Raw genomic sequence first — 144,179 nt, 5'->3', positions numbered from 1 at the left:
AGAATATGTTCAAATATAAACTACACAGAAGCATTGTATGAAACTTCTTTCTGTTCTGTGCATTCAACTAACAGATTTGAACCTTACTTTTGATTGAGCCGTTCTGAAACACTCTTTCTCTAGAAACTGCAATTGGACATTCTGAGCGCTAGGAGGCCTATATTGGGAAAAAGAATGTCTACTAATAAAAACTACACAGAAGAATTGTGTGAAACTTCTTTCTGTTCTGTTTGTTCAACTAAAAGAGTTGAACCTTAGTTTTGATTGAGCCGTTCTGAAACACTCTTTCTGTAGAAAATGCAAGTGGAGATTCGGAGCGCTAAGAGGGTAATAGTGGAAAAAGGAATGTCTCCAAATATAAACTACACAGAATCATTCTGTGAAACTTCTTTCTGATCTGTGCATTCAGCTAACAGAGTTAAACCATACTTTTGATTGAGCAGATCTGAACACTCTTTCTGTAGAAAATGCAACTGGACATTTGGAGCGCTAAGAGATTAGTAGTGGAAAAAGGAATATATTCAAATATAAACTACACAGAAGCATTCTGTGAAACTTCTTTCTGATCTGAGCATTCAGCAAACAGAGTTAAACCATACTTTTGATTGAGCAGTTTTGAAACACTCTGTCTGTAGAAAATGCAACTGGACATTCGTAGCGCTAAGTGGGTAATAGTGGAAAAAAGAATATGTTCAAATATAAACTACACAGAAGCATTGTATGAAACTTCTTTCTGTTCTGTGCATTCAACTAACAGAGTTGAACCTTACTTTTGATTGAGCCTTTCTGCAACACTCTTTCTGTAGAAACTGCAATTGGACATTCTGAGCGCTAAGAGGCCTATATTGGGAAAAATAATATCTTCAAATAAAAACTACACAGAAGCATTGTGTGAAACTTATTTCTGATATGTTCATTAAGCTAACAGAGTTAAACCATACTTTTGATTGCGCAGTTCTGAACACTCTTTCTGTAGAAAATTCAAGTGGACATTCGGAGCGCTAAGAGGGTAATAGTGGAAAAAGGAATATATTCAAATATAAACTACACAGTAGCATTCTGTGAAAATTCTTTCTGTTCTGTGCATTCAACTAACAGAGTTGAAACTTACTTCTGATTGAGCCATTCTGAAACACTCTTTCTGTAGAAACTGCAATTGGACATGCTAAGCGCTAAGAGACCTACATTGGGAAAAAGAATATCTTCAAATAAAAACTACACAGATGCATTCTGTGAAACTTATTTCTGATCTGTAAATTCAGTTAACAGAGATAAAACATATTTTTGATTGAGCAGTTTTGAAACACTCTTTTTGTAGAAAATGCAAGTGGAGATTCGGAGCGCTAAGAGGGTAATAGTGGAAAAAGGAATGTCTTCATATATAAACTACACAGAATCATTCGGTGAAACTTCTTTCTGATCTGTGCATTCAGCTAACAGAGTTAAACCATACTTTTGATTGAGCAGATCTGAACACTCTTTCTGTAGAAAATGCAACTGGACATTTGGAGCGCTAAGAGCGTAGTAGTGGAAAAAGGAATATATTCAAATATAAACTACACAGAAGCATTCTGTGAAACTTCTTTCTGATCTGAGCATTCAGCTAACAGAGTTAAACCATACTTTTGATTGAGCAGTTTTGAAACACTCTGTCTGTAGAAAATGCAACTGGACATTCGTAGCGCTAAGTGGGTAATAGTGGAAAAAAGAATATGTTCAAATATAAACTACACAGAAGTATTGTATGAAACTTCTTTCTGTTCAGTGCATTCAACTAACAGAGTTGAACCTTAGTTTTGATTGAGCCGTTCTGAAACACTCTTTCTGTAGAAACTGCAATTGGACATTCTGAGCGCTAAGAGGCCTATATTGGGAAAAAGAATGTCTACAAATAAAAACTACACAGAAGAATTGTGTGAAACTTCTTTCTGTTCTGTTTGTTCAACTAAAAGAGTTGAACCTTAGTTTTGATTGAGCCGTTCTGAAACACTCTTTCTGTAGAAAATGCAAGTGGAGAGTTGGAGCGCTAAGAGGGTAATAGTGGAAAAAGCAATGTCTCCAAATATAAACTACACAGAATCATTCTGTGAAACTTCTTTCTGATCTGTGCATTCAGCTAACAGAGTTAAACCATACTTTTGATTGAGCAGATCTCAACACTCTTTCTGTAGAAAATGCAACTGGACATTTGGAGCGCTAAGAGAGTAGTAGTGGAAAAAGGAATATATTCAAATATAAACTACACAGAAGCATTCTGTGAAACTTCTTTCTGATCTGAGCATTCAGCTAACAGAGTTAAACCATACTTTTGATTGAGCAGTTTTGAAACACTCTGTCTGTAGAAAATGCAACTGGACATTCGTAGCGCTAAGTGGGTAATAGTGGAAAAAAGAATATGTTCAAATATAAACTACACAGAAGCATTGTATGAAATTTCTTTCTGTTCTGTGCATTCAACTAACAGAGTTGAACCTTACTTTTGATTGAGCCTTTCTGAAACACTCTTTCTGTAGAAACTGCAATTGGACATTCTGAGTGCTAAGAGGCCTCTATTGGGAAAAATAATATCTTCAAATAAAAACTACACAGAAGCATTGTGTGAAACTTATTTCTGATATGTTCATTAAGCTAACAGAGTTAAACCATACTTTTGATTGCGCAGTTCTGAACACTCTTTCTGTAGAAAATGCAAGTGTACATTCGGAGCGCTAAGAGGGTAATAGTGGAAAAAGGAATATATTCAAATATAAACTACACAGTAGCATTCTGTGAAAATTCTTTCTGTTCTGTGCATTCAACTAACAGAGTTGAACCTTACTTTTGATTGAGCCGTTCTGAAACACTCTTTCTGTGGAAACTGCAATTGGACATGCTAAGCGCTAAGTGGCCTACATTGGGAAAAAGAATATCTTCAAATAAAAACTACACAGATGCATTCTGTGAAAATTATTTCTGATCTGTAAATTCAGTTAACAGAGATAAAACATATTTTTGATTGAGCAGTTATGAAACACTCTTTTTGTAGAAAATGCAAGTGGAGATACGGAGCGCTAAGAGGGTAATAGTGGAAAAAGTAATGTCTCCAAATATAAACTACACAGAATCATTCTTTGAAACTTCTTTCTGATCTGTGCATTCAGCTAACAGAGTTAAACCATACTTTTGATTGAGCAGATCTGAACACTCTTTCTGTAGAAAATGCAACTGGACATTTGGAGCGCTAAGAGAGTAGTAGTGGAAAAAGGAATATATTCAAATATAAACTACACAGAAGCATTCTGTGAAACTTCTTTCTGATCTGAGCATTCAGCTAACAGAGTTAAACCATACTTTTGATTGAGCAGTTTTGAAACACAGTGTCTGGAGAAAATGCAACTGGACATTCGTAGCGCTAAGTGGGTAATAGTGGAAAAAAGAATATGTTCAAATATAAACTACACAGAAGCATTGTATGAAACTTCTTTCTGTTCTGTGCATTCAACTAACAGATTTGAACCTTACTTTTGATTGAGCCGTTCTGAAACACTCTTTCTCTAGAAACTGCAATTGGACATTCTGAGCGCTAGGAGGCCTATATTGGGAAAAAGAATGTCTACTAATAAAAACTACACAGAAGAATTGTGTGAAACTCCTTTCTGTTCTGTTTGTTCAACTAAAAGAGTTGAACCTTAGTTTTGATTGAGCCGTTCTGAAACACTCTTTCTGTAGAAAATGCAAGTGGAGATTCGGCGCGCTAAGAGGGTAATAGTGGAAAAAGGAATGTCTCCAAATATAAACTACACAGAATCATTCTGTGAAACTTCTTTCTGATCTGTGCATTCAGCTAACAGAGTTAAACCATACTTTTGATTGAGCAGATCTGAACACTCTTTCTGTAGAAAATGCAACTGGACATTTGGAGTGCTAAGAGAGTAGTAGTGGAAAAAGGAATATATTCAAATATAAACTACACAGAAGCATTCTGTGAAACTTCTTTCTGATCTGAGCATTCAGCAAACAGAGTTAAACCATACTTTTGATTGAGCAGTTTTGAAACACTCTGTCTGTAGAAAATGCAACTGCACATTCGTAGCGCTAAGTGGGTAATAGTGGAAAAAAGAATATGTTCAAATATAAACTACACAGAAGCATTGTATGAAACTTCTTTCTGTTCTGTGCATTCAACTAACAGAGTTGAACCTTACTTTTGATTGAGCCTTTCTGAAACACTCTTTCTGTAGAAACTGCAATTGGACATTCTGAGCGCTAAGAGGCCTATATTGGGAAAAATAATATCTTCAAATAAAAACTACACAGAAGCATTGTGTGAAACTTATTTCTGATATGTTCATTAAGCTAACAGAGTTAAACCATACTTTTGATTGCGCAGTTCTGAACACTCTTTCTGTAGAAAATTCAAGTGGACATTCGGAGCGCTAAGAGGGTAATAGTGGAAAAAGGAATATATTCAAATATAAACTACACAGTAGCATTCTGTGAAAATTCTTTCTGTTCTGTGCATTCAACTAACAGAGTTGAAACTTACTTTTGATTGAGCCATTCTGAAACACTCTTTCTGTAGAAACTGCAATTGGACATGCTAAGCGCTAAGAGGCCTACATTGGGAAAAAGAATATCTTCAAATAATAACTACACAGATGCATTCTGTGAAACTTATTTCTGATCTGTAAATTCAGTTAACAGAGATAAAACATATTTTTGATTGAGCAGTTATGAAACACTCTTTTTGTAGAAAATGCAAGTGGAGATTCGGAGCGCTAAGAGGGTAATAGTGGAAAAAGGAATGTCTTCAAATATAAACTACACAGAATCATTCGGTGAAACTTCTTTCTGATCTGTGCATTCAGCTAACAGAGTTAAACCATACTTTTGATTGAGCAGATCTGAACACTCTTTCTGTAGAAAATGCAACTGGATATTTGGAGCGCTAAGAGCGTAGTAGTGGAAAAAGGAATATATTCAAATATAAACTACACAGAAGCATTCTGTGAAACTTCTTTCTGATCTGAGCATTCAGCTAACAGAGTTAAACCATACTTTTGATTGAGCAGTTTTGAAACACTCTGTCTGTAGAAAATGCAACTGGACATTCGTAGCGCTAAGTGGGTAATAGTGGAAAAAAGAATATGTTCAAATAGAAACTACACAGAAGCATTGTATGAAACTTCTTTCTGTTCTGTGCATTCAACTAACAGAGTTGAACCTTACCTTTGATTGAGCCGTTCTGAAACACTCTTTCTATAGAAACAGCAATTGGACATTCTGAGCGCTAAGAGGCCTATATTGGAAAAAGAATGTCTACAAATAAAAACTACACAGAAGAATTGTGTGAAACTTCTTTCTGTTCTGTTTGTTCAACTAAAAGAGTTGAACCTTAGTTTTGATTGAGCCGTTCTGAATCACTCTTTCTGTAGAAAATGCAAGTGGAGATTCGGAGCGCTAAGAGGGTAATAGTGGAAAAAGGAATGTCTCCAAATATAAACTACACAGAATCATTCTGTGAAACTTCTATCTGATCTGTGCATTCAGCTAACAGAGTTAAACCATACTTTTGATTGAGCAGATCTGAACACTCTTTCTGTAGAAAATGCAACTGGACATTTGGAGCGCTAAGAGAGTAGTAGTGGAAAAAGGAATATATTCAAATATAAACTACACAGAAGCATTCTGTGAAACTTCTTTCTGATCTGAGCATTCAGCTAACAGAGTTAAACCATACTTTTGATTGAGCAGTTTTGAAACACTCTGTCTGTAGAAAATGCAACTGGACATTCGTAGCGCTAAGTGGGTAATAGTGGAAAAAAGAATATGTTCAAATATAAACTACACAGAAGCATTGTATGAAATTTCTTTCTGTTCTGTGCATTCAACTAACAGAGTTGAACCTTACTTTTGATTGAGCCTTTCTGAAACACTCTTTCTGTAGAAACTGCAATTGGACATTCTGAGCGCTAAGTGGCCTCTATTGGGAAAAATAATATCTTCAAATAAAAACTACACAGAAGCATTGTGTGAAACTAATTTCTGATATGTTCATTAAGCTAACAGAGTTAAACCATACTTTTGATTGCGCAGTTCTGAACACTCTTTCTGTAGAAAATGCAAGTGGACATTCGGAGCGCTAAGAGGATAATAGTGGAAAAAGGAATATATTCAAATATAAACTACACAGTAGCATTCTGTGAAAATTCTTTCTGTTCTGTGCATTCAACTAACATAGTTGAACCTTACTTTTGATTGAGCCCTTCTGAAACACTCTTTCTGTAGATACTGCAATTGGACATACTAAGCGCTAAGAGGCCTACATTGGGAAAAAGAATATCTTCAAATAAAAACTACACAGATGCATTCTGTGAAACTTATTTCTGATCTGTAAATTCAGTTAACAGAGATAAAACATATTTTTGATTGAGCAGTTATGAAACACTCTTTTTGTAGAAAATGCAAGTGGAGATTCGGAGCGCTAAGAGGGTAATAGTGGAAAAAGGAATGTCTCCAAATATAAACTACACAGAATCATTCTGTGAAACTTCTTTCTGATCTGTGCATTCAGCTAACAGAGTTAAACCATACTTTTGATTGAGCAGATCTGAACACTCTTTCTGTAGAAAATGCAACTGGACATTTGGAGCGCTAAGAGAGTAGTAGTGTAAAAAGGAATATATTCAAATATAAACTACACAGAATCATTCTGTGAAACTTCTTTCTGATCTGAGCATTCAGCTAACAGAGTTAAACCATACTTTTGATTGAGCAGTTTTGAAACACTCTGTCTGTAGAAAATGCAACTGGACATTCGTAGCGCTAAGTGGGTAATAGTGGAAAAAAGAATATGTTCAAATATAAACTACACAGAAGCATTGTATGAAACTTCTTTCTGTTCTGTGCATTCAACTAACAGAGTTGAACCTGACATTTGATTGAGCCTTTCTGAAACACTCTTTCTGTAGAAACTGCAATTGGACATTCTGAGCGCTAAGAGGCCTCTATTGGGAAAAATAATATCTTCAAATAAAAACTACACAGAAGCATTGTGTGAAACTTATTTCTGATATGTTCATTAAGCTAACAGAGTTAAACCATACTTTTGATTGCGCAGTTCTGAACACTCTTTCTGTAGAAAATGCAAGTGTACATTCGGAGCGCTAAGAGGGTAATAGTGGAAAAAGGAATATATTCAAATATAAACTACACAGTAGCATTCTGTGAAAATTCTTTCTGTTCTGTGCATTCAACTAACAGAGTTGAACCTTACTTTTGATTGAGCCGTTCTGAAACACTCTTTCTGTGGAAACTGCAATTGGACATGCTAAGCGCTAAGAGGCCTACATTGGGAAAAAGAATATCTTCAAATAAAAACTACACAGATGCATTCTGTGAAAATTATTTCTGATCTGTAAATTCAGTTAACAGAGATAAAACATATTTTTGATTGAGCAGTTATGAAACACTCTTTTTGTAGAAAATGCAAGTGGAGATTCGGAGCGCTAAGAGGGTAATAGTGGAAAAAGGAATGTCTCCAAATATAAACTACACAGAATCATTCTTTGAAACTTCTTTCTGATCTGTGCATTCAGCTAACAGAGTTAAACCATACTTTTGATTGAGCAGATCTGAACACTCTTTCTGTAGAAAATGCAACTGGACATTTGGAGCGCTAAGAGAGTAGTAGTGGAAAAAGGAATATATTCAAATATAAACTACACAGAAGCATTCTGTGAAACTTCTTTCTGATCTGAGCATTCAGCTAACAGAGTTAAACCATACTTTTGATTGAGCAGTTTTGAAACACACTGTCTGGAGAAAATGCAACTGGACATTCGTAGCGCTAAGTGGGTAATAGTGGAAAAAAGAATATGTTCAAATATAAACTACACAGAAGCATTGTATGAAACTTCTTTCTGTTCTGTGCATTCAACTAACAGATTTGAACCTTACTTTTGATTGAGCCGTTCTGAAACACTCTTTCTCTAGAAACTGCAATTGGACATTCTGAGCGCTAGGAGGCCTATATTGGGAAAAAGAATGTCTACTAATAAAAACTACACAGAAGAATTGTGTGAAACTTCTTTCTGTTCTGTTTGTTCAACTAAAAGAGTTGAACCTTAGTTTTGATTGAGCCGTTCTGAAACACTCTTTCTGTAGAAAATGCAAGTGGAGATTCGGAGCGCTAAGAGGGTAATAGTGGAAAAAGGAATGTCTCCAAATATAAACTACACAGAATCATTCTGTGAAACTTCTTTCTGATCTGTGCATTCAGCTAACAGAGTTAAACCATACTTTTGATTGAGCAGATCTGAACACTCTTTCTGTAGAAAATGCAACTGGACATTTGGAGCGCTAAGAGATTAGTAGTGGAAAAAGGAATATATTCAAATATAAACTACACAGAAGCATTCTGTGAAACTTCTTTCTGATCTGAGCATTCAGCAAACAGAGTTAAACCATACTTTTGATTGAGCAGTTTTGAAACACTCTGTCTGTAGAAAATGCAACTGGACATTCGTAGCGCTAAGTGGGTAATAGTGGAAAAAAGAATATGTTCAAATATAAACTACACAGAAGCATTGTATGAAACTTCTTTCTGTTCTGTGCATTCAACTAACAGAGTTGAACCTTACTTTTGATTGAGCCTTTCTGAAACACTCTTTCTGTAGAAACTGCAATTGGACATTCTGAGCGCTAAGAGGCCTATATTGGGAAAAATAATATCTTCAAATAAAAACTACACAGAAGCATTGTGTGAAACTTATTTCTGATATGTTCATTAAGCTAACAGAGTTAAACCATACTTTTGATTGCGCAGTTCTGAACACTCTTTCTGTAGAAAATTCAAGTGGACATTCGGAGCGCTAAGAGGGTAATAGTGGAAAAAGGAATATATTCAAATATAAACTACACAGTAGCATTCTGTGAAAATTCTTTCTGTTCTGTGCATTCAACTAACAGAGTTGAAACTTACTTCTGATTGAGCCATTCTGAAACACTCTTTCTGTAGAAACTGCAATTGGACATGCTAAGCGCTAAGAGACCTACATTGGGAAAAAGAATATCTTCAAATAAAAACTACACAGATGCATTCTGTGAAACTTATTTCTGATCTGTAAATTCAGTTAACAGAGATAAAACATATTTTTGATTGAGCAGTTTTGAAACACTCTTTTTGTAGAAAATGCAAGTGGAGATTCGGAGCGCTAAGAGGGTAATAGTGGAAAAAGGAATGTCTTCAAATATAAACTACACAGAATCATTCGGTGAAACTTCTTTCTGATCTGTGCATTCAGCTAACAGAGTTAAACCATACTTTTGATTGAGCAGATCTGAACACTCTTTCTGTAGAAAATGCAACTGGACATTTGGAGCGCTAAGAGCGTAGTAGTGGAAAAAGGAATATATTCAAATATAAACTACACAGAAGCATTCTGTGAAACTTCTTTCTGATCTGAGCATTCAGCTAACAGAGTTAAACCATACTTTTGATTGAGCAGTTTTGAAACACTCTGTCTGTAGAAAATGCAACTGGACATTCGTAGCGCTAAGTGGGTAATAGTGGAAAAAAGAATATGTTCAAATATAAACTACACAGAAGTATTGTATGAAACTTCTTTCTGTTCAGTGCATTCAACTAACAGAGTTGAACCTTAGTTTTGATTGAGCCGTTCTGAAACACTCTTTCTGTAGAAACTGCAATTGGACATTCTGAGCGCTAAGAGGCCTATATTGGGAAAAAGAATGTCTACAAATAAAAACTACACAGAAGAATTGTGTGAAACTTCTTTCTGTTCTGTTTGTTCAACTAAAAGATTTGAACCTTAGTTTTGATTGAGCCGTTCTGAAACACTCTTTCTGTAGAAAATGCAAGTGGAGAGTTGGAGCGCTAAGAGGGTAATAGTGGAAAAAGCAATGTCTCCAAATATAAACTACACAGAATCATTCTGTGAAACTTCTTTCTGATCTGTGCATTCAGCTAACAGAGTTAAACCATACTTTTGATTGAGCAGATCTCAACACTCTTTCTGTAGAAAATGCAACTGGACATTTGGAGCGCTAAGAGAGTAGTAGTGGAAAAAGGAATATATTCAAATATAAACTACACAGAAGCATTCTGTGAAACTTCTTTCTGATCTGAGCATTCAGCTAACAGAGTTAAACCATACTTTTGATTGAGCAGTTTTGAAACACTCTGTCTGTAGAAAATGCAACTGGACATTCGTAGCGCTAAGTGGGTAATAGTGGAAAAAAGAATATGTTCAAATATAAACTACACAGAAGCATTGTATGAAATTTCTTTCTGTTCTGTGCATTCAACTAACAGAGTTGAACCTTACTTTTGATTGAGCCTTTCTGAAACACTCTTTCTGTAGAAACTGCAATTGGACATTCTGAGTGCTAAGAGGCCTCTATTGGGAAAAATAATACCTTCAAATAAAAACTACACAGAAGCATTGTGTGAAACTTATTTCTGATATGTTCATTAAGCTAACAGAGTTAAACCATACTTTTGATTGCGCAGTTCTGAACACTCTTTCTGTAGAAAATGCAAGTGTACATTCGGAGCGCTAAGAGGGTAATAGTGGAAAAAGGAATATATTCAAATATAAACTACACAGTAGCATTCTGTGAAAATTCTTTCTGTTCTGTGCATTCAACTAACAGAGTTGAACCTTACTTTTGATTGAGCCGTTCTGAAACACTCTTTCTGTGGAAACTGCAATTGGACATGCTAAGCGCTAAGTGGCCTACATTGGGAAAAAGAATATCTTCAAATAAAAACTACACAGATGCATTCTGTGAAAATTATTTCTGATCTGTAAATTCAGTTAACAGAGATAAAACATATTTTTGATTGAGCAGTTATGAAACACTCTTTTTGTAGAAAATGCAAGTGGAGATACGGAGCGCTAAGAGGGTAATAGTGGAAAAAGTAATGTCTCCAAATATAAACTACACAGAATCATTCTTTGAAACTTCTTTCTGATCTGTGCATTCAGCTAACAGAGTTAAACCATACTTTTGATTGAGCAGATCTGAACACTCTTTCTGTAGAAAATGCAACTGGACATTTGGAGCGCTAAGAGAGTAGTAGTGGAAAAAGGAATATATTCAAATATAAACTACACAGAAGCATTCTGTGAAACTTCTTTCTGATCTGAGCATTCAGCTAACAGAGTTAAACCATACTTTTGATTGAGCAGTTTTGAAACACACTGTCTGGAGAAAATGCAACTGGACATTCGTAGCGCTAAGTGGGTAATAGTGGAAAAAAGAATATGTTCAAATATAAACTACACAGAAGCACTGTATGAAACTTCTTTCTGTTCTGTGCATTCAACTAACAGATTTGAACCTTACTTTTGATTGAGCCGTTCTGAAACACTCTTTCTCTAGAAACTGCAATTGGACATTCTGAGCGCTAGGAGGCCTATATTGGGAAAAAGAATGTCTACTAATAAAAACTACACAGAAGAATTGTGTGAAACTCCTTTCTGTTCTGTTTGTTCAACTAAAAGAGTTGAACCTTAGTTTTGATTGAGCCGTTCTGAAACACTCTTTCTGTAGAAACTGCAATTGGACATACTAAGCGCTAAGAGGCCTACATTGGGAAAAAGAATATCTTCAAATAAAAACTACACAGATGCATTCTGTGAAACTTATTTCTGATCTGTAAATTCAGTTAACAGAGATAAAACATATTTTTGATTGAGCAGTTATGAAACACTCTTTTTGTAGAAAATGCAAGTGGAGATTCGGAGCGCTAAGAGGGTAATAGTGGAAAAAGGAATGTCTCCAAATATAAACTACACAGAATCATTCTGTGAAACTTCTTTCTGATCTGTGCATTCAGCTAACAGAGTTAAACCATACTTTTGATTGAGCAGATCTGAACACTCTTTCTGTAGAAAATGCAACTGGACATTTGGAGCGCTAAGAGAGTAGTAGTGTAAAAAGGAATATATTCAAATATAAACTACACAGAATCATTCTGTGAAACTTCTTTCTGATCTGAGCATTCAGCTAACAGAGTTAAACCATACTTTTGATTGAGCAGTTTTGAAACACTCTGTCTGTAGAAAATGCAACTGGACATTCGTAGCGCTAAGTGGGTAATAGTGGAAAAAAGAATATGTTCAAATATAAACTACACAGAAGCATTGTATGAAACTTCTTTCTGTTCTGTGCATTCAACTAACAGAGTTGAACCTGACTTTTGATTGAGCCTTTCTGAAACACTCTTTCTGTAGAAACTGCAATTGGACATTCTGAGCGCTAAGAGGCCTCTATTGGGAAAAATAATATCTTCAAATAAAAACTACACAGAAGCATTGTGTGAAACTTATTTCTGATATGTTCATTAAGCTAACAGAGTTAAACCATACTTTTGATTGCGCAGTTCTGAACACTCTTTCTGTAGAAAATGCAAGTGTACATTCGGAGCGCTAAGAGGGTAATAGTGGAAAAAGGAATATATTCAAATATAAACTACACAGTAGCATTCTGTGAAAATTCTTTCTGTTCTGTGCATTCAACAAACAGAGTTGAACCTTACTTTTGATTGAGCCGTTCTGAAACACTCTTTATGTATAAACTGCAATTGGACATGCTAAGCGCTAAGAGGCCTATATTGGGAAAAAGAATATCTTCAAATAAAAACTACACAGATGCATTCTGTGAAACTTATTTCTGATCTGTAAATTCAGTTAACAGAGATAAAACATATTTTTGATTGAGCAGTTATGAAACACTCTTTTTGTAGAAAATGTTAGTGGAGATTCGGAGCGCTAAGAGGGTAATAGTGGAAAAAGGAATGTCTTCAAATATAAACTACACAGAATCATTCGGTGAAACTTCTTTCTGATCTGTGCATTCAGCTAACAGAGTTAAACCATACTTTTGATTGAGCAGATCTGAACACTCTTTCTGTAGAAAATGCAACTGGACATTTGGAGCGCTAAGAGAGTAGTAGTGGAAAAAGGAATATATTCAAATATAAACTACACAGAAGCATTCTGTGAAACTTCTTTCTGATCTGAGCATTCAGCTAACAGAGTTAAACCATACTTTTGATTGAGCAGTTTTGAAACACACTGTCTGTAGAAAATGCAACTGGACATTCGTAGCGCTAAGTGGGTAATAGTGGAAAAAAGAATATGTTCAAATAGAAACTACACAGAAGCATTGTATGAAACTTCTTTCTGTTCTGTGCATTCAACTAACAGAGTTGAACCTTACTTTTGATTGAGCCGTTCTGAAACACTCTTTCTCTAGAAACTGCAATTGGACATTCTGAGCGCTAGGAGGCCTATATTGGGAAAAAGAATGTCTACTAATAAAAACTACACAGAAGAATTGTGTGAAACTCCTTTCTGTTCTGTTTGATCAACTAAAAGAGTTGAACCTTAGTTTTGATTGAGCCGTTCTGAAACACTCTTTCTGTAGAAAATGCAAGTGGAGATTCGGAGCGCTAAGAGGGTAATAGTGGAAAAAGGAATGTCTCCAAATATAAACTACACAGAATCATTCTGTGAAACTTCTTTCTGATCTGTGCATTCAGCTAACAGAGTTAAACCATACTTTTGATTGAGCAGATCTGAACACTCTTTCTGTAGAAAATGCAACTGGACATTTGGAGCGCTAAGAGAGTAGTAGTGGAAAAAGGAATATATTCAAATATAAACTACACAGAAGCATTCTGTGAAACTTCTTTCTGATCTGAGCATTCAGCAAACAGAGTTAAACCATACTTTTGATTGAGCAGTTTTGAAACACTCTGTCTGTAGAAAATGCAACTGGACATTCGTAGCGCTAAGTGGGTAATAGTGGAAAAAAGAATATGTTCAAATATAAACTACACAGAAGCATTGTATGAAACTTCTTTCTGTTCTGTGCATTCAACTAACAGAGTTGAACCTTACTTTTGATTGAGCCTTTCTGAAACACTCTTTCTGTAGAAACTGCAATTGGACATTCTGAGCGCTAAGAGGCCTATATTGGGAAAAATAATATCTTCAAATAAAAACTACACAGAAGCATTGTGTGAAACTTATTTCTGATATGTTCATTAAGCTAACAGAGTTAAACCATACTTTTGATTGCGCAGTTCTGAACACTCTTTCTGTAGAAAATTCAAGTGGACATTCGGAGCGCTAAGAGGGTAATAGTGGAAAAAGGAATATATTCAAATATAAACTACACAGTAGCATTCTGTGAAAATTCTTTCTGTTCTGTGCATTCAACTAACAGAGTTGAAACTTACTTTTGATTGAGCCATTCTGAAACACTCTTTCTGTAGAAACTGCAATTGGACATGCTAAGCGCTAAGAGGCCTACATTGGGAAAAAGAATATCTTCAAATAATAACTACACAGATGCATTCTGTGAAACTTATTTCTGATCTGTAAATTCAGTTAACAGAGATAAAACATATTTTTGATTGAGCAGTTATGAAACACTCTTTTTGTAGAAAATGTAAGTGGAGATTCGGAGCGCTAAGAGGGTAATAGTGGAAAAAGGAATGTCTTCAAATATAAACTACACAGAATCATTCGGTGAAACTTCTTTCTGATCTGTGTATTCAGCTAACAGAGTTAAACCATACTTTTGATTGAGCAGATCTGAACACTCTTTCTGTAGAAAATGCAACTGGACATTTGGAGCGCTAAGAGCGTAGTAGTGGAAAAAGGAATATATTCAAATATAAACTACACAGAAGCATTCTGTGAAACTTCTTTCTGATCTGAGCATTCAGCTAACAGAGTTAAACCATACTTTTGATTGAGCAGTTTTGAAACACTCTCTCTGTAGAAAATGCAACTGGACATTCGTAGCGCTAAGTGGGTAATAGTGGAAAAAAGAATATGTTCAAATAGAAACTACACAGAAGCATTGTATGAAACTTCTTTCTGTTCTGTGCATTCAACTAACAGAGTTGAACCTTACCTTTGATTGAGCCGTTCTGAAACACTCTTTCTGTAGAAACTGCAATTGGACATTCTGAGCGCTAAGAGGCCTATATTGGGAAAAAGAATGTCTACAAATAAAAACTACACAGAAGAATTGTGTGAAACTTCTTTCTGTTCTGTTTGTTCAACTAAAAGAGTTGAACCTTAGTTTTGATTGAGCCGTTCTGAAACACTCTTTCTGTAGAAAATGCAAGTGGAGATTCGGAGCGCTAAGAGGGTAATAGTGGAAAAAGGAATGTCTCCAAATATAAACTACACAGAATCATTCTGTGAAACTTCTATCTGATCTGTGCATTCAGCTAACAGAGTTAAACCATACTTTTGATTGAGCAGATCTGAACACTCTTTCTGTAGAAAATGCAACTGGACATTTGGAGCGCTAAGAGAGTAGTAGTGGAAAAAGGAATATATTCAAATATAAACTACACAGAAGCATTCTGTGAAACTTCTTTCTGATCTGAGCATTCAGCTAACAGAGTTAAACCATACTTTTGATTGAGCAGTTTTGAAACACTCTGTCTGTAGAAAATGCAACTGGACATTCGTAGCGCTAAGTGGGTAATAGTGGAAAAAAGAATATGTTCAAATATAAACTACACGGAAGCATTGTATGAAATTTCTTTCTGTTCTGTGCATTCAACTAACAGAGTTGAACCTTACTTTTGATTGAGCCTTTCTGAAACACTCTTTCTGTAGAAACTGCAATTGGACATTCTGAGCGCTAAGAGGCCTCTATTGGGAAAAATAATATCTTCAAATAAAAACTACACAGAAGCATTGTGTGAAACTAATTTCTGATATGTTCATTAAGCTAACAGAGTTAAACCATACTTTTGATTGCGCAGTTCTGAACACTCTTTCTGTAGAAAATGCAAGTGGACATTCGGAGCGCTAAGAGGGTAATAGTGGAAAAAGGAATATATTCAAATATAAACTACACAGTAGCATTCTGTGAAAATTCTTTCTGTTCTGTGCATTCAACTAACATAGTTGAACCTTACTTTTGATTGAGCCCTTCTGAAACACTCTTTCTGTAGATACTGCAATTGGACATACTAAGCGCTAAGAGGCCTACATTGGGAAAAAGAATATCTTCAAATAAAAACTACACAGATGCATTCTGTGAAACTTATTTCTGATTTGTAAATTCAGTTAACAGAGATAAAACATATTTTTGATTGAGCAGTTATGAAACACTCTTTTTGTAGAAAATGCAAGTGGAGATTCGGAGCGCTAAGAGGGTAATAGTGGAAAAAGGAATGTCTCCAAATATAAACTACACAGAATCATTCTGTGAAACTTCTTTCTGATCTGTGCATTCAGCTAACAGAGTTAAACCATACTTTTGATTGAGCAGATCTGAACACTCTTTCTGTAGAAAATGCAACTGGACATTTGGAGCGCTAAGAGAGTAGTAGTGTAAAAAGGAATATATTCAAATATAAACTACACAGAATCATTCTGTGAAACTTCTTTCTGATCTGAGCATTCAGCTAACAGAGTTCAACCATACTTTTGATTGAGCAGTTTTGAAACACTCTGTCTGTAGAAAATGCAACTGGACATTCGTAGCGCTAAGTGGGTAATAGTGGAAAAAAGAATATGTTCAAATATAAACTACACAGAAGCATTGTATGAAACTTCTTTCTGTTCTGTGCATTCAACTAACAGAGTTGAACCTGACTTTTGATTGAGCCTTTCTGAAACACTCTTTCTGTAGAAACTGCAATTGGACATTCTGAGCGCTAAGAGGCCTCTATTGGGAAAAATAATATCTTCAAATAAAAACTACACAGAAGCATTGTGTGAAACTTATTTCTGATATGTTCATTAAGCTAACAGAGTTAAACCATACTTTTGATTGCGCAGTTCTGAACACTCTTTCTGTAGAAAATGCAAGTGTACATTCGGAGCGCTAAGAGGGTAATAGTGGAAAAAGGAATATATTCAAATATAAACTACACAGTAGCATTCTGTGAAAATTCTTTCTGTTCTGTGCATTCAACTAACAGAGTTGAACCTTACTTTTGATTGAGCCGTTCTGAAACACTCTTTATGTATAAACTGCAATTGGACATGCTAAGCGCTAAGAGGCCTATATTGGGAAAAAGAATATCTTCAAATAAAAACTACACAGATGCATTCTGTGAAACTTATTTCTGATCTGTAAATTCAGTTAACAGAGATAAAACATATTTTTGATTGAGCAGTTATGAAACACTCTTTTTGTAGAAAATGTTAGTGGAGATTCGGAGCGCTAAGAGGGTAATAGTGGAAAAAGGAATGTCTTCAAATATAAACTACACAGAATCATTCGGTGAAACTTCTTTCTGATCTGTGCATTCAGCTAACAGAGTTAAACCATACTTTTGATTGAGCAGATCTGAACACTCTTTCTGTAGAAAATGCAACTGGACATTTGGAGCGCTAAGAGAGTAGTAGTGGAAAAAGGAATATATTCAAATATAAACTACACAGAAGCATTCTGTGAAACTTCTTTCTGATCTGAGCATTCAGCTAACAGAGTTAAACCATACTTTTGATTGAGCAGTTTTGAAACACACTGTCTGTAGAAAATGCAACTGGACATTCGTAGCGCTAAGTGGGTAATAGTGGAAAAAAGAATATGTTCAAATATAAACTACACAGAAGCATTGTATGAAACTTCTTTCTGTTCTGTGCATTCAACTAACAGATTTGAACCTTACTTTTGATTGAGCCGTTCTGAGACACTCTTTCTCTAGAAACTGCAATTGGACATTCTGAGCGCTAGGAGGCCTATATTGGGAAAAAGAATGTCTACTAATAAAAACTACACAGAAGAATTGTGTGAAACTTCTTTCTGTTCTGTTTGTTCAACTAAAAGAGTTGAACCATAGTTTTGATTGAGCCGTTCTGAAACACTCTTTCTGTAGAAAATGCAAGTGGAGATTCGGAGCGCTAAGAGGGTAATAGTGGAAAAAGGAATGTCTCCAAATATAAACTACACAGAATCATTCTGTGAAACTTCTTTCTGATCTGTGCATTCAGCTAACAGAGTTAAACCATACTTTTGATTGAGCAGATCTGAACACTCTTTCTGTAGAAAATGCAACTGGACATTTGGAGCGCTAAGAGAGTAGTAGTGGAAAAAGGAATATATTCAAATATAAACTACACAGAAGCATTCTGTGAAACTTCTTTCTGATCTGAGCATTCAGCAAACAGAGTTAAACCATACTTTTGATTGAGCAGTTTTGAAACACTCTGTCTGTAGAAAATGCAACTGGACATTCGTAGCGCTAAGTGGGTAATAGTGGAAAAAAGAATATGTTCAAATATAAACTACACAGAAGAATTGTATGAAACTTCTTTCTGTTCTGTGCATTCAACTAACAGAGTTGAACCTTACTTTTGATTGAGCCTTTCTGAAACACTCTTTCTGTAGAAACTGCAATTGGACATTCTGAGCGCTAAGAGGCTTATATTGGGAAAAATAATATCTTCAAATAAAAACTACACAGAAGCATTGTGTGAAACTTATTTCTGATATGTTCATTAAGCTAACAGAGTTAAACCATACTTTTGATTGCGCAGTTCTGAACACTCTTTCTGTAGAATATTCAAGTGGACATTCGGAGCGCTAAGAGGGTAATAGTGGAAAAAGGACTATATTCAAATATAAACTACACAGTAGCATTCTGTGAAAATTCTTTATGTTCTGTGCATTCAACTAACAGAGTTGAAACTTACTTTTGATTGAGCCATTCTGAGACACTCTTTCTGTAGAAACTGCAATTGGACATGCTAAGAGCTAAGAGGCCTACATTGGGAAAAAGAATATCTTCAAATAATAACTACACAGATGCATTCTGTGAAACTTATTTCTGATCTGTAAATTCAGTTAACAGAGATAAAACATATTTTTGATTGAGCAGTTATGAAACACTCTTTTTGTAGAAAATGCAAGTGGAGATTCGGAGCGCTAAGAGGGTAATAGTGGAAAAAGGAATGTCTTCAAATATAAACTACACAGAATCATTCGGTGAAACTTCTTTCTGATCTGTGCATTCAGCTAACAGAGTTAAACCATACTTTTGATTGAGCAGATCTGAACACTCTTTGTGTAGAAAATGCAACTGGACATTTGGAGCGCTAAGAGCGTAGTAGTGGAAAAAGGAATATATTCAAATATAAACTACACAGAAGCATTCTGTGAAACTTCTTTCTGATCTGAGCATTCAGCTAACAGAGTTAAACCATACTTTTGATTGAGCAGTTTTGAAACACTCTGTCTGTAGAAAATGCAACTGGACATTCGTAGCGCTAAGTGGGTAATAGTGGAAAAAAGAATATGTTCAAATAGAAACTACACAGAAGCATTGTATGAAACTTCTTTCTGTTCTGTGCATTCAACTAACAGAGTTGAACCTTACTTTTGATTGAGCCGTTCTGAAACACTCTTTCTGTAGAAACTGCAATTGGACATTCTGAGCGCTAAGAGGCCTATATTGGGAAAAAGAATGTCTACAAATAAATCTACACAGAAGAATTGTGTGAAACTTCTTTCTGTTCTGTTTGTTCAACTAAAAGAGTTGAACCTTAGTTTTGATTGAGCCGTTCTGAAACACTCTTTCTGTAGAAAATGCAAGTGGAGATTCGGAGCGCTAAGAGGGTAATAGTGGAAAAAGGAATGTCTCCAAATATAAACTACACAGAATCATTCTGTGAAACTTCTATCTGATCTGTGCATTCAGCTAACAGAGTTAAACCATACTTTTGATTGAGCAGATCTGAACACTCTTTCTGTAGAAAATGCAACTGGACATTTGGAGCGCTAAGAGAGTAGTAGTGGAAAAAGGAATATATTCAAATATAAACTACACAGAAGCATTCTGTGAAACTTCTTTCTGATCTGAGCATTCAGCTAACAGAGTTAAACCATACTTTTGATTGAGCAGTTTTGAAACACTCTGTCTGTAGAAAATGCAACTGGACATTCGTAGCGCTAAGTGGGTAATAGTGGAAAAAAGAATATGTTCAAATATAAACTACACGGAAGCATTGTATGAAATTTCTTTCTGTTCTGTGCATTCAACTAACAGAGTTGAACCTTACTTTTGATTGAGCCTTTCTGAAACACTCTTTCTGTAGAAACTGCAATTGGACATTCTGAGCGCTAAGAGGCCTCTATTGGGAAAAATAATATCTTCAAATAAAAACTACACAGAAGCATTGTGTGAAACTAATTTCTGATATGTTCATTAAGCTAACAGAGTTAAACCATACTTTTGATTGCGCAGTTCTGAACACTCTTTCTGTAGATAATGGAAGTGGACATTCGGAGCGCTAAGAGGGTAATAGTGGAAAAAGGAATATATTCAAATATAAACTACACAGTAGCATTCTGTGAAAATTCTTTCTGTTCTGTGCATTCAACTAACAGAGTTGAACCTTACTTTTGATTGAGCCGTTCTGAAACACTCTTTATGTATAAACTGCAATTGGACATGCTAAGCGCTAAGAGGCCTATATTGGGAAAAAGAATATCTTCAAATAAAAACTACACAGATGCATTCTGTGAAACTTATTTCTGATCTGTAAATTCAGTTAACAGAGATAAAACATATTTTTGATTGAGCAGTTATGAAACACTCTTTTTGTAGAAAATGTTAGTGGAGATTCGGAGCGCTAAGAGGGTAATAGTGGAAAAAGGAATGTCTTCAAATATAAACTACACAGAATCATTCGGTGAAACTTCTTTCTGATCTGTGCATTCAGCTAACAGAGTTAAACCATACTTTTGATTGAGCAGATCTGAACACTCTTTCTGTAGAAAATGCAACTGGACATTTGGAGCGCTAAGAGAGTAGTAGTGGAAAAAGGAATATATTCAAATATAAACTACACAGAAGCATTCTGTGAAACTTCTTTCTGATCTGAGCATTCAGCTAACAGAGTTAAACCATACTTTTGATTGAGCAGATTTGAAACACACTGTCTGTAGAAAATGCAACTGGACATTCGTAGCGCTAAGTGGGTAATAGTGGAAAAAAGAATATGTTCAAATATAAACTACACAGAAGCATTGTATGAAACTTCTTTCTGTTCTGTGCATTCAACTAACAGATTTGAACCTTACTTTTGATTGAGCCGTTCTGAGACACTCTTTCTCTAGAAACTGCAATTGGACATTCTGAGCGCTAGGAGGCCTATATTGGGAAAAAGAATGTCTACTAATAAAAACTACACAGAAGAATTGTGTGAAACTTCTTTCTGTTCTGTTTGTTCAACTAAAAGAGTTGAACCATAGTTTTGATTGAGCCGTTCTGAAACACTCTTTCTGTAGAAAATGCAAGTGGAGATTCGGAGCGCTAAGAGGGTAATAGTGGAAAAAGGAATGTCTCCAAATATAAACTACACAGAATCATTCTGTGAAACTTCTTTCTGATCTGTGCATTCAGCTAACAGAGTTAAACCATACTTTTGATTGAGCAGATCTGAACACTCTTTCTGTAGAAAATGCAACTGGACATTTGGAGCGCTAAGAGAGTAGTAGTGGAAAAAGGAATATATTCAAATATAAACTACACAGAAGCATTCTGTGAAACTTCTTTCTGATCTGAGCATTCAGCAAACAGAGTTAAACCATACTTTTGATTGAGCAGTTTTGAAACACTCTGTCTGTAGAAAATGCAACTGGACATTCGTAGCGCTAAGTGGGTAATAGTGGAAAAAAGAATATGTTCAAATATAAACTACACAGAAGAATTGTATGAAACTTCTTTCTGTTCTGTGCATTCAACTAACAGAGTTGAACCTTACTTTTGATTGAGCCTTTCTGAAACACTCTTTCTGTAGAAACTGCAATTGGACATTCTGAGCGCTAAGAGGCCTATATTGGGAAAAATAATATCTTCAAATAAAAACTACACAGAAGCATTGTGTGAAACTTATTTCTGATATGTTCATTAAGCTAACAGAGTTAAACCATACTTTTGATTGCGCAGTTCTGAACACTCTTTCTGTAGAAAATTCAAGTGGACATTCGGAGCGCTAAGAGGGTAATAGTGGAAAAAGGAATATATTCAAATATAAACTACACAGTAGCATTCTGTGAAAATTCTTTCTGTTCTGTGCATTCAACTAACAGAGTTGAAACTTACTTTTGATTGAGCCATTCTGAGACACTCTTTCTGTAGAAACTGCAATTGGACATGCTAAGCGCTAAGAGGCCTACATTGGGAAAAAGAATATCTTCAAATAATAACTACACAGATGCATTCTGTGAAACTTATTTCTGATCTGTAAATTCAGTTAACAGAGATAAAACATATTTTTGATTGAGCAGTTATGAAACACTCTTTTTGTAGAAAATGCAAGTGGAGATTCGGAGCGCTAAGAGGGTAATAGTGGAAAAAGGAATGTCTTCAAATATAAACTACACAGAATCATTCGGTGAAACTTCTTTCTGATCTGTGCATTCAGCTAACAGAGTTAAACCATACTTTTGATTGAGCAGATCTGAACACTCTTTGTGTAGAAAATGCAACTGGACATTTGGAGCGCTAAGAGCGTAGTAGTGGAAAAAGGAATATATTCAAATATAAACTACACAGAAGCATTCTGTGAAACTTCTTTCTGATCTGAGCATTCAGCTAACAGAGTTAAACCATACTTTTGATTGAGCAGTTTTGAAACACTCTGTCTGTAGAAAATGCAACTGGACATTCGTAGCGCTAAGTGGGTAATAGTGGAAAAAAGAATATGTTCAAATAGAAACTACACAGAAGCATTGTATGAAACTTCTTTCTGTTCTGTGCATTCAACTAACAGAGTTGAACCTTACTTTTGATTGAGCCGTTCTGAAACACTCTTTCTGTAGAAACTGCAATTGGACATTCTGAGCGCTAAGAGGCCTATATTGGGAAAAAGAATGTCTACAAATAAATCTACACAGAAGAATTGTGTGAAACTTCTTTCTGTTCTGTTTGTTCAACTAAAAGAGTTGAACCTTAGTTTTGATTGAGCCGTTCTGAAACACTCTTTCTGTAGTAAATGCAAGTGGAGATTCGGAGCGCTAAGAGGGTAATAGTGGAAAAAGGAATGTCTCCAAATATAAACTACACAGAATCATTCTGTGAAACTTCTATCTGATCTGTGCATTCAGCTAACAGAGTTAAACCATACTTTTGATTGAGCAGATCTGAACACTCTTTCTGTAGAAAATGCAACTGGACATTTGGAGCGCTAAGAGAGTAGTAGTGGAAAAAGGAATATATTCAAATATAAACTACACAGAAGCATTCTGTGAAACTTCTTTCTGATCTGAGCATTCAGCTAACAGAGTTAAACCATACTTTTGATTGAGCAGTTTTGAAACACTCTGTCTGTAGAAAATGCAACTGGACATTCGTAGCGCTAAGTGGGTAATAGTGGAAAAAAGAATATGTTCAAATATAAACTACACGGAAGCATTGTATGAAATTTCTTTCTGTTCTGTGCATTCAACTAACAGAGTTGAACCTTACTTTTGATTGAGCCTTTCTGAAACACTCTTTCTGTAGAAACTGCAATTGGACATTCTGAGCGCTAAGAGGCCTCTATTGGGAAAAATAATATCTTCAAATAAAAACTACACAGAAGCATTGTGTGAAACTAATTTCTGATATGTTCATTAAGCTAACAGAGTTAAACCATACTTTTGATTGCGCAGTTCTGAACACTCTTTCTGTAGAAAATGCAAGTGGACATTCGGAGCGCTAAGAGGGTAATAGTGGAAAAAGGAATATATTCAAATATAAACTACACAGTAGCATTCTGTGAAAATTCTTTCTGTTCTGTGCATTCAACTAACATAGTTGAACCTTACTTTTGATTGAGCCCTTCTGAAACACTCTTCCTGTAGATACTGCAATTGGACATACTAAGCGCTAAGAGGCCTACATTGGGAAAAAGAATATCTTCAAATAAAAACTACACAGATGCATTCTGTGAAACTTATTTCTGATTTGTAAATTCAGTTAACAGAGATAAAACATATTTTTGATTGAGCAGTTATGAAACACTCTTTTTGTAGAAAATGCAAGTGGAGATTCGGAGCGCTAAGAGGGTAATAGTGGAAAAAGGAATGTCTCCAAATATAAACTACACAGAATCATTCTGTGAAACTTCTTTCTGATCTGTGCATTCAGCTAACAGAGTTAAACCATACTTTTGATTGAGCAGATCTGAACACTCTTTCTGTAGAAAATGCAACTGGACATTTGGAGCGCTAAGAGAGTAGTAGTGTAAAAAGGAATATATTCAAATATAAACTACACAGAATCATTCTGTGAAACTTCTTTCTGATCTGAGCATTCAGCTAACAGAGTTCAACCATACTTTTGATTGAGCAGTTTTGAAACACTCTGTCTGTAGAAAATGCAACTGGACATTCGTAGCGCTAAGTGGGTAATAGTGGAAAAAAGAATATGTTCAAATATAAACTACACAGAAGCATTGTATGAAACTTCTTTCTGTTCTGTGCATTCAACTAACAGAGTTGAACCTGACTTTTGATTGAGCCTTTCTGAAACACTCTTTCTGTAGAAACTGCAATTGGACATTCTGAGCGCTAAGAGGCCTCTATTGGGAAAAATAATATCTTCAAATAAAAACTACACAGAAGCATTGTGTGAAACTTATTTCTGATATGTTCATTAAGCTAACAGAGTTAAACCATACTTTTGATTGCGCAGTTCTGAACACTCTTTCTGTAGAAAATGCAAGTGTACATTCGGAGCGCTAAGAGGGTAATAGTGGAAAAAGGAATATATTCAAATATAAACTACACAGTAGCATTCTGTGAAAATTCTTTCTGTTCTGTGCATTCAACTAACAGAGTTGAACCTTACTTTTGATTGAGCCGTTCTGAAACACTCTTTATGTATAAACTGCAATTGGACATGCTAAGCGCTAAGAGGCCTATATTGGGAAAAAGAATATCTTCAAATAAAAACTACACAGATGCATTCTGTGAAACTTATTTCTGATCTGTAAATTCAGTTAACAGAGATAAAACATATTTTTGATTGAGCAGTTATGAAACACTCTTTTTGTAGAAAATGTTAGTGGAGATTCGGAGCGCTAAGAGGGTAATAGTGGAAAAAGGAATGTCTTCAAATATAAACTACACAGAATCATTCGGTGAAACTTCTTTCTGATCTGTGCATTCAGCTAACAGAGTTAAACCATACTTTTGATTGAGCAGATCTGAACACTCTTTCTGTAGAAAATGCAACTGGACATTTGGAGCGCTAAGAGAGTAGTAGTGGAAAAAGGAATATATTCAAATATAAACTACACAGAAGCATTCTGTGAAACTTCTTTCTGATCTGAGCATTCAGCTAACAGAGTTAAACCATACTTTTGATTGAGCAGTTTTGAAACACACTGTCTGTAGAAAATGCAACTGGACATTCGTAGCGCTAAGTGGGTAATAGTGGAAAAAAGAATATGTTCAAATATAAACTACACAGAAGCATTGTATGAAACTTCTTTCTGTTCTGTGCATTCAACTAACAGATTTGAACCTTACTTTTGATTGAGCCGTTCTGAGACACTCTTTCTCTAGAAACTGCAATTGGACATTCTGAGCGCTAGGAGGCCTATATTGGGAAAAAGAATGTCTACTAATAAAAACTACACAGAAGAATTGTGTGAAACTTCTTTCTGTTCTGTTTGTTCAACTAAAAGAGTTGAACCATAGTTTTGATTGAGCCGTTCTGAAACACTCTTTCTGTAGAAAATGCAAGTGGAGATTCGGAGCGCTAAGAGGGTAATAGTGGAAAAAGGAATGTCTCCAAATATAAACTACACAGAATCATTCTGTGAAACTTCTTTCTGATCTGTGCATTCAGCTAACAGAGTTAAACCATACTTTTGATTGAGCAGATCTGAACACTCTTTCTGTAGAAAATGCAACTGGACATTTGGAGCGCTAAGAGAGTAGTAGTGGAAAAAGGAATATATTCAAATATAAACTACACAGAAGCATTCTGTGAAACTTCTTTCTGATCTGAGCATTCAGCAAACAGAGTTAAACCATACTTTTGATTGAGCAGTTTTGAAACACTCTGTCTGTAGAAAATGCAACTGGACATTCGTAGCGCTAAGTGGGTAATAGTGGAAAAAAGAATATGTTCAAATATAAACTACACAGAAGAATTGTATGAAACTTCTTTCTGTTCTGTGCATTCAACTAACAGAGTTGAACCTTACTTTTGATTGAGCCTTTCTGAAACACTCTTTCTGTAGAAACTGCAATTGGACATTCTGAGCGCTAAGAGGCCTATATTGGGAAAAATAATATCTTCAAATAAAAACTACACAGAAGCATTGTGTGAAACTTATTTCTGATATGTTCATTAAGCTAACAGAGTTAAACCATACTTTTGATTGCGCAGTTCTGAACACTCTTTCTGTAGAAAATTCAAGTGGACATTCGGAGCGCTAAGAGGGTAATAGTGGAAAAAGGAATATATTCAAATATAAACTACACAGTAGCATTCTGTGAAAATTCTTTCTGTTCTGTGCATTCAACTAACAGAGTTGAACCTTACTTTTGATTGAGCCGTTCTGAAACACTCTTTATGTATAAACTGCAATTGGACATGCTAAGCGCTAAGAGGCCTATATTGGGAAAAAGAATATCTTCAAATAAAAACTACACAGATGCATTCTGTGAAACTTATTTCTGATCTGTAAATTCAGTTAACAGAGATAAAACATATTTTTGATTGAGCAGTTATGAAACACTCTTTTTGTAGAAAATGTTAGTGGAGATTCGGAGCGCTAAGAGGGTAATAGTGGAAAAAGGAATGTCTTCAAATATAAACTACACAGAATCATTCGGTGAAACTTCTTTCTGATCTGTGCATTCAGCTAACAGAGTTAAACCATACTTTTGATTGAGCAGATCTGAACACTCTTTCTGTAGAAAATGCAACTGGACATTTGGAGCGCTAAGAGAGTAGTAGTGGAAAAAGGAATATATTCAAATATAAACTACACAGAAGCATTCTGTGAAACTTCTTTCTGATCTGAGCATTCAGCTAACAGAGTTAAACCATACTTTTGATTGAGCAGATTTGAAACACACTGTCTGTAGAAAATGCAACTGGACATTCGTAGCGCTAAGTGGGTAATAGTGGAAAAAAGAATATGTTCAAATATAAACTACACAGAAGCATTGTATGAAACTTCTTTCTGTTCTGTGCATTCAACTAACAGATTTGAACCTTACTTTTGATTGAGCCGTTCTGAGACACTCTTTCTCTAGAAACTGCAATTGGACATTCTGAGCGCTAGGAGGCCTATATTGGGAAAAAGAATGTCTACTAATAAAAACTACACAGAAGAATTGTGTGAAACTTCTTTCTGTTCTGTTTGTTCAACTAAAAGAGTTGAACCATAGTTTTGATTGAGCCGTTCTGAAACACTCTTTCTGTAGAAAATGCAAGTGGAGATTCGGAGCGCTAAGAGGGTAATAGTGGAAAAAGGAATGTCTCCAAATATAAACTACACAGAATCATTCTGTGAAACTTCTTTCTGATCTGTGCATTCAGCTAACAGAGTTAAACCATACTTTTGATTGAGCAGATCTGAACACTCTTTCTGTAGAAAATGCAACTGGACATTTGGAGCGCTAAGAGAGTAGTAGTGGAAAAAGGAATATATTCAAATATAAACTACACAGAAGCATTCTGTGAAACTTCTTTCTGATCTGAGCATTCAGCAAACAGAGTTAAACCATACTTTTGATTGAGCAGTTTTGAAACACTCTGTCTGTAGAAAATGCAACTGGACATTCGTAGCGCTAAGTGGGTAATAGTGGAAAAAAGAATATGTTCAAATATAAACTACACAGAAGAATTGTATGAAACTTCTTTCTGTTCTGTGCATTCAACTAACAGAGTTGAACCTTACTTTTGATTGAGCCTTTCTGAAACACTCTTTCTGTAGAAACTGCAATTGGACATTCTGAGCGCTAAGAGGCCTATATTGGGAAAAATAATATCTTCAAATAAAAACTACACAGAAGCATTGTGTGAAACTTATTTCTGATATGTTCATTAAGCTAACAGAGTTAAACCATACTTTTGATTGCGCAGTTCTGAACACTCTTTCTGTAGAAAATTCAAGTGGACATTCGGAGCGCTAAGAGGGTAATAGTGGAAAAAGGAATATATTCAAATATAAACTACACAGTAGCATTCTGTGAAAATTCTTTCTGTTCTGTGCATTCAACTAACAGAGTTGAAACTTACTTTTGATTGAGCCATTCTGAGACACTCTTTCTGTAGAAACTGCAATTGGACATGCTAAGCGCTAAGAGGCCTACATTGGGAAAAAGAATATCTTCAAATAATAACTACACAGATGCATTCTGTGAAACTTATTTCTGATCTGTAAATTCAGTTAACAGAGATAAAACATATTTTTGATTGAGCAGTTATGAAACACTCTTTTTGTAGAAAATGCAAGTGGAGATTCGGAGCGCTAAGAGGGTAATAGTGGAAAAAGGAATGTCTTCAAATATAAACTACACAGAATCATTCGGTGAAACTTCTTTCTGATCTGTGCATTCAGCTAACAGAGTTAAACCATACTTTTGATTGAGCAGATCTGAACACTCTTTGTGTAGAAAATGCAACTGGACATTTGGAGCGCTAAGAGCGTAGTAGTGGAAAAAGGAATATATTCAAATATAAACTACACAGAAGCATTCTGTGAAACTTCTTTCTGATCTGAGCATTCAGCTAACAGAGTTAAACCATACTTTTGATTGAGCAGTTTTGAAACACTCTGTCTGTAGAAAATGCAACTGGACATTCGTAGCGCTAAGTGGGTAATAGTGGAAAAAAGAATATGTTCAAATAGAAACTACACAGAAGCATTGTATGAAACTTCTTTCTGTTCTGTGCATTCAACTAACAGAGTTGAACCTTACTTTTGATTGAGCCGTTCTGAAACACTCTTTCTGTAGAAACTGCAATTGGACATTCTGAGCGCTAAGAGGCCTATATTGGGAAAAAGAATGTCTACAAATAAATCTACACAGAAGAATTGTGTGAAACTTCTTTCTGTTCTGTTTGTTCAACTAAAAGAGTTGAACCTTAGTTTTGATTGAGCCGTTCTGAAACACTCTTTCTGTAGAAAATGCAAGTGGAGATTCGGAGCGCTAAGAGGGTAATAGTGGAAAAAGGAATGTCTCCAAATATAAACTACACAGAATCATTCTGTGAAACTTCTATCTGATCTGTGCATTCAGCTAACAGAGTTAAACCATACTTTTGATTGAGCAGATCTGAACACTCTTTCTGTAGAAAATGCAACTGGACATTTGGAGCGCTAAGAGAGTAGTAGTGGAAAAAGGAATATATTCAAATATAAACTACACAGAAGCATTCTGTGAAACTTCTTTCTGATCTGAGCATTCAGCTAACAGAGTTAAACCATACTTTTGATTGAGCAGTTTTGAAACACTCTGTCTGTAGAAAATGCAACTGGACATTCGTAGCGCTAAGTGGGTAATAGTGGAAAAAAGAATATGTTCAAATATAAACTACACGGAAGCATTGTATGAAATTTCTTTCTGTTCTGTGCATTCAACTAACAGAGTTGAACCTTACTTTTGATTGAGCCTTTCTGAAACACTCTTTCTGTAGAAACTGCAATTGGACATTCTGAGCGCTAAGAGGCCTCTATTGGGAAAAATAATATCTTCAAATAAAAACTACACAGAAGCATTGTGTGAAACTAATTTCTGATATGTTCATTAAGCTAACAGAGTTAAACCATACTTTTGATTGCGCAGTTCTGAACACTCTTTCTGTAGAAAATGCAAGTGGACATTCGGAGCGCTAAGAGGGTAATAGTGGAAAAAGGAATATATTCAAATATAAACTACACAGTAGCATTCTGTGAAAATTCTTTCTGTTCTGTGCATTCAACTAACATAGTTGAACCTTACTTTTGATTGAGCCCTTCTGAAACACTCTTCCTGTAGATACTGCAATTGGACATACTAAGCGCTAAGAGGCCTACATTGGGAAAAAGAATATCTTCAAATAAAAACTACACAGATGCATTCTGTGAAACTTATTTCTGATTTGTAAATTCAGTTAACAGAGATAAAACATATTTTTGATTGAGCAGTTATGAAACACTCTTTTTGTAGAAAATGCAAGTGGAGATTCGGAGCGCTAAGAGGGTAATAGTGGAAAAAGGAATGTCTCCAAATATAAACTACACAGAATCATTCTGTGAAACTTCTTTCTGATCTGTGCATTCAGCTAACAGAGTTAAACCATACTTTTGATTGAGCAGATCTGAACACTCTTTCTGTAGAAAATGCAACTGGACATTTGGAGCGCTAAGAGAGTAGTAGTGTAAAAAGGAATATATTCAAATATAAACTACACAGAATCATTCTGTGAAACTTCTTTCTGATCTGAGCATTCAGCTAACAGAGTTCAACCATACTTTTGATTGAGCAGTTTTGAAACACTCTGTCTGTAGAAAATGCAACTGGACATTCGTAGCGCTAAGTGGGTAATAGTGGAAAAAAGAATATGTTCAAATATAAACTACACAGAAGCATTGTATGAAACTTCTTTCTGTTCTGTGCATTCAACTAACAGAGTTGAACCTGACTTTTGATTGAGCCTTTCTGAAACACTCTTTCTGTAGAAACTGCAATTGGACATTCTGAGCGCTAAGAGGCCTCTATTGGGAAAAATAATATCTTCAAATAAAAACTACACAGAAGCATTGTGTGAAACTTATTTCTGATATGTTCATTAAGCTAACAGAGTTAAACCATACTTTTGATTGCGCAGTTCTGAACACTCTTTCTGTAGAAAATGCAAGTGTACATTCGGAGCGCTAAGAGGGTAATAGTGGAAAAAGGAATATATTCAAATATAAACTACACAGTAGCATTCTGTGAAAATTCTTTCTGTTCTGTGCATTCAACTAACAGAGTTGAACCTTACTTTTGATTGAGCCGTTCTGAAACACTCTTTATGTATAAACTGCAATTGGACATGCTAAGCGCTAAGAGGCCTATATTGGGAAAAAGAATATCTTCAAATAAAAACTACACAGATGCATTCTGTGAAACTTATTTCTGATCTGTAAATTCAGTTAACAGAGATAAAACATATTTTTGATTGAGCAGTTATGAAACACTCTTTTTGTAGAAAATGTTAGTGGAGATTCGGAGCGCTAAGAGGGTAATAGTGGAAAAAGGAATGTCTTCAAATATAAACTACACAGAATCATTCGGTGAAACTTCTTTCTGATCTGTGCATTCAGCTAACAGAGTTAAACCATACTTTTGATTGAGCAGATCTGAACACTCTTTCTGTAGAAAATGCAACTGGACATTTGGAGCGCTAAGAGAGTAGTAGTGGAAAAAGGAATATATTCAAATATAAACTACACAGAAGCATTCTGTGAAACTTCTTTCTGATCTGAGCATTCAGCTAACAGAGTTAAACCATACTTTTGATTGAGCAGTTTTGAAACACACTGTCTGTAGAAAATGCAACTGGACATTCGTAGCGCTAAGTGGGTAATAGTGGAAAAAAGAATATGTTCAAATATAAACTACACAGAAGCATTGTATGAAACTTCTTTCTGTTCTGTGCATTCAACTAACAGATTTGAACCTTACTTTTGATTGAGCCGTTCTGAGACACTCTTTCTCTAGAAACTGCAATTGGACATTCTGAGCGCTAGGAGGCCTATATTGGGAAAAAGAATGTCTACTAATAAAAACTACACAGAAGAATTGTGTGAAACTTCTTTCTGTTCTGTTTGTTCAACTAAAAGAGTTGAACCATAGTTTTGATTGAGCCGTTCTGAAACACTCTTTCTGTAGAAAATGCAAGTGGAGATTCGGAGCGCTAAGAGGGTAATAGTGGAAAAAGGAATGTCTCCAAATATAAACTACACAGAATCATTCTGTGAAACTTCTTTCTGATCTGTGCATTCAGCTAACAGAGTTAAACCATACTTTTGATTGAGCAGATCTGAACACTCTTTCTGTAGAAAATGCAACTGGACATTTGGAGCGCTAAGAGAGTAGTAGTGGAAAAAGGAATATATTCAAATATAAACTACACAGAAGCATTCTGTGAAACTTCTTTCTGATCTGAGCATTCAGCAAACAGAGTTAAACCATACTTTTGATTGAGCAGTTTTGAAACACTCTGTCTGTAGAAAATGCAACTGGACATTCGTAGCGCTAAGTGGGTAATAGTGGAAAAAAGAATATGTTCAAATATAAACTACACAGAAGAATTGTATGAAACTTCTTTCTGTTCTGTGCATTCAACTAACAGAGTTGAACCTTACTTTTGATTGAGCCTTTCTGAAACACTCTTTCTGTAGAAACTGCAATTGGACATTCTGAGCGCTAAGAGGCCTATATTGGGAAAAATAATATCTTCAAATAAAAACTACACAGAAGCATTGTGTGAAACTTATTTCTGATATGTTCATTAAGCTAACAGAGTTAAACCATACTTTTGATTGCGCAGTTCTGAACACTCTTTCTGTAGAAAATTCAAGTGGACATTCGGAGCGCTAAGAGGGTAATAGTGGAAAAAGGAATATATTCAAATATAAACTACACAGTAGCATTCTGTGAAAATTCTTTCTGTTCTGTGCATTCAACTAACAGAGTTGAAACTTACTTTTGATTGAGCCATTCTGAGACACTCTTTCTGTAGAAACTGCAATTGGACATGCTAAGCGCTAAGAGGCCTACATTGGGAAAAAGAATATCTTCAAATAATAACTACACAGATGCATTCTGTGAAACTTATTTCTGATCTGTAAATTCAGTTAACAGAGATAAAACATATTTTTGATTGAGCAGTTATGAAACACTCTTTTTGTAGAAAATGCAAGTGGAGATTCGGAGCGCTAAGAGGGTAATAGTGGAAAAATGAATGTCTTCAAATATAAACTACACAGAATCATTCGGTGAAACTTCTTTCTGATCTGTGCATTCAGCTAACAGAGTTAAACCATACTTTTGATTGAGCAGATCTGAACACTCTTTGTGTAGAAAATGCAACTGGACATTTGGAGCGCTAAGAGCGTAGTAGTGGAAAAAGGAATATATTCAAATATAAACTACACAGAAGCATTCTGTGAAACTTCTTTCTGATCTGAGCATTCAGCTAACAGAGTTAAACCATACTTTTGATTGAGCAGTTTTGAAACACTCTGTCTGTAGAAAATGCAACTGGACATTCGTAGCGCTAAGTGGGTAATAGTGGAAAAAAGAATATGTTCAAATAGAAACTACACAGAAGCATTGTATGAAACTTCTTTCTGTTCTGTGCATTCAACTAACAGAGTTGAACCTTACTTTTGATTGAGCCGTTCTGAAACACTCTTTCTGTAGAAACTGCAATTGGACATTCTGAGCGCTAAGAGGCCTATATTGGGAAAAAGAATGTCTACAAATAAAAACTACACAGAAGAATTGTGTGAAACTTCTTTCTGTTCTGTTTGTTCAACTAAAAGAGTTGAACCTTAGTTTTGATTGAGCCGTTCTGAAACACTCTTTCTGTAGAAAATGCAAGTGGAGATTCGGAGCGCTAAGAGGGTAATAGTGGAAAAAGGAATGTCTCCAAATATAAACTACACAGAATCATTCTGTGAAACTTCTATCTGATCTGTGCATTCAGCTAACAGAGTTAAACCATACTTTTGATTGAGCAGATCTGAACACTCTTTCTGTAGAAAATGCAACTGGACATTTGGAGCGCTAAGAGAGTAGTAGTGGAAAAAGGAATATATTCAAATATAAACTACACAGAAGCATTCTGTGAAACTTCTTTCTGATCTGAGCATTCAGCTAACAGAGTTAAACCATACTTTTGATTGAGCAGTTTTGAAACACTCTGTCTGTAGAAAATGCAACTGGACATTCGTAGCGCTAAGTGGGTAATAGTGGAAAAAAGAATATATTCAAATATAAACTACACAGAAGCATTGTATGAAATTTCTTTCTGTTCTGTGCATTCAACTAACAGAGTTGAACCTTACTTTTGATTGAGCCTTTCTGAAACACTCTTTCTGTAGAAACTGCAATTGGACATTCTGAGCGCTAAGAGGCCTCTATTGGGAAAAATAATATCTTCAAATAAAAACTACACAGAAGCATTGTGTGAAACTTATTTCTGATATGTTCATTAAGCTAACAGAGTTAAACCATACTTTTGATTGCGCAGTTCTGAACACTCTTTCTGTAGAAAATGCAAGTGGACATTCGGAGCGCTAAGAGGGTAATAGTGGAAAAAGGAATATATTCAAATATAAACTACACAGTAGCATTCTGTGAAAATACTTTCTGTTCTGTGCATTCAACTAACAGAGTTGAACCTTACTTTTGATTGAGCCCTTCTGAAACACTCTTTCTGTAGAAACTGCAATTGGACATACTAAGCGCTAAGAGGCCTACATTGGGAAAAAGAATATCTTCAAATAAAAACTACACAGATGCATTCTGTGAAACTTATTTCTGATCTGTAAATTCAGTTAACAGAGATAAAACATATTTTTGATTGAGCAGTTATGAAACACTCTTTTTGTAGAAAATGCAAGTGGAGATTCGGAGCGCTAAGAGGGTAATAGTGGAAAAAGGAATGTCTCCAAATATAAACTACACAGAATCATTCTGTGAAACTTCTTTCTGATCTGTGCATTCAGCTAACAGAGTTAAACCATACTTTTGATTGAGCAGATCTGAACACTCTTTCTGTAGAAAATGCAACTGGACATTTGGAGCGCTAAGAGAGTAGTAGTGTAAAAAGGAATATATTCAAATATAAACTACACAGAATCATTCTGTGAAACTTCTTCCTGATCTGAGCATTCAGCTAACAGAGTTAAACCATACTTTTGATTGAGCAGTTTTGAAACACTCTGTCTGTAGAAAATGCAACTGGACATTCGTAGCGCTAAGTGGGTAATAGTGGAAAAAAGAATATGTTCAAATATAAACTACACAGAAGCATTGTATGAAACTTCTTTCTGTTCTGTGCATTCAACTAACAGAGTTGAACCTGACTTTTGATTGAGCCTTTCTGAAACACTCTTTCTGTAGAAACTGCAATTGGACATTCTGAGCGCTAAGAGGCCTCTATTGGGAAAAATAATATCTTCAAATAAAAACTACACAGAAGCATTGTGTGAAACTTATTTCTGATATGTTCATTAAGCTAACAGAGTTAAACCATACTTTTGATTGCGCAGTTCTGAACACTCTTTCTGTAGAAAATGCAAGTGGACATTCGGAGCGCTAAGAGGGTAATAGTGGAAAAAGGAATATATTCAAATATAAACTACACAGTAGCATTCTGTGAAAATCCTTTCTGTTCTGTGCATTCAACTAACAGAGTTGAACCTTACTTTTGATTGAGCCGTTCTGAAACACTCTTTATGTAGAAACTGCAATTGGACATGCTAAGCGCTAAGAGGCCTATATTGGGAAAAAGAATATCTTCAAATAAAAACTACACAGATGCATTCTGTGAAACTTATTTCTGATCTGTAAATTCAGTTAACAGAGATAAAACATATTTTTGATTGAGCAGTTATGAAACACTCTTTTTGTAGAAAATGTTAGTGGAGATTCGGAGCGCTAAGAGGGTAATAGTGGAAAAAGGAATGTCTTCAAATATAAACTACACAGAATCATTCGGTGAAACTTCTTTCTGATCTGTGCATTCAGCTAATAGAGCTAAACCATACTTTTGATTGAGCAGATCTGAACACTCTTTCTGTAGAAAATGCAACTGGACATTTGGAGCGCTAAGAGCGTAGTAGTGGAAAAAGGAATATATTCAAATATAAACTACACAGAAGCATTCTGTGAAACTTCTTTCTGATCTGAGCATTCAGCTAACAGAGTTAAACCATACTTTTGATTGAGCAGTTTTGAAAAACTCTGTCTGTATTAAATGCAACTGGACATTCCTAGCACTAAGTGGGTAATAGTGGAAAAAAGAATATGTTCAAATATAAACTACACAGAAGCATTGTATGAAACTTCTTTCTGTTCTGTGCATTCAACTAACAGAGTTGAACCTTTCTTTTGATTGAGCCGTTCTGAAACACTCTTTCTGTAGAAACTGCAATTGGACATTCTGAGCGCTAAGAGGCCTATATTGGGAAAAAGAATGTCTACAAATAAAAACTACACAGAAGAATTGTGTGGAACTTCTTTCTGTTCTGTTTGTTCAACTAAAAGAGTTGAACCTTAGTTTTGATTGAGCCGTTCTGAAACACTCTTTCTGTAGAAAATGCAAGTGGAGATTCGGAGCGCTAAGAGGGTAATAGTGGAAAAAGGAATGTCTCCAAATATAAACTACACAGAATCATTCTGTGAAACTTCTTTCTGATCTGTGCATTCAGCTAACAGAGTTAAACCATACTTTTGATTGAGCAGATCTGAACACTCTTTCTGTAGAAAATGCAACTGGACATTTGGAGCGCTAAGAGCGTAGTAGTGGAAAAAGGAATATATTCAAATATAAACTACACAGAAGCATTCTGTGAAACTTCTTTCTGATCTGAGCATTCAGCTAACAGAGTTAATCCATACTTTTGATTGAGCAGTTTTGAAACACTCTGTCTGTAGAAAATGCAACTGGACATTCGTAGCGCTAAGTGGGTAATAGTGGAAAAAAGAATATGTTCAAATATAAACTACACAGAAGCATTGTATGAAATTTCTTTCTGTTCTGTGCATTCAACTAACAGAGTTGAACCTTACTTTTGATTGAGCCTTTCTGAAACACTCTTTCTGTAGAAACTGCAATTGGACATTCTGAGCGCTAAGAGGCCTCTATTGGGAAAAATAATATCTTCAAATAAAAATTACACAGAAGCATTGTGTGAAACTTATTTCTGATATGTTCATTAAGCTAACAGAGTTAAACCATACTTTTGATTGCGCAGTTCTGAACACTCTTTCTGTAGAAAATGCAAGTGGACATTCGGAGCGCTAGGAGGGTAATAGTGGAAAAAGGAATATATTCAAATATAAACTACACAGTAGAATTCTGTGAAAATTCTTTCTGTTCTGTGCATTCAACTAACGGAGTTGAACCTTACTTTTGATTGAGCCATTCTGAAACACTATTTCTGTATAAACTGCAATTGGACATGCTAAGCGCTAAGAGGCCTACATTGGGAAAAAGAATATCTTCAAATAAAAACTACACAGATGCATTCTGTGAAACTTATTTCTGATCTGTAAATTCAGTTAACAGAGATAAAACATATTTTTGATTGAGCAGTTATGAAACACACTTTTTGTAGAAAATTCAAGTGGACATTCGGAGCGCTAAGAGGTTAATAGTGGAAAAAGGAATGTCTCCAAATATAAACTACACAGAATCATTCTGTGAAACTTCTTTCTGATCTGTGCATTCAGCTAACAGAGTTAAACCATACTTTTGATTGAGCAGATCTGAACACTCTTTCTGTAGAAAATGCAACTGGACATTTGGAGCGCTAAGAGAGTAGTAGTGGAAAAAGGAATATATTCAAATATAAACTACACAGAAGCATTCTGTGAAACTTCTTTCTGATCTGAGCATTCAGCTAACAGAGTTAAACCATACTTTTGATTGAGCAGTTTTGAAACACTCTGTCTGTATAAAATGCAACTGGACATTCGTAGCGCTAAGTGGGTAATAGTGGAAAAAAATATGTTCAAATATAAACTACACAGAAGCATTGTATGAAACTTCTTTCTGTTCTGTGCATTCAACTAACAGAGTTGAACCTTACTTTTGATTGAGCCGTTCTGAAACACTCTTTCTGTAGAAACTGCAATTGGACATTCTGAGCGCTAGGAGGCCTATATTGGGAAAAAGAATGTCTACTAATAAAAACTACACAGAAGAAATCTGTGAAACTTCTTTCTGTTCTGTTTGTTCAACTAAAAGAGTTGAACCTTACTTTTGATTGAGCCTTTCTGAAACACTCTTTCTGTAGAAACTGCAATTGGACATTCTGAGCGCTAAGAGGCCTATATTGGGAAAAATAATATCTTCAAATAAAAACTACACAGAAGCATTCTGTGAAACTTATTTCTGATATGTTCATTAAGCTAACAGAGTTAAACCATACTTTTGATTGCGCAGTTCTGAACACTCTTTCTGTAGAAAATGCAAGTGGACATTCGGAGCGCTAAGAGGGTAATAGTGGAAAAAGGAATATATTCAAATATAAACTACACAGTAGCATTCTGTGAAAATTCTTTCTGTTCTGTGCATTCAACTAACAGAGTTGAACCTTACTTTTGATTGAGCCGTTCTGAAACACTCTTTCTGTAGAAACTGCAATTGGACATACTAAGCGCTAAGAGGCCTACATTGGGAAAAAGAATATCTTCAAATAAAAACTACACAGATGCATTCTGTGAAACTTATTTCTGATCTGTAAATTCAGTTAACAGAGATAAAACATATTTTTGATTGAGCAGTTATGAAACACTCTTTTTGTAGAAAATGCAAGTGGAGATTCGGAGCGCTAAGAGGGTAATAGTGGAAAAAGGAATGTCTCCAAATATAAACTACACAGAATCATTCGGTGAAACTTCTTTCTGATCTGTGCATTCAGCTAACAGAGTTAAACCATACTTTTGATTGAGCAGATCTGAACACTCTTTCTGTAGAAAATGCAACTGGACATTTGGAGCGCTAAGAGAGTAGTAGTGGAAAAAGGAATATATTCAAATATAAACTACACAGAAGCATTCTGTGAAACTTCTTTCTGATCTGAGCATTCAGCTAACAGAGTTAAACCATACTTTTGATTGAGCAGTTTTGAAACACTCTGTCTGTAGAGAATGCAACTGGACATTCGTAGCGCTAAGTATGTAATAGTGGAAAAAAGAATATGTTCAAATATAAACTACACAGAAGCATTGTATGAAACTTCTTTCTGTTCTGTGCATTCAACTAACAGAGTTGAACCTGACTTTTGATTGAGCCTTTCTGAAACACTCTTTCTGTAGAAACTGCAATTGGACATTCTGAGCGCTAAGAGAGTAATAGTGGAAAAAGGAATATATTCAAATATAAACTACACAGTAGCATTCTGTGAAACTTCTTTCTGATCTGAGCATTCAGCTAACAGAGTTAAACCATACTTTTGATTGAGCAGTTTTGAAACACTCTGTCTGTAGAAAATGCAACTGGACATTCGTAGCGCTAAGTGGGTTATAGTGGAAAAAAGAATATGTTCAAATATAAACTACACAGAAGCATTGTATGAAACTTCTGTCTGTTCTGTGCATTCAACTAACAGAGTTGAACCTTACTTTTGATTGAGCCGTTCTGAAACACTCTTTCTGTAGAAACTGCAATTGGACATTCTGAGCGCTAAGAGGCCTATATTGGGAAAAGGAATGTCTACAAATAAAAACTACACAGAAGAATTGTGTGAAACTTCTTTCTGTTCTGTTTGTTCAACTAAAAGAGTTGAACCTTAGTTTTGATTGAGCCGTTCTGAAACACTCTTTCTGTAGAAAATGCAAGTGGAGATTCGGAGCGCTAAGAGGGTAATAGTGGAAAAGGAATGACTCCAAATATAAACTACACAGAATCATTCTGTGAAACTTCTTTCTGATCTGTGCATTCAGCTAACAGAGTTAAACCATACTTTTGATTGAGCAGATCTGAACACTCTTTCTGTAGAAAATGCAACTGGACATTTGGAGCGCTAAGAGAGTAGTAGTGGAAAAAGGAATATATTCAAATATAAACTACACAGAAGCATTCTGTGAAACTTCTTTCTGATCTGAGCATTCAGCTAACAGAGTTAAACCATACTTTTGATTGAGCAGTTTTGAAACACTCTGTCTGTAGAAAATGCAACTGGACATTCGTAGCGCTAAGTGGGTAATAGTGGAAAAAAGAATATGTTCAAATATAAACTACACAGAAGCATTGTATGAAATTTCTTTCTGTTCTGTGCATTCAACTAACAGAGTTGAACCTTACTTTTGATTGAGCCTTTCTGAAACACTCTTTCTGTAGAAACTGCAATTGGACATTCTGAGCGCTAAGAGGCCTCTATTGGGAAAAATAATATCTTCAAATAAAAACTACACAGAAGCATTGTGTGAAACTTATTTCTGATATGTTCATTAAGCTAACAGAGTTAAACCATACTTTTGATTGCGCAGTTCTGAACACACTTTCTGTAGAAAATGCAAGTGGACATTCGGAGCGCTAAGAGGGTAATAGTGGAAAAAGGAATATATTCAAATATAAACTACACAGTAGCATTCTGTGAAAATTCTTTCTGTTCTGTGCATTCAACTAACAGAGTTGAACATTACTTTTGATTGAGCCCTTCTGAAACACTCTTTCTGTAGAAACTGCAATTGGACATGCTAAGCGCTAAGAGGCCTACATTGGGAAAAAGAATATCTTCAAATAAAAAATACACAGATGCATTCTGTGAAACTTATTTCTGATCTGTAAATTCAGTTAACAGAGATAAAACATATTTTTGATTGAGCAGTTTTGAAACACACTTTTTGTAGAAAATGCAAGTGGAGATTCGGAGCGCTAAGAGGGTAATAGTGGAAAAAGGAATGTCTTCAAATATAACCTACACAGAATCATTCCGTGAAACTTCTTTCTGATCTGTGCATTCAGCTAACAGAGTTAAACCATACTTTTGATTGAGCAGATCTGAACACTCTTTCTGTAGGAAATGCAACTGGACATTTGGAGCGCTAAGAGCGTAGTAGTGGAAAAAGGAATATATTCAAATATAAACTACACAGAAGCATTCTGTGAAACTTCTTTCTGATCTGAGCATTCAGCTAACAGAGTTAAACCATACTTTTGATTGAGCAGTTTTGAAACACTCTGTCTGTATAAAATGCAACTGGACATTCGTAGCACTAAGTGGGTAATAGTGGAAAAAAGAATATGTTCAAATATTAACTACACAGAAGCATTGTATGAAACTTCTTTCTGTTCTGAGCATTCAACTAACAGAGTTGAACCTTACTTTTGATTGAGCCGTTCTGAAACACTCTTTCTGTAGAAACTGCAATTGGACATTCTGAGCGCTAAGAGGCCTATATTGGGAAAAAGAATGTCTACAAATAAAAACTACACAGAAGAATTGTGTGAAACTCCTTTCTGTTCTGTTTGTTCAACTAAAAGAGTTGAACCTTAGTTTTGATTGAGCCGTTCTGAAACACTCTTTCTGTAGAAAATGCAAGTGGAGAGTCGGAGCGCTAAGAGGGTAATAGTGGAAAAAGGAATGTCTCCAAATATAAACTACACAGAATCATTCTTTGAAACTTCTTTCTGATCTGTGCATTCAGCTAACAGAGTTAAACCATACTTTTGATTGAGCAGATCTGAACACTCTTTCTGTAGAAAATGCAACTGGACATTTGGAGCGCTAAGAGAGTAGTAGTGGAAAAAGGAATATATTCAAATATAAACTACACAGAAGCATTCTGTGAAACTTCTTTCTGATCTGAGCATTCAGCTAACAGAGTTAAACCATACTTTTGATTGAGCAGTTTTGAAACACTCTGTCTGTAGAAAATGCAACTGGACATTCGTAGCGCTAAGTGGGTAATAGTGGAAAAAAAATATGTTCAAATATAAACTACACAGAAGCATTGTATGAAATTTCTTTCTGTTCTGTGCATTCAACTAACAGAGTTGAACCTTACTTTTGATTGAGCCTTTCTGAAACACTCTTTCTGTAGAAACTGCAATTGGACATTCTGAGCGCTAAGAGGCCTCTATTGGGAAAAATAATATCTTCAAATAGAAACTACAGAGAAGCATTGTGTGAAACTTATTTCTGATATGTTCATTAAGCTAACAGAGTTAAACCATACTTTTGATTGCGCAGTTCTGAACACTCTTTCTGTAGAAAATGCAAGTGAACATTCGGAGCGCTAAGAGGGTAATAGTGGAAAAAGGAATATATTCAAATATAAACTACACAGTAGCATTCTGTGAAAATTCTTTCTGTTCTGTGCATTCAACTAACAGAGTTGAACCTTACTTTTGATTGAGCCGTTCTGAAACACTCTTTCTGTAGAAACTGCAATTGGACATGCTAAGCGCTAAGAGGCCTACATTGGGAAAAAGAATATCTTCAAATAAAAACTACACAGATGCATTCTGTGAAACTTATTTCTGATCTGTAAATTCAGTTAACAGAGATAAAACATATTTTTGATTGAGCAGTTTTGAAACACTCTTTTTGTAGAAAATGCAAGTGGAGATTCGGAGCGCTAAGAGGGTAATAGTGGAAAAAGGAATGTCTCCAAATATAAACTACACAGAATCATTCGGTGAAACTTCTTTCTGATCTGTGCATTCAGCTAACAGAGTTAAACCATACTTTTGATTGAGCAGATCTGAACACTCTTTCTGTAGAAAATGCAACTGGACATTTGGAGCGCTAAGAGAGTAGTAGTGGAAAAAGGAATATATTCAAATATAAACTACACAGAAGCATTCTGTGAAACTTCTTTCTGATCTGAGCATTCAGCTAACAGAGTTAAACCATACTTTTGATTGAGCAGTTTTGAAACACTCTGTCTGTAGAGAATGCAACTGGACATTCGTAGCGCTAAGTATGTAATAGTGGAAAAAAGAATATGTTCAAATATAAACTACACAGAAGCATTGTATGAAACTTCTTTCTGTTCTGTGCATTCAACTAACAGAGTTGAACCTGACTTTTGATTGAGCCTTTCTGAAACACTCTTTCTGTAGAAACTGCAATTGGACATTCTGAGCGCTAAGAGAGTAATAGTGGAAAAAGGAATATATTCAAATATAAACTACACAGTAGCATTCTGTGAAACTTCTTTCTGATCTGAGCATTCAGCTAACAGAGTTAAACCATACTTTTGATTGAGCAGTTTTGAAACACTCTGTCTGTAGAAAATGCAACTGGACATTCGTAGCGCTAAGTGGGTTATAGTGGAAAAAAGAATATGTTCAAATATAAACTACACAGAAGCATTGTATGAAACTTCTGTCTGTTCTGTGCATTCAACTAACAGAGTTGAACCTTACTTTTGATTGAGCCGTTCTGAAACACTCTTTCTGTAGAAACTGCAATTGGACATTCTGAGCGCTAAGAGGCCTATATTGGGAAAAGGAATGTCTACAAATAAAAACTACACAGAAGAATTGTGTGAAACTTCTTTCTGTTCTGTTTGTTCAACTAAAAGAGTTGAACCTTAGTTTTGATTGAGCCGTTCTGAAACACTCTTTCTGTAGAAAATGCAAGTGGAGATTCGGAGCGCTAAGAGGGTAATAGTGGAAAAGGAATGACTCCAAATATAAACTACACAGAATCATTCTGTGAAACTTCTTTCTGATCTGTGCATTCAGCTAACAGAGTTAAACCATACTTTTGATTGAGCAGATCTGAACACTCTTTCTGTAGAAAATGCAACTGGACATTTGGAGCGCTAAGAGAGTAGTAGTGGAAAAAGGAATATATTCAAATATAAACTACACAGAAGCATTCTGTGAAACTTCTTTCTGATCTGAGCATTCAGCTAACAGAGTTAAACCATACTTTTGATTGAGCAGTTTTGAAACACTCTGTCTGTAGAAAATGCAACTGGACATTCGTAGCGCTAAGTGGGTAATAGTGGAAAAAAGAATATGTTCAAATATAAACTACACAGAAGCATTGTATGAAATTTCTTTCTGTTCTGTGCATTCAACTAACAGAGTTGAACCTTACTTTTGATTGAGCCTTTCTGAAACACTCTTTCTGTAGAAACTGCAATTGGACATTCTGAGCGCTAAGAGGCCTCTATTGGGAAAAATAATATCTTCAAATAAAAACTACACAGAAGCATTGTGTGAAACTTATTTCTGATATGTTCATTAAGCTAACAGAGTTAAACCATACTTTTGATTGCGCAGTTCTGAACACACTTTCTGTAGAAAATGCAAGTGGACATTCGGAGCGCTAAGAGGGTAATAGTGGAAAAAGGAATATATTCAAATATAAACTACACAGTAGCATTCTGTGAAAATTCTTTCTGTTCTGTGCATTCAACTAACAGAGTTGAACATTACTTTTGATTGAGCCCTTCTGAAACACTCTTTCTGTAGAAACTGCAATTGGACATGCTAAGCGCTAAGAGGCCTACATTGGGAAAAAGAATATCTTCAAATAAAAAATACACAGATGCATTCTGTGAAACTTATTTCTGATCTGTAAATTCAGTTAACAGAGATAAAACATATTTTTGATTGAGCAGTTTTGAAACACACTTTTTGTAGAAAATGCAAGTGGAGATTCGGAGCGCTAAGAGGGTAATAGTGGAAAAAGGAATGTCTTCAAATATAACCTACACAGAATCATTCCGTGAAACTTCTTTCTGATCTGTGCATTCAGCTAACAGAGTTAAACCATACTTTTGATTGAGCAGATCTGAACACTCTTTCTGTAGGAAATGCAACTGGACATTTGGAGCGCTAAGAGCGTAGTAGTGGAAAAAGGAATATATTCAAATATAAACTACACAGAAGCATTCTGTGAAACTTCTTTCTGATCTGAGCATTCAGCTAACAGAGTTAAACCATACTTTTGATTGAGCAGTTTTGAAACACTCTGTCTGTATAAAATGCAACTGGACATTCGTAGCACTAAGTGGGTAATAGTGGAAAAAAGAATATGTTCAAATATTAACTACACAGAAGCATTGTATGAAACTTCTTTCTGTTCTGAGCATTCAACTAACAGAGTTGAACCTTACTTTTGATTGAGCCGTTCTGAAACACTCTTTCTGTAGAAACTGCAATTGGACATTCTGAGCGCTAAGAGGCCTATATTGGGAAAAAGAATGTCTACAAATAAAAACTACACAGAAGAATTGTGTGAAACTCCTTTCTGTTCTGTTTGTTCAACTAAAAGAGTTGAACCTTAGTTTTGATTGAGCCGTTCTGAAACACTCTTTCTGTAGAAAATGCAAGTGGAGAGTCGGAGCGCTAAGAGGGTAATAGTGGAAAAAGGAATGTCTCCAAATATAAACTACACAGAATCATTCTTTGAAACTTCTTTCTGATCTGTGCATTCAGCTAACAGAGTTAAACCATACTTTTGATTGAGCAGATCTGAACACTCTTTCTGTAGAAAATGCAACTGGACATTTGGAGCGCTAAGAGAGTAGTAGTGGAAAAAGGAATATATTCAAATATAAACTACACAGAAGCATTCTGTGAAACTTCTTTCTGATCTGAGCATTCAGCTAACAGAGTTAAACCATACTTTTGATTGAGCAGTTTTGAAACACTCTGTCTGTAGAAAATGCAACTGGACATTCGTAGCGCTAAGTGGGTAATAGTGGAAAAAAGAATATGTTCAAATATAAACTACACAGAAGCATTGTATGAAACTTCTTTCTGTTCTGTGCATTCAACTAACAGAGTTGAACCTTACTTTTGATTGAGCCGTTCTGAAACACTCTTTCTCTAGAAACCGCAATTGGACATTCTGAGCGCTAGGAGGCCTATATTGGGAAAAAGAATGTCTACTAATAAAAACTACACAGAAGAATTGTGTGAAAATTCTTTCTGTTCTGTTTGTTCAACTAAAAGAGTTGAACCTTAGTTTTGATTGAGCCGTTCTGAAACACTCTTTCTGTAGAAAATGCAAGTGGAGATTCGGAGCGCTAAGAGGGTAATAGTGGAAAAAGGAATGTCTCCAAATATAAACTACACAGAATCATTCTGTGAAACTTCTTTCTGATCTGTGCATTCAGCTAACAGAGTTAAACCATACTTTTGATTGAGCAGATCTGAACACTCCTTCTGTAGAAAATGCAACTGGACATTTGGAGCGCTAAGAGAGTATTAGTGGAAAAAGGAATATATTCAAATATAAACTACACAGAAGCATTCTGTGAAACTTCTTTCTGATCTGAGCATTCAGCTAACAGAGTTAAACCATACTTTTGATTGAGCAGTTTTGAAACACTCTGTCTGTAGAAAATGCAACTGGACATTCGTAGCGCTAAGTGGGTAATAGTGGAAAAAAGAATATGTTCAAATATAAACTACACAGAAGCATTGTATGAAACTTCTTTCTGTTCTGTGCATTCAACTAACAGAGTTGAACCTTACTTTTGATTGAGCCTTTCTGAAACACTCTTTCTGTAGAAACTGCAATTGGACATTCTGAGCGCTAAGAGGCCTATATTGGGAAAAATAATGTCTTCAAATAAAAACTACACAGAAGCATTGTGTGAAACTTATTTCTGATATGTTCATTAAGCTAACAGAGTTAAACCATACTTTTGATTGCGCAGTTCTGAACACTCTTTCTGTAGAAAATGCAAGTGGACATTCGGACCGCTAAGAGGGTAATAGTGGAAAAAGGAATATATTCAAATATAAACTACACTGTAGCATTCTGTGAAAATTCTTTCTGTTCTGTGCTTTCAACTAACAGAGTTGAACCTTACTTTTGATTGAGCCGTTCTGAAACACTCTTTCTGTAGAAACTGCAATTGGACATGCTAAGCGCTAAGAGGACTACATTAGGAAAAAGAATATCTTCAAATATAAACTACACAGATGCATTCTGTGAAACTTATTTCTGATCTGTAAATTCAGTTAGCAGAGATAAAACATATTTTTGATTGAGCAGTTTTGAAACACTCTTTTTGTAGAAAATGCAAGTGGAGATTCGGAGCGCTAAGAGGGTAATAGTGGAAAAAGGAATGTCTTCAAATATAAACTACACAGAATCATTCGGTGAAGCTTGTTTCTGATCTGTGCATTCAGCTAACAGAGTTAAACCATACTTTTGATTGAGCAGATCTGAACACTCTTTCTGTAGAAAATGCAACTGGACATTTGGAGCGCTAAGAGAGTAGTAGTGGAAAAAGGAATATATTCAAATATAAACTACACAGAAGCATTCTGTGAAACTTCTTTCTGATCTGAGCATTCAGCTAACAGAGTTAAACCATACTTTTGATTGAGCAGTTTTGAAACACTCTGTCTGTAGAAAATGCAACTGGACATTCGTAGCGCTAAGTGGGTAATAGTGGAAAAAAGAATATGTTCAAATATAAACTACACAGAAGCATTGTATGAAACTTCTTTCTGTTCTGTGCATTCAACTAACAGAGTTGAACCTTACTTTTGATTGAGCCTTTCTGAAACACTCTTTCTGTAGAAACTGCAATTGGACATTCTGAGCGCTAAGAGGCCTATATTGGGAAAAATAATGTCTTCAAATAAAAACTACACAGAAGCATTGTGTGAAACTTATTTCTGATATGTTCATTAAGCTAACAGAGTTAAACCATACTTTTGATTGCGCAGTTCTGAACACTCTTTCTGTAGAAAATGCAAGTGGACATTCGGACCGCTAAGAGGGTAATAGTGGAAAAAGGAATATATTCAAATATAAACTACACTGTAGCATTCTGTGAAAATTCTTTCTGTTCTGTGCTTTCAACTAACAGAGTTGAACGTTACTTTTGATTGAGCCGTTCTGAAACACTCTTTCTGTAGAAACTGCAATTGGACATGCTAAGCGCTAAGAGGCCTACATTAGGAAAAAGAATATCTTCAAATATAAACTACACAGATGCATTCTGTGAAACTTATTTCTGATCTGTAAATTCAGTTAGCAGAGATAAAACATATTTTTGATTGAGCAGTTTTGAAACACTCTTTTTGTAGAAAATGCAAGTGGAGATTCGGAGCGCTAAGAGGGTAATAGTGGAAAAAGGAATGTCTTCAAATATAAACTACACAGAATCATTCGGTGAAGCTTCTTTCTGATCTGTGCATTCAGCTAACAGAGTTAAACCATACTTTTGATTGAGCAGATCTGAACACTCTTTCTGTAGAAAATGCAACTGGACATTTGGAGCGCTAAGAGAGTAGAAGTGGAAAAAGGAATATATTCAAATATAAACTACACAGAAGCATTCTGTGAAACTTCTTTCTGATCTGAGCATTCAGCTAACAGAGTTAAACCATACTTTTGATTGAGCAGTTTTGAAACACTCTGTCTGTAGAAAATGCAACTGGACATTCGTAGCGCTAAGTGGGTAATAGTGGAAAAAAGAATATGTTCAAATATAAACTACACAGAAGCATTGTATGAAACTTCTTTCTGTTCTGTGCATTCAACTAACAGAGTTGAACCTTACTTTTGATTGAGCCGTTCTGAAACACTCTTTCTCTAGAAACTGCAATTGGACATTCTGAGCGCTAGGAGGCCTATATTGGGAAAAAGAATGTCTACTAATAAAAACTACACAGAAGAATTGTGTGAAAATACTTTCTGTTCTGTTTGTTCAACTAAAAGAGTTGAACCTTAGTTTTGATTGAGCCGTTCTGAAACACTCTTTCTGTAGAAAATGCAAGTGGAGATTCGGAGCGCTAAGAGGGTAATAGTGGAAAAAGGAATGTCTCCAAATATAAACTACACAGAATCATTCTATGAAACTTCTTTCTGATCTGTGCATTCAGCTAACAGAGTTAAACCATACTTTTGATTGAGCAGATCTGAACACTCCTTCTGTAGAAAATGCAACTGGACATTTGGAGCGCTAAGAGAGTATTAGTGGAAAAAGGAATATATTCATATATAAACTACACAGAAGCATTCTGTGAAACTTCTTTCTGATCTGAGCATTCAGCTAACAGAGTTAAACCATACTTTTGATTGAGCAGTTTTGAAACACTCTGTCTGTAGAAAATGCAACTGGACATTCGTAGCGCTAAGTGGGTAATAGTGGAAAAAAGAATATGTTCAAATATAAACTACACAGAAGCATTGTATGAAACTTCTTTCTGTTCTGTGCATTCAACTAACAGAGTTGAACCTTACTTTTGATTGAGCCGTTCTGAAACACTCTTTCTGTAGAAACTGCAATTGGACATTCTGAGCGCTAAGAGGCCTACATTGGGAAAAAGAATATCTTCAAATAAAAACTACACAGATGCATTCTGTGAAACTTATTTCTGATCTGTAAATTCAGTTAACAGAGATAAAACATATTTTTGATTGAGCAGTTATGAAACACTCTTTTTGTAGAAAATGCAAGTGGAGATTCGGAGCGCTAAGAGGGGTATAGTGGAAAAAGGAATGTCTTCAAATATAAATTACACAGAATCATTCGGTGAAACTTCTTTCTGATCTGTGCATTCAGCTAACAGAGTTAAATCATACTTTTGATTGAGCAGATCTGAACACTCTTTCTGTAGAAAATGCAACTGGACAATTGGAGCGCTAAGAGCGTAGTAGTGGAAAAAGGAGTATATTCAAATATAAACTACACAAAAGCATTCTGTGAAACTTCTTTCTGATCTGAGCATTCAGCTAACAGAGTTAAACCATACTTTTGATTGAGCAGTTTTGAAACACTCTGTCTGTAGAAAATGCAACTGGACATTCGTAGCGCTAAGTGGGTAATAGTGGAAAAAAGAATATGTTCAAATATAAACTACACAGAAGCATTGTATGAAACTGCTTTCTGTTCTGTGCATTCAACTAACAGAGTTGAACCTGACATTTGATTGAGCCTTTCTGAAACACTCTTTCTGTAGAAACTGCAATTGGACATTCTGAGCGCTAAGAGGCCTCTATTGGGAAAAATAATATCTTCAAATAAAAACTACACAGAAGCATTGTGTGAAACTTATTTCTGATATGTTCATTAAGCTAACAGAGTTAAACCATACTTTTGATTGCGCAGTTCTGAACACTCTTTCTGTAGAAAATGCAAGTGGACATTCGGAGCGCTAAGAGGGTAGTAGTGGAAAAAGGAATATATTCAAATATAAACTACACAGTAGCATTCTGTGAAAATTCTTTCTGTTCTGTGCATTCAACTAACAGAGTTGAACCTTACGTTTGATTGAGCCGTTCTGAAACACTCTTTCTGTAGAAACTGCAATTGGACATGCTAAGCGCTAAGAGGCCTACATTGGGAAAAAGAATATCTTCAAATAAAAACTACACAGATGCATTCTGTGAAACTTATTTCTGATCTGTAAATTCAGTTAACAGAGATAAAACATATTTTTGATTGAGCAGTTTTGAAACACTCTTTTTGTAGAAAATGCAAGTGGAGATTCGGAGCGCTGAGAGGGTAATAGTGGAAAAAGGAATGTCTTCAAATATAAACTACACAGAATCATTCGGTGAAATTTCTTTCTGATCTGTGCATTCAGCTAACAGAGTTAAACCATACTTTTGATTGAGCAGATCTGAACACTCTTTCTGTAGAAAATGCAACTGGACATTTGGAGCGCTAAGAGCGTAGTAGTGGAAAAAGTAATATATTCAAATATAAACTACACAGAAGCATTCTGTGAAACTTCTTTCTGATCTGAGCATTCAGCTAACAGAGTTAAACCATACTTTTGATTGAGCAGTTTTGAAACACTCTGTCTGTAGAAAATGCAACTGGACATTCGTAGCGCTAAGTGGGTAATAGTGGAAAAAAGAATATGTTCAAATATAAACTACACAGAAGCATTGTATGAAACTTCTTTCTGTTCAGTGCATTCAACTAACAGAGTTGAACCTTACTTTTGATTGAGCCGTTTTGAAACACTCTTTCTGTAGAAACTGCAATTGGACATTCTGAGCGCTAAGAGGCCTATATTGGGAAAAAGAATGTCTACAAATAAAAACTACACAGAAGAATTGTGTGAAACTACTTTCTGTTCTGTTTGTTCAACTAAAAGAGTTGAACCTTAGTTTTGATTGAGCCGTTCTGAAACACTCTTTCTGTAGAAAATGCAAGTGGAGAGTTGGAGCGCTAAGAGGGTAATAGTGGAAAAAGGAATGTCTCCAAATATAAACTACACAGAATCATTCTGTGAAACTTCTTTCTGATCTGTGCATTCAGCTAACAGAGTTAAACCATACTTTTGATTGAGCAGATCTGAACACTCTTTCTGTAGAAAATGCAACTGGACATTTGGAGCGCTAAGAGAGTAGTAGTGGAAAAAGGAATATATTCAAATATAAACTACACAGAAGCATTCTGTGAAACTTCTTTCTGATCTGAGCATTCAGCTAACAGAGTTAAACCATACTTTTGATTGAGCAGTTTTGAAACACTCTGTCTGTAGAAAATGCAACTGGACATTCGTAGCGCTAAGTGGGTAATAGTGGAAAAAAGAATATGTTCAAATATAAACTACACAGAAGCATTGTATGAAATTACTTTCTGTTCTGTGCATTCAACTAACAGAGTTGAACCTTACTTTTGATTGAGCCTTTCTGAAACACTCTTTCTGTAGAAACTGCAATTGGACATTCTGAGCGCTAAGAGGCCTCTATTGGGAAAAATAATATCTTCAAATAAAAACTACACAGAAGCATTGTGTGAAACTTATTTCTGATATGTTCATTAAGCTAACAGAGTTAAACCATACTTTTGATTGCGCAGTTCTGAACACTCTTTCTGTAGAAAATGCAAGTGCACATTCGGAGCGCTAAGAGGGTAATAGTGGAAAAAGGAATATATTCAAATATAAACTACACAGTAGCATTCTATGAAAATTCTTTCTGTTCTGTGCATTCAACTAACAGAGTTGAACCTTACTTTTGATTGTGCCGTTCTGAAACACTCTTTCTGTGGAAACTGCAATTGGACATGCTAAGCGCTAAGAGGCCTACATTGGGAAAAAGAATATCTTCAAATAAAAACTACACAGATGCATTCTGGGAAACTTATTTCTGATCTGTAAATTCAGTTAACAGAGATAAAACATATTTTTGATTGAGCAGTTATGAAACACTCTTTTTGTAGAAAATGCAAGTGGAGATTCGGAGCGCTAAGAGGGTAATAGTGGAAAAAGGAATGTCTCCAAATATAAACTACACAGAATCATTCTGTGAAACTTCTTTCTGATCTGTGCATTCAGCTAACAGAGTTAAACCATACTTTTGATTGAGCAGATCTGAACACTCTTTCTGTAGAAAATGCAACTGGACATTTGGAGCGCTAAGAGAGTAGTAGTGGAAAAAGGAATATATTCAAATATAAACTACACAGAAGCGTTCTGTGAAACTTCTTTCTGATCTGAGCATTCAGCTAACAGAGTTAAACCATACTTTTGATTGAGCAGTTTTGAAACACACTGTCAGTAGAAAATGCAACTGGACATTCGTAGCGCTAAGTGGGTAATAGTGGAAAAAAGAATATGTTCAAATATAAACTACACAGAAGCATTGTATGAAACTTCTTTCTGTTCTGTGCATTCAACTAACAGATTTGAACCTTAATTTGATTGAGCCGTTCTGAAACACTCTTTCTCTAGAAACTGCAATTGGACATTCTGAGCGCTAGGAGGCCTATATTGGGAAAAAGAATGTCTACTAATAAAAACTACACAGAAGAATTGTGTGAAACTTCTTTCTGTTCTGTTTGTTCAACTAAAAGAGTTGAACCTTAGTTTTGATTGAGCCGTTCTGAAACACTCTTTCTGTAGAAAATGCAAGTGGAGATTCGGAGCGCTAAGAGGGTAATAGTGGAAAAAGGAATGTCTTCAAATATAAACTACACAGAATCATTCGGTGAAACTTCTTTCTGATCTGTGCATTCAGCTCACAGAGTTAAACCATACTTTTGATTGAGCAGATCTGAACACTCTTTCTGTAGAAAATGCAACTGGACATTTGGAGCGCTAAGAGCGTAGTAGTGGAAAAAGGAATATATTCAAATATAAACTACACAGAAGCATTCTGTGAAACTTCTTTCTGATCTGAGCATTCAGCTAACAGAGTTAAACCATACTTTTGATTTAGCAGTTTTGAAACACTCTGTCTGTAGAAAATGCAACTGGACATTCGTAGCGCTAAGTGGGTAATAGTGGAAAAAACAATATGTTCAAATAGAAACTACACAGAAGCATTGTATGAAACTTCTTTCTGTTCTGTGCATTCAACTAACAGAGTTGAACCTTACTTTTGATTGAGCCGTTCTGAAACACTCTTCCTGTAGAAACTGCAATTGGACATTCTGAGCGCTAAGAGGCCTATATTGGGAAAAAGAATGTCTACAAATAAAAACTACACAGAAGAATTGTGTGAAACTTCTTTCTGTTCTGTTTGTTCAACTAAAAGAGTTGAACCTTAGTTTTGATTGAGCCGTTCTGAAACACTCTTTCTGTAGAAAATGCAAGTGGAGATTCGGAGCGCTAAGAGGGTAATAGTGGAAAAAGGAATGTCTCCAAATATAAACTACACAGAATCATTCTGTGAAACTTCTTTCTGATCTGTGCATTCAGCTAACAGAGTTAAACCATACTTTTGATTGAGCAGATCTGAACACTCTTTCTGTAGAAAATGCAACTGGACATTTGGAGCGCTAAGAGAGTAGTAGTGGAAAAAGGAATATATTCAAATATAAACTACACAGAAGCATTCTGTGAAAATTCTTTCTGATCTGAGCATTCAGCTAACAGAGTTAAACCATACTTTTGATTGAGCAGTTTTGAAACACTCTGTCTGTAGAAAATGCAACTGGACATTCGTAGCGCTAAGTGGGTAATAGTGGAAAAAAGAATATGTTCAAATATAAACTACACAGAAGCATTGTATGAAACTTCTTTCTGTTCTGTGCATTCAACTAACAGAGTTGAACCTGACTTTTGATTGAGCCTTTCTAAAACACTCTTTCTGTAGAAACTGCAATTGGACATTCTGAGCGCTAAGAGGCCTCTATTGGGAAAAATAATATCTTCAAACAAAAACTACACAGAAGCATTGTGTGAAACTTATTTCTGATATGTTCATTAAGCTAACAGAGTTAAACCATACTTTTGATTGCGCAGTTCTGAACACTCTTTCTGTAGAAAATGCAAGTGGACATTCGGAGCGCTAAGAGGGTAATAGTGGAAAAAGGAATATATTCAAATATAAACTACACAGTAGCATTCTTTGAAAATCCTTTCTGTTCTGTGCATTCAGCTAACAGAGTTGAACCTTACTTTTGATTGAGCCGTTCTGAAACACTCTTTCTGTAGAAACTGCAATTGGACATGCTAAGCGCTAAGAGGCCTATATTGGGAAAAAGAATATCTTCAAATAAAAACTACACAGATGCATTCTGTGAAACTTATTTCTGATCTGTAAATTCAGTTAACAGAGATAAAACATATTTTTGATTGAGCAGTTATGAAACACTCTTTTTGTAGAAAATGTTAGTGGAGATTCGGAGCGCTAAGAGGGTAATAGTGGAAAACGGAATGGCTTCAAATATAAACTACACAGAATCATTCGGTGAAACTTCTTTCTGATCTGTGCATTCAGCTAACAGAGTTAAACCATACTTTTGATTGAGCAGATCTGAACACTCTTTCTGTAGAAAATGCAACTGGACATTTGGAGCGCTAAGAGCGTAGTAGTGGAAAAAGGAATATATTCAAATATAAACTACACAGAAGCATTCTGTGAAACTTCTTTCTGATCTGAGCATTCAGCTAACAGAGTTAAACGATACTTTTGATTGAGCAGTTTTGAAAAACTCTGTCTGTATAAAATGCAACTGGACATTCCTAGCACTAAGTGGGTAATAGAGGAAAAAAGAATATGTTCAAATATAAACTACACAGAAGCATTGTATGAAACTTCTTTCTGTTCTGTGCATTCAACTAACAGAGTTGAACCATACTTTTGATTGAGCCGTTCTGAAACACTCTTTCTGTAGAAACTGCAATTGGACATTCTGAGCGCTAAGAGGCCTATATTGGGAAAAAGAATGTCTACAAATAAAAACTACACAGAAGAATTGTGTGAAACTTCTTTCTGTTCTGTTTGTTCAACTAAAAGAGTTGAACCTTAGTTTTGATTGAGCCGTTCTGAAACACTCTTTCTGTAGAAAATGCAAGTGGAGAGTCGGAGCGCTAAGAGGGTAATAGTGGAAAAAGGAATGTCTCCAAATATAAACTACACAGAATCATTCTGTGAAACTTCTTTCTGATCTGTGCATTCAGCTAACAGAGTTAAACCATACTTTTGATTGAGCAGATCTGAACACTCTTTCTGTAGAAAATGCAACTGGACATTTGGAGCGCTAAGAGAGTAGTAGTGGAAAAAGGAATATATTCAAATATAAACTACACAGAAGCATTCTGTGAAACTTCTTTCTGATCTGAGCATTCAGCAAACAGAGTTAAACCATACTTTTGATTGAACAGTTTTGAAACACTCTGTCTGTAGAAAATGCAACTGGACATTCGTAGCGCTAAGTGGGTAATAGTGGAAAAAAGAATATGTTCAAATATAAACTACACAGAAGCATTGTATGAAACTTCTTTCTGTTCTGTGCATTCAACTAACAGAGTTGAACCTTACTTTTGATTGAGCCTTTCTGAAACACTCTTTCTGTAGAAACTGCAATTGGACATTCTGAGCGCTAAGAGGCCTATATTGGGAAAAATAATGTCTTCAAATAAAAACTACACAGAAGCATTGTGTGAAACTTATTTCTGATATGTTCATTAAGCTAACAGAGTTAAACCATACTTTTGATTGCGCAGTTCTGAACACTCTTTCTGTAGAAAATGCAAGTGGACATTCGGACCGCTAAGAGGGTAATAGTGGAAAAAGGAATATATTCAAATATAAACTACACTGTAGCATTCTGTGAAAATTCTTTCTGTTCTGTGCTTTCAACTAACAGAGTTGAACGTTACTTTTGATTGAGCCGTTCTGAAACACTCTTTCTGTAGAAACTGCAATTGGACATGCTAAGCGCTAAGAGGCCTACATTAGGAAAAAGAATATCTTCAAATATAAACTACACAGATGCATTCTGTGAAACTTATTTCTGATCTGTAAATTCAGTTAGCAGAGATAAAACATATTTTTGATTGAGCAGTTTTGAAACACTCTTTTTGTAGAAAATGCAAGTGGAGATTCGGAGCGCTAAGAGGGTAATAGTGGAAAAAGGAATGTCTTCAAATATAAACTACACAGAATCATTCGGTGAAGCTTCTTTCTGATCTGTGCATTCAGCTAACAGAGTTAAACCATACTTTTGATTGAGCAGATCTGAACACTCTTTCTGTAGAAAATGCAACTGGACATTTGGAGCGCTAAGAGAGTAGAAGTGGAAAAAGGAATATATTCAAATATAAACTACACAGAAGCATTCTGTGAAACTTCTTTCTGATCTGAGCATTCAGCTAACAGAGTTAAACCATACTTTTGATTGAGCAGTTTTGAAACACTCTGTCTGTAGAAAATGCAACTGGACATTCGTAGCGCTAAGTGGGTAATAGTGGAAAAAAGAATATGTTCAAATATAAACTACACAGAAGCATTGTATGAAACTTCTTTCTGTTCTGTGCATTCAACTAACAGAGTTGAACCTTACTTTTGATTGAGCCGTTCTGAAACACTCTTTCTCTAGAAACTGCAATTGGACATTCTGAGCGCTAGGAGGCCTATATTGGGAAAAAGAATGTCTACTAATAAAAACTACACAGAAGAATTGTGTGAAAATACTTTCTGTTCTGTTTGTTCAACTAAAAGAGTTGAACCTTAGTTTTGATTGAGCCGTTCTGAAACACTCTTTCTGTAGAAAATGCAAGTGGAGATTCGGAGCGCTAAGAGGGTAATAGTGGAAAATGGAATGTCTCCAAATATAAACTACACAGAATCATTCTATGAAACTTCTTTCTGATCTGTGCATTCAGCTAACAGAGTTAAACCATACTTTTGATTGAGCAGATCTGAACACTCCTTCTGTAGAAAATGCAACTGGACATTTGGAGCGCTAAGAGAGTATTAGTGGAAAAAGGAATATATTCATATATAAACTACACAGAAGCATTCTGTGAAACTTCTTTCTGATCTGAGCATTCAGCTAACAGAGTTAAACCATACTTTTGATTGAGCAGTTTTGAAACACTCTGTCTGTAGAAAATGCAACTGGACATTCGTAGCGCTAAGTGGGTAATAGTGGAAAAAAGAATATGTTCAAATATAAACTACACAGAAGCATTGTATGAAACTTCTTTCTGTTCTGTGCATTCAACTAACAGAGTTGAACCTTACTTTTGATTGAGCCGTTCTGAAACACTCTTTCTGTAGAAACTGCAATTGGACATTCTGAGCGCTAAGAGGCCTACATTGGGAAAAAGAATATCTTCAAATAAAAACTACACAGATGCATTCTGTGAAACTTATTTCTGATCTGTAAATTCAGTTAACAGAGATAAAACATATTTTTGATTGAGCAGTTATGAAACACTCTTTTTGTAGAAAATGCAAGTGGAGATTCGGAGCGCTAAGAGGGGTATAGTGGAAAAAGGAATGTCTTCAAATATAAATTACACAGAATCATTCGGTGAAACTTCTTTCTGATCTGTGCATTCAGCTAACAGAGTTAAATCATACTTTTGATTGAGCAGATCTGAACACTCTTTCTGTAGAAAATGCAACTGGACAATTGGAGCGCTAAGAGCGTAGTAGTGGAAAAAGGAGTATATTCAAATATAAACTACACAAAAGCATTCTGTGAAACTTCTTTCTGATCTGAGCATTCAGCTAACAGAGTTAAACCATACTTTTGATTGAGCAGTTTTGAAACACTCTGTCTGTAGAAAATGCAACTGGACATTCGTAGCGCTAAGTGGGTAATAGTGGAAAAAAGAATATGTTCAAATATAAACTACACAGAAGCATTGTATGAAACTGCTTTCTGTTCTGTGCATTCAACTAACAGAGTTGAACCTGACATTTGATTGAGCCTTTCTGAAACACTCTTTCTGTAGAAACTGCAATTGGACATTCTGAGCGCTAAGAGGCCTCTATTGGGAAAAATAATATCTTCAAATAAAAACTACACAGAAGCATTGTGTGAAACTTATTTCTGATATGTTCATTAAGCTAACAGAGTTAAACCATACTTTTGATTGCGCAGTTCTGAACACTCTTTCTGTAGAAAATGCAAGTGGACATTCGGAGCGCTAAGAGGGTAGTAGTGGAAAAAGGAATATATTCAAATATAAACTACACAGTAGCATTCTGTGAAAATTCTTTCTGTTCTGTGCATTCAACTAACAGAGTTGAACCTTACGTTTGATTGAGCCGTTCTGAAACACTCTTTCTGTAGAAACTGCAATTGGACATGCTAAGCGCTAAGAGGCCTACATTGGGAAAAAGAATATCTTCAAATAAAAACTACACAGATGCATTCTGTGAAACTTATTTCTGATCTGTAAATTCAGTTAACAGAGATAAAACATATTTTTGATTGAGCAGTTTTGAAACACTCTTTTTGTAGAAAATGCAAGTGGAGATTCGGAGCGCTGAGAGGGTAATAGTGGAAAAAGGAATGTCTTCAAATATAAACTACACAGAATCATTCGGTGAAATTTCTTTCTGATCTGTGCATTCAGCTAACAGAGTTAAACCATACTTTTGATTGAGCAGATCTGAACACTCTTTCTGTAGAAAATGCAACTGGACATTTGGAGCGCTAAGAGCGTAGTAGTGGAAAAAGTAATATATTCAAATATAAACTACACAGAAGCATTCTGTGAAACTTCTTTCTGATCTGAGCATTCAGCTAACAGAGTTAAACCATACTTTTGATTGAGCAGTTTTGAAACACTCTGTCTGTAGAAAATGCAACTGGACATTCGTAGCGCTAAGTGGGTAATAGTGGAAAAAAGAATATGTTCAAATATAAACTACACAGAAGCATTGTATGAAACTTCTTTCTGTTCAGTGCATTCAACTAACAGAGTTGAACCTTACTTTTGATTGAGCCGTTTTGAAACACTCTTTCTGTAGAAACTGCAATTGGACATTCTGAGCGCTAAGAGGCCTATATTGGGAAAAAGAATGTCTACAAATAAAAACTACACAGAAGAATTGTGTGAAACTACTTTCTGTTCTGTTTGTTCAACTAAAAGAGTTGAACCTTAGTTTTGATTGAGCCGTTCTGAAACACTCTTTCTGTAGAAAATGCAAGTGGAGAGTTGGAGCGCTAAGAGGGTAATAGTGGAAAAAGGAATGTCTCCAAATATAAACTACACAGAATCATTCTGTGAAACTTCTTTCTGATCTGTGCATTCAGCTAACAGAGTTAAACCATACTTTTGATTGAGCAGATCTGAACACTCTTTCTGTAGAAAATGCAACTGGACATTTGGAGCGCTAAGAGAGTAGTAGTGGAAAAAGGAATATATTCAAATATAAACTACACAGAAGCATTCTGTGAAACTTCTTTCTGATCTGAGCATTCAGCTAACAGAGTTAAACCATACTTTTGATTGAGCAGTTTTGAAACACTCTGTCTGTAGAAAATGCAACTGGACATTCGTAGCGCTAAGTGGGTAATAGTGGAAAAAAGAATATGTTCAAATATAAACTACACAGAAGCATTGTATGAAATTACTTTCTGTTCTGTGCATTCAACTAACAGAGTTGAACCTTACTTTTGATTGAGCCTTTCTGAAACACTCTTTCTGTAGAAACTGCAATTGGACATTCTGAGCGCTAAGAGGCCTCTATTGGGAAAAATAATATCTTCAAATAAAAACTACACAGAAGCATTGTGTGAAACTTATTTCTGATATGTTCATTAAGCTAACAGAGTTAAACCATACTTTTGATTGCGCAGTTCTGAACACTCTTTCTGTAGAAAATGCAAGTGCACATTCGGAGCGCTAAGAGGGTAATAGTGGAAAAAGGAATATATTCAAATATAAACTACACAGTAGCATTCTATGAAAATTCTTTCTGTTCTGTGCATTCAACTAACAGAGTTGAACCTTACTTTTGATTGTGCCGTTCTGAAACACTCTTTCTGTGGAAACTGCAATTGGACATGCTAAGCGCTAAGAGGCCTACATTGGGAAAAAGAATATCTTCAAATAAAAACTACACAGATGCATTCTGGGAAACTTATTTCTTATCTGTAAATTCAGTTAACAGAGATAAAACATATTTTTGATTGAGCAGTTATGAAACACTCTTTTTGTAGAAAATGCAAGTGGAGATTCGGAGCGCTAAGAGGGTAATAGTGGAAAAAGGAATGTCTCCAAATATAAACTACACAGAATCATTCTGTGAAACTTCTTTCTGATCTGTGCATTCAGCTAACAGAGTTAAACCATACTTTTGATTGAGCAGATCTGAACACTCTTTCTGTAGAAAATGCAACTGGACATTTGGAGCGCTAAGAGAGTAGTAGTGGAAAAAGGAATATATTCAAATATAAACTACACAGAAGCGTTCTGTGAAACTTCTTTCTGATCTGAGCATTCAGCTAACAGAGTTAAACCATACTTTTGATTGAGCAGTTTTGAAACACACTGTCAGTAGAAAATGCAACTGGACATTCGTAGCGCTAAGTGGGTAATAGTGGAAAAAAGAATATGTTCAAATATAAACTACACAGAAGCATTGTATGAAACTTCTTTCTGTTCTGTGCATTCAACTAACAGATTTGAACCTTAATTTGATTGAGCCGTTCTGAAACACTCTTTCTCTAGAAACTGCAATTGGACATTCTGAGCGCTAGGAGGCCTATATTGGGAAAAAGAATGTCTACTAATAAAAACTACACAGAAGAATTGTGTGAAACTTCTTTCTGTTCTGTTTGTTCAACTAAAAGAGTTGAACCTTAGTTTTGATTGAGCCGTTCTGAAACACTCTTTCTGTAGAAAATGCAAGTGGAGATTCGGAGCGCTAAGAGGGTAATAGTGGAAAAAGGAATGTCTTCAAATATAAACTACACAGAATCATTCGGTGAAACTTCTTTCTGATCTGTGCATTCAGCTCACAGAGTTAAACCATACTTTTGATTGAGCAGATCTGAACACTCTTTCTGTAGAAAATGCAACTGGACATTTGGAGCGCTAAGAGCGTAGTAGTGGAAAAAGGAATATATTCAAATATAAACTACACAGAAGCATTCTGTGAAACTTCTTTCTGATCTGAGCATTCAGCTAACAGAGTTAAACCATACTTTTGATTTAGCAGTTTTGAAACACTCTGTCTGTAGAAAATGCAACTGGACATTCGTAGCGCTAAGTGGGTAATAGTGGAAAAAACAATATGTTCAAATAGAAACTACACAGAAGCATTGTATGAAACTTCTTTCTGTTCTGTGCATTCAACTAACAGAGTTGAACCTTACTTTTGATTGAGCCGTTCTGAAACACTCTTCCTGTAGAAACTGCAATTGGACATTCTGAGCGCTAAGAGGCCTATATTGGGAAAAAGAATGTCTACAAATAAAAACTACACAGAAGAATTGTGTGAAACTTCTTTCTGTTCTGTTTGTTCAACTAAAAGAGTTGAACCTTAGTTTTGATTGAGCCGTTCTGAAACACTCTTTCTGTAGAAAATGCAAGTGGAGATTCGGAGCGCTAAGAGGGTAATAGTGGAAAAAGGAATGTCTCCAAATATAAACTACACAGAATCATTCTGTGAAACTTCTTTCTGATCTGTGCATTCAGCTAACAGAGTTAAACCATACTTTTGATTGAGCAGATCTGAACACTCTTTCTGTAGAAAATGCAACTGGACATTTGGAGCGCTAAGAGAGTAGTAGTGGAAAAAGGAATATATTCAAATATAAACTACACAGAAGCATTCTGTGAAACTTCTTTCTGATCTGAGCATTCAGCTAACAGAGTTAAACCATACTTTTGATTGAGCAGTTTTGAAACACTCTGTCTGTAGAAAATGCAACTGGACATTCGTAGCGCTAAGTGGGTAATAGTGGAAAAAAGAATATGTTCAAATATAAACTACACAGAAGCATTGTATGAAACTTCTTTCTGTTCTGTGCATTCAACTAACAGAGTTGAACCTGACTTTTGATTGAGCCTTTCTAAAACACTCTTTCTGTAGAAACTGCAATTGGACATTCTGAGCGCTAAGAGGCCTCTATTGGGAAAAATAATATCTTCAAACAAAAACTACACAGAAGCATTGTGTGAAACTTATTTCTGATATGTTCATTAAGCTAACAGAGTTAAACCATACTTTTGATTGCGCAGTTCTGAACACTCTTTCTGTAGAAAATGCAAGTGGACATTCGGAGCGCTAAGAGGGTAATAGTGGAAAAAGGAATATATTCAAATATAAACTACACAGTAGCATTCTTTGAAAATCCTTTCTGTTCTGTGCATTCAGCTAACAGAGTTGAACCTTACTTTTGATTGAGCCGTTCTGAAACACTCTTTCTGTAGAAACTGCAATTGGACATGCTAAGCGCTAAGAGGCCTATATTGGGAAAAAGAATATCTTCAAATAAAAACTACACAGATGCATTCTGTGAAACTTATTTCTGATCTGTAAATTCAGTTAACAGAGATAAAACATATTTTTGATTGAGCAGTTATGAAACACTCTTTTTGTAGAAAATGTTAGTGGAGATTCGGAGCGCTAAGAGGGTAATAGTGGAAAACGGAATGGCTTCAAATATAAACTACACAGAATCATTCGGTGAAACTTCTTTCTGATCTGTGCATTCAGCTAACAGAGTTAAACCATACTTTTGATTGAGCAGATCTGAACACTCTTTCTGTAGAAAATGCAACTGGACATTTGGAGCGCTAAGAGCGTAGTAGTGGAAAAAGGAATATATTCAAATATAAACTACACAGAAGCATTCTGTGAAACTTCTTTCTGATCTGAGCATTCAGCTAACAGAGTTAAACGATACTTTTGATTGAGCAGTTTTGAAAAACTCTGTCTGTATAAAATGCAACTGGACATTCCTAGCACTAAGTGGGTAATAGAGGAAAAAAGAATATGTTCAAATATAAACTACACAGAAGCATTGTATGAAACTTCTTTCTGTTCTGTGCATTCAACTAACAGAGTTGAACCATACTTTTGATTGAGCCGTTCTGAAACACTCTTTCTGTAGAAACTGCAATTGGACATTCTGAGCGCTAAGAGGCCTATATTGGGAAAAAGAATGTCTACAAATAAAAACTACACAGAAGAATTGTGTGAAACTTCTTTCTGTTCTGTTTGTTCAACTAAAAGAGTTGAACCTTAGTTTTGATTGAGCCGTTCTGAAACACTCTTTCTGTAGAAAATGCAAGTGGAGAGTCGGAGCGCTAAGAGGGTAATAGTGGAAAAAGGAATGTCTCCAAATATAAACTACACAGAATCATTCTGTGAAACTTCTTTCTGATCTGTGCATTCAGCTAACAGAGTTAAACCATACTTTTGATTGAGCAGATCTGAACACTCTTTCTGTAGAAAATGCAACTGGACATTTGGAGCGCTAAGAGAGTAGTAGTGGAAAAAGGAATATATTCAAATATAAACTACACAGAAGCATTCTGTGAAACTTCTTTCTGATCTGAGCATTCAGCAAACAGAGTTAAACCATACTTTTGATTGAACAGTTTTGAAACACTCTGTCTGTAGAAAATGCAACTGGACATTCGTAGCGCTAAGTGGGTAATAGTGGAAAAAAGAATATGTTCAAATATAAACTACACAGAAGCATTGTATGAAACTTCTTTCTGTTCTGTGCATTCAACTAACAGAGTTGAACCTTACTTTTGATTGAGCCTTTCTGAAACACTCTTTCTGTAGAAACTGCAATTGGACATTCTGAGCGCTAAGAGGCCTATATTGGGAAAAATAATATCTTCAAATAAAAACTACACAGAAGCATTGTGTGAAACTTATTTCTGATATGTTCATTAAGCTAACAGAGTTAAACCATACTTTTGATTGCGCAGTTCTGAACACTCTTTCTGTAGAAAATTCAAGTGGACATTCGGAGCGCTAAGAGTGTAATAGTGGAAAAAGGAATATATTCAAATATAAACTACACAGTAGCATTCTGTGAAAATTCTTTCTGTTCTGTGCATTCAACTAACAGAGTTGAAACTTACTTTTGATTGAGCCATTCTGAAACACTCTTTCTGTAGAAACTGCAATTGGACATGCTAAGCGCTAAGAGGCCTACATTAGGAAAAAGAATATCTTCAAATAATAACTACACAGATGCATTCTGTGAAACTTATTTCTGATCTGTAAATTCAGTTAACAGAGATAAAACATATTTTTGATTGAGCAGTTATGAAACACTCTTTTTGTAGAAAATGCAAGTGGAGATTCGGAGCGCTAAGAGGGTAATAGTGGAAAAAGGAATGTCTTCAAATATAAACTACACAGAATCATTCGGTGAAACTTCTTTCTGATCTGTGCATTCAGCTAACAGAGTTAAACCATACTTTTGATTGAGCAGATCTGAACACTCTTTCTGTAGAAAATGCAACTGGACATTTGGAGCGCTAAGAGCGTAGTAGTGGAAAAAGGAATATATTCAAATATAAACTACACAGAAGCATTCTGTGAAACTTCTTTCTGATCTGAGCATTCAGCTAACAGAGTTAAACCATACTTTTGATTGAGCAGTTTTGAAACACTCTGTCTGTAGAAAATGCAACTGGACATTCGTAGCGCTAAGTGGGTAATAGTGGAAAAAAGAATATGTTCAAATAGAAACTACACAGAAGCATTGTATGAAACTTCTTTCTGTTCTGTGCATTCAACTAACAGAGTTGAACCTTACTTTTGATTGAGCCGTTCTGAAACACTCTTTCTGTAGAAACTGCAATTGGACATTCTGAGCGCTAAGAGGCCTATATTGGGAAAAAGAATGTCTACAAATAAAAACTACACAGAAGAATTGTGTGAAACTTCTTTCTGTTCTGTTTGTTCAACTAAAAGAGTTGAACCTTAGTTTTGATTGAGCCGTTCTGAAACACTCTTTCTGTAGAAAATGCAAGTGGAGATTCGGAGCGCTAAGAGGGTAATAGTGGAAAAAGGAATGTCTCCAAATATAAACTACACAGAATCATTCTGTGAAACTTCTTTCTGATCTGTGCATTCAGCTAACAGTGTTAAACCATACATTTGATTGAGCAGATCTGAACACTCTTTCTGTAGAAAATGCAACTGGACATTTGGAGCGCTAAGAGAGTAGTAGTGGAAAAAGGAATATATTCAAATATAAACTACACAGAAGCATTCTGTGAAACTTCTTTCTGATCTGAGCATTCAGCTAACAGAGTTAAACCATACTTTTGATTGAGCAGTTTTGAAACACTCTGTCTGTAGAAAATGCAACTGGACATTCGTAGCGCTAAGTGGGTAATAGTGGAAAAAAGAATATGTTCAAATATAAACTACACAGAAGCATTGTATGAAATTTCTTTCTGTTCTGTGCATTCAACTAACAGAGTTGAACCTTACTTTTGATTGAGCCTTTCTGAAACACTCTTTCTGTAGAAACTGCAATTGGACATTCTGAGCGCTAAGAGGCCTCTATTGGGAAAAATAATATCTTCAAATAAAAACTACACAGAAGCATTGTGTGAAACTTATTTCTGATATGTTCATTAAGCTAACAGAGTTAAACCATACTTTTGATTGCGCAGTTCTGAACACTCTTTCTGTAGAAAATGCAAGTGGACATTCGGAGCGCTAAGAGGGTAATAGTGGAAAAAGGAATATATTCAAATATAAACTACACAGTAGCATTCTGTGAAAATTCTTTCTGTTCTGTGCATTCAACTAACAGAGATGAACCTTACTTTTGATTGAGCCCTTCTGAAACACTCTTTCTGTAGAAACTGCAATTGGACATACTAAGCGCTAAGAGGCCTACATTGGGAAAAAGAATATCTTCAAATAAAAACTACACAGATGCATTCTGTGAAACTTATTTCTGATCTGTAAATTCAGTTAACAGAGATAAAACATATTTTTGATTGAGCAGTTATGAAACACTCTTTTTGTAGAAAATGCAAGTGGAGATTCGGAGCGCTAAGAGGGTAATAGTGGAAAAAGGTATGTCTCCAAATATAAACTACACAGAATCATTCTGTGAAACTTCTTTCTGATCTGTGCATTCAGCTAACAGAGTTAAACCATACTTTTGATTGAGCAGATCTGAACACTCTTTCTGTAGAAAATGCAACTGGACATTTGGAGCGCTAAGAGAGTAGTAGTGTAAAAAGGAATATATTCAAATATAAACTACACAGAATCATTCTGTGAAACTTCTTTCTGATCAGAGCATTCAGCTAACAGAGTTAAACCATACTTTTGATTGAGCAGTTTTGAAACACTCTGTCTGTAGAAAATGCAACTGGACATTCGTAGCGCTAAGTGGGTAATAGTGGAAAAAAGAATATGTTCAAATATAAACTACACAGAAGCATTGTATGAAACTTCTTTCTGTTCTGTGCATTCAACTAACAGAGTTGAACCTGACTTTTGATTGAGCCTTTCTGAAACACTCTTTCTGTAGAAACTGCAATTGGACATTCTGAGCGCTAAGAGGCCTCTATTGGGAAAATGAATGTCTACAAATAAAAACTACACAGAAGAATTGTGTGAAACTTCTTTCTGTTCTGTTTGTTCAACTAAAAGAGTTGAACCTTAGTTTTGATTGAGCCGTTCTGAAACACTCTTTCTGTAGAAAATGCAAGTGGAGAGTCGGAGCGCTAAGAGGGTAATAGTGGAAAAAGGAATGTCTCCAAATATAAACTACACAGAATCATTCTGTGAAACTTCTTTCTGATCTGTGCATTCAGCTAACAGAGTTAAACCATACTTTTGATTGAGCAGATCTGAACACTCTTTCTGTAGAAAATGCAACTGGACATTTGGAGCGCTAAGAGAGTAGTAGTGGAAAAAGGAATATATTCAAATATAAACTACACAGAAGCATTCTGTGAAACTTCTTTCTGATCTGAGCATTCAGCAAACAGAGTTAAACCATACTTTTGATTGAACAGTTTTGAAACACTCTGTCTGTAGAAAATGCAACTGGACATTCGTAGCGCTAAGTGGGTAATAGTGGAAAAAAGAATATGTTCAAATATAAACTACACAGAAGCATTGTATGAAACTTCTTTCTGTTCTGTGCATTCAACTAACAGAGTTGAACCTTACTTTTGATTGAGCCTTTCTGAAACACTCTTTCTGTAGAAACTGCAATTGGACATTCTGAGCGCTAAGAGGCCTATATTGGGAAAAATAATATCTTCAAATAAAAACTACACAGAAGCATTGTGTGAAACTTATTTCTGATATGTTCATTAAGCTAACAGAGTTAAACCATACTTTTGATTGCGCAGTTCTGAACACTCTTTCTGTAGAAAATTCAAGTGGACATTCGGAGCGCTAAGAGTGTAATAGTGGAAAAAGGAATATATTCAAATATAAACTACACAGTAGCATTCTGTGAAAATTCTTTCTGTTCTGTGCATTCAACTAACAGAGTTGAAACTTACTTTTGATTGAGCCATTCTGAAACACTCTTTCTGTAGAAACTGCAATTGGACATGCTAAGCGCTAAGAGGCCTACATTAGGAAAAAGAATATCTTCAAATAATAACTACACAGATGCATTCTGTGAAACTTATTTCTGATCTGTAAATTCAGTTAACAGAGATAAAACATATTTTTGATTGAGCAGTTATGAAACACTCTTTTTGTAGAAAATGCAAGTGGAGATTCGGAGCGCTAAGAGGGTAATAGTGGAAAAAGGAATGTCTTCAAATATAAACTACACAGAATCATTCGGTGAAACTTCTTTCTGATCTGTGCATTCAGCTAACAGAGTTAAACCATACTTTTGATTGAGCAGATCTGAACACTCTTTCTGTAGAAAATGCAGCTGGACATTTGGAGCGCTAAGAGCGTAGTAGTGGAAAAAGGAATATATTCAAATATAAACTACACAGAAGCATTCTGTGAAACTTCTTTCTGATCTGAGCATTCAGCTAACAGAGTTAAACCATACTTTTGATTGAGCAGTTTTGAAACACTCTGTCTGTAGAAAATGCAACTGGACATTCGTAGCGCTAAGTGGGTAATAGTGGAAAAAAGAATATGTTCAAATAGAAACTACACAGAAGCATTGTATGAAACTTCTTTCTGTTCTGTGCATTCAACTAACTGAGTTGAACCTTACTTTTGATTGAGCCGTTCTGAAACACTCTTTCTGTAGAAACTGCAATTGGACATTCTGAGCGCTAAGAGGCCTATATTGGGAAAAAGAATGTCTACAAATAAAAACTACACAGAAGAATTGTGTGAAACTTCTTTCTGTTCTGTTTGTTCAACTAAAAGAGTTGAACCTTAGTTTTGATTGAGCCGTTCTGAAACACTCTTTCTGTAGAAAATGCAAGTGGAGATTCGGAGCGCTAAGAGGGTAATAGTGGAAAAAGGAATGTCTCCAAATATAAACTACACAGAATCATTCTGTGAAACTTCTTTCTGATCTGTGCATTCAGCTAACAGTGTTAAACCATACATTTGATTGAGCAGATCTGAACACTCTTTCTGTAGAAAATGCAACTGGACATTTGGAGCGCTAAGAGAGTAGTAGTGGAAAAAGGAATATATTCAAATATAAACTACACAGAAGCATTCTGTGAAACTTCTTTCTGATCTGAGCATTCAGCTAACAGAGTTAAACCATACTTTTGATTGAGCAGTTTTGAAACACTCTGTCTGTAGAAAATGCAACTGGACATTCGTAGCGCTAAGTGGGTAATAGTGGAAAAAAGAATATGTTCAAATATAAACTACACAGAAGCATTGTATGAAATTTCTTTCTGTTCTGTGCATTCAACTAACAGAGTTGAACCTTACTTTTGATTGAGCCTTTCTGAAACACTCTTTCTGTAGAAACTGCAATTGGACATTCTGAGCGCTAAGAGGCCTCTATTGGGAAAAATAATATCTTCAAATAAAAACTACACAGAAGCATTGTGTGAAACTTATTTCTGATATGTTCATTAAGCTAACAGAGTTAAACCATACTTTTGATTGCGCAGTTCTGAACACTCTTTCTGTAGAAAATGCAAGTGGACATTCGGAGCGCTAAGAGGGTAATAGTGGAAAAAGGAATATATTCAAATATAAACTACACAGTAGCATTCTGTGAAAATTCTTTCTGTTCTGTGCATTCAACTAACAGAGATGAACCTTACTTTTGATTGAGCCCTTCTGAAACACTCTTTCTGTAGAAACTGCAATTGGACATACTAAGCGCTAAGAGGCCTACATTGGGAAAAAGAATATCTTCAAATAAAAACTACACAGATGCATTCTGTGAAACTTATTTCTGATCTGTAAATTCAGTTAACAGAGATAAAACATATTTTTGATTGAGCAGTTATGAAACACTCTTTTTGTAGAAAATGCAAGTGGAGATTCGGAGCGCTAAGAGGGTAATAGTGGAAAAAGGTATGTCTCCAAATATAAACTACACAGAATCATTCTGTGAAACTTCTTTCTGATCTGTGCATTCAGCTAACAGAGTTAAACCATACTTTTGATTGAGCAGATCTGAACACTCTTTCTGTAGAAAATGCAACTGGACATTTGGAGCGCTAAGAGAGTAGTAGTGTAAAAAGGAATATATTCAAATATAAACTACACAGAATCATTCTGTGAAACTTCTTTCTGATCAGAGCATTCAGCTAACAGAGTTAAACCATACTTTTGATTGAGCAGTTTTGAAACACTCTGTCTGTAGAAAATGCAACTGGACATTCGTAGCGCTAAGTGGGTAATAGTGGAAAAAAGAATATGTTCAAATATAAACTACACAGAAGCATTGTATGAAACTTCTTTCTGTTCTGTGCATTCAACTAACAGAGTTGAACCTGACTTTTGATTGAGCCTTTCTGAAACACTCTTTCTGTAGAAACTGCAATTGGACATTCTGAGCGCTAAGAGGCCTCTATTGGGAAAAATAATATCTTAAAATAAAAACTACACAGAAGCATTGTGTGAAACTTATTTCTGATATGTTCATTAAGCTAACAGAGTTAAACCATACTTTTGATTGCGCAGTTCTGAACACTCTTTCTGTAGAAAATGCAAGTGTACATTCGGAGCGCTAAGAGGGTAATAGTGGAAAAAGGAATATATTCAAATATAAACTACACAGTAGCATTCTGTGAAAATCCTTTCTGTTCTGTGCATTCAACTAACAGAGTTGAACCTTACTTTTGATTGAGCCGTTCTGAAACACTCTTTCTGTAGAAACTGCAATTGGACATGCTAAGCGCTAAGAGGCCTATATTGGGAAAAAGAATATCTTCAAATAAAAACTACACAGATGCATTCTGTGAAACTTATTTCTGATCTGTAAATTCAGTTAACAGAGATAAAACATATTTTTGATTGAGCAGTTATGAAACACTCTTTTTGTAGAAAATGTTAGTGGAGATTCGGAGCGCTAAGAGGGTAATAGTGGAAAAAGGAATGTCTTCAAATATAAACTACACAGAATCATTCGGTGAAACTTCTTTCTGATCTGTGCATTCAGCTAACAGAGTTAAACCATACTTTTGATTGAGCAGATCTGAACACTCTTTCTGTAGAAAATGCAACTGGACATTTGGAGCGCTAAGAGCGTAGTAGTGGAAAAAGGAATATATTCAAATATAAACTACACAGAAGCATTCTGTGAAACTTCTTTCTGATCTGAGCATTCAGCTAACAGAGTTAAACCACACTTTTGATTGAGCAGTTTTGAAAAACTCTGTCTGTATAAAATGCAACTGGACATTCCTAGCACTAAGTGGGTAATAGTGGAAAAAAGAATATGTTCAAATATAAACTACACAGAAGCATTGTATGAAACTTCTTTCTGTTCTGTGCATTCAACTAACAGAGTTGAACCTTACTTTTGATTGAGCCGTTCTGAAACACTCTTTCTGTAGAAACTGCAATTGGACATTCTGAGCGCTAAGAGGCCTATATTGGGAAAAAGAATGTCTACAAATAAAAACTACACAGAAGAATTGTGTGAAACTTCTTTCTGTTCTGTTTGTTCAACTAAAAGAGTTGAACCTTAGTTTTGATTGAGCCGTTCTGAAACACTCTCTCTGTAGAAAATGCAAGTGGAGAGTCGGAGCGCTAAGAGGGTAATAGTGGAAAAAGGAATGTCTCCAAATATAAACTACACAGAATCATTCTGTGAAACTTCTTTCTGATCTGTGCATTCAGCTAACAGAGTTAAACCATACTTATGATTGAGCAGATCTGAACACTCTTTCTGTAGAAAATGCAACTGGACATTTGGAGCGCTAAGAGAGTAGTAGTGGAAAAAGGAATATATTCAAATATAAACTACACAGAAGCATTCTGTGAAACTTCTTTCTGATCTGAGCATTCAGCTAACAGAGTTAAACCATACTTTTGATTGAGCAGTTTTGAAACACTCTGTCTGTAGAAAATGCAACTGGACATTCGTAGCGCTAAGTGGGTAATAGTGGAAAAAAGAATATGTTCAAATATAAACTACACAGAAGCATTGTATGAAACTTCTTTCTGTTCTGTGCATTCAACTAACAGAGTTGAACCTTACTTTTGATTGAGCCGTTCTGAAACACTCTTTCTGTAGAAACTGCAATTGGACATTCTGAGCGCTAAGAGGCCTATATTGGGAAAAAGAATGTCTACAAATAAAAACTACACAGAAGAATTGTGTGAAACTTCTTTCTGTTCTGTTTGTTCAACTAAAAGAGTTGAACCTTAGTTTTGATTGAGCCGTTCTGAAACACTCTTTCTGTAGAAAATGCAAGTGGAGATTCGGAGCGCTAAGAGGGTAATAGTGGAAAAAGGAATGTCTCCAAATATAAACTACACAGAATCATTCTATGAAACTTCTTTCTGATCTGTGCATTCAGCTAACAGAGTTAAACCATACTTTTGATTGAGCAGATCTGAACACTCCTTCTGTAGAAAATGCAACTGGACATTTGGAGCGCTAAGAGAGTATTAGTGGAAAAAGGAATATATTCATATATAAACTACACAGAAGCATTCTGTGAAACTTCTTTCTGATCTGAGCATTCAGCTAACAGAGTTAAACCATACTTTTGATTGAGCAGTTTTGAAACACTCTGTCTGTAGAAAATGCAACTGGACATTCGTAGCGCTAAGTGGGTAATAGTGGAAAAAAGAATATGTTCAAATATAAACTACACAGAAGCATTGTATGAAACTTCTTTCTGTTCTGTGCATTCAACTAACAGAGTTGAACCTGACTTTTGATTGAGCCTTTCTGAAACACTCTTTCTGTAGAAACTGCAATTGGACATTCTGAGCGCTAAGAGGCCTCTATTGGGAAAAATAATATCTTAAAATAAAAACTACACAGAAGCATTGTGTGAAACTTATTTCTGATATGTTCATTAAGCTAACAGAGTTAAACCATACTTTTGATTGCGCAGTTCTGAACACTCTTTCTGTAGAAAATTCAAGTGTACATTCGGAGCGCTAAGAGGGTAATAGTGGAAAAAGGAATATATTCAAATATAAACTACACAGTAGCATTCTGTGAAAATCCTTTCTGTTCTGTGCATTCAACTAACAGAGTTGAACCTTACTTTTGATTGAGCCGTTCTGAAACACTCTTTCTGTAGAAACTGCAATTGGACATGCTAAGCGCTAAGAGGCCTATATTGGGAAAAAGAATATCTTCAAATAAAAACTACACAGATGCATTCTGTGAAACTTATTTCTGATCTGTAAATTCAGTTAACAGAGATAAAACATATTTTTGATTGAGCAGTTATGAAACACTCTTTTTGTAGAAAATGTTAGTGGAGATTCGGAGCGCTAAGAGGGTAATAGTGGAAAAAGGAATGTCTTCAAATATAAACTACACAGAATCATTCGGTGAAACTTCTTTCTGATCTGTGCATTCAGCTAACAGAGTTAAACCATACTTTTGATTGAGCAGATCTGAACACTCTTTCTGTAGAAAATGCAACTGGACATTTGGAGCGCTAAGAGCGTAGTAGTGGAAAAAGGAATATATTCAAATATAAACTACACAGAAGCATTCTGTGAAACTTCTTTCTGATCTGAGCATTCAGCTAACAGAGTTAAACCACACTTTTGATTGAGCAGTTTTGAAAAACTCTGTCTGTATAAAATGCAACTGGACATTCCTAGCACTAAGTGGGTAATAGTGGAAAAAAGAATATGTTCAAATATAAACTACACAGAAGCATTGTATGAAACTTCTTTCTGTTCTGTGCATTCAACTAACAGAGTTGAACCTTACTTTTGATTGAGCCGTTCTGAAACACTCTTTCTGTAGAAACTGCAATTGGACATTCTGAGCGCTAAGAGGCCTATATTGGGAAAAAGAATGTCTACAAATAAAAACTACACAGAAGAATTGTGTGAAACTTCTTTCTGTTCTGTTTGTTCAACTAAAAGAGTTGAACCTTAGTTTTGATTGAGCCGTTCTGAAACACTCTCTCTGTAGAAAATGCAAGTGGAGAGTCGGAGCGCTAAGAGGGTAATAGTGGAAAAAGGAATGTCTCCAAATATAAACTACACAGAATCATTCTGTGAAACTTCTTTCTGATCTGTGCATTCAGCTAACAGAGTTAAACCATACTTATGATTGAGCAGATCTGAACACTCTTTCTGTAGAAAATGCAACTGGACATTTGGAGCGCTAAGAGAGTAGTAGTGGAAAAAGGAATATATTCAAATATAAACTACACAGAAGCATTCTGTGAAACTTCTTTCTGATCTGAGCATTCAGCTAACAGAGTTAAACCATACTTTTGATTGAGCAGTTTTGAAACACTCTGTCTGTAGAAAATGCAACTGGACATTCGTAGCGCTAAGTGGGTAATAGTGGAAAAAAGAATATGTTCAAATATAAACTACACAGAAGCATTGTATGAAACTTCTTTCTGTTCTGTGCATTCAACTAACAGAGTTGAACCTTACTTTTGATTGAGCCGTTCTGAAACACTCTTTCTGTAGAAACTGCAATTGGACATTCTGAGCGCTAAGAGGCCTATATTGGGAAAAAGAATGTCTACAAATAAAAACTACACAGAAGAATTGTGTGAAACTTCTTTCTGTTCTGTTTGTTCAACTAAAAGAGTTGAACCTTAGTTTTGATTGAGCCGTTCTGAAACACTCTTTCTGTAGAAAATGCAAGTGGAGATTCGGAGCGCTAAGAGGGTAATAGTGGAAAAAGGAATGTCTCCAAATATAAACTACACAGAATCATTCTATGAAACTTCTTTCTGATCTGTGCATTCAGCTAACAGAGTTAAACCATACTTTTGATTGAGCAGATCTGAACACTCCTTCTGTAGAAAATGCAACTGGACATTTGGAGCGCTAAGAGAGTATTAGTGGAAAAAGGAATATATTCATATATAAACTACACAGAAGCATTCTGTGAAACTTCTTTCTGATCTGAGCATTCAGCTAACAGAGTTAAACCATACTTTTGATTGAGCAGTTTTGAAACACTCTGTCTGTAGAAAATGCAACTGGACATTCGTAGCGCTAAGTGGGTAATAGTGGAAAAAAGAATATGTTCAAATATAAACTACACAGAAGCATTGTATGAAACTTCTTTCTGTTCTGTGCATTCAACTAACAGAGTTGAACCTTACTTTTGATTGAGCCGTTCTGAAACACTCTTTCTGTAGAAACTGCAATTGGACATTCTGAGCGCTAAGAGGCCTACATTGGGAAAAAGAATATCTTCAAATAAAAACTACACAGATGCATTCTGTGAAACTTATTTCTGATCTGTAAATTCAGTTAACAGAGATAAAACATATTTTTGATTGAGCAGTTATGAAACACTCTTTTTGTAGAAAATGCAAGTGGAGATTCGGAGCGCTAAGAGGGGTATAGTGGAAAAAGGAATGTCTTCAAATATAAATTACACAGAATCATTCGGTGAAACTTCTTTCTGATCTGTGCATTCAGCTAACAGAGTTAAATCATACTTTTGATTGAGCAGATCTGAACACTCTTTCTGTAGAAAATGCAACTGGACATTTTGAGCGCTAAGAGCGTAGTAGTGGAAAAAGGAGTATATTCAAATATAAACTACACAAAAGCATTCTGTGAAACTTCTTTCTGATCTGAGCATTCAGCTAACAGAGTTAAACCATACTTTTGATTGAGCAGTTTTGAAACACTCTGTCTGTAGAAAATGCAACTGGACATTCGTAGCGCTAAGTGGGTAATAGTGGAAAAAAGAATATGTTCAAATATAAACTACACAGAAGCATTGTATGAAACTGCTTTCTGTTCTGTGCATTCAACTAACAGAGTTGAACCTGACATTTGATTGAGCCTTTCTGAAACACTCTTTCTGTAGAAACTGCAATTGGACATTCTGAGCGCTAAGAGGCCTCTATTGGGAAAAATAATATCTTCAAATAAAAACTACACAGAAGCATTGTGTGAAACTTATTTCTGATATGTTCATTAAGCTAACAGTGTTAAACCATACTTTTGATTGCGCAGTTCTGAACACTCTTTCTGTAGAAAATGCAAGTGGACATTCGGAGCGCTAAGAGGGTAGTAGTGGAAAAAGGAATATATTCAAATATAAACTACACAGTAGCATTCTGTGAAAATTCTTTCTGTTCTGTGCATTCAACTAACAGAGTTGAACCTTACGTTTGATTGAGCCGTTCTGAAACACTCTTTCTGTAGAAACTGCAATTGGACATGCTAAGCGCTAAGAGGCCTACATTGGGAAAAAGAATATCTTCAAATAAAAACTACACAGATGCATTCTGTGAAACTTATTTCTGATCTGTAAATTCAGTTAACAGAGATAAAACATATTTTTGATTGAGCAGTTTTGAAACACTCTTTTTGTAGAAAATGCAAGTGGAGATTCGGAGCGCTGAGAGGGTAATAGTGGAAAAAGGAATGTCTTCAAATATAAACTACACAGAATCATTCGGTGAAATTTCTTTCTGATCTGTGCATTCAGCTAACAGAGTTAAACCATACTTTTGATTGAGCAGATCTGAACACTCTTTCTGTAGAAAATGCAACTGGACATTTGGAGCGCTAAGAGCGTAGTAGTGGAAAAAGTAATATATTCAAATATAAACTACACAGAAGCATTCTGTGAAACTTCTTTCTGATCTGAGCATTCAGCTAACAGAGTTAAACCATACTTTTGATTGAGCAGTTTTGAAACACTCTGTCTGTAGAAAATGCAACTGGACATTCGTAGCGCTAAGTGGGTAATAGTGGAAAAAAGAATATGTTCAAATATAAACTACACAGAAGCATTGTATGAAACTTCTTTCTGTTCAGTGCATTCAACTAACAGAGTTGAACCTTACTTTTGATTGAGCCGTTCTGAAACACTCTTTCTGTAGAAACTGCAATTGGACATTCTGAGCGCTAAGAGGCCTATATTGGGAAAAAGAATGTCTACAAATAAAAACTACACAGAAGAATTGTGTGAAACTACTTTCTGTTCTGTTTGTTCAACTAAAAGAGTTGAACCTTAGTTTTGATTGAGCCGTTCTGAAACACTCTTTCTGTAGAAAATGCAAGTGGAGAGTTGGAGCGCTAAGAGGGTAATAGTGGAAAAAGGAATGTCTCCAAATATAAACTACACAGAATCATTCTGTGAAACTTCTTTCTGATCTGTGCATTCAGCTAACAGAGTTAAACCATACTTTTGATTGAGCAGATCTGAACACTCTTTCTGTAGAAAATGCAACTGGACATTTGGAGCGCTAAGAGAGTAGTAGTGGAAAAAGGAATATATTCAAATATAAACTACACAGAAGCATTCTGTGAAACTTCTTTCTGATCTGAGCATTCAGCTAACAGAGTTAAACCATACTTTTGATTGAGCAGTTTTGAAACACTCTGTCTGTAGAAAATGCAACTGGACATTCGTAGCGCTAAGTGGGTAATAGTGGAAAAAAGAATATGTTCAAATATAAACTACACAGAAGCATTGTATGAAATTACTTTCTGTTCTGTGCATTCAACTAACAGAGTTGAACCTTACTTTTGATTGAGCCTTTCTGAAACACTCTTTCTGTAGAAACTGCAATTGGACATTCTGAGCGCTAAGAGGCCTCTATTGGGAAAAATAATATCTTCAAATAAAAACTACACAGAAGCATTGTGTGAAACTTATTTCTGATATGTTCATTAAGCTAACAGAGTTAAACCATACTTTTGATTGCGCAGTTCTGAACACTCTTTCTGTAGAAAATGCAAGTGCACATTCGGAGCGCTAAGAGGGTAATAGTGGAAAAAGGAATATATTCAAATATAAACTACACAGTAGCATTCTATGAAAATTCTTTCTGTTCTGTGCATTCAACTAACAGAGTTGAACCTTACTTTTGATTGTGCCGTTCTGAAACACTCTTTCTGTGGAAACTGCAATTGGACATGCTAAGCGCTAAGAGGCCTACATTGGGAAAAAGAATATCTTCAAATAAAAACTACACAGATGCATTCTGGGAAACTTATTTCTGATCTGTAAATTCAGTTAACAGAGATAAAACATATTTTTGATTGAGCAGTTATGAAACACTCTTTTTGTAGAAAATGCAAGTGGAGATTCGGAGCGCTAAGAGGGTAATAGTGGAAAAAGGAATGTCTCCAAATATAAACTACACAGAATCATTCTGTGAAACTTCTTTCTGATCTGTGCATTCAGCTAACAGAGTTAAACCATACTTTTGATTGAGCAGATCTGAACACTCTTTCTGTAGAAAATGCAACTGGACATTTGGAGCGCTAAGAGAGTAGTAGTGGAAAAAGGAATATATTCAAATATAAACTACACAGAAGCGTTCTGTGAAACTTCTTTCTGATCTGAGCATTCAGCTAACAGAGTTAAACCATACTTTTGATTGAGCAGTTTTGAAACACACTGTCAGTAGAAAATGCAACTGGACATTCGTAGCGCTAAGTGGGTAATAGTGGAAAAAAGAATATGTTCAAATATAAACTACACAGAAGCATTGTATGAAACTTCTTTCTGTTCTGTGCATTCAACTAACAGATTTGAACCTTAATTTGATTGAGCCGTTCTGAAACACTCTTTCTCTAGAAACTGCAATTGGACATTCTGAGCGCTAGGAGGCCTATATTGGGAAAAAGAATGTCTACTAATAAAAACTACACAGAAGAATTGTGTGAAACTTCTTTCTGTTCTGTTTGTTCAACTAAAAGAGTTGAACCTTAGTTTTGATTGAGCCGTTCTGAAACACACTTTCTGTAGAAAATGCAAGTGGAGATTCGGAGCGCTAAGAGGGTAATAGTGGAAAAAGGAATGTCTTCAAATATAAACTACACAGAATCATTCGGTGAAACTTCTTTCTGATCTGTGCATTCAGCTAACAGAGTTAAACCATACTTTTGATTGAGCAGATCTGAACACTCTTTCTGTAGAAAATGCAACTGGACATTTGGAGCGCTAAGAGCGTAGTAGTGGAAAAAGGAATATATTCAAATATAAACTACACAGAAGCATTCTGTGAAACTTCTTTCTGATCTCAGCATTCAGCTAACAGAGTTAAACCATACTTTTGATTGAGCAGTTTTGAAACACTCTGTCTGTAGAAAATGCAACTGGACATTCGTAGCGCTAAGTGGGTAATAGTGGAAAAAACAATATGTTCAAATAGAAACTACACAGAAGCATTGTATGAAACTTCTTTCTGTTCTGTGCATTCAACTAACAGAGTTGAACCTTACTTTTGATTGAGCCGTTCTGAAACACTCTTCCTGTAGAAACTGCAATTGGACATTCTGAGCGCTAAGAGGCCTATATTGGGAAAAAGAATGTCTACAAATAAAAACTACACAGAAGAATTGTGTGAAACTTCTTTCTGTTCTGTTTGTTCAACTAAAAGAGTTGAACTTTAGTTTTGATTGAGCCGTTCTGAAACACTCTTTCTGTAGAAAATGCAAGTGGAGATTCGGAGCGCTAAGAGGGTAATAGTGGAAAAAGGAATGTCTCCAAATATAAACTACACAGAATCATTCTGTGAAACTTCTTTCTGATCTGTGCATTCAGCTAACAGAGTTAAACCATACTTTTGATTGAGCAGATCTGAACACTCTTTCTGTAGAAAATGCAACTGGACATTTGGAGCGCTAAGAGAGTAGTAGTGGAAAAAGGAATATATTCAAATATAAACTACACAGAAGCATTCTGTGAAACTTCTTTCTGATCTGAGCATTCAGCTAACAGAGTTAAACCATACTTTTGATTGAGCAGTTTTGAAACACTCTGTCTGTAGAAAATGCAACTGGACATTCGTAGCGCTAAGTGGGTAATAGTGGAAAAAAGAATATGTTCAAATATAAACTACACAGAAGCATTGTATGAAACTTCTTTCTGTTCTGTGCATTCAACTAACAGAGTTGAACCTGACTTTTGATTGAGCCTTTCTAAAACACTCTTTCTGTAGAAACTGCAATTGGACATTCTGAGCGCTAAGAGGCCTCTATTGGGAAAAATAATATCTTCAAATAAAAACTACACAGAAGCATTGTGTGAAACTTATTTCTGATATGTTCATTAAGCTAACAGAGTTAAACCATACTTTTGATTGCGCAGTTCTGAACACTCTTTCTGTAGAAAATGCAAGTGGACATTCGGAGCGCTAAGAGGGTAATAGTGGAAAAAGGAATATATTCAAATATAAACTACACAGTAGCATTCTTTTAAAATCCTTTCTGTTCTGTGCATTCAGCTAACAGAGTTGAACCTTACTTTTGATTGAGCCGTTCTGAAACACTCTTTCTGTAGAAACTGCAATTGGACATGCTAAGCGCTAAGAGGCCTACATTAGGAAAAAGAATATCTTCAAATAATAACTACACAGATGCATTCTGTGAAACTTATTTCTGATCTGTAAATTCAGTTAACAGAGATAAAACATATTTTTGATTGAGCAGTTATGAAACACTCTTTTTGTAGAAAATGCAAGTGGAGATTCGGAGCGCTAAGAGGGTAATAGTGGAAAAAGGAATGTCTTCAAATATAAACTACACAGAATCATTCGGTGAAACTTCTTTCTGATCTGTGCATTCAGCTAACAGAGTTAAACCATACTTTTGATTGAGCAGATCTGAACACTCTTTCTGTAGAAAATGCAACTGGACATTTGGAGCGCTAAGAGCGTAGTAGTGGAAAAAGGAATATATTCAAATATAAACTACACAGAAGCATTCTGTGAAACTTCTTTCTGATCTGAGCATTCAGCTAACAGAGTTAAACCATACTTTTGATTTAGCAGTTTTGAAACACTCTGTCTGTAGAAAATGCAACTGGACATTCGTAGCGCTAAGTGGGTAATAGTGGAAAAAAGAATATGTTCAAATAGAAACTACACAGAAGCATTGTATGAAACTTCTTTCTGTTCTGTGCATTCAACTAACAGAGTTGAACCTTACTTTTGATTGAGCCGTTCTGAAACACTCTTTCTGTAGAAACTGCAATTGGACATTCTGAGCGCTAAGAGGCCTATATTGGGAAAAAGAATGTCTACAAATAAAAACTACACAGAAGAATTGTGTGAAACTTCTTTCTGTTCTGTTTGTTCAACTAAAAGAGTTGAACCTTAGTTTTGATTGAGCCGTTCTGAAACACTCTTTCTGTAGAAAATGCAAGTGGAGATTCGGAGCGCTAAGAGGGTAATAGTGGAAAAAGGAATGTCTCCAAATATAAACTACACAGAATCATTCTGTGAAACTTCTTTCTGATCTGTGCATTCAGCTAACAGAGTTAAACCATACTTTTGATTGAGCAGATCTCAACACTCTTTCTGTAGAAAATGCAACTGGACATTTGGAGCGCTAAGAGAGTAGTAGTGGAAAAAGGAATATATTCAAATATAAACTACACAGAAGCATTCTGTGAAACTTCTTTCTGATCTGAGCATTCAGCTAACAGAGTTAAACCATACTTTTGATTGAGCAGTTTTGAAACACTCTGTCTGTAGAAAATGCAACTGGACATTCGTAGCGCTAAGTGGGTAATAGTGGAAAAAAGAATATGTTCAAATATAAACTACACAGAAGCATTGTATGAAATTTCTTTCTGTTCTGTGCATTCAACTAACAGAGTTGAACCTGACTTTTGATTGAGCCTTTCTGAAACACTCTTTCTGTAGAAACTGCAATTGGACATTCTGAGCGCTAAGAGGCCTCTATTGGGAAAAATAATGTCTTCAAATAAAAACTACACAGAAGCATTGTGTGAAACTTATTTCTGATATGTTCATTAAGCTAACAGAGTTAAACCATACTTTTGATTGCGCAGTTCTGAACACTCTTTCTGTAGAAAATGCAAGTGGACATTCGGAGCGCTAAGAGGGTAATATTGGAAAAAGGAATATATTCAAATATAAACTACACAGTAGCATTCTGTGAAAATTCTTTCTGTTCTGTGCATTCAACTAACAGAGTTGAACCTTACTTTTGATTGAGCCCTTCTGAAACACTCTTTCTGTAGAAACTGCAATTGGACATACTAAGCGCTAAGAGGCCTACATTGGGAAAAAGAATATCTTCAAATAAAAACTACACAGATGCATTCTGTGAAACTTATTTCTGATCTGTAAATTCAGTTAACAGAGATAAAACATATTTTTGATTGAGCAGTTATGAAACACTCTTTTTGTAGAAAATGCAAGTGGAGATTCGGAGCGCTAAGAGGGTAATAGTGGAAAAAGGTATGTCTCCAAATATAAACTACACAGAATCATTCTGTGAAACTTCTTTCTGATCTGTGCATTCAGCTAACAGAGTTAAACCATACTTTTGATTGAGCAGATCTGAACACTCTTTCTGTAGAAAATGCAACTGGACATTTGGAGCGCTAAGAGAGTAGTAGTGTAAAAAGGAATATATTCAAATATAAACTACACAGAATCATTCTGTGAAACTTCTTTCTGATCTGAGCATTCAGCTAACAGAGTTAAACCACACTTTTGATTGAGCAGTTTTGAAAAACTCTGTCTGTATAAAATGCAACTGGACATTCCTAGCACTAAGTGGGTAATAGTGGAAAAAAGAATATGTTCAAATATAAACTACACAGAAGCATTGTATGAAACTTCTTTCTGTTCTGTGCATTCAACTAACAGAGTTGAACCTTACTTTTGATTGAGCCGTTCTGAAACACTCTTTCTGTAGAAACTGCAATTGGACATTCTGAGCGCTAAGAGGCCTATATTGGGAAAAAGAATGTCTACAAATAAAAACTACACAGAAGAATTGTGTGAAACTTCTTTCTGTTCTGTTTGTTCAACTAAAAGAGTTGAACCTTAGTTTTGATTGAGCCGTTCTGAAACACTCTTTCTGTAGAAAATGCAAGTGGAGAGTCGGAGCGCTAAGAGGGTAATAGTGGAAAAAGGAATGTCTCCAAATATAAACTACACAGAATCATTCTGTGAAACTTCTTTCTGATCTGTGCATTCAGCTAACAGAGTTAAACCATACTTATGATTGAGCAGATCTGAACACTCTTTCTGTAGAAAATGCAACTGGACATTTGGAGCGCTAAGAGAGTAGTAGTGGAAAAAGGAATATATTCAAATATAAACTACACAGAAGCATTCTGTGAAACTTCTTTCTGATCTGAGCATTCAGCTAACAGAGTTAAACCATACTTTTGATTGAGCAGTTTTGAAACACTCTGTCTGTAGAAAATGCAACTGGACATTCGTAGCGCTAAGTGGGTAATAGTGGAAAAAAGAATATGTTCAAATATAAACTACACAGAAGCATTGTATGAAACTTCTTTCTGTTCTGTGCATTCAACTAACAGAGTTGAACCTTACTTTTGATTGAGCCGTTCTGAAACACTCTTTCTGTAGAAACTGCAATTGGACATTCTGAGCGCTAAGAGGCCTATATTGGGAAAAAGAATGTCTACAAATAAAAACTACACAGAAGAATTGTGTGGAACTTCTTTCTGTTCTGTTTGTTCAACTAAAAGAGTTGAACCTTAGTTTTGATTGAGCCGTTCTGAAACACTCTTTCTGTAGAAAATGCAAGTGGAGATTCGGAGCGCTAAGAGGGTAATAGTGGAAAAAGGAATGTCTCCAAATATAAACTACACAGAATCATTCTGTGAAACTTCTTTCTGATCTGTGCATTCAGCTAACAGAGTTAAACCATACTTTTGATTGAGCAGATCTGAACACTCTTTCTGTAGAAAATGCAACTGGACATTTGGAGCGCTAAGAGCGTAGTATTGGAAAAAGGAATATATTCAAATATAAACTACACAGAAGCATTCTGTGAAACTTCTTTCTGATCTGAGCATTCAGCTAACAGAGTTAAACCATACTTTTGATTGAGCAGTTTTGAAACACTCTGTCTGTAGAAAATGCAACTGGACATTCGTAGCGCTAAGTGGGTAATAGTGGAAAAAAATATGTTCAAATATAAACTACACAGAAGCATTGTATGAAACTTCTTTCTGTTCTGTGCATTCAACTAACAGAGTTGAACCTTACTTTTGATTGAGCCGTTCTGAAACACTCTTTCTGTAGAAACTGCAATTGGACATTCTGAGCGCTAGGAGGCCTATATTGGGAAAAAGAATGTCTACTAATAAAAACTACACAGAAGAATTGTGTGAAACTTCTTTCTGTTCTGTTTGTTCAACTAAAAGAGTTGAACCTTACTTTTGATTGAGCCTTTCTGAAACACTCTTTCTGTAGAAACTGCAATTGGACATTCTGTGCGCTAAGAGGCCTCTATTGGGAAAAATAATATCTTCAAATAAAAACTACACAGAAGCATTCTGTGAAACTTATTTCTGATATGTTCATTAAGCTAACAGAGTTAAACCATACTTTTGATTGCGCAGTTCTGAACACTCTTTCTGTAGAAAATGCAAGTGGACATTCGGAGCGCTAAGAGGGTAATAGTGGAAAAAGGAATATATTCAAATATAAACTACACAGTAGCATTCTGTGAAAATTCTTTCTGTTCTGTGCATTCAACTAACAGAGTTGAACCTTACTTTTGATTGAGCCGTTCTGAAACACTCTTTCTGTAGAAACTGCAATTGGACATACTAAGCGCTAAGAGGCCTACTTTGGGAAAAAGAATATCTTCAAATAAAAACTACACAGATGCATTCTGTGAAACTTATTTCTGATCTGTAAATTCAGTTAACAGAGATAAAACATATTTTTGATTGAGCAGTTATGAAACACTCTTTTTGTAGAAAATGCAAGTGGAGATTCGGAGCGCTAAGAGGGTAATAGTGGAAAAAGGAATGTCTCCAAATATAAACTACACAGAATCATTCTGTGAAACTTCTTTCTGATCTGTGCATTCAGCTAACAGAGTTAAACCATACTTTTGATTGAGCAGATCTGAACACTCTTTCTGTAGAAAATGCAACTGGACATTTGGAGCGCTAAGAGAGTAGTAGTGGAAAAAGGAATATATTCAAATATAAACTACACAGAAGCATTCTGTGAAACTTCTTTCTGATCTGAGCATTCAGCTAACAGAGTTAAACCATACTTTTGATTGAGCAGTTTTGAAACACTCTGTCTGTAGAAAATGCAACTGGACATTCGTAGCGCTAAGTGGGTAATAGTGGAAAAAAGAATATGTTCAAATATAAACTACACAGAAGCATTGTATGAAACTTCTTTCTGTTCTGTGCATTCAACAAACAGAGTTGAACCTGACTTTTGATTGAGCCTTTCTGAAACACTCTTTCTGTAGAAACTGCAATTGGACATTCTGAGCGCTAAGAGGACTCTATTGGGAAAAATTATATCTTCAAATAAAAACTACACAGAAGCATTGTGTGAAACTTATTTCTGATATGTTCATTAAGCTAACAGAGTTAAACCATACTTTTGATTGCGCAGTTCTGAACACTCTTTCTGTAGAAAATGCAAGTGGACATTCGGATCGCTAAGAGGGTAATAGTGGAAAAAGGAATATATTCAAATATAAACTACACAGTAGCATTCTGTGAAAATCCTTTCTGTTCTGTGCATTCAACTAACAGAGTTGAACCTTACTTTTGATTGAGCCGTTCTGAAACACTCTTTCTGTAGAAACTGCAATTGGACATGCTAAGCGCTAAGAGGCCTATATTGGGAAAAAGAATATCTTCAAATAAAAACTACACAGATGCATTCTGTGAAACTTATTTCTGATCTGTAAATTCAGTTAACAGAGATAAAACATATTTTTGATTGAGCAGTTATGAAACACTCTTTTTGTAGAAAATGTTAGTGGAGATTCGGAGCGCTAAGAGGGTAATAGTGGAAAAAGGAATGTCTTCAAATATAAACTACACAGAATCATTCGGTGAAACTTCTTTCTGATCTGTGCATTCAGCTAACAGAGTTAAACCATACTTTTGATTGAGCAGATCTGAACACTCTTTCTGTAGGAAATGCAACTGGACATTTGGAGCGCTAAGAGCGTAGTAGTGGAAAAAGGAATATATTCAAATATAAACTACACAGAAGCATTCTGTGAAACTTCTTTCTGATCTGAGCATTCAGCTAACCGAGTTAAACCATACTTTTGATTGAGTAGTTTTGAAACACTCTGTCTGTATAAAATGCAACTGGACATTCGTTGCACTAAGTGGGTAATAGTGGAAAAAAGAATATGTTCAAATATAAACTACACAGAAGCATTGTATGAAACTTCTTTCTGTTCTGTGCATTCAACTAACAGAGTTGAACCTTACTTTTGATTGAGCCGTTCTGAAACACTCTTTCTGTAGAAACTGCAATTGGACATTCTGAGCGCTAAGAGGCCTATATTGGGAAAAAGAATGTCTACAAATAAAAACTACACAGAAGAATTGTGTGAAACTTCTTTCTGTTCTGTTTGTTCAACTAAAAGAGTTGAACCTTAGTTTTGATTGAGCCGTTCTGAAACACTCTTTCTGTAGAAAATGCAAGTGGAGAGTCGGAGCGCTAAGAGGGTAATAGTGGAAAAAGGAATGTCTCCAAATATAAACTACACAGAATCATTCTTTGAAACTTCTTTCTGATCTGTGCATTCAGCTAACAGAGTTAAACCATACTTTTGATTGAGCAGATCTGAACACTCTTTCTGTAGAAAATGCAACTGGACATTTGGAGCGCTAAGAGAGTAGTAGTGGAAAAAGGAATATATTCAAATATAAACTACACAGAAGCATTCTGTGAAACTTCTTTCTGATCTGAGCATTCAGCTAACAGAGTTAAACCATACTTTTGATTGAGCAGTTTTGAAACACTCTGTCTGTAGAAAATGCAACTGGACATTCGTAGCGCTAAGTGGGTAATAGTGGAAAAAAGAATATGTTCAAATATAAACTACACAGAAGCATTGTATGAAATTTCTTTCTGTTCTGTGCATTCAACTAACAGAGTTGAACCTTACTTTTGATTGAGGCTTTCTGAAACACTCTTTCTGTAGAAACTGCAATTGGACATTCTGAGCGCTAAGAGGCCTCTATTGGGAAAAATAATATCTTCAAATAAAAACTACACAGAAGCATTGTGTGAAACTTATTTCTGATATGTTCATTAAGCTAACAGAGTTAAACCATACTTTTGATTGCGCAGTTCTGAACACTCTTTCTGTAGAAAATGCAAGTGTACATTCGGAGCGCTAAGAGGGTAATAGTGGAAAAAGGAATATATTCAAATATAAACTACACAGTAGCATTCTGTGAAAATTCTTTCTGTTCTGTGCATTCAACTAACAGAGTTGAACCTTACTTTTGATTGAGCCGTTCTGAAACACTCTTTCTGTAGAAACTGCAATTGGACATGCTAAGCGCTAAGAGGCCTACATTGGGAAAAAGAATATCTTCAAATAAAAACTACACAGATGCATTCTGTGAAACTTATTTCTGATCTGTAAATTCAGTTAACAGAGATAAAACATATTTTTGATTGAGCAGTTTTGAAACACTCTTTTTGTAGAAAATGCAAGTGGAGATTCGGAGCGCTAAGTGGGTAATAGTGGAAAAAGGAATGTCTTCAAATATAACCTACACAGAATCATTCTGTGAAACTTCTTTCTGATCTGTGCATTCAGCTAACAGAGTTAAACCATACTTTTGATTGAGCAGATCTGAACACTCTTTCTGTAGAAAATGCAACTGGACATTCGGAGCGCTAAGAGAGTAATAGTGGAAAAAGGAATATATTCAAATATAAACTACACAGAAGCATTCTGTGAAACTTCTTTCTGATCTGAGCATTCAGCTAACAGAGTTAAACCATACTTTTGATTGAGCAGTTTTGAAACACTCTGTCTGTAGAAAATGCAACTGGACATTCGTAGCGCTAAGTGGGTAATAGTGGAAAAAAGAATATGTTCAAATATAAACTACACAGAAGCATTGTATGAAACTTCTTTCTGTTCTGTGCATTCAACTAACAGAGTTGAACCTTACTTTTGATTGAGCCGTTCTGAAACACTCTTTCTGTAGAAACTGCAATTGGACATTCTGAGCGCTAAGAGGCCTATATTGGGAAAAGGAATGTCTACAAATAAAAACTACACAGAAGAATTGTGTGAAACTTCTTTCTGTTCTGTTTGTTCAACTAAAAGAGTTGAACCTTAGTTTTGATTGAGCCGTTCTGAAACACTCTTTCTGTAGAAAATGCAAGTGGAGATTCGGAGCGCTAAGAGGGTAATAGTGGAAAAGGAATGTCTCCAAATATAAACTACACAGAATCATTCTGTGAAACTTCTTTCTGATCTGTGCATTCAGCTAACAGAGTTAAACCATACTTTTGATTGAGCAGATCTGAACACTCTTTCTGTAGAAAATGCAACTGGACATTTGGAGCGCTAAGAGAGTAGTAGTGGAAAAAGGAATATATTCAAATATAAACTACACAGAAGCATTTTGTGAAACTTCTTTCTGATCTGAGCATTCAGCTAACAGAGTTAAACCATACTTTTGATTGAGCAGTTTTGAAACACTCTGTCTGTAGAAAATGCAACTGGACATTCGTAGCGCTAAGTGGGTAATAGTGGAAAAAAGAATATGTTCAAATATAAACTACACAGAAGCATTGTATGAAACTTCTTTCTGTTCTGTGCATTCAACTAACAGAGTTGAACCTTACTTTTGATTGAGCCGTTCTGAAACACTCTTTCTGTAGAAACTGCAATTGGACATTCTGAGCGCTAAGAGGCCTATATTGGGAAAAAGAATGTCTACAAATAAAAACTACACAGAAGAATTGTGTGGAACTTCTTTCTGTTCTGTTTGTTCAACTAAAAGAGTTGAACCTTAGTTTTGATTGAGCCGTTCTGAAACACTCTTTCTGTAGAAAATGCAAGTGGAGATTCGGAGCGCTAAGAGGGTAATAGTGGAAAAAGGAATGTCTCCAAATATAAACTACACAGAATCATTCTGTGAAACTTCTTTCTGATCTGTGCATTCAGCTAACAGAGTTAAACCATACTTTTGATTGAGCAGATCTGAACACTCTTTCTGTAGAAAATGCAACTGGACATTTGGAGCGCTAAGAGCGTAGTATTGGAAAAAGGAATATATTCAAATATAAACTACACAGAAGCATTCTGTGAAACTTCTTTCTGATCTGAGCATTCAGCTAACAGAGTTAAACCATACTTTTGATTGAGCAGTTTTGAAACACTCTGTCTGTAGAAAATGCAACTGGACATTCGTAGCGCTAAGTGGGTAATAGTGGAAAAAAGAATATGTTCAAATATAAACTACACAGAAGCATTGTATGAAACTTCTTTCTGTTCTGTGCATTCAACTAACAGAGTTGAACCTGACTTTTGATTGAGCCTTTCTGAAACACTCTTTCTGTAGAAACTGCAATTGGACATTCTGAGCGCTAAGAGGCCTCTATTGGGAAAAATAATATCTTCAAATAAAAATTACACAGAAGCATTGTGTGAAACTTATTTCTGATATGTTCATTAAGCTAACAGAGTTAAACCATACTTTTGATTGCGCAGTTCTGAACACTCTTTCTGTAGAAAATGCAAGTGGACATTCGGAGCGCTAGGAGGGTAATAGTGGAAAAAGGAATATATTCAAATATAAACTCCACAGTAGCATTCTGTGAAAATTCTTTCTGTTCTGTGCATTCAACTAACAGAGTTGAACCTTACTTTTGATTGAGTCATTCTGAAACACTATTTCTGTATAAACTGCAATTGGACATGCTAAGCGCTAAGAGGCCTACATTGGGAAAAAGAATATCTTCAAATAAAAACTACACAGATGCATTCTGTGAAACTTATTTCTGATCTGTAAATTCAGTTAACGGAGATAAAACATATTTTTGATTGAGCAGTTATGAAACACACTTTTTGTAGAAAATGCAAGTGGACATTCGGAGCGCTAAGAGGGTAATAGTGGAAAAAGGAATGTCTCCAAATATAAAGTACACAGAATCATTCGGTGAAACTTCTTTCTGATCTGTGCATTCAGCTAACAGAGTTAAACCATACTTTTGATTGAGCAGATCTGAACACTCTTTCTGTAGAAAATGCAACTGGACATTTGGAGCGCTAAGAGAGTAGTAGTGGAAAAAGGAATATATTCAAATATAAACTACACAGAAGCATTCTGTGAAACTTCTTTCTGATCTGAGCATTCAGCTAACAGAGTTAAACCATACTTTTGATTGAGCAGTTTTGAAACACTCTGTCTGTAGAAAATGCAACTGGACATTCGTAGCGCTAAGTGGGTAATAGTGGAAAAAAATATGTTCAAATATAAACTACACAGAAGCATTGTATGAAACTTCTTTCTGTTCTGTGCATTCAACTAACAGATTAGAACCTTACTTTTGATTGAGCCGTTCTGAAACACTCTTTCTGTAGAAACTGCAATTGGACATTCTGAGCGCTAGGAGGCCTATATTGGGAAAAAGAATGTCTACTAATAAAAACTACACAGAAGAATTGTGTGAAACTTCTTTCTGTTCTGTTTGTTCAACTAAAAGAGTTGAACCTTACTTTTGATTGAGCCTTTCTGAAACACTCTTTCTGTAGAAACTGCAATTGGACATTCTGAGCGCTAAGAGGCCTCTATTGGGAAAAATAATATCTTCAAATAAAAACTACACAGAAGCATTCTGTGAAACTTATTTCTGATATGTTCATTAAGCTAACAGAGTTAAACCATACTTTTCATTGCGCAGTTCTGAACACTCTTTCTGTAGAAAATGCAAGTGGACATTCGGAGCGCTAAGAGGGTAATAGTGGAAAAAGGAATATATTCAAATATAAACTACACAGTAGCATTCTGTGAAAATTCTTTCTGTTCTGTGCATTCAACTAACAGAGTTGAACCTTACTTTTGATTGAGCCGTTCTGAAACACTCTTTCTGTAGTAACTGCAATTGGACATACTAAGCGCTAAGAGGCCTACATTGGGAAAAAGAATATCTTCAAATAAAAACTACACAGATGCATTCTGTGAAACTTATTTCTGATCTGTAAATTCAGTTAACAGAGATAAAACATATTTTTGATTGAGCAGTTATGAAACACTCTTTTTGTAGAAAATGCAAGTGGAGATTCGGAGCGCTAAGAGGGTAATAGTGGAAAAAGGAATGTCTCCAAATATAAACTACACAGAATCATTCTGTGAAACTTCTTTCTGATCTGTGCATTCAGCTAACAGAGTTAAACCATACTTTTGATTGAGCAGATCTGAACACTCTTTCTGTAGAAAATGCAACTGGACATTTGGAGCGCTAAGAGAGTAGTAGTGGAAAAAGGAATATATTCAAATATAAACTACACAGAAGCATTCTGTGAAACTTCTTTCTGATCTGAGCATTCAGCTAACAGAGTTAAACCATACTTTTGATTGAGCAGTTTTGAAACACTCTGTCTGTAGAAAATGCAACTGGACATTCGTAGCGCTAAGTGGGTAATAGTGGAAAAAAGAATATGTTCAAATATAAACTACACAGAAGCATTGTATGAAACTTCTTTCTGTTCTGTGCATTCAACAAACAGAGTTGAACCTGACTTTTGATTGAGCCTTTCTGAAACACTCTTTCTGTAGAAACTGCAATTGGACATTCTGAGCGCTAAGAGGACTCTATTGGGAAAAATTATATCTTCAAATAAAAACTACACAGAAGCATTGTGTGAAACTTATTTCTGATATGTTCATTAAGCTAACAGAGTTAAACCATACTTTTGATTGCGCAGTTCTGAACACTCTTTCTGTAGAAAATGCAAGTGGACATTCGGATCGCTAAGAGGGTAATAGTGGAAAAAGGAATATATTCAAATATAAACTACACAGTAGCATTCTGTGAAAATCCTTTCTGTTCTGTGCATTCAACTAACAGAGTTGAACCTTACTTTTGATTGAGCCGTTCTGAAACACTCTTTCTGTAGAAACTGCAATTGGACATGCTAAGCGCTAAGAGGCCTATATTGGGAAAAAGAATATCTTCAAATAAAAACTACACAGATGCATTCTGTGAAACTTATTTCTGATCTGTAAATTCAGTTAACAGAGATAAAACATATTTTTGATTGAGCAGTTATGAAACACTCTTTTTGTAGAAAATGTTAGTGGAGATTCGGAGCGCTAAGAGGGTAATAGTGGAAAAAGGAATGTCTTCAAATATAAACTACACAGAATCATTCGGTGAAACTTCTTTCTGATCTGTGCATTCAGCTAACAGAGTTAAACCATACTTTTGATTGAGCAGATCTGAACACTCTTTCTGTAGGAAATGCAACTGGACATTTGGAGCGCTAAGAGCGTAGTAGTGGAAAAAGGAATATATTCAAATATAAACTACACAGAAGCATTCTGTGAAACTTCTTTCTGATCTGAGCATTCAGCTAACCGAGTTAAACCATACTTTTGATTGAGTAGTTTTGAAACACTCTGTCTGTATAAAATGCAACTGGACATTCGTTGCACTAAGTGGGTAATAGTGGAAAAAAGAATATGTTCAAATATAAACTACACAGAAGCATTGTATGAAACTTCTTTCTGTTCTGTGCATTCAACTAACAGAGTTGAACCTTACTTTTGATTGAGCCTTTCTGAAACACTCTTTCTGTAGAAACTGCAATTGGACATTCTGAGCGCTAAGAGGCCTATATTGGGAAAAAGAATGTCTACAAATAAAAACTACACAGAAGAATTGTGTGAAACTTCTTTCTGTTCTGTTTGTTCAACTAAAAGAGTTGAACCTTAGTTTTGATTGAGCCGTTCTGAAACACTCTTTCTGTAGAAAATGCAAGTGGAGAGTCGGAGCGCTAAGAGGGTAATAGTGGAAAAAGGAATGTCTCCAAATATAAACTACACAGAATCATTCTTTGAAACTTCTTTCTGATCTGTGCATTCAGCTAACAGAGTTAAACCATACTTTTGATTGAGCAGATCTGAACACTCTTTCTGTAGAAAATGCAACTGGACATTTGGAGCGCTAAGAGAGTAGTAGTGGAAAAAGGAATATATTCAAATATAAACTACACAGAAGCATTCTGTGAAACTTCTTTCTGATCTGAGCATTCAGCTAACAGAGTTAAACCATACTTTTGATTGAGCAGTTTTGAAACACTCTGTCTGTAGAAAATGCAACTGGACATTCGTAGCGCTAAGTGGGTAATAGTGGAAAAAAGAATATGTTCAAATATAAACTACACAGAAGCATTGTATGAAATTTCTTTCTGTTCTGTGCATTCAACTAACAGAGTTGAACCTTACTTTTGATTGAGGCTTTCTGAAACACTCTTTCTGTAGAAACTGCAATTGGACATTCTGAGCGCTAAGAGGCCTCTATTGGGAAAAATAATATCTTCAAATAAAAACTACACAGAAGCATTGTGTGAAACTTATTTCTGATATGTTCATTAAGCTAACAGAGTTAAACCATACTTTTGATTGCGCAGTTCTGAACACTCTTTCTGTAGAAAATGCAAGTGTACATTCGGAGCGCTAAGAGGGTAATAGTGGAAAAAGGAATATATTCAAATATAAACTACACAGTAGCATTCTGTGAAAATTCTTTCTGTTCTGTGCATTCAACTAACAGAGTTGAACCTTACTTTTGATTGAGCCGTTCTGAAACACTCTTTCTGTAGAAACTGCAATTGGACATGCTAAGCGCTAAGAGGCCTACATTGGGAAAAAGAATATCTTCAAATAAAAACTACACAGATGCATTCTGTGAAACTTATTTCTGATCTGTAAATTCAGTTAACAGAGATAAAACATATTTTTGATTGAGCAGTTTTGAAACACTCTTTTTGTAGAAAATGCAAGTGGAGATTCGGAGCGCTAAGTGGGTAATAGTGGAAAAAGGAATGTCTTCAAATATAACCTACACAGAATCATTCTGTGAAACTTCTTTCTGATCTGTGCATTCAGCTAACAGAGTTAAACCATACTTTTGATTGAGCAGATCTGAACACTCTTTCTGTAGAAAATGCAACTGGACATTCGGAGCGCTAAGAGAGTAATAGTGGAAAAAGGAATATATTCAAATATAAACTACACAGAAGCATTCTGTGAAACTTCTTTCTGATCTGAGCATTCAGCTAACAGAGTTAAACCATACTTTTGATTGAGCAGTTTTGAAACACTCTGTCTGTAGAAAATGCAACTGGACATTCGTAGCGCTAAGTGGGTAATAGTGGAAAAAAGAATATGTTCAAATATAAACTACACAGAAGCATTGTATGAAACTTCTTTCTGTTCTGTGCATTCAACTAACAGAGTTGAACCTTACTTTTGATTGAGCCGTTCTGAAACACTCTTTCTCTAGAAACTGCAATTGGACATTCTGAGCGCTAGGAGGCCTATATTGGGAAAAAGAATGTCTACTAATAAAAACTACACAGAAGAATTGTGTGAAAATTCTTTCTGTTCTGTTTGTTCAACTAAAAGAGTTGAACCTTAGTTTTGATTGAGCCGTTCTGAAACACTCTTTCTGTAGAAAATGCAAGTGGAGATTCGGAGCGCTAAGAGGGTAATAGTGGAAAAAGGAATGTCTCCAAATATAAACTACACAGAATCATTCTGTGAAACTTCTTTCTTATCTGTGCATTCAGCTAACAGAGTTAAACCATACTTTTGATTGAGCAGATCTCAACACTCCTTCTGTAGAAAATGCAACTGGACATTTGGAGCGCTAAGAGAGTATTAGTGGAAAAAGGAATATATTCAAATATAAACTACACAGAAGCATTCTGTGAAACTTCTTTCTGATCTGAGCATTCAGCTAACAGAGTTAAACCATACTTTTGATTGAGCAGTTTTGAAACACTCTGTCTGTAGATAATGCAACTGGACATTCGTAGCGCTAAGTGGGTAATAGTGGAAAAAAGAATATGTTCAAATATAAACTACACAGAAGCATTGTATGAAACTTCTTTCTGTTCTGTGCATTCAACTAACAGAGTTGAACCTTACTTTTGATTGAGCCTTTCTGAAACACTCTTTCTGTAGAAACTGCAATTGGACATTCTAAGCGCTAAGAGGCTTATATTGGGAAAAATAATGTCTTCAAATAAAAACTACACAGAAGCATTGTGTGAAACTTATTTCTGATATGTTCATTAAGCTAACAGAGTTAAACCATACTTTTGATTGCGCAGTTCTGAACACTCTTTCTGTAGAAAATGCAAGTGGACATTCGGACCGCTAAGAGGGTAATAGTGGAAAAAGGAATATATTCAAATATAAACTACACTGTAGCATTCTGTGAAAATTCTTTCTGTTCTGTGCTTTCAACTAACAGAGTTGAACCTTACTTTTGATTGAGCCGTTCTGAAACACTCTTTCTGTAGAAACTGCAATTGGACATGCTAAGCGCAAAGAGGCCTACATTGGGAAAAAGAATATCTTCAAATAAAAACTACACAGATGCATTCTGTGAAACTTATTTCTGATCTGTAAATTCAGTTAACAGAGATAAAACATATTTTTGATTGAGCAGTTTTGAAACACTCTTTTTGTAGAAAATGCAAGTGGAGATTCGGAGCGCTAAGTGGGCAATAGTGGAAAAAGGAATGTCTTCAAATATAAACTACACAGAATCATTCGGTGAAACTTCTTTCTGATCTGTGCATTCAGCTAACAGAGTTAAACCATACTTTTGATTGAGCAGATCTGAACACTCTTTCTGTAGAAAATGCAACTGGACATTTGGAGCGCTAAGAGCGTAGTAGTGGAAAAAGGAATATATTCAAATATAAACTACACAGAAGCATTCTGTGAAACTTCTTTCTGATCTGAGCATTCAGCTAACAGAGTTAAACCATACTTTTGATTGAGCAGTTTTGAAACACTCTGTCTGTAGAAAATGCAACTGGACATTCGTAGCACTAAGTGGGTAATAGTGGAAAAAAGAATATGTTCAAATATAAACTACACAGAAGCATTGTATGAAACTTCTTTCTGTTCTGTGCATTCAACTAACAGAGTTGAACCTTACTTTTGATTGAGCCGTTCTGAAACACTCTTTCTGTAGAAACTGCAATTGGACATTCTGAGCGCTAAGAGGCCTATATTGGGAAAAAGAATGTCTACAAATAAAAACTACACAGAAGAATTGTGTGGAACTTCTTTCTGTTCTGTTTGTTCAACTAAAAGAGTTGAACCTTAGTTTTGATTGAGCCGTTCTGAAACACTCTTTCTGTAGAAAATGCAAGTGGAGATTCGGAGCGCTAAGAGGGTAATAGTGGAAAAAGGAATGTCTCCAAATATAAACTACACAGAATCATTCTGTGAAACTTCTTTCTGATCTGTGCATTCAGCTAACAGAGTTAAACCATACTTTTGATTGAGCAGATCTGAACACTCTTTCTGTAGAAAATGCAACTGGACATTTGGAGCGCTAAGAGCGTAGTAGTGGAAAAAGGAATATATTCAAATATAAACTACACAGAAGCATTCTGTGAAACTTCTTTCTGATCTGAGCATTCAGCTAACAGAGTTAAACCATACTTTTGATTGAGCAGTTTTGAAACACTCTGTCTATAGAAAATGCAACTGGACATTCGTAGCGCTAAGTGGGTAATAGTGGAAAAAAGTATATGTTCAAATATAAACTACACAGAAGCATTGTATGAAACTTCTTTCTGTTCTGTGCATTCAACTAACAGAGTTGAACCTTACTTTTGATTGAGCCGTTCTGAAACACTCTTTCTGTAGAAACTGCAATTGGACACTCTGAGCGCTAAGAGGCCTATATTGGGAAAAAGAATGTCTACAAATAAAAACTACACAGAAGAATTGTGTGAAACTTCTTTCTGTTCTGTTTGTTCAACTAAAAGAGTTGAACCTTAGTTTTGATTGATCCGTTCTGAAACACTCTTTCTGTAGAAAATGCAAGTGGAGATTCGGAGCGCTAAGAGGGTAATAGTGGAAAAAGGAATGTCTCCAAATATAAACTACACAGAATCATTCTGTGAAACTTTTTCTGATCTGTGCATTCAGCTAACAGAGTTAAACCATACTTTTGATTGAGCAGATCTGAACTCTCTTTCTGTAGAAAATGGAACTGGACATTTGGAGCGCTAAGAGAGTAGTAGTGGAAAAATGAATATATTCAAATATAAACTACACAGAAGGATTCTGTGCAACTTCTTTCTGATCTGAGCATTCAGCTAACAGAGTTAAACCACACTTTTGATTGATCAGTTTTGAAACACTCTGTCTGTAGAAAATGCAACTGGACATTCGTAGCGCTAAGTGGGTAATAGTGGAAAAAAGAATATGTTCAAATATAAACTACACAGAAGCAGTGTATGAAACTTCTTTCTGTTCTGTGCATTCAACTAACAGAGTTGAACCTTATTTTTGATTGAGCCTTTCTGAAACACTCTTTCTGTAGAAACTGCAATTGGACATTCTGAGCGCTAAGAGGCCTCTATTGGGAAAAATAATATCTTCAAATAAAAACTACACAGAAGCATTGTGTGAAACTTATTTCTGATATGTTCATTAAGCTAACAGAGTTAAACCATACTTTTGATTGCGCAGTTCTGAACACTCTTTCTGTAGAAAATACAAGTGGACATTCGGAGCGATAAGAGGGTAACAGTGGAAAAAGGAATATATTCAAATATAAACTACACAGTAGCATTCTGTGAAAATTCTTTCTGTTCTGTGCATTCAACTAACAGAGTTGAACCTTACTTTTGATTGAGCCGTTCTGAAACACTCTTTCTGTAGAAACTGCAATTGGACATGCTAAGCGCTAAGAGGCCTACATTGGGAAAAAGAATATCTTCAAATAAAAACTACACAGATGCATTCTGTGAAACTTATTTCTGATCTGTAAATTCAGTTAACAGAGATAAAACATATTTTTGATTGAGCAGTTATGAAACACTCTTTTTGTAGAAAATGCAAGTGGAGATTCGGAGCGCTAAAAGGGTAATAGTGGAAAAAGGAATGTCTTCAAATATAAACTACACAGAATCATTCGGTGAAACTTCTTTCTGATCTGTGCATTCAGCTAACAGAGTTAAACCATACTTTTGATTGAGCAGATCTGAACACTCTTTCTGTAGAAAATGCAACTGGACATTTGGAGCGCTAAGAGCGTAGTAGTGGAAAAAGGAATATAATCAAATATAAACTACACAGAAGCATTCTGTGAAACTTCTTTCTGATCTGAGCATTCAGCTAACAGAGTTAAACCATACATTTGATTGAGCAGTTTTGAAACACTCTGTCTGTAGAAAATGCAACTGGACATTCGTAGCGCTAATTGGGTAATAGTGGAAAAAAGAATATGTTCAAATATAAACTACACAGAAGCATTGTATGAAACTTCTTTCTGTTCTGTGCATTCAACTAACAGAGTTGAACCTTACTTTTGATTGAGGCGTTCTGAAACACTCTTTCTGTAGAAACTGCAATTGGACATTCTGAGCGCTAAGAGGCCTATATTGGGAAAAAGTATGTCTACAAATAAAAATTACACAGAAGAATTGTGTGAAACTTCTTTCTGTTCTGTTTGTTCAACTAAAAGTGTTGAACCTTAGTTTTGATTGAGCCGTTCTGAAACACTCTTTCTGTAGAAAATGCAAGTGGAGATTCGGAGCGCTAAGAGGGTAATAGTGGAAAAAGGAATGTCTCCAAATATAAACTACACAGAATCATTCTGTGAAACATCTTTCTGATCTGTGCATTCAGCTAACAGAGTTAAACCATACTTTTGATTGAGCAGATCTGAACTCTCTTTCTGTAGAAAATGCAACTGGACATTTGGAGCGCTAAGAGAGTAGTAGTGGAAAAAGGAATATATTCAAATATAAACTACACAGAAGCATTCTGTGAAACTTCTTTCTGATCTGAGCATTCAGCTAACAGAGTTAAACCATACTTTTGATTGAGCAGTTTTGAAACACTCTGTCTGTAGAAAATGCAACTGGACATTCGTAGCGCTAAGTGGGTAATAGTGGAAAAAAGAATATGTTCAAATATAAACTACACAGAAGCATTGTATGAAACTTCTTTCTGTTCTGTGCATTCAACTAACAGAGTTGAACCTTACTTTTGATTGAGCCTTTCTGAAACACTCTTTCTGTAGAAACAGCAATTGGACATTCTGAGCGCTAAGAGGCCTATATTGGGAAAAATAATATCTTCAAATAAAAACTACACAGAAGCATTGTGTGGAACTTATTTCTGATATGTTCATTAAGCTAACAGAGTTAAACCATACTTTTGATTGCGCAGTTCTGAACACTCTTTCTGTAGAAAATGCAAGTGGACATTCGGAGCGCTAAGAGGGTAATAGTGGAAAAAGGAATATATTCAAATATAAACTACACAGAAGAATTCTGTGAAAATTTTTTCTGATCTGAGCATTCAGCTAACAGAGTTAAACCATACTTTGATTGAGCAGTTTTGAAACACTCTGTCTGTAGAAAATGCAACTGGACATTCGTAGCGCTAAGTGGGTGACAGTGGAAAAAAGAATATGTTCAAATATAAACTACACAGAAGCATTGTATGAAATTTCTTTCTGTTCTGTGCATTCAACTAACAGAGTTGAACCTTACTTTTGATTGAGGCTTTCTGAAACACTCTTTCTGTAGAAACTGCAATTGGACATTCTGAGCGCTAAGAGGCCTCTATTGGGAAAAATAATATCTTCAAATAAAAACTACACAGAAGCATTGTGTGAAACTTATTTCTGATATGTTCATTAAGCTAACAGAGTTAAACCATACTTTTGATTGCGCAGTTCTGAACACTCTTTCTGTAGAAAATGCAAGTGTACATTCGGAGCGCTAAGAGGGTAATAGTGGAAAAAGGAATATATTCAAATATAAACTACACAGTAGCATTCTGTGAAAATTCTTTCTGTTCTGTGCATTCAACTAACAGAGTTGAACCTTACTTTTGATTGAGCCGTTCTGAAACACTCTTTCTGTAGAAACTGCAATTGGACATGCTAAGCGCTAAGAGGCCTACATTGGGAAAAAGAATATCTTCAAATAAAAACTACACAGATGCATTCTGTGAAACTTATTTCTGATCTGTAAATTCAGTTAACAGAGATAAAACATATTTTTGATTGAGCAGTTTTGAAACACTCTTTTTGTAGAAAATGCAAGTGGAGATTCGGAGCGCTAAGTGGGTAATAGTGGAAAAAGGAATGTCTTCAAATATAACCTACACAGAATCATTCTGTGAAACTTCTTTCTGATCTGTGCATTCAGCTAACAGAGTTAAACCATACTTTTGATTGAGCAGATCTGAACACTCTTTCTGTAGAAAATGCAACTGGACATTCGGAGCGCTAAGAGAGTAATAGTGGAAAAAGGAATATATTCAAATATAAACTACACAGAAGCATTCTGTGAAACTTCTTTCTGATCTGAGCATTCAGCTAACAGAGTTAAACCATACTTTTGATTGAGCAGTTTTGAAACACTCTGTCTGTAGAAAATGCAACTGGACATTCGTAGCGCTAAGTGGGTAATAGTGGAAAAAAGAATATGTTCAAATATAAACTACACAGAAGCATTGTATGAAACTTCTTTCTGTTCTGTGCATTCAACTAACAGAGTTGAACCTTACTTTTGATTGAGCCGTTCTGAAACACTCTTTCTGTAGAAACTGCAATTGGACATTCTGAGCGCTAAGAGGCCTATATTGGGAAAAGGAATGTCTACAAATAAAAACTACACAGAAGAATTGTGTGAAACTTCTTTCTGTTCTGTTTGTTCAACTAAAAGAGTTGAACCTTAGTTTTGATTGAGCCGTTCTGAAACACTCTTTCTGTAGAAAATGCAAGTGGAGATTCGGAGCGCTAAGAGGGTAATAGTGGAAAAGGAATGTCTCCAAATATAAACTACACAGAATCATTCTGTGAAACTTCTTTCTGATCTGTGCATTCAGCTAACAGAGTTAAACCATACTTTTGATTGAGCAGATCTGAACACTCTTTCTGTAGAAAATGCAACTGGACATTTGGAGCGCTAAGAGAGTAGTAGTGGAAAAAGGAATATATTCAAATATAAACTACACAGAAGCATTTTGTGAAACTTCTTTCTGATCTGAGCATTCAGCTAACAGAGTTAAACCATACTTTTGATTGAGCAGTTTTGAAACACTCTGTCTGTAGAAAATGCAACTGGACATTCGTAGCGCTAAGTGGGTAATAGTGGAAAAAAGAATATGTTCAAATATAAACTACACAGAAGCATTGTATGAAACTTCTTTCTGTTCTGTGCATTCAACTAACAGAGTTGAACCTTACTTTTGATTGAGCCGTTCTGAAACACTCTTTCTGTAGAAACTGCAATTGGACATTCTGAGCGCTAAGAGGCCTATATTGGGAAAAAGAATGTCTACAAATAAAAACTACACAGAAGAATTGTGTGGAACTTCTTTCTGTTCTGTTTGTTCAACTAAAAGAGTTGAACCTTAGTTTTGATTGAGCCGTTCTGAAACACTCTTTCTGTAGAAAATGCAAGTGGAGATTCGGAGCGCTAAGAGGGTAATAGTGGAAAAAGGAATGTCTCCAAATATAAACTACACAGAATCATTCTGTGAAACTTCTTTCTGATCTGTGCATTCAGCTAACAGAGTTAAACCATACTTTTGATTGAGCAGATCTGAACACTCTTTCTGTAGAAAATGCAACTGGACATTTGGAGCGCTAAGAGCGTAGTATTGGAAAAAGGAATATATTCAAATATAAACTACACAGAAGCATTCTGTGAAACTTCTTTCTGATCTGAGCATTCAGCTAACAGAGTTAAACCATACTTTTGATTGAGCAGTTTTGAAACACTCTGTCTGTAGAAAATGCAACTGGACATTCGTAGCGCTAAGTGGGTAATAGTGGAAAAAAGAATATGTTCAAATATAAACTACACAGAAGCATTGTATGAAACTTCTTTCTGTTCTGTGCATTCAACTAACAGAGTTGAACCTGACTTTTGATTGAGCCTTTCTGAAACACTCTTTCTGTAGAAACTGCAATTGGACATTCTGAGCGCTAAGAGGCCTCTATTGGGAAAAATAATATCTTCAAATAAAAATTACACAGAAGCATTGTGTGAAACTTATTTCTGATATGTTCATTAAGCTAACAGAGTTAAACCATACTTTTGATTGCGCAGTTCTGAACACTCTTTCTGTAGAAAATGCAAGTGGACATTCGGAGCGCTAGGAGGGTAATAGTGGAAAAAGGAATATATTCAAATATAAACTCCACAGTAGCATTCTGTGAAAATTCTTTCTGTTCTGTGCATTCAACTAACAGAGTTGAACCTTACTTTTGATTGAGTCATTCTGAAACACTATTTCTGTATAAACTGCAATTGGACATGCTAAGCGCTAAGAGGCCTACATTGGGAAAAAGAATATCTTCAAATAAAAACTACACAGATGCATTCTGTGAAACTTATTTCTGATCTGTAAATTCAGTTAACGGAGATAAAACATATTTTTGATTGAGCAGTTATGAAACACACTTTTTGTAGAAAATGCAAGTGGACATTCGGAGCGCTAAGAGGGTAATAGTGGAAAAAGGAATGTCTCCAAATATAAAGTACACAGAATCATTCGGTGAAACTTCTTTCTGATCTGTGCATTCAGCTAACAGAGTTAAACCATACTTTTGATTGAGCAGATCTGAACACTCTTTCTGTAGAAAATGCAACTGGACATTTGGAGCGCTAAGAGAGTAGTAGTGGAAAAAGGAATATATTCAAATATAAACTACACAGAAGCATTCTGTGAAACTTCTTTCTGATCTGAGCATTCAGCTAACAGAGTTAAACCATACTTTTGATTGAGCAGTTTTGAAACACTCTGTCTGTAGAAAATGCAACTGGACATTCGTAGCGCTAAGTGGGTAATAGTGGAAAAAAATATGTTCAAATATAAACTACACAGAAGCATTGTATGAAACTTCTTTCTGTTCTGTGCATTCAACTAACAGATTAGAACCTTACTTTTGATTGAGCCGTTCTGAAACACTCTTTCTGTAGAAACTGCAATTGGACATTCTGAGCGCTAGGAGGCCTATATTGGGAAAAAGAATGTCTACTAATAAAAACTACACAGAAGAATTGTGTGAAACTTCTTTCTGTTCTGTTTGTTCAACTAAAAGAGTTGAACCTTACTTTTGATTGAGCCTTTCTGAAACACTCTTTCTGTAGAAACTGCAATTGGACATTCTGAGCGCTAAGAGGCCTCTATTGGGAAAAATAATATCTTCAAATAAAAACTACACAGAAGCATTCTGTGAAACTTATTTCTGATATGTTCATTAAGCTAACAGAGTTAAACCATACTTTTCATTGCGCAGTTCTGAACACTCTTTCTGTAGAAAATGCAAGTGGACATTCGGAGCGCTAAGAGGGTAATAGTGGAAAAAGGAATATATTCAAATATAAACTACACAGTAGCATTCTGTGAAAATTCTTTCTGTTCTGTGCATTCAACTAACAGAGTTGAACCTTACTTTTGATTGAGCCGTTCTGAAACACTCTTTCTGTAGTAACTGCAATTGGACATACTAAGCGCTAAGAGGCCTACATTGGGAAAAAGAATATCTTCAAATAAAAACTACACAGATGCATTCTGTGAAACTTATTTCTGATCTGTAAATTCAGTTAACAGAGATAAAACATATTTTTGATTGAGCAGTTATGAAACACTCTTTTTGTAGAAAATGCAAGTGGAGATTCGGAGCGCTAAGAGGGTAATAGTGGAAAAAGGAATGTCTCCAAATATAAACTACACAGAATCATTCTGTGAAACTTCTTTCTGATCTGTGCATTCAGCTAACAGAGTTAAACCATACTTTTGATTGAGCAGATCTGAACACTCTTTCTGTAGAAAATGCAACTGGACATTTTGAGCGCTAAGAGAGTAGTAGTGGAAAAAGGAATATATTCAAATATAAACTACACAGAAGCATTCTGTGAAACTTCTTTCTGATCTGAGCATTCAGCTAACAGAGTTAAACCATACTTTTGATTGAGCAGTTTTGAAACACTCTGTCTGTAGAAAATGCAACTGGACATTCGTAGCGCTAAGTGGGTAATAGTGGAAAAAAGAATATGTTCAAATATAAACTACACAGAAGCATTGTATGAAACTTCTTTCTGTTCTGTGCATTCAACAAACAGAGTTGAACCTGACTTTTGATTGAGCCTTTCTGAAACACTCTTTCTGTAGAAACTGCAATTGGACATTCTGAGCGCTAAGAGGACTCTATTGGGAAAAATTATATCTTCAAATAAAAACTACACAGAAGCATTGTGTGAAACTTATTTCTGATATGTTCATTAAGCTAACAGAGTTAAACCATACTTTTGATTGCGCAGTTCTGAACACTCTTTCTGTAGAAAATGCAAGTGGACATTCGGATCGCTAAGAGGGTAATAGTGGAAAAAGGAATATATTCAAATATAAACTACACAGTAGCATTCTGTGAAAATCCTTTCTGTTCTGTGCATTCAACTAACAGAGTTGAACCTTACTTTTGATTGAGCCGTTCTGAAACACTCTTTCTGTAGAAACTGCAATTGGACATGCTAAGCGCTAAGAGGCCTATATTGGGAAAAAGAATATCTTCAAATAAAAACTACACAGATGCATTCTGTGAAACTTATTTCTGATCTGTAAATTCAGTTAACAGAGATAAAACATATTTTTGATTGAGCAGTTATGAAACACTCTTTTTGTAGAAAATGTTAGTGGAGATTCGGAGCGCTAAGAGGGTAATAGTGGAAAAAGGAATGTCTTCAAATATAAACTACACAGAATCATTCGGTGAAACTTCTTTCTGATCTGTGCATTCAGCTAACAGAGTTAAACCATACTTTTGATTGAGCAGATCTGAACACTCTTTCTGTAGGAAATGCAACTGGACATTTGGAGCGCTAAGAGCGTAGTAGTGGAAAAAGGAATATATTCAAATATAAACTACACAGAAGCATTCTGTGAAACTTCTTTCTGATCTGAGCATTCAGCTAACCGAGTTAAACCATACTTTTGATTGAGTAGTTTTGAAACACTCTGTCTGTATAAAATGCAACTGGACATTCGTTGCACTAAGTGGGTAATAGTGGAAAAAAGAATATGTTCAAATATAAACTACACAGAAGCATTGTATGAAACTTCTTTCTGTTCTGTGCATTCAACTAACAGAGTTGAACCTTACTTTTGATTGAGCCTTTCTGAAACACTCTTTCTGTAGAAACTGCAATTGGACATTCTGAGCGCTAAGAGGCCTATATTGGGAAAAAGAATGTCTACAAATAAAAACTACACAGAAGAATTGTGTGAAACTTCTTTCTGTTCTGTTTGTTCAACTAAAAGAGTTGAACCTTAGTTTTGATTGAGCCGTTCTGAAACACTCTTTCTGTAGAAAATGCAAGTGGAGAGTCGGAGCGCTAAGAGGGTAATAGTGGAAAAAGGAATGTCTCCAAATATAAACTACACAGAATCATTCTTTGAAACTTCTTTCTGATCTGTGCATTCAGCTAACAGAGTTAAACCATACTTTTGATTGAGCAGATCTGAACACTCTTTCTGTAGAAAATGCAACTGGACATTTGGAGCGCTAAGAGAGTAGTAGTGGAAAAAGGAATATATTCAAATATAAACTACACAGAAGCATTCTGTGAAACTTCTTTCTGATCTGAGCATTCAGCTAACAGAGTTAAACCATACTTTTGATTGAGCAGTTTTGAAACACTCTGTCTGTAGAAAATGCAACTGGACATTCGTAGCGCTAAGTGGGTAATAGTGGAAAAAAGAATATGTTCAAATATAAACTACACAGAAGCATTGTATGAAATTTCTTTCTGTTCTGTGCATTCAACTAACAGAGTTGAACCTTACTTTTGATTGAGGCTTTCTGAAACACTCTTTCTGTAGAAACTGCAATTGGACATTCTGAGCGCTAAGAGGCCTCTATTGGGAAAAATAATATCTTCAAATAAAAACTACACAGAAGCATTGTGTGAAACTTATTTCTGATATGTTCATTAAGCTAACAGAGTTAAACCATACTTTTGATTGCGCAGTTCTGAACACTCTTTCTGTAGAAAATGCAAGTGTACATTCGGAGCGCTAAGAGGGTAATAGTGGAAAAAGGAATATATTCAAATATAAACTACACAGTAGCATTCTGTGAAAATTCTTTCTGTTCTGTGCATTCAACTAACAGAGTTGAACCTTACTTTTGATTGAGCCGTTCTGAAACACTCTTTCTGTAGAAACTGCAATTGGACATGCTAAGCGCTAAGAGGCCTACATTGGGAAAAAGAATATCTTCAAATAAAAACTACACAGATGCATTCTGTGAAACTTATTTCTGATCTGTAAATTCAGTTAACAGAGATAAAACATATTTTTGATTGAGCAGTTTTGAAACACTCTTTTTGTAGAAAATGCAAGTGGAGATTCGGAGCGCTAAGTGGGTAATAGTGGAAAAAGGAATGTCTTCAAATATAACCTACACAGAATCATTCTGTGAAACTTCTTTCTGATCTGTGCATTCAGCTAACAGAGTTAAACCATACTTTTGATTGAGCAGATCTGAACACTCTTTCTGTAGAAAATGCAACTGGACATTCGGAGCGCTAAGAGAGTAATAGTGGAAAAAGGAATATATTCAAATATAAACTACACAGAAGCATTCTGTGAAACTTCTTTCTGATCTGAGCATTCAGCTAACAGAGTTAAACCATACTTTTGATTGAGCAGTTTTGAAACACTCTGTCTGTAGAAAATGCAACTGGACATTCGTAGCGCTAAGTGGGTAATAGTGGAAAAAAGAATATGTTCAAATATAAACTACACAGAAGCATTGTATGAAACTTCTTTCTGTTCTGTGCATTCAACTAACAGAGTTGAACCTTACTTTTGATTGAGCCGTTCTGAAACACTCTTTCTCTAGAAACTGCAATTGGACATTCTGAGCGCTAGGAGGCCTATATTGGGAAAAAGAATGTCTACTAATAAAAACTACACAGAAGAATTGTGTGAAAATTCTTTCTGTTCTGTTTGTTCAACTAAAAGAGTTGAACCTTAGTTTTGATTGAGCCGTTCTGAAACACTCTTTCTGTAGAAAATGCAAGTGGAGATTCGGAGCGCTAAGAGGGTAATAGTGGAAAAAGGAATGTCTCCAAATATAAACTACACAGAATCATTCTGTGAAACTTCTTTCTTATCTGTGCATTCAGCTAACAGAGTTAAACCATACTTTTGATTGAGCAGATCTCAACACTCCTTCTGTAGAAAATGCAACTGGACATTTGGAGCGCTAAGAGAGTATTAGTGGAAAAAGGAATATATTCAAATATAAACTACACAGAAGCATTCTGTGAAACTTCTTTCTGATCTGAGCATTCAGCTAACAGAGTTAAACCATACTTTTGATTGAGCAGTTTTGAAACACTCTGTCTGTAGATAATGCAACTGGACATTCGTAGCGCTAAGTGGGTAATAGTGGAAAAAAGAATATGTTCAAATATAAACTACACAGAAGCATTGTATGAAACTTCTTTCTGTTCTGTGCATTCAACTAACAGAGTTGAACCTTACTTTTGATTGAGCCTTTCTGAAACACTCTTTCTGTAGAAACTGCAATTGGACATTCTAAGCGCTAAGAGGCTTATATTGGGAAAAATAATGTCTTCAAATAAAAACTACACAGAAGCATTGTGTGAAACTTATTTCTGATATGTTCATTAAGCTAACAGAGTTAAACCATACTTTTGATTGCGCAGTTCTGAACACTCTTTCTGTAGAAAATGCAAGTGGACATTCGGACCGCTAAGAGGGTAATAGTGGAAAAAGGAATATATTCAAATATAAACTACACTGTAGCATTCTGTGAAAATTCTTTCTGTTCTGTGCTTTCAACTAACAGAGTTGAACCTTACTTTTGATTGAGCCGTTCTGAAACACTCTTTCTGTAGAAACTGCAATTGGACATGCTAAGCGCAAAGAGGCCTACATTGGGAAAAAGAATATCTTCAAATAAAAACTACACAGATGCATTCTGTGAAACTTATTTCTGATCTGTAAATTCAGTTAACAGAGATAAAACATATTTTTGATTGAGCAGTTTTGAAACACTCTTTTTGTAGAAAATGCAAGTGGAGATTCGGAGCGCTAAGTGGGCAATAGTGGAAAAAGGAATGTCTTCAAATATAAACTACACAGAATCATTCGGTGAAACTTCTTTCTGATCTGTGCATTCAGCTAACAGAGTTAAACCATACTTTTGATTGAGCAGATCTGAACACTCTTTCTGTAGAAAATGCAACTGGACATTTGGAGCGCTAAGAGCGTAGTAGTGGAAAAAGGAATATATTCAAATATAAACTACACAGAAGCATTCTGTGAAACTTCTTTCTGATCTGAGCATTCAGCTAACAGAGTTAAACCATACTTTTGATTGAGCAGTTTTGAAACACTCTGTCTGTAGAAAATGCAACTGGACATTCGTAGCACTAAGTGGGTAATAGTGGAAAAAAGAATATGTTCAAATATAAACTACACAGAAGCATTGTATGAAACTTCTTTCTGTTCTGTGCATTCAACTAACAGAGTTGAACCTTACTTTTGATTGAGCCGTTCTGAAACACTCTTTCTGTAGAAACTGCAATTGGACATTCTGAGCGCTAAGAGGCCTATATTGGGAAAAAGAATGTCTACAAATAAAAACTACACAGAAGAATTGTGTGGAACTTCTTTCTGTTCTGTTTGTTCAACTAAAAGAGTTGAACCTTAGTTTTGATTGAGCCGTTCTGAAACACTCTTTCTGTAGAAAATGCAAGTGGAGATTCGGAGCGCTAAGAGGGTAATAGTGGAAAAAGGAATGTCTCCAAATATAAACTACACAGAATCATTCTGTGAAACTTCTTTCTGATCTGTGCATTCAGCTAACAGAGTTAAACCATACTTTTGATTGAGCAGATCTGAACACTCTTTCTGTAGAAAATGCAACTGGACATTTGGAGCGCTAAGAGCGTAGTAGTGGAAAAAGGAATATATTCAAATATAAACTACACAGAAGCATTCTGTGAAACTTCTTTCTGATCTGAGCATTCAGCTAACAGAGTTAAACCATACTTTTGATTGAGCAGTTTTGAAACACTCTGTCTATAGAAAATGCAACTGGACATTCGTAGCGCTAAGTGGGTAATAGTGGAAAAAAGTATATGTTCAAATATAAACTACACAGAAGCATTGTATGAAACTTCTTTCTGTTCTGTGCATTCAACTAACAGAGTTGAACCTTACTTTTGATTGAGCCGTTCTGAAACACTCTTTCTGTAGAAACTGCAATTGGACACTCTGAGCGCTAAGAGGCCTATATTGGGAAAAAGAATGTCTACAAATAAAAACTACACAGAAGAATTGTGTGAAACTTCTTTCTGTTCTGTTTGTTCAACTAAAAGAGTTGAACCTTAGTTTTGATTGATCCGTTCTGAAACACTCTTTCTGTAGAAAATGCAAGTGGAGATTCGGAGCGCTAAGAGGGTAATAGTGGAAAAAGGAATGTCTCCAAATATAAACTACACAGAATCATTCTGTGAAACTTTTTCTGATCTGTGCATTCAGCTAACAGAGTTAAACCATACTTTTGATTGAGCAGATCTGAACTCTCTTTCTGTAGAAAATGGAACTGGACATTTGGAGCGCTAAGAGAGTAGTAGTGGAAAAATGAATATATTCAAATATAAACTACACAGAAGGATTCTGTGCAACTTCTTTCTGATCTGAGCATTCAGCTAACAGAGTTAAACCACACTTTTGATTGATCAGTTTTGAAACACTCTGTCTGTAGAAAATGCAACTGGACATTCGTAGCGCTAAGTGGGTAATAGTGGAAAAAAGAATATGTTCAAATATAAACTACACAGAAGCAGTGTATGAAACTTCTTTCTGTTCTGTGCATTCAACTAACAGAGTTGAACCTTATTTTTGATTGAGCCTTTCTGAAACACTCTTTCTGTAGAAACTGCAATTGGACATTCTGAGCGCTAAGAGGCCTCTATTGGGAAAAATAATATCTTCAAATAAAAACTACACAGAAGCATTGTGTGAAACTTATTTCTGATATGTTCATTAAGCTAACAGAGTTAAACCATACTTTTGATTGCGCAGTTCTGAACACTCTTTCTGTAGAAAATACAAGTGGACATTCGGAGCGATAAGAGGGTAACAGTGGAAAAAGGAATATATTCAAATATAAACTACACAGTAGCATTCTGTGAAAATTCTTTCTGTTCTGTGCATTCAACTAACAGAGTTGAACCTTACTTTTGATTGAGCCGTTCTGAAACACTCTTTCTGTAGAAACTGCAATTGGACATGCTAAGCGCTAAGAGGCCTACATTGGGAAAAAGAATATCTTCAAATAAAAACTACACAGATGCATTCTGTGAAACTTATTTCTGATCTGTAAATTCAGTTAACAGAGATAAAACATATTTTTGATTGAGCAGTTATGAAACACTCTTTTTGTAGAAAATGCAAGTGGAGATTCGGAGCGCTAAAAGGGTAATAGTGGAAAAAGGAATGTCTTCAAATATAAACTACACAGAATCATTCGGTGAAACTTCTTTCTGATCTGTGCATTCAGCTAACAGAGTTAAACCATACTTTTGATTGAGCAGATCTGAACACTCTTTCTGTAGAAAATGCAACTGGACATTTGGAGCGCTAAGAGCGTAGTAGTGGAAAAAGGAATATAATCAAATATAAACTACACAGAAGCATTCTGTGAAACTTCTTTCTGATCTGAGCATTCAGCTAACAGAGTTAAACCATACATTTGATTGAGCAGTTTTGAAACACTCTGTCTGTAGAAAATGCAACTGGACATTCGTAGCGCTAATTGGGTAATAGTGGAAAAAAGAATATGTTCAAATATAAACTACACAGAAGCATTGTATGAAACTTCTTTCTGTTCTGTGCATTCAACTAACAGAGTTGAACCTTACTTTTGATTGAGGCGTTCTGAAACACTCTTTCTGTAGAAACTGCAATTGGACATTCTGAGCGCTAAGAGGCCTATATTGGGAAAAAGTATGTCTACAAATAAAAATTACACAGAAGAATTGTGTGAAACTTCTTTCTGTTCTGTTTGTTCAACTAAAAGTGTTGAACCTTAGTTTTGATTGAGCCGTTCTGAAACACTCTTTCTGTAGAAAATGCAAGTGGAGATTCGGAGCGCTAAGAGGGTAATAGTGGAAAAAGGAATGTCTCCAAATATAAACTACACAGAATCATTCTGTGAAACATCTTTCTGATCTGTGCATTCAGCTAACAGAGTTAAACCATACTTTTGATTGAGCAGATCTGAACTCTCTTTCTGTAGAAAATGCAACTGGACATTTGGAGCGCTAAGAGAGTAGTAGTGGAAAAAGGAATATATTCAAATATAAACTACACAGAAGCATTCTGTGAAACTTCTTTCTGATCTGAGCATTCAGCTAACAGAGTTAAACCATACTTTTGATTGAGCAGTTTTGAAACACTCTGTCTGTAGAAAATGCAACTGGACATTCGTAGCGCTAAGTGGGTAATAGTGGAAAAAAGAATATGTTCAAATATAAACTACACAGAAGCATTGTATGAAACTTCTTTCTGTTCTGTGCATTCAACTAACAGAGTTGAACCTTACTTTTGATTGAGCCTTTCTGAAACACTCTTTCTGTAGAAACAGCAATTGGACATTCTGAGCGCTAAGAGGCCTATATTGGGAAAAATAATATCTTCAAATAAAAACTACACAGAAGCATTGTGTGGAACTTATTTCTGATATGTTCATTAAGCTAACAGAGTTAAACCATACTTTTGATTGCGCAGTTCTGAACACTCTTTCTGTAGAAAATGCAAGTGGACATTCGGAGCGCTAAGAGGGTAATAGTGGAAAAAGGAATATATTCAAATATAAACTACACAGAAGAATTCTGTGAAAATTTTTTCTGATCTGAGCATTCAGCTAACAGAGTTAAACCATACTTTGATTGAGCAGTTTTGAAACACTCTGTCTGTAGAAAATGCAACTGGACATTCGTAGCGCTAAGTGGGTGACAGTGGAAAAAAGAATATGTTCAAATATAAACTACACAGAAGTATTGTATGAAACTTCTTTCTGTTCTGTGCATTCAACTAACAGAGTTTAACCTTACTTTTGATTGTGGCGTTCTGAAGCACTCTTTCTGTAGAAACTGCAATTGGACATTCTGAGCGCTAAGAGGCCTATATTGGGAAAAAGAATGTCTACAAATAAAAACTACACAGAAGAATTGTGTGAAACTTCTTTCTGTTCTGTTTGTTCAACTAAAAGAGTTGAACCTTAGTTTCGATTGAGCCGTTCTGAAACACTCTTTCTGTAGAAAATGCAAGTGGAGATTCGGAGCGCTAAGAGGGTAATAGTGGAAAAAGGAATGTCTCCAAATATAAACTACACAGAATCATTCTGTGAAACTTCTTTCTGATCTGTGCATTCAGCAAACAGAGTTAAACCATACTTTTGATTGAGCAGATCTGAACTCTCTTTCTGTAGAAAATGCAACTGGACATTTGGAGCGCTAAGAGAGTAGTAGTGGAAAAAGTAATATATTCAAATATAAACTACACAGAAGAATTGTGTGAAACTTCTTTCTGTTGTGTTTGTTCAACTAAAAGAGTTGAACCTTAGTTTTGATTGAGCCGTTCTGAAACACTCTTTCTGTAGAAAATGCAATGGAGATTCGGAACGCTAAGAGGGTAATAGTGGAAAAAGGAATATATTCAAATATAAACTACACAGTAGCATTCTGCGAAAATTCTTTCTGTTCTGTGCATTCAACTAACAGAGTTGAAACTTACTTTTGATTGAGCCGTTCTGAAACACTCTTTCTGTAGAAACTGCAATTGGACATGCTAAGCGCTAAGAGGCCTACATTGGGAAAAAGAATGTCTACAAATAAAAACTACACAGAAGAATTGTGTGAAACTTCTTTCTGTTCTGTTTGTTCAACTAAAAGAGTTGAACCTTAGTTTTGATTGAGCCGTTCTGAAACACTCTTTCTGTAGAAAATGCAAGTGGAGATTCGGAGCGCTAAGGGGGTAATAGTGGAAAAAGGAATGTCTCCAAATATAAACTACACAGAATCATTCTGTGAAACTTCTTTCTGATCTGTGCATTCAGCTAACAGAGTTAAAACATACTTTTGATTGAGCAGATCTGAACTCTCTTTCTGTAGAAAATGCAACTGGACATTTGGAGCGCTAAGAGAGTAGTAGTGGAAAAAGGAATATATTCAAATATAAACTACACAGAAGCATTCTGTGAAACTTCTTTCTGATCTGAGCATTCAGCTAACAGAGTTAAACCATACTTTTGATTGAGCAGTTTTGAAACACTCTGTCTGTAGAAAATGCAACTGGACATTCGTAGCGCTAAGTGGGTAATAGTGGAAAAAAGAATATGTTCAAATATAAACTACACAGAAGCATTTTATGAAACTTCTTTCTGTTCTGTGCATTCAACTAACAGAGTTGAACCTTACTTTTGATTGAGCCTTTCTGAAACACTCTTTCTGTAGAAACTGCAATTGGACATTCTGAGCGCTAAGAGGCCTCTATTGGGAAAAATAATATCTTCAAATAAAAACTACACAGAAGCATTGTGTGAAACTTATTTCTGATATGTTCATTAAGCTAACAGAGTTAAACCATACTTTTGATTGCGCAGTTCTGAACACTCTTTCTGTAGAAAATGCAAGTGGACATTCAGAGCGCTAAGAGGGTAATAGTGGAAAAAGGAATATATTCAAATATAAACTACACAGTAGCATTCTGTGAAAATTCTTTCTGTTCTGTGCATTCAACTAACAGAGTTGAACCTTACTTTTGATTGAGCCGTTCTGAAACACTCTTTTTGTAGAAACTGCAATTGGACATGCTAAGCGCTAAGAGGCCTACATTGGGAAAAAGAATATCTTCAAATAAAAACTACACAGATGCATTCTGTGAAACTTATTTCTGATCTGTAAATTCAGTTAACAGAGATAAAACATATTTTTGATTGAGCAGTTATGAAACACTCTTTTTGTAGAAAATGCAAGTGGAGATTCGGAGCGCTAAGAGGGTAATAGTGGAAAAAGGAATATCTTCAAATATAAACTACACAGAATCATTCGGTGAAACTTCTTTCTGATCTGTGCATTCAGCTAACAGAGTTAAACCATACTTTTGATTGAGCAGATATGAACACTCTTTCTGTAGAAAATGCAACTGGACATTTGGAGCGCTAAGAGCGTAGTAGTGGAAAAAGGAATATATTCAAATATAAACTACACAGAAGCATTCTGTGAAACTTCTTTCTGATCTGAGCATTCAGCTAACAGAGTTAAACCATACTTTTGATTGAGCAGTTTTGAAACACTCCGTCTGTAGAAAATGCAACTGGACATTCGTAGCGCTAAGTGGGTAATAGTGGAAAAAAGAATATGTTCAAATATAAACTACACAGAAGCATTGTATGAAACTTCTTTCTGTTCTGTGCATTCAACTAACAGAGTTGAACCTTACTTTTGATTGAGCCGTTCTGAAACACTCTTTCTGTAGAAACTGCAATTGGACATTCTGAGCGCTAAGAGACCTATATTGGGAAAAAGAATGTCTACAAATAAAAACTACACAGAAGAATTGTGTGAAACTTCTTTCTGTTCTGTTTGTTCAACTAAAATAGTTGAACCTTAGTTTTGATTGAGCCGTTCCGAAACACACTTTCTGTAGAAAATGCAAGTGGAGATTCGGAGCGCTAAGAGGGTAATAGTGGAAAAAGGAATGTCTCCAAATATAAACTACACAGAATCATTCTGTGAAACTTCTTTCTGATCTGTGCATTCAGCTAACAGAGTTAAACCATACTTTTGATTGAGCAGATCTGAACACTCTTTCTGTAGAAAATGCAACTGCACATTTGGAGCGCTAAGAGAGTAGTAGTGGAAAAAGGAATATATTCAAATATAAACTACACAGAAGCATTCTGTGAAACTTCTTTCTGATCTGAGCATTCAGCTAACAGAGTTAAACCATACTTTTGATTGAGCAGTTTTGAAACACTCTGTCTATAGAAAATGCAACTGGACATTCGTAGCGCTAAGTGGGTAATAGTGGAAAAAAGAATATGTTCAAATATAAACTACACAGAAGCATTGTATGAAACTTCTTTCTGTTCTGTGCATTCAACTAACAGAGTTGAACCTTACTTTTGATTGAGCCGTTCTGAAACACTCTTTCTGTAGAAACTGCAATTGGACACTCTGAGCGCTAAGAGGCCTATATTGGGAAAAAGAATGTCTACAAATAAAAACTACACAGAAGAATTGTGTGAAACTTCTTTCTGTTCTGTTTGTTCAACTAAAAGAGTTGAACCTTAGTTTTGATTGATCCGTTCTGAAACACTCTTTCTGTAGAAAATGCAAGTGGAGATTCGGAGCGCTAAGAGGGTAATAGTGGAAAAAGGAATGTCTCCAAATATAAACTACACAGAATCATTCTGTGAAACTTTTTCTGATCTGTGCATTCAGCTAACAGAGTTAAACCATACTTTTGATTGAGCAGATCTGAACTCTCTTTCTGTAGAAAATGGAACTGGACATTTGGAGCGCTAAGAGAGAAGTAGTGGAAAAATGAATATATTCAAATATAAACTACACAGAAGGATTCTGTGCAACTTCTTTCTGATCTGAGCATTCAGCTAACAGAGTTAAACCACACTTTTGATTGATCAGTTTTGAAACACTCTGTCTGTAGAAAATGCAACTGGACATTCGTAGCGCTAAGTGGGTAATAGTGGAAAAAAGAATATGTTCAAATATAAACTACACAGAAGCATTGTATGAAACTTCTTTCTGTTCTGTGCATTCAACTAACAGAGTTGAACCTTACTTTTGATTGAGCCTTTCTGAAACACTCTTTCTGTAGAAACTGCAATTGGACATTCTGAGCGCTAAGAGGCCTCTATTGGGAAAAATAATATCTTCAAATAAAAACTACACAGAAGCATTGTGTGAAACTTATTTCTGATATGTTCATTAAGCTAACAGAGTTAAACCATACTTTTGATTGCGCAGTTCTGAACACTCTTTCTGTAGAAAATGCAAGTGGACATTCGGAGCGCTAAGAGGGTAATAGTGGAAAAAGGAATATATTCAAATATAAACTACACAGTAGCATTCTGTGAAAATTCTTTCTGTTCTGTGCATTCAACTAACAGAGTTGAACCTTACTTTTGATTGAGCCGTTCTGAAACACTCTTTCTGTAGAAACTGCAATTGGACATGCTAAGCGCTAAGAGGCCTACATTGGGAAAAAGAATATCTTCAAATAAAAACTACACAGATGCATTCTGTGAAACTTATTTCTGATCTGTAAATTCAGTTAACAGAGATAAAACATATTTTTGATTGAGCAGTTATGAAACACTCTTTTTGTAGAAAATGCAAGTGGAGATTCGGAGTGCTAAGAGGGTAATAGTGGAAAAAGGAATATCTTCAAATATAAACTACACAGAATCATTCGGTGAAACTTCTTTCTGATCTGTGCATTCAGCTAACAGAGTTAAACCATACTTTTGATTGAGCAGATCTGAACACTCTTTCTGTAGAAAATGCAACTGGACATTTGGAGCGCTAAGAGCGTAGTAGTGGAAAAAGGAATATATTCAAATATAAACTACACAGAAGCATTCTGTGAAACTTCTTTCTGATCTGAGCATTCAGTTAACAGAGTTAAACCATACTTTTGATTGAGCAGTTTTGAAACACTCTGTCCTTAGAAAATGCAACTGGACATTCGTAGCGCTAAGTGGGTAATAGTGGAAAAAAGAATATGTTCAAATATAAACTACACAGAAGCATTGTATGAAACTTCTTTCTGTTCTGTGCATTCAACTAACAGAGTTGAACCTTACTTTTGATTGAGCCGTTCTGAAACACTCTTTCTGTAGAAACTGCAGTTGGACATTCTGAGCGCTAAGAGACCTATATTGGGAAAAAGAATGTCTACAAATAAAAACTACACAGAAGAATTGTGTGAAACTTCTTTCTGTTCTGTTTGTTCAACTAAAAGAGTTGAACCTTAGTTTTGATTGAGCCGTTCCGAAACACACTTTCTGTAGAAAATGCAAGTGGAGATTCGGAGCGCTAAGATGGTAATAGTGGAAAAAGGAATGTCTCCAAATATAAACTACACAGAATCATTCTGTGAAACTTCTTTCTGATCTGTGCATTCAGCTAACAGAGTTAAACCATACTTTTGATTGAGCAGATCTGAACACTCTTTCTGTAGAAAATGCAACTGGACATTTGGAGCGCTAAGAGAGTAGAAGTGGAAAGAGGAATATATTCAAATATAAACTACACAGAAGCATTCTGTGAAACTTCTTTCTGATCTGAGCATTCAGCTAACAGAGTTAAACCATACTTTTGATTGAGCAGTTTTGAAACACTCTGTCTGTAGAAAATGCAACTGGACATTCGTAGCGCTAAGTGGGTAATAGTGGAAAAAAGAATATGTTCAAATATAAACTACACAGAAGCATTGTATGAAACTTCTTTCTGTTCTGTGCATTCAACTAACAGAGTTGAACCTTAATTTTGATTGAGCCTTTCTGAAACACTCTTTCTGTAGAAACTGCAATTGGACATTCTGAGCGCTAAGAGGCCTCTATTGGGAAAAATAATATCTTCAAATAAAAACTACACAGAAGCATTGTGTGAAACTTATTTCTGATATGTTCATTAAGCTAACAGAGTTAAACCATACTTTTGATTGCGCAGTTCTGAACACTCTTTCTGTAGAAAATGCAAGTGGACATTCGGAGCGCTAAGAGGGTAATAGTGGAAAAAGGAATATATTCAAATATAAACTACACAGTAGCATTCTGTGAAAATTCTTTCTGTTCTGTGCATTCAACTAACAGAGTTGAACCTTACTTTTGATTGAGCCGTTCTGAAACACTCTTTCTGTAGAAACTGCAATTGGACATGCTAAGCGCTAAGAGGCCTACATTGGGAAAAAGAATATCTTCAAATAAAAAGTACACAGATGCATTCTGTGAAACTTATTTCTGATCTGTAAATTCAGTTAACAGAGATAAAACATATTTTTGATTGAGCAGTTATGAAACACTCTTTTTGTAGAAAATGCAATTGGAGTTTCGGAGCGCTAAGAGGGTAATAGTGGAAAAAGGAATGTCTTCAAATATAAACTACACAGAATCATTCGGTGAAACTTCTTTCTGATCTGTGCATTCAGCTAACAGAGTTAAACCATACTTTTGATTGAGCAGATCTGAACACTCTTTCTGTAGAAAATGCAACTGGACACTTGGAGGGCTAAGAGCGTAGTAGTGGAAAAAGGAATATATTCAAATATAAACTACACAGAAGCATTCTGTGAAACATTTTTCTGATCTGAGCATTCAGCTAACAGAGTTAAACCATACTTTTGATTGAGCAGATTTGAAACACTCTGTCTGTAGAAAATGCAACTGGACATTCATAGCGCTAAGTGGGTAATAGTGGAAAAAAGAATATGTTCCAATATAAACTACACAGAAGCATTGTATGAAACTACTTTCTGTTCTGTGCATTCAACTATCAGAGTTGAACCTTACTTTTGATTGAGCCCTTCTGAAACACTCTTTCTGTAGAAACTGCAATTGGACATTCTGAGCGCTAAGAGGCCTATATTGGGAAAAAGAATGTCTACAAATAAAAATTACACAGAAGAATTGTGTGAAACTTCTTTCTGTTCTGTTTGTTCAACTAAAAGAGTTGAACCTTAGTTTTGATTGAGCCGTTCTGTAACACTCTTTCTGTAGAAAATGCAAGTGGAGATTCGGAGCGCTAAGAGGGTAATAGTGGAAAAAGGAATGTCTCCAAATATAAACTACACAGAATCATTCTGTGAAACTTCTTTCTGATCTGTGCATTCAGCTAACAGAGTTAAACCATACTTTTGATTGAGCAGATCTGAACTCTCTTTCTGTAGAAAATGCAACTGGACATTTGGAGCGCTAAGAGAGTAGTAGTGGAAAAAGGAATATATTCAGATATAAACTACACAGTAGCATTCTGTGAAAATTCTTTCTGTTCTGTGCATTCAACTAACAAGACACAAGAGAGCTATAAGATAAAAAATTTGTTCAAAAAAAGATTTGGAAATTTTTATTGCATGAATGTTCAAATGGAAAGGAAAACTTTCTGGATTCTTTTTCCACCACACAGGAGTAGCAGCACTAAAGTAGTGAATAATGTCCGTTCAATTGGTAGTTTTCATGTATTTCTGATATCAGATATGGACTGTTAGTAACTAGTTTTAAAAGCAGAGCATTTTTGTGCATGGCATTCCCCTGAATTCCAAAGCCCAAACTTAACTTAGGCTAATTTCTCTCTGCTGGGAGCCCCATTAATTTCTCATAGATAACATTTCATATATATGCGGCATTCTGATGATGTAAAGGAATTCACACCTTATGGGCCTACAAGCCAAATTTAATCAATGGCTTGCTTCATATGGCTGAGAGCTAAAAATTGTTTTGGCATTTTGGAAGTGTTTAAAGAAGGAGAAGGAAGGGGAGAAGAAGAATGAGTAGATGAAGGAGAGACAGAGACTACATATGGCCAGCAAAGCCTATAATATTTACTGTCTAGTTCTTTACACAAAGAACTTTTCCAATCTTGAACAAAACACACACATTTTCGTTATGCCAAAAAAGGACTACAATAAGTCTTCACTTAACATCATTGACAGGTGCTTGAAAACTGGTCATAGGTATATATATTTATGGTCACGTGATGTTTTGATACACGCATACGGAGGGATAAATTGGGGATGGTTAATTGGTACAAAAATACAGTCAGCGAAACCCATTTTACCATAGGTTGACATCAAAAGAGTTAAGCTTCTATGGCTTTTGGTAACTAAAACGTCAACAAACTTGTAAATAAAGATCAAAACACTTCTAATATTAAATGCTGAAATAAATTTCAGCTATTCATACGTTTAAGATTAATAAAAGCTAGTAAAATCATTATTTACCTACTTATTTCAGTTTAGGGTTGCAGTTGACCGCAGCCTATCCTGTCAGCTCAGGACGCAATGTGGGAACCAGCCCTGGACAGGGTGCCGTCGCATTGCAGGTGCACTCACACATACCCACAATTACTCAGACTGGGACCACATAGACACGTCAATCAACCTCACATGCACAGCCTTGGGAAGTGAGAGGAAACTGGAGCATCCAGAGAATATCAATGCAGACATGGGGAGAATACATAAGCTCTACACAGACAGTGAACCCCAATTGGAATCAATTTGTTTTTTCTCATCAACATCATAATGAAATGACATTGAATGAAACGTCGTTATTCAAAGACCTGTTGTACTCAGTTCTAAACATTTCAGAATTAAGAGATCTACACACATCCTCTTCTATATAATGGAGTGGGTCTCTTAAAATTTCCTGGCAACATACTCTTAGCCTGCCTAGGAAACACTTTAGAATACAACTGCATTATAATAAATTTTCATATTCTATTCATATCTTCATATTTCTCCCTCTACTTATTAAGGTATAGTCTTGTATATGTAATCCTTCAGTTCCTGAACAAGGTGAACATATGATCTCATGATGTGTGTTTTAATTTCTTAACTTTGTTGAGATTTGGGAATGTGAGGATGATGGAAAGGAAAGAAAGGAATTCAGCAGCTATAAAAGAAATCTGACCTTTAATTTTTTTATTGAATTTGTTTCTTGTTTTATTTTTCCTTCCTTTGCACAAATGAGAACTTCTAGTTTTACAAAGGGTACCATCAACTTTAGGACAAAAATTTGTATTTGTGGCATAACACAAGTTGGAGACACAATGATTTAGAGATTGCATATCAATTTTATCAAATAAATGTGATAAAGTAGGTGATATGCACACACACACACATTTGTAGTGACAAAACCATTGACACAGATACCCAGATGGCACTTAATGTACTTTCAGCCTTAAATTCTTTCTCAAGGACAAGCCATTTGTTTGCAAATGATTTAGCATTCAAAAATGATTAAACACGGGAAAAAATGCATTGCACATAAAGTTCAGATTACAAGTGAATTAAAGTCACACTAATATAACTATAATTTATAATGAATTCAAATGGCTTTCAGAAGGGTCATCTGTGGAAGGTGAAGAGCAATCTGAATTTATTTTTCTGGTAACTGGTCACAGCAATGTTTTCTAGACTAGTGAGTGAGTGCTCATACAGCACCATGTGTGTTCAACAACACATAAAGTTGGATGACAAAATCTACTTTAGTGAGAAGGTAGCTATTTCCAGGGGCACCAATAGTAATGTCAGTTTTGAGTCTTGGGTTTGCTTTTGTTTGTTTACAAGGCGATGAAATGTTTAAGGAAAAAATAAATTCTACCAATCCATGTTGAGTGAACATTTCAATCCTTGTAAAGACCAAAGTCAGCTGCCACCATGCCATGCAAACCTTATAGTACATGACATGTTAAATCGGTAACCTCGAAAGGGACTTCTGAGAAGCTATGAGTAAAAGGCACATACAAAATGCCTCTGAGATGAATTCACAAATGAAATGGAAAAGGATAACTGTGTACATCCAAGAAGAATAGTAATTAACAGAAAACAAGAACACTTCTAAATTGAAAGAATCCCTAAAGTAAAAGAAGACCAAAGAAAAAGAAATAAAGATGAGAAGTGAAATGAGGCAGAAATGGTGAGCGACAAGGAGATACACTGAGAAAAAAAGTAGCTAAAGTTAGTGTGTTATTATTTCAGCAAAATTAAGTATATCAATACTGAGAAATATGACTTGAAATAGATTCAGTACCTCAAGCAGAAACATAAACAAATAACATCTGGGTTTTTCTTTTGATAACCAGTATTTTAAATACAAAAATCTAAAAATTTTGTCTTTGTGTAAGAGTTACACATTTATCATACCAATCAATAACAAAAAGGCGCTATAAATACTGTATGGAAATAAATGTCCTAACAGATGTTAACCAGACATCAGTCTTCACCGGTAAGGATTAGATTTGAAGGTGTTTGCAGATAATTAAAACTTGTTTTTATAACATAACTTAGCAGCTAAGTAGTATAATGAAAATGGGATATTCAAATTATAAGATATAAAATATTAAAGATAGAAGAACATGTTTATTTTTTCAATATAAATATTGTTACAGCTCAGAGAAACAGTATGAAATCTCAGGGCTCATGAAAGGCCACATTCTAGAGATAGTGATTGACAGGTATGGTAATTCCCCTACAGCGTGGTGCCTGTTGTCATGGAGTAGCATGTCTCCTACAGGGTACTACCAGCAGGTTCATGTAGGAAGAGCCAATAGTCCATGTGAGAAACCCCGGAAGGCTAAAGATAGAAGGAAATATTTGTGCCACGTTGAAGAGCAAGTTCACCAGGTGAATTGGCATGTGGCTAGGGTACAACTTCCCATACATATATAAATAATGAAACACACAAAAAATTATCAGAAAAGTATTTTATTATTATTAGAGTCACGATTAGCACTCTCCTCATCAGGAGAGTTTTAGGTTTTTTTCTTGCCCTACTCTATACTTTTTAAACACAGTCTCCAAGTTTCAAAATAAAAGTTTCTTATTTTTAATTCAAATCTCAATTAAAATAAAACAAAAACCGAAAATGTAGAAGTTCCTTATTTTGACCATCTATATATCATACACAACAAAAAGACTGATAAAATTCCACTAAACACAACAGCTAGATCCGTATTCCCGTTACTGCTTAAGCCCATTCCAATAAGGATTTTATACCAAATCTGCCCTTGCCAAGGCTACCTGGGGCCTTCATTTTATTATTTGCAATGGACAATTTTAACTTCACATCCATGTTGGCTTCCTTACATCCTAGATGCACATACAGCCAGATTTTTTCCATCAGATGTGATTTGATCCTCCAAATTCGGAATGCCTTGATGACCTCCTCTTTATCTAAAGATCACTTTAAAAAGCCTGAAGTATTTGGCTCTTCCCTAAATCTTTGGCCAGATGTAATGTCATCCTCCCATTGGCTTTCTTTGTCCAAACTACATTAGCCTTATCTCAGATCTTCAAACAAGTTATATTTCCTGCCTAAGATCTTTCTATGAGTGAGTGAAAGGTGTGACGAAGATAGTTCCTCTTTGCCCCCAAAGGTTTCATTGATCACGCTGATAATGAATTTACTGTTATTTTAATCTCTTACTGTTATACTCAGGCTTAAATTCTCTACCCTACACACTTCAGTTGACATAATTTTAATTTCCACTGTGATGCTTCTCTCTCTTCTGTCAACACTCTCTCCTCACAGGGTTTCATCCAGATCAGGAGTCAGTAACATTTTTGACAAAGAGCCAGATAGTAAATATTGCAGGCTTTGTGTTGCCAAGAGGCAAATTTATGGAACTTTCCCTGCTGAAAAATTTCCCTGTATTTTACATTTTAGACTTATAAATGCCACACGTACTTATAACTCATGAGCCATACAAAAATAGGTGGCAGACCAGATCTGGCTCATGGGCTATAATAGTTTTCCAACCCCTCACCTAGATTCATGACTTTAGGCATGCTCTATAGGCTACGATGATCTAACTCACATCTCTAGCCAAGTCAACTTGTCAGTGCCTACTTGATGTCTCCACTTGGATTCTAACTAGCGTCTTAATTTAAGATTAAAAAATGTAAAATCAATCACACATACGCACCTACCCACACCTCTGTCACTTGCAAACTGCCTCATGTCATCAAGACTTTGCCATATCACTAAAAGTGACCATAATCCCCCATGTCCCTAAATCCAAATACCTTGATATAATTCTTGCTCAGTAAATTCAACCATCTTCAAGTCAACTTCCAATCTCAACTGATTTTCTCCAACTTTATTGCTACACTCATAATCCCAACTACCATCATCCTTCAACTGGACAGGTGCAATAGTCAGCTAAATGAACCCCCTTCCTTCACTAGTGTACCCTTCCACAATAGTACACCCTCCTAAGAGCTAACCTCATCGTATCACACATCCATCATACACTTTTCAATGTAGTTAATTTATATTCACATTTTGATATAAGATCTAGATTTGGTCCCTGAGAACACTCATGTAATCTCTCTCCATGCTCTTCCTTCATGGACATTCCAGCCAAACCGGCCTTCTTTTCTTTGTAAGAAACTATCAAGCTCTCTTTTTAAATTACAGAATCTTTATATCTGCCCTTCTTTCTGCTCAGAGCACCCCAGATCTTCAAAGTACCTTCCTCTTTGTCTTCACTCAACTCTCAAATGAAATATTACCTCCTCAGAGAGAAAAATGCTCTGAAATACCTACAGCCAGATCAGTGCCTTCCTCCTTGACAGTTTTACTCAGCCATGTTATCACATGTAATCTTCTTCGTAGTAGTGTACTTTATAGCCCTTCACACCATTGCTTTTTTTAGGTATTTGTATGTCTTCCTCCTCTTTCCCTCCTCACTACAGTATAGCCAATTGTGTCTTTGCCTTCTTCACTGCTATATCCCCTAGTGCCTGGTAGGCTTTCTATAAACAGCCATTTATTGACTTATTGACTACATGTATATGCTAATCCTTTTTACTAATTGTTGTTACACTATAAATTTCTCTTCTCCCTCTCTTCGCTTCCCTCTTCTCATGTCCCTTGATGCTTCCTACTCAATATTAACATGGACATCATTTTGTGTCTTCAGCATTTCTCTTTTCATTATATTATGATAGGTTAATTTTCCTAAGAAAACACTATTTTGACAAAAGCAAAGCATTAAAGTAAAGCAGCATAGGATCAATTTTTTCCTATTGAAAAGGAAACACCATCTTTCCGAGAAGACAATTCCACCAGGAAACAAAAAAAACACACACATTTCCGGTAAGTCCTAGTTCCCAAGACTTGAAGCCAGTATGTTTTTCCACTTTCAAGTATCCTTGACTGTAGAGATAAAAGGTATCCACTTAGAGATATTAACTCATTACCACTGCCTAAATTTGGTTTCCAGAAACACAACTTAATATGACATCAATGGATGTGATAATCATTTGAAAGTAGCTTTATCAAAATCATCCAACAGAACAAGTTACTTTCCTAATTAGCATCCTCGGTTAAATACCTAAATCTGATGAATAATAAGTTATGCATTATGCTAAATTGCATTGGCTCACTATCTTAGAATGCTTTCAAACTAATTAAAAATGAGATATTCAGTGATGAGAAACATAAAAAGATAAAAACCTATTTCAATCAGTTTAAATTAGAATTTAACATTTCTTCAATACGCTCTTTTGTAGTCAATTGCAAGAGTAATAAAGCAAAATTATTGAGTCTATAATAGTGACCGTTCAAAATTCATAGTGAATTATTAAAAAGAAAACTAAGGTCCCTGCCAACTTTCCACCTCACTTCAAAGCATAGCCAAGGTCATTACAACAGCAAGTAAAAGACTCCACACAATTCCCACTTCTTCGCCTCTATACTGTTACTTCTGGAATCTTCTACTGCTCCAAATTGTGTGTTTGCTCCAGACTCAGCAGTTCTCACCACCTTGTTCTTCCAATTGCCATCTTCTCTGTGCGGCCTTTCTTGACTACCCAGTTAAAAATTATCCTATCAAAATTATCTGATCCCCATCCAGGATTACTTTTCACCATCTAACTTACGATACTTTGCATATTTATGTGGCTCATTGTCTGTTATCTGTCTCCCTAAGTTAGAATGCGAGCTTCATGATGGCAGAGTTTTGGTCAATTTCCTTCACTCAATAATTCCTGACCCAAAGTAAACACTTCATAAGTATTTTTTGAATATACTAATATATAGTCCGAATTATCAAGGAACTTATAAATAAATAAAGACACAACCCAGCATATAGTGCAGCTTGAGAAATGTTGATAGTGTGGTACAGGAGGAGGTATGTAAACTATGAGAAGCAACAGTTAAATAAGAAGCAATCCAGAAAGACACACAGTGTGGGTGACATCTGAGTTAAAGGACAGAAGGTAAGAAGATAACCAGATGGAGAAAAGAGAGGAAGATCTTACAAACAAGCATCAGAAGTTACCATAAGAAAAGCAAGTACAAAATCATCAGAAGAAAAACAATTGCATCCCAGTTATTACCACAAACATAATTAACTATGAAAACCCAGAACAGTTCATGCTTTGATAATGCTAAAGTTGATACGTAGATTAAGATGTGATATAACAATCTGCAAATCTTAGTTTTCAGAAAACCTTTTTAGGCAAGATATGATGATTTAAGGAAGAAAAGTTGCTGATGGATGAGGCATGTTGTCCCTTAAAGACAAACACTATGAAGACTGCGTACAGCCTTTATAATGGAAAGGTGCCACGTTTTTTCTTTCCTAAGTCCTTGGAATCTCAGTTGGCAACTTTGAAATTCATGTGTAATTCATGAGCTTTTTAAAAGAAATGTAATAAGTAACACAAGTGATTCTAGAGCTTGTCTTTAGGCTGAGGTAGATATTGGCATTATAAATTGAAGTGCTAGAAAGGAACAATAAGAATTAAGAATAAGCAGTAATTTCTGCCAAGATCTGTGGCACCCAGTCTCACACATAAGGCTTTTTGGAATCTCTTGGTTTCCAAGGTTCAGGCTCTCATACTTTAGTTTGTACATAAAGGACTTAAGTTATTCTTAAAGCACAGTTTTAGCACTTCACACCAGGAGATGGTTATGAGACTGATCACAGGATAAAGTGAAATAGGATGTGTGCCTACTTGTAGAAGGAACCTCGTTCCTTTTGCCATTCTATTCCTACTTTTCTGGCAGGAAAGTCCTAGAAAAAATTTCATATACAGATTAATTTTAAACAATTTACATTATATTTTACTATTAATAGCTTCTAGAATATCTTAGCTTAGGCTGGCCCTGGTGGCTCACACTTGAAATCCCAGAATTTTGGGAGGCTGAAGTGGGCGGATCAACTGAAGTCAGGAGTTTGAGACTAGCCTAGCCAACATGGTCAAACCTAGTCTCTACTAAAAATCCAAAAATTAGCCGGGTGTGGTGATGCGTACCTGTAATCCCAGCTACACAGGAGGCTGAGGCAGGAGAACCATTGAGCCTGGGAGGTGGAGGCCGCAGTGAGCCAAGATTGTGTCACTGCACTCCAGCCTGGGCAACAGAGCAAGACTCTGTCTCACAAAAACAAAAAACAAACAAACAAAAAAAGAGTATCTTAGCTTATATATTTCTCACATCTGATCCTACCACTTTACTTCTTTTTTCCTGTTTATACCAATTATTTCTATTCCTCTTTACATATAGGCAGAAAGATAAGACTAAAATGTGTCATAGACAATGACATCTAGTAAATTGACGTATTCTTCATGTTTAATTCCACAACAGATTTCAAATACAACCAAAATCTCCAAATAAAATCTTAATTCTAAATTGAGTGCTTGTACAGTCTTCAAATATGTTCAAATAGAACATCAAAGCTCAATAAAAATAGTTATATCACTTGGGATGGTGTTTAAAATATTTTTTCCTAAATAAATTCAGCTTCAGAGGATGAGAAAACCTTCGTTAGGAGATGTTTTAAAGAACAAATTAAGTTAAATGTGAAGGAAATCATACTTTATTTTGTTGAATAGTAAGATTTTTTTGTTGCTATTGTGAATTAATGCCATCCAAATATTGAGTGATGTAATTCAATTTAGTAAAAGAAAAAAGTCTAAATTATCAACTTCTTTCCTTATAAAAATGAAATATGCTATAACTTGCATTTTTTCCATGGCAATGACCCTGATGATCAGAGAGGTTAAAACCTAAAAACATTTAAAATCATCTAATCTAAATTATAAAAAAGAAATCCCTTTCTTCAGAAAAAATAATTTTTTAAGGAAGCACTCATAAACAAATCTCTACTAGTAGATATACAGCATACACATCTCTTACTATCTCCCATGCAGACTGCATAAAAAGGCGTGCTGGCTACTTTTAAGAAAACAACATTCAGATGTCTGGAAAGTATCTGAAATGCATGATTAATCTACACAGATAATTTTCTCAAGAAACCAAATTTTGAAGACAAGTAATTCAAAAGTCTATTGTCTATAAAGTAAATCCGCTGGTATACTTAAACTGCTGTAATCCTTTCTCTGTTTACCTTATAGTGTGCACCTCTCAAGCTATGGGAATGCATGTCTTCTCTAAGAAGAGCTGACTTCTTTTGTAGGAAAAAGCTGTTGGAAATGACTGTTAGGATTTCAAATGTTTGGGAGTGTGTATTCATGTGGGTTTTACGTGTTGAATATTTGCATTTGTAATTTTAAGATGCTTAAATCAAAAACTAAAATGACCTATGCAACATAATTCTGCCATAGGATAAATTAAATTCAATTAAATGTTCCCATACAAATTATTATCTACCACAATGTAAAAATATTTATATATCACAAAGATGTAAGAAACACTGACTTCTATTATACAGCAGAGTTCAATTTCACTACTACTTAGCTTGATGATATTTTAAGGTCATGTCTCTTGGAATACACATTCAATATTCATTGCCAAACGTCTGAGCTCACCTCTCTTGAAGCAATATTCAATTATCAAAGGAAAATAATTTACCAAGCAACCTCACAAAACACAAACTCTAGGTAGCATCAAGGTTTTTCAAAGTGATTATTCCTTACTGGTCGAGATCCTAAGATATTAAAACTCATAGATCACATGATCTGAGATTTTCTAATTGAAAAGCTGTAGCTGTAAACCTTTCATTCAAAGTCGGATACTACTTTCAGCTGTCAAAAGAATTATGCAATCACTTAAACTTCTGGAATGAAAGAGAAAATGAAGGGAACAATAAAAGTAACTGAAATGCACTGAGAAATGAACATAAGGAACCAAATGGAGGCAAAGACAGAGAGAGAGAGAGAGAGGGCTGTTTATCTAACCTTCCCTTCTTGAGTGGGTTTTCTCTGATATCTCTAGAGAACAATTGGATGTGTAACAATGAAATACAAAACACAAGATACTGTCTTCGTATAATTACTTGTAATGATTCCAAGATGGCATAATTTGAGAACTTGCTAAATAGGACAACAAAGTGATCTGCTTTTCCAAAATTTTGCCCCTTACCTTATATATTATTTCATGGTGAAGATCAATAAAACTGAAAATTGGAATTGCCAGATATTATCAGATTTTATTTTTTGAATGCTTAACAGCTGACCCAAAATCTGGTCATAAAAATGGAAGTTAAATTAAATTGTCCTCAAAATTTAAGTTTGCTACATTTGTAAGAACCACTTGCTTCTTCAAAATCTCAAACTTTCTCATATCTAGCAGCAAATTGAAATTAGGAATTTAAGCATGTAAATTCATCATGGAAACCAAATTGATTAAAATTTTCTGTGTATTCATGATAATGTTTAAAATTTTTGCTACATTTAAACCCTAAGTTAGTTACAAAAACCCTAAAATTATGCTTGTTTAAAAACTTGGGCTAACTTGCTTTTGAAAACATACTGACATATTCGTTCCATTCTTCTTATAATTATTTTTTTGTCACTCCCAAGCAGCACACCATTGTATATATCCCCAAAACGGCACTTCTTTGTTAAAGCCATTAGGACAGAAATATTTTTGAGCCAGATGCAATGGCTCATGCCTGTAATGTCAGTACTTTGGGAGGCCTAGGTTAGAGGACTGCTTGAGGATAGGAGTTTGTGACCTGCCTGGGCAACATAGCAAGACCCAGTCTTTACAAATGAAATGAAAATAAAATATAAAATAAACTGGCTGGACAAAGTAGTGCACACCTGTGGTCATAGCTACCAGGAGGCTGAGATGAGAGGACCATATGAACCCAGGAGTTTGGGGCTGAGAATGAGCTATGACTGCACCACTGCACTTCAGCCAGAACTATGGGTTGGTGAGTTAGAAATAAGTTCTCAGTTCTGAATATAATAACTGCTCCTGGCACTCCCCAGAATGAGCTGGGTTTTCTTTTGCCTCTCTATAGTCCCTCTTCCTCAGGAAATACCCCCATGGTTCTGCCCGCTGTGCTATTAATTACACCAATGCTTATTATATGTCAGTTCAGTTTTATCTAGATTCTCCCAAAGTCAGTGCTGAACTTAGTTGTTTGAAAATGTATATATTGTAATAGTTACCAAAAAGACCAAATACAGCTAGATATTTATGCTATTTGTTTTATTTCCATCGTAGGTATATTTCCTTTTAAAATTCATATATATCTTTCTCTAAGGATTGTCTCCGTTTTCAGATGTTAAGCACTTTCTCATGCACACACCACCTAAGCAGCAAAGACAGAGTCCACGTCAGGGAATGTCACATCCAGGATAAGTACCTATTATTCTGTAACTCAGAAGTAGGAAAATGGATGTCCTCAAGCAGATGCTTTTCTTGACAGATACAAAAATTTGACAAGGATCACTGACTGACTTCCAACCCACCATTCATCACTTTTATCTTATTTTGACCCTAAGGGTCCCAGAGGGATAATGGCACTACATTCCTATTTAGAATTCAGATTTCAGATTGCATTTCTTATATCATTGTTTATAAGTAGTGGTTGCACACAGTCGCGATAATACTATGACATTAATCTACATTCCTCGTTAAATCGATTTTTGTCTTCCGTTTTTGAGCTTAGCTACAATTTCTCACACGGTTTCTCTAGGAAGGTTCCTCAATGACTGAAACATTTAGAACATGGTCGATTCATAAATACGACACTGGGATTCCCCAGTGACTGAAACATTTTGAACATGGTCCATTCATAAATACGACACTGGGATTCCCCAATGACTGAAACATTTAGAACATGGTCCACTCATAAATACGACACTGGGATTCCCCAATGACTGAAACATTTAGAACATGGTCCATTCATAAATACGACACTGGGATTCCCCAATGACTGAAACTTTTAGAACATGGTCCATTCATAAATATGACATTGGGATTCCCCAATGACTGAAACATTTAGAACATGGTCCATTCATAAATATGACATTGGGATTCCCCAATGATTGAAAAATTTAGAACATGGTCTATTCATAAATATGAAGAGCTTGTGTAGAAAGTATAATTTACTTATCCTATTATGCTTAAGAAATTATGTGAAATAATGTGAAAATAATCTTAAAACATTTGCATGCATATTTGCTGCAAGAGTCATCTTTCATTGATACTTAATCATAATCATGGACATGGTGGGTCCCAATAACCAATATTTAATGCAAGACTGTAAATTTAATAGAGAGAAAACCTTATTTATAAATTTTCATGTGTTCTTTTCTTGACAATAAGGAGCTGTGAGATTTGTATTTTAAAAGATACTTAGTAATAAAAACTTTAATTTTTAAAACTTTTATTTTTAAATTCTGCTTAATTGCATAAAAGTTAAAAGGTAATATTTAATATTTAATGAGGCTTATTGAGCTAAATGATGATATGCAGCTTGGGTTATACTTGCAATTATAAGATTTGCTCATTATACCTAAGCAATCTCCTTCACTCAATCTAGCTACCACTAAGGAAGCAAAATTCCCTGAATCATAGTATCAAAGCATTCCATTATGTTTTCTATTAAGTTGTTTTGTTCTTTGAATCATTGTCTATTTTAATTTATCCTTTTAGAAAGAAAACAAATTACTTAATTTGCATTTCCCACTAGAAGCTTCACTACAGCTAGACTTGGAATTGATTTCAGGCCATTTTTTAATAAATGATGGTCCCTAGTGAAAGATAGAATACTTGAGCCATCAATATTGAGTAAATAAAAGGGTTTGGGTAAATAAGAGAGAAGATACCTATTTTTCTCAAATATTTTAAATATCTAATAACCTATTCCTCATCTAAAACAAGCCACAATTACTGGAAATGATGGTCAGAGGAAGGTATTAGCAACCCTGTGTAATACTACATGTCATGTTGGATCACTATTACAGAGAAACAGTTGTCATGCTGCATTTTAGTAATTCTACACATCACCAGAGAAATAGACAACTCTTATAGCCAAAGAAATCCAACGTAGCTACTGTCTACATATTCTTGTTTTAGACCTTTGGTGAAAAAAACTACTATGTGTATTGAATATATTTTACATTAGTTTTATGACAAAAAAGAAAAATGAGAATTCTATTAGATGCAAATACAAATTCTGAATGACAGGAAAGAAAAATTAAAATCAAAGCTGATCTTAATTAACAAAATGTATTATCTGCTTACATGTATATACAACTGTTCATATAAAGGCACAGATGCATTTGTGGTTTTGAAAAATATCTATTTCATTTCAAAACTTCATTGAACAATATTACATATGGCAAGAAAACTGCTTTTTTTGAAGGATCTTTTAAAAAGTGTTAAACTTTATTAGATACTTCAAACTAGCAAAGCTCAACTTCATCACAATTATATAATAACACTGCACACTTTCAATTTTATCTGGAGAAATATACCTATCCCTTGAAATAACTCTGTAAACTTCCTGCTCACAGATTTCATTTCAAGCCTTGAAAATGCAGGAAATCAATGCCGAATATACTTGCCCGGAAAGGAAAAGAAAATTTCAGCGATGTCAGGATGTTTTATCACATAAAATACAGAATTGCAATTTGTATCTGAGCAGGCAACACACCTCCAAAAATAATACAATACTTATCACAAAATACATTCACAGATACTAGATTTGGCACAAACCACTCCATACAGCTATTGATGAAATCAGTATTGAAAGCCTTATTACAAAATCTATGGCCTTTTTCTACGCTCCAACAGACATTTCAGGATGCCACAACCTTGCAGCTCCACTCTCTCATTAATTTCCCCTAAATACACTTGGCAGAAGAATGAGAAACGTCACATTTTTCATTTAATTTCTAAAGAACATCGCATCCTTTAAGAATAGGTTCTTGAAATTTTAAAATGTAAAACATAAAAACCCTAAAGAGACAAACATCCAAAAACATAAAAACCCTAAACAGACAAACGTCCAAAAACTTTTCTTCAAAATCACGACAACTTTATATGCTACGTGTTCTTGTAAAATACCACACACACAAACTCACAGGCACACCCACCCACCCAAAACCCACACACACGCATATTTATGGCCTCGTAACACCTCACATATATATACATACCACCAACTACAACAGAGACACACGCATATATATGGCTTCATAAAACCTCACATATATATACATATCATCAATTACAACAGAGAAAAGCCAATTTCAGAAAGATGGCTTCAATTTTGATGCATTTACTCACACCTAATTCTATTTCAATTTAACTGGTGCAGAGATATTACAATACCCTGTAACAAAAACCTGACGGAAGATTGTAAAAAATTGCTTAAACATCAAACCAAAGACTCAACATAATTTCATCACAAAGTGAAATTCGCATCCAACTCGCAAAGAATTAGAAAATCCTTGCACTTACCTTGGCCTTGTCCATTCCCCAGATGACCCCAAAAGACCACCGTCATCATCAACAGCCCCGGAGCCCACGTCCACATCCTTCTAGTGACACGCTCATGTCTTCTGGCCATTGCATCTTAAACTCTGCATATTCAGTGGGGTGGATGTGAAAGTACAATAAATTACATTCTTAGAGAAATACACTATGACTCAAATCCCATATCTAATATGCACTGTGCATTTCTGAATTATCCTGCCTACAAGGAGGTATATTTGAAAATCATGCTTCCCTTTAGGGTTGTCATATTGATGATTAATACGAAAGCTCATTCATTTTTAATCTTTAAGCATTCATCTGAATTACATTTTTAATATCATTTTCCAAAACAGGCCACTTAACCTATGAATGTTAAAAAGTACTCCGGATATACATATTGGAGTTCAGTCAAGCAAAAGCATGGTGTATGGACACTACTTAAGTATAACTTGATATTTAGGCAAATTGATGAATTTAACATACCATGTAATCTCTACATATATACAAAAGGACTTTTCAACACATTTATGTAAGTTTTGCATAAATACCCTTGAAAATATTCTCAAGTTTTAAGTGGTATTCTAATTATGTCAGTAATTTTAACTGAATAAAGAGATGCATCATGTGCAAAAACTAATCTTGTTTACTTAAAATTGAGAGTAAAATTAATTATAGAAGGTACAAAACACTTGTAATTTTGATTTCAGATATATGACCCACAGGAACCTTCATATATACAAATATTATACACATATATGCAATGTATATTTGAATGTTCATTTTGAAACTGTTTTTCATACTGATGCATGAAAATACTTAAATGTCCACCAAAGCAAGGTTATTTATTCATACATTTGAATGATATACAGTAGCTCAAAAGAATAAACTTGAGTTGCATGTACTAATATGGATAAGTGTCCAAAATGAATAGTGAAGCAAAATTAGCAAATTTAATAATGATAAGTTCAAAACTACACCTTTCATATGTAAACATGTGCAATAGTTAAAACTATACATTTTATGTTGCATAAGTATATAATACAGTATGATAACGCATAAGAATGATAAACACCTTCAAGACCAAAGTTAGGAAATTACAAGACTACAATTTAGATGGTTACTAGGTGGAATTTTAAATCAGAGGTTACTCCTAAATCCCAATTTTTCCACAGTTGACAAAATACGGAGTTAAGAAAAATAAACTTAATGATTTCCAGAATGAACGCTTTATTCAAAATGCTACGTAATTACAATTCTAATAAACTTGCAAGGGAATCCAGTCACCCAGAAATTTTGTATGCCTTTCTCCTACATCACGAAAGGGGAAGATTTAATTACCAACTTTGCATTACTTAACGTCAGACACATAGTATCAGAGCTAAAGAGAAATTTAAGAAACACCTAACTCAACCTCTCTATTTTAAATGACCAAATGAGTTGAGAAGGTTACAATGGCATTTCTAAGTTCATATGTAAAAACAGAATTTTGATGACAATGGCAGTTTAAGTACTAATAAACACTCCTTGAAAAGTTACTGTAATCCAGGTTATTTTACTGTGCTAAATGCCTTACATTCTTTACCCAATTCAGTTTCCACAGAAATCCTATGAACAAAGCACTTCCAAAATTTACCACTTCACAGCTAAGAAAACAAGGCTTAGAGAAATGCTACACGATCCCCTAGTCATGAGGTTAGTAGGTACCACTGTGGAGACTGAGGCAAAACAGGACGATTTCAAAGCCTATGCTCTGAACAAGTAAACACTAAGCAGGAATTTAGTTCTAGATCTCCCAGTTGTAGTCCAATAATCAGCCAAAAAATGGTGCTGAGAAGAGGGGAAAGAAAGATGTCTTGTATATGGAGCCTCATATATTTGATCCCAAATAAATCTTCAAATTGAAAATCATTAGAGCACAAGGCAATAGAATTATTAGTTTCTAAAATCATCAACCTTTCCCAAGTTGAACATACAAGTATATTTTATCATACATATACTATATGTGTGTATAACGTGTGTTTATCTAAGTATTCCTGTGGTTTATATATCTGGATTTGGAATTACAAGTGTTTTGTGGTTTATTATTTATTTATTATTATACTTTGAGTTTTGGGGTACATGTGCACAACGTGCAGGATTCTTACATATGTATCCATGTGCCATGTTGGTGTGATGCACCCATTAACTCGTCATTTAGCATTAGGTGTATCTCCTAATGCTGTCCCTGCCCCCTCCCCCCACCCCACAACAGTCCCCAGAGTGTGATGTTCCCCTTCCTGTGTCCACGTGTTCTCATTGTCTCCCTCTGTTGCTCTGGCTGGAGTCAGTGGTGTGATCATAGCTCACTGCAGACTCCAAGTCCTAGGCTCAAGCGATACTTTTGCCTCAGCCTCTCAAGTAGCTCGGACTACAGGCACGCACCACCATCCCCGGCTAATTGTTTTACAGAGATGGGGTCCCACCGTGTTGCTTGACTGGTCTCAGCCTCCTTAAGTCAAGGGATCCTCCCACCTAGACTTCCGAAAGCACTGAGATTACAGGTGTCAGCCACCTTGCGTTTTTTGATTTCTTCAATTAATTTTACTTATACACTTGATTACACAAGATTAATTTTGTGTACATAATGAATCTCTTTTGAGGTTTAAGTTACTGATTAATTAGAGTACCACTTAACAAGCGTGTCATCCCAGCACTTTGGGAGGCTGAGGTGGGCGGCTCACCTGAGGTCAGGCATGAGCCACCGTGCCCGGCTTACACACATTCTTTTCACTCCTGCTTTCAGATCTCTATTCCCTTCTAATTCCAGTGGAACCACTTTCACTTAGTATCAAAATATCCAGATCCACTCATCAAAGTGTAAATAATCCTTCAGCAAATTACCTTTGCAAATCTACTTTTATGTAATATTTCCTTAACTTCTTCTTACCTACATCCAGTAGTCATTTTACAAGGCAGAATATTTTCTATTTTATATAGAACTGAGGCAGTATTTGAAAAAAATCTCAAAACACTCTTCAGGAAGGACTGGCATCTAAAACACCAGTTCCAATATATATTTTAGTAACATTTTAAAGGACAGATGGTTTTCAAAATGTTATTATAATTTAAAAAAAAGTAACCTTCCTCTCTGAGTTCATGTTTATGGAAAACTAATATTTCATAAATGCCAAGTTACTATGATGTATTGTCTAAATGCTGCCCCTGACATTCTATAAATGTAAAAATCATAACCTTCTAACTAACTTTGGTATTAGTCAACAACTGTGCTGATGAAAAGCAAAATCAATTCATTTAAAAAAAATTTTCCATGAAAAAAAAAACAAGTAACTTGTAAGTAGTAGCGTAGATGAACCAAAAAATAAAGTAACATTAACCAGAAAGACATGCCATGGATTTCTCTAATCTTTTTTTGGAACACACTTTTCATGCATATGAAAATAAAAATTAAATATAAAATGCCTACTTTATGTATGTACTTTTACTTGTGTCTATTGTTCTTTAAAGGTTAAAATAACTCCTAAAGCCTGCATAGCTGAGCCCATTGTGCTCTTCTGCCCATAAAATAGATTGGATGTGCAGTGAAAGAGGTATAACTTAGGCTTTCAGATTAGTTATGACGATGGAAACACAATTCTATTCAATAGTGTTCATGTTGGTCTTTGAAATGTTTAAGGTCACAAGGCAAAAGAGAACAGACTTTAAGAATGTTCGTGTATTACTTCTCGTCTTACCCAATAGCTAGATTAGTTCAATAAGGCCAGTGTTTTGGAGTAAACAGCATTGTGAAATGTGTCGCGGAGTCCGGAGGCTCCACCACCTACCTCCAGGTAGTTGTTCTGTCCGGTGGAGCCTAGACTAATACCTTAGGAGATGCATTACATCTACAGGTACCAACTAGGAAGGGTAGTCTTGAATTAAATGGCTTTAGACACGTTATAAGAGCAAATCGAAGCTTCCAGGTATTAGAACTACTTCAATCACAGAGCGTCTCTGGGTTCTATCTGTGGCCAGCATCATGTCTCTGTCTGCCCTCCCCGAATGCTTTCTCTCATCATGTGGATCTTCTAGATGGTTTTATTCTTCCCCAGCCAGCCAACTTGATCAACAAGCCTAGGTATATTAGGTATGTATAAAGTTGGTTCTTAAATAAAGTCCATTACTGTATCTAGGTAAGTAATGTCTTCAGACTTACAATTTCATTGATATCTATAAAGAGTGACTCTAGTTAGCTTCTAGTGTCAGTTTTCCTAGCAGCTTCTTTAAAAAAAAAAATCCTCTCTGTAACAAAGCTTCCTTGCAAGTATTGCTGTTGGCAATAGTCCTCTTTACTGAAATGCTTATCCGGTGAAACTTGCGCTGTGCCAGTGAGCCTGCAGGTTGATGGTCCTTTTGTTCAACTTCTCCATTATAAAGCAACCTCTCTGATCACCCTTTTAAAACTAAAGACCAAAGAGTCAAATGAGATCAGGAAGTGACCAGAGCTCACAGGTCATCAACTCCTCTTCTTAGCATATTATAGCACACAGTCTAAGCCCGAAAAACACAGCAGAACCCATTACAGCTCTCGAGTTCCAGTTATTAACATTGATTTTTTTCAATGGAAAATTTTCATTAGAAGCTATCACAGGACTCACATTCAGTAATAACTTAGATTAGGATACATACTGGAGCCTTTGTCCTTAGAGTAGGTACCACTGAGTCACTATTAAAAGGAGTCTTTTTGACCTTAGTAAATTCTCACAGGGCTTATCTCAGTCTAAACTGTAACTGGCCTTTACTAGTGATGTCATGTGTAATTCAAATTAATATTGTAATGTATATAAATTGTATATATAGTATAATACATGCATGTATTTACATTTATTTTATTTTATTTTTTAATAAGATGAAACTTAGAGGTTAAAATATGACTCTAGGCCATTGTGCTTTAGAATGAAGAGCACAGACATGGGTTGCAAATGTAAATTTTGGCCCAATTTAATTTCTGTGACAAATTCATTAATGTCTTCAAGGTTCAGGCTGTATGTGTGAGACAAATGAAAACAGCTCTAAGATTCCTGAAAACCCTAAAGTATTAAAATTCCACTCTGCCATTAGTTCAGATAAATCATTTGCCAATTTGCCCCACAAGAACCAGGCATCTTTAAATGGTAACATAACATGCACTTCTCTCTCCCAAAGTGTAGTGCATAAACGTTCTGCTTCTGAATAACACAGGATGCCTGCTAAAATGTGCTGTCAGGGGTATTAGTAAGGAAATGTTGTATCAAAACTTCTGCAGATGTGGCCCTGAAATACACATTGTAATAAATCCTCCAGGCCTCTCAAGTTAGGAATAACTGGTTTATAAAATTGTACTTACTTAAAAATTATAGATAAACAGATTTTACCAAAACCCAGTTTTTCTGATCTGAATGAAATAAGGCTCTATATTCAGACTGACTTTTCAGTGAAAAACAACTTAAAATAGTGACAAATCATGTATAAGTTTAAATGAATATAACTAGGAGACCTGAAAACTCAGGTTTAGCAATCATCTTCCAACAGTTTGAGAGCCCACAGGAGCCACAGAGCCCTCATGTCTCCCCAGAGAAGCGGGGTGATTCTTCCCCCTAAACACCATGCAATTCTTCTTCTTTTTTTTTTTTTTGAGATGGAGTCTCGCTCTGTCACCCAGGCTGGAGTGCAGTGGTGCAATCTCGGCTCACTGCAAGCTCCGCCTCCTGTGTTCACGCCGTTCTCCTGCCTCAGCCTCTCGAAGTAGCTGGGACTACAGGCGCCCGACACCACGACTGGCTAAATTTTTTTGTATTTTTAGTGGAGACGGGGTTTCACCGTGGTCTCGATCTTCTGCCCTCGTGATCCGCCCGCCTCGGCCTCCCAAAGTGCTGGGATTACAAGCGAGAGCCACCGCGCCCGGCCAACACCATGCAATTCTTGAAGTGAGTGAAAGCATTCCTGCTCACACTGATACCCTCTCAAGTGAACTCAAAGTTAAGCCATCTCCAGCCAGACCAGATACCCTGGCCCATATCTCATTCATTAATATATGTTGAGAAGCATTTGTTTCTTGGAAACTACATGAAGTGAATAGGCTGTGGACTCCACTGGACCTAGTGGTCTATATTTAACCAATTCCCTTCACACATATGTATCAGATGCTCTCTTAGTTACGGAGCTGCAGTGGTGAATAAGAAAGCCACAGTCCTGTACTCCTAGGGTTTCAATTCTGAAGACGAAGACAGGCACAGAAATCCAACTGAGCAAAGTGAAGAGATTATTACAAAATGTGTTCACATGCAAAGTGAAGCAAGGGACTGAATATCCAACAAGGGTGTTGGGGCGAACATTAGATATAATCTTAATTCACATTATATAAGATTCATACATATAATTTTTATATATAGATATATTAATTTGGGCCGGGCGTGGTGGCTTATGCCTGTAATGCCAGCATTTTGGGAGGCCAAGGCGGATGGATCACTTGAGTCCAGGAGTTTGAGACCAGTCTGATCAACATGGCAAAACCCCATCTCTACTAAAAATAAAAAAGTTAGCCGGGTGTAGTGGTGTGCGCTTGTAGTCCCAGCTACTCAGGAGGCTGAGAAAGGAAAACTGCTTGAACCCAGGAGGCAGAGGTTTCCGTGAGCCAAGATTGTGGCACTGCACTCCAGCCTGGGTGACACAGCAAGACCCTGTCTCAAAAGAAAAAGAAAAAAAGAAATATTAATTTGGATTATACAGACTCTAACCACTTCTTTCAAGTGAGAATATTTAAGCTAAGACCTGAGAATAAAAAGAGTTAGCTTTTCATACAATACAGAAAGATTCGTCTTATAGGAAAAACCCCCAGTGTTCAAGGACCCTAATATATGAGCAAGATCTTGGCATGTAGAAGAAACCTGTGAATTGGATGAAATGAAAAACTGAAAAGTAGGAATCTGGATGAAGTACAGAAGGGAGAAAGAGTAATGTGAGACGTGGCTGAAAGAGAAGGATATGTGAAACAGTACAGGTCTTCATTAGTAATGATGAGGAACATAAATCTTAGTCCAAGTACACCAGAAAAGTGGGAGAGTTGGAAACTGAAAGACATGTTAAGAGATCACTTTGGTTTCTCTGTAGCTAACAGGGTGTCGGAGATAAGAATTAAAGTAAGTTGACTAAGGATGACCTAAGAAAATAAGCGTAGGTAAGAAAATATGTGGCTCTGGCTAGGCTGGGGACATTGGAAATCAAAATAGGTGGAGGAAATTACAGATGTATTTGGAACCAAAATATTCTTTAAATGAATGTTGAATTGGATATTGTCAGAATATTGAGGAAGGGCCAAAAATGACTTATAAGCATCTAGCATGGCTGGCAGTGCCACTTACTATCATGTGGGAAACCAGGACATGTTACCTCTGAATTATTCGAGTGCTATTTTCACGTAAATCATCAACTCCCAGAATAAAGGTCTGGACCAAACTCTAAGACTGGAAATTATGAGCTGTTTAGTAGTGTTTAGAGCTTAGAGAGAGTATGTGTGTGGAGAGAAAAGAAGAGCAATTAGGACAGAACCCTTAGAAACATCAACATTTAAAATTTGGGAAGAGAAAGAGAAACAAATAAATTGTGGGAAAATGAAGCTCAGGGTAGTTGCAAGGGAATGCTAAAAATGAACTATGGCATTTGAGGAGGAAAACGTGGAAACTGAAAGCAAGAGAGTACGGATGGATCGTGAGGGAGCAGCAGCATCTGTGTCCTAAGGAGAGTCTCCGTGAAAATGAAGGGTTGTAGGAATGAGGACATCTGGGCCAACGAGCTGGCAAGGAGTGGTGTCCAGGAGGCAGAATATTTGCATCTAGATCCTGGTGGTACATACCCTTATAGAAAATGTTTCAGATTTGATGACAATAAAGTGGAGGAAAGAAAAAAAGTAATGGAAATAAAGATGTCAAAAAACGGGGAACCGAGGTTTGTACTGGTCCTTTCACGTGAAAGCTGAGCCACTAAAATGATGGCTGAACTTGCCTGAAGATGATATTGAGCAAAAGATCTAAAGCCTTAAATAAATGGCAAGAGGCCAGGTGCAGTGGATCATGCCTGTAATCCCAGCACTTTGGGGGGCTGAGGCAGGCATATCACCTGAGGTCAGGAGTTCGAGACCAGCCTGGCCAACATGGCGAAACCCCGTCTCTACCAAAAATACAAAAATTAGCTGGGTGTGGTGGTATGCACCTGTAATCCCAGTTACTCAGGAACCTGAGGCAGGAGAATCACTTGAAACCGGGAGGAGGAGTTTGCAGTGAGCCGAGATCACACCATTACACTCCAGCATGGGTGACAGAGCAAGACTCCATCTCAAAAAAAAAAAAAATAAGACCAGAGTGCCCAGGAGGGAGGTCTGTTGATGATGGTAATACCAAAGGGGCATGGCTGATATTTCCAAGGGGTTTGAGTTTCAAAGGAACAGTCTAATTTGCAAGGAGCGGAGAAATTAACAGTCTAGAAGTTGTAACGGGAACCAAGAACAACCACCTCGGCTTCCAGCCATAGGTATGTGGAGGGTGAGAAAAAGACCTGTCTCAATTTATGAAAGCTAGAGGAAAAACTGCACTTTAGTATCAACCAACTTTTGTTTTAAGATAATTACAAACCAATATGGAACTTAGCAAGAGTCAATTTTGACAGTTTCCTGCAGCTTAGTAAATTCTGCACAAAATTAAGATTTAACACAAAAGTAGAGAAAAATTTTAATGGCATAGCACATTTCTTCACAATTCCTTAAACCAAATAATTCCCTGTTCTTCTAACTCTCACCTTACACTATCAACTAGGCTTCTTATTCAATGAAAGGTTTAAGTCTACTAAGACACACACACACACACACACACACACGTCTTATCCAGCTGCAGATCTCATTTTTGAAGGTACATTGAAAGTACATAGATCATTCTATAATCATCAACTATGAAGATTGTGAGCAACTGGAACAAGTATTCTTGGAAAAGAAGTTTCCTGTGTATAAGAAAAAAAAGAGTCCAACTCTGGGAACTGACTTGGCTGAGTCATCATTATATGCCACTGGCAAGAAATCAAGAAGTAACTCAGGACTGATAAACTTTGTTAAAGGAAATGGAAACAGCCTATCTGTGAGGCTTAATTCTTGATAATCTGGCCAAGATATAGCATCTGGATAAGAGTTCACTGACTCAACTAAATTTTGTGAAGGTGAAGTACTTGTTAAAATGAAAGATCTATTTAGAGAGAAATAAGTAGACATAATGTCTGCACTATGGATAGGTGTATACCTGTTTTTTGCAAAAACAGTTTGTATCTTTGAAATGCTGGTTTGCCCTGGACAGAGCTAACTTAAATAGAGACCAGGCGCGGTGGTTCATGCCTGTAATCCCAGCACTTTGGGAGGCCGAGGAGGGTGGATCATGAGGTCAGGAGATCGAGACCATCCTGGCTAACACGGTGAAACCCCGTCTGTAGTAAAAATGCAAAAAATTAGCCGGGCATGGTGGCGGGCACCTGTAGTCCCACCTACTCTGGGGGCTGAGGCAGGAGAATGGTGTGAACCCGGGAGGCGGAGCTTGCAGTGAGCCGAGATCGCGCCACTGCACTCCAGCTGGGTGACAGAGCGAAACTCCGTCCCCAAAATATATATATATAGTTTTTTTATATATATATGTATATATACCCAAAGGATTATAAGTCATGCTGCTATAAAGACACATGCACACGTATGTTTATTGTGGCACTATTCACAATAGCAAAGACTTGGAACCAACCCAAACGTCCAACGATGATAGACTGGATTAAGAAAATGTGGCTGGATACATATGTAACAAACCTGCACATTGTGCATATGTACCCTAAAACCTAAAGTATAATAAAAAAAAGAAAAAAAAAAGAAAATGTGGCACATATACACCATGGAATACTATGCAGCCATAAAAAAGGATGAGTTCATGTCCTTTGTAGACACATGGATGAAGCTGGAAACCATAATTCTCAGCAAACTATCACAAGGACAAAAAAAACCAAACGCTGCATGTTCTCACTCATAGGTGTGAATTGAACAATGAGAACACATGGACCCAGGAAGGGGAACATCACACTCCGGGGCCTGTCATGGGGTGGGGTGAGGGGGAGGGACAGCATTTGGAGATATACCTAATGTAAATGATGAGTTACTGGGTGCAGCACACCAACATGGCACATGTATACATATGTAACAAACCTGCACGTTGTGCACATGTGTCCTAGAACTTAAAGTATATATATATATAAAGAGAAAACCATTAAAGAAAGGCTATAATACACAGGAACACACAGACATACATACACCTGTGTGTCTATATCTTCAGTTATCACACTTTTTCTATACAGACTCCACACAAGACAAACATGTTACATTTTATGAGAAACTATAAGTGGAAAGAGGAGAATTTGTGAAATCAATATAGAATGTTCCTTGTTTAGCATAATTCTAACTGTTTCTCATTAGAGGTCTGAGTATCAATCTGTATTATATGTGGCCATGCTGGCATTTGGGAAATTCCACAAGAAACTTTTTAAATATGAATTTGGAAAAGGGAAAAGGATTTTTAAAGTGTCTTTTTTTGTTCTGCATTCTATGTGGAACATCTATTTTGTGCTAACTGCTCGTGTTAGCTTGTGATTGCCTGTGACTATGTGGAAGATATACTTTACGTGACTATGTGAGCAATAGTCTTAAAGTTAAGAAATCTAAAATTTGGTTGGTTTAGTTGCTAATTAGGTAAATTACCTTGTAATGGTTACTTAACCTCTCAAAGATTAATTATCTTCAGTGGTACATTGAAGGTTCCATTCATATTGATTTTAGTAGACTTATCCTACTAAAAAGTAAATTTAACAGAAATTATTCTAGACCTCATTATTTCAGGAGACCCCACCCCAGCTTTTATTCCTAACTTCAAGAAATGCAGAGAAATTTAAAAATTCGATGTTCTCCCAATTCAACAGAATATAACTGAACTAAATCGATTTATGTATAATTCATTATTTCAACCTTTAACGCTATATCCGAGCGGTTTGTTTTCACCATAAAGTTATAGCTGTTTAGGCCAATAATTAAAGAGGACCTTGATAGAGAATGACAAGAGAGGATGATCACCCTATTGTCTATCTTCCAGCTGTTTTCAATGCCCTGAAGTTTTATTCACACCCAAATATTAGAATCTTATCTGAGAGAGCGTACTCAAATGATGAATCATGCTAATTTCTCAAG

This window comes from Symphalangus syndactylus, chromosome 7 (genome assembly GCF_028878055.3).
Source record: "Symphalangus syndactylus isolate Jambi chromosome 7, NHGRI_mSymSyn1-v2.1_pri, whole genome shotgun sequence".
NCBI classification, from domain to species: Eukaryota; Metazoa; Chordata; class Mammalia; order Primates; family Hylobatidae; genus Symphalangus; species Symphalangus syndactylus.
This window is presented reverse-complemented; position numbering follows the sequence as displayed.